The sequence below is a fragment of the Pithys albifrons genome, chromosome 2 (assembly GCF_047495875.1).
Source record: "Pithys albifrons albifrons isolate INPA30051 chromosome 2, PitAlb_v1, whole genome shotgun sequence".
In the NCBI taxonomy this organism is placed as follows: Eukaryota; Metazoa; Chordata; class Aves; order Passeriformes; family Thamnophilidae; genus Pithys; species Pithys albifrons.
The window spans coordinates 31,048,601-31,192,779 of record NC_092459.1 but is presented as its reverse complement, the minus strand read 5'-3'; the positions used below and the strand labels follow the sequence as shown (position 1 = coordinate 31,192,779).

At 37.5% G+C, this 144,179-nt stretch overlaps 1 protein-coding gene across 1 annotated transcript; it reads right to left on the bottom strand.

The window, feature by feature from the left end:
• Positions 1-43,738: 43,738 nt before the first annotated feature.
• MEI4 (meiotic double-stranded break formation protein 4) lies at positions 43,739-109,185 on the bottom strand. Its single transcript, XM_071579895.1, has 5 exons — positions 109,125-109,185; positions 103,977-104,225; positions 91,988-92,547; positions 83,845-83,976; positions 43,739-43,990 (listed from the first exon to the last, which is right to left on the bottom strand). The coding sequence occupies exons 1-5, from the start codon at positions 109,183-109,185 to the stop codon at positions 43,739-43,741; spliced, it is 1,254 nt and encodes a 417-aa protein (XP_071435996.1).
• Between the last annotated feature and the right edge of the window lie 34,994 nt (positions 109,186-144,179).

The following is a 144,179-nucleotide window of genomic DNA, read 5'->3' as shown; positions in this document are numbered from 1 at the left end:
ACATTTCTACAAACATTGAAAATATCTACCAGTTCAAAAAGAAATACATTCACTTTTAGCTACCTTCTTTAAATCTGTGATTAGGTAATAAGGCAGAGACATAGATATTATTTGATTGCAATTAGGTCAACATTAATTTTTCAGCACTCTTGTTTAGTGAGAGCTCTACTTTAACCTTGACAAGCTGATGACAGTAAAGCAGCGATACAAAGTCCAAGCAACTCATGTTTCAAGAATTACCTATGAGAAACTAAGCAGAGGCAAAATACCAGTATATAGATTCAAATTTCATCTCTCAGCTTTCAGATTTGGGTTGGGCATGGTTGTTTTGTTTCTACATTCAGTAGGTCTTCACAGTAATCTTCAAAGACCAAGCATGTCAAGTTACACAGCAGTACTGTTGAGCTAAGGATATATGAATAATAAGGGTGCAAGATAAAGTTCCCAAAGAGGTGTGGACTTGTTAGTTGTCATCATGTTATCTGTCTCCTATTTTTTAAAAAATATACTTAGAGCACAAAACATTATACCTTAGTGCCCCTCATGACATAGAAATATTTTTTATTCTCCCGCTGCATTTTGTGATCTGATGAGCTAAATTCAAGTCTTCCAAGTTAGAGTTGAAGCAGATACTGTTCTGTTAGAGGCCAACAGCCTCTTATATTCATGGGAAATGTATTCTTGTAGTGTTCTATCTTACCTTCTTCAAACAAAAGTCTTTTTGATCTTTGCTTTTTAATGTAGAGACAGATACAGTTTAATGAAATGGGTTTAAAAGCCTTAAATGGAACAAAACCAATGTGTGAAAAAACCCTGAATTGTGCCAAGAGGGACTGTTGGATGCAGTTACTATATTGAATCAAGATAGTCTCCTCTGAGAAAATGAGGATAAATGCTGCCAATAAAAACAAAATGTGAACTGTGCTTTAGCTGTTTGGTCACATTTAAAAGGCATTGACATGGTACAGAAAAGTGGTAACATTGGCCATAAACCACAGTTCAGAAAGATACGTGCTAACAAACCCAAGCACCTTCAAAAGAAGATATGAAAGAAAAAAAATCAAATTAGGTGCTTATTTTTGAATTTATCTAGGTGTTCGCTAGCCTGTTTAGCATACTTCCGCTATCTGTTCAGGTTTGCCTCAGCTGCTGCTGTCACCAGCACTAACTACAGAGATGTTCATTTTGCTCTTACTCAGCAAAACCACAATAAAGTTTAGTCTAAGATAAGTCTCCACAACTGCAGTTGTTAATATTTTGCTACTGTGATATTAGCAGTGTGCAGCTGCTGTGAGCTGTAAGATGTCTTTACCACGATAAGTTTCTAATTAGATGGTCATGAATGATTAGCTGGGGTAAAGTCTGAACTACCAATAGGAAAGGCAGAGCAGACACTTTCTTGGGAGATGCTGTATTATTAATCACATCCTCGGTATTTACACACCTAATTTGGCTTTACAGCTTTTATCAAACGTTTCATCTCAGTACTACTCACCTTCCAGCCTAAGCCATACTTCTTGCCCCTGGAAGGCTGAATGAGGACAAGGACACTACAGGACAGCTACTTGATTTGCTTATAGCAGTGTCCTCAAAGCCATCATTTGAGGAACAGTCTGTTTCTTTATGTGCCAAAAGCAGGGGGTTTGCACCCTTTTCTTGCAGAATTTGGAGATGTACCAGAGATTTGCAGAGATTCTGCTATAAGGAGGCACAGCTCTGTGGGCTGTTATCAGAAAAGCAGCTTCGTGACACTGCTGACACACAAATTTGTAACAAGAAAGTGTCCTTGCCTTCAGCTGAACAATACAGAATCATACACCAAGAGTAAATACAAGATTGGTGGACTGGTGTAGAAGACCTAAAACCAGATGCAAAAAGTGAAAGGATTATTTAGTGAAGGTGATTAAATCTGTTTCTTCTGAACACAAGAAAATAAGAATGACTTGTCTTTTTCGTACAACTAGGTCAGGGGACAATTCAAACACTTCTTGCTCAGCCTGCACCAGCATGCTGAGCTCTGGACTGAGTTAACCAGGGCTTCAGCCAGAGGCTGTAGGGGTCAGGGATGGAACTTAACTGCAGCTCATGTCATGCTTGTCCCATTAATCCCACTGCAGAAAAATTGATTGAGGTCTGAGATGTTCTCATGTGGGCAGAGATCGACCTGTTTTTACCCAAGTTAACTCTATGGGTAGAGCTAGAGCCATAGAGTGGTACCTCCATAGTGGAACCTTCACAGAGTGGTGCCATGTGGTAATGAGTTGAGGCTTTGCTGCAGATTGGAAACTAGTCTATGGAAATCAGGAAACACAGCATGACCAAGTGGACATTATTCAGCATGGCAAGGACTGGGGCTGAGTTGGAGATGCGTACTGCTGTTGAATAGGCACACTTTGCCAACCAAATTAACAGGGTACAAAAAATTTCAAAGGAGTGGAAAGGGTGGCATGCCCTTGCTAGAAAGCTGACAAAGACCAGGAGCAGGTGTGCTGTTCAGACATTGAAAATTCTGTAAAAACTGTAGCTGTAAGTTTTCCCTTTTCCCAAAAGGCTGAAATTTTAGAGAATTTTTTATTAGCTCCATCTCTAGCAGAAATATTTCAATCCACACCCACAAGAAAATTCTTGGAGGAGTAAGAATTGAGGCTCAAAAAGCTGTTTGTAAAATCTCACACAGCCAGTTCTGCTGAGTACCTTCACAGGATGGGGAAAAGAGTGTGAGGAAAGACAAAGACCTTCATGAGAAAGTAGAGCAGATGGATGGACGTCAAAAAGTTCTTTTTTTCCCACTGCTGAGAAATATTAAAACTTAAAAATCACATCTCTGCCCCTGTTAAAAGTTTTGGTGGTTTGGGGTTTCTTTGTTGTTGTTGGGTTTGTTTCTATTTTTTCCCTACAGAGTAAGTAAATCTTACTGATTTATGCAGTTACTTGTTTTTTGCAGGAGGTCAATGGGACCTCTCAACTTAAGTTCTCTCTGTCATATCTGTCTGGCGTCACTTGCGAAGAGGAACCTGCAAGGTCTAACTCCTCTGTTTTGAAGTGCAGCTACAACAGACACCCAGAGTCACCCTTGTTCCTACATTGTTTCATTTATGCTGTGCACTACATCTCCAAGGGCAGTCTGGACATTTGCACTGCTGTCCAGAAGAGAAAATTCTTGTCACAAACAGTTTCATTGGAGAAAAAAATTGTGGCAGAGGTGCACTGCTCAAAAATGGTTAGGAAGGATATTTTGAATCCTGACATTTCACAGCTAGGCAAAAACCTGCCAGCTCCTTTTGGGCAAGTTATAAAAATCATCATAAAATGCTTCATATTGAAACGGACCCTCAGAGTCATCTAGTGTAACGCCCAGCTGAAAGCTAACTTCAGTGTTAGACTAGCCTGTTCAAGGGGTTTTTGAGTTTGGAAAATTTCTGAGGGTGGAGGGACTACAATGTCCCTAAGAGATATGTTCTTGTGTTTATCCAACCTCACTGTGAATTTTTTTCCTTATGTTTAGTTGGAATTTGGCTGCGTTATGCCATTTCTTTGTGAACCTCTGAATAAGGAAGGTCTGGATCCCTGTGCCCTTTTTGCAGAGCGGGTTCCCAGCCTGTAGTCTGTTGCAAGAGGAGGACTTTGCATTTGTCTTTGCTGAGCATCATGATGTTCTCATTGACCAGTTCCTTCCTCTTTTTTATATCTCTCTGAATCACGGTTCTGTCCTTCAGCACATTGTACTCTTCTGACTTGTACTCTTCTTGCATCAAATGGATGAGAATGCATTCCTTGCTGTTGTTCAAGTCACTAATAAAGGTGCTTAAAGTGCAACCTTCAAAACTGACCCTCAAAAAATACTATTGCTGTCAGCTGTACGTTAGGTTTCAGTCTCTTGATGGCTACTTTCTGAGACCAATGGTCGAAGAAGTTTTTCACACAACTTACAGTCTCCAAGTCCACTCTATATTGCCTCATTTTGGCTGGAAAGAAGCTATGGCATACCATCAAAGTCTTGGTAAAATACAGTAAAATAATATTCACTGCTTTATCTTCATCCACTGTACTGGTCATTTCATCACTGATGGCAACAGGGTCAGTTACATATAAATTACTCTTGGTAGATCTGATCCATTTCCAGGTGCCCGGTCTCTCATTTGCCTAGGAAGGTCTTTCAGAAAGATTTGCTCCATAATCTTCCCCTGGAGTAATGTGAGGCTGCGTGTTTCATGGTTCCAAGACTCTGACTTCCCTTTTTTGAAGATGTACATAAAATCAGCCTTTTTAGAGATGCTGGGGAACACTTTCTGATTGCCATGATAGAAAGTGGTCTGTGGATGGCTGATCTGTCAGCACCCATGGATGCATCCTATCTGGTAGTCTTCTCTTGACTAAGAGAAGCTGTCTGGCTAAAAGTGCTGTTGTCACGCTCATTGCAGTTTTTCCTGACTTTACTGAATGTTATAATAGCTTTTAGAATCCGGTACAGAGGCTTGGAAAAAATCTATCACTGTAGGAATGAAAATATTCCTAACTGACAATTAATTTATGCATTCAGAACAAGTTTAAGTATTGATTAACATCACCTCCTACTGAAGAAATCTGGATCTCATCTTTAATATGTTGATTTTCATTCATGTGTCATAAATACCAAATTTAGGAAACCTAGTTCAGAAAAGTGCGACACAAATGACAGTAAGACTTGCTCTAGACACATACAGCAGTGACACAGGCTGGTAACATGCATTGTAATGCAAAGGTTGTAGGAAAGTGATTTAATCACCTACCAGGACTTTACACTGATCAAGCAACCTATGATGGTGAAAAATGAAAAAAAAAGCAGGAATACAAAAAGTCAAATACCAGCAAAAAGTTACTAACATTTAAACAAATGGTCTGGCTCTACATACCCACAACTGAGTCCAAAGGTGCAGTGGGAAGTATGTCCTGACCATACTTTATGTCTTACATTTTTAAGAATGTATGTAATCTAATCAGTATTATATTTACAAAATTACTCCAGTAAGAACACAGTAATTCTGAAAAAAATAGCAAGCAATGTAGTTAAAAAAACATTCTTATTTTGTAAAGTGACACTGAATCTATGTCCAATTCGGCAGTGACTTTGCTCTGGTACTGGATGTTTTTTGGGGGTTTTTTTGTGTTTAAGTGTGTGCTTTTTTTTTCCTTTTCTAAATACAAGGGAAGAATCTAGAGAATAATTTAACATTGCCATAGGCCATGACTCAAAAACTAATATGTAAACCATCTCTAATTCTTATTGCACATAAAGAGTTCAATTTCTTGAGGGGACTGTGGAAAGTTTAGGGTGGACTTTACCTCTTGTTAGCTGAGGGGAAATTCTCTGCTTTTTGATGGGATTTTCCAAATACACTAAAGTCTTGCAGGTCAACAAAAGGCCTTCCTATTCTTGTGCAAGCCAGCAAGACTGCACATGCAAGCTTTCTGAGGACAAGCTTGGGAAGAGGCTGTCTTAGCAAATCAGCTTAAAACATCACTCAACCACTGGGACTGCAGGGGCAGCTATCAGGTGCTGAAGAACAACCTCAGACTTTCTGTTCTGTGCTAGCCAAGGACACTTACCCAGTAACACAAGTTGACCCTTACAGCCAGTAATATTTCCTTTTCCTTTGAAGCAGGATGATGACACCACAGTCTAATTAAGTCAGTTCTTAACATTTTTGTAAAACAGAAGAGGAATTCAGCTATTGTGAAAACAATAACTTGTCACTCAGAGAAGATGATGAGCTTGATGGCAGGGAAGCCCAAATGGGGTTGATGGAAGAGAAATCCAAACCAACACTCAGTTCAGTGTTGTGAAAGGACAGATATAAAACTGGGCTACACAGATCTTGGGTCAATCTTCTTTCAAGTCAGAATGTCTGTCATACATGGGTGCTACAAACATAGTAGGTATTGAACAACTGAGTTGCAGAGTGGAGAGCTCAGAACACTGTAGTCGCCTGAGCACTTTGATGTCACCACACAAAAGGGCATTCAATACTTTTTCTTCTCTTTCTATGGCTTGCTAGAAAATAACAAAATTTGTTCTATTACATAGCAGTAGTTTGGAGGCTGATTAAAAGCTGTATTTAAGGATTGTGTCAGCTATTAATTTATCTCAGCTTGATGTTTCAAATCAATAGATTATTTGTTAAATAAACTTTAAGGAGGTGAGCAAGCAATGCAGCACTTGACTGAACACTATACATAGGCCTCCCAGAAAACAGTTTTATCTCTTATTAACGTAGCAAAATCAGCACAGGATTTCAAGGTATGCAGGGGTGAGCTTTTGAAACCAGAAGGGGAGAATTGATTATCTGAGGGCATTTATTATGAGCAACACAGTGATAACTAACATCATACCAGTGACTTCAGGAAAGGACACAGAAAGTGAATGTCACAAAAGCAAAGGCACCTGGAAAGGTATCCTTCTCGCTCCACTCCTATCACCCAACATCTGTGCTTTTTATAGAGCCTTTCAAGCAAGAGCTGATATAGAGGCCAGTCATGAAGCTCTGGGGAAAGAAAAGAGATAACAAAGCCAGTCCAGGCCTAGGTCCATCCAGGATAAAGAAATTTTTACAAAGAAATGGAATGGAAGGAGGGGTTGCAAAGGTTTTTGTAGCCTTTGTGGTGCCCAGGCAGGACATCTGAAACTGTTGCTCAGGAAATGAAAATGTCTTGCAAGATCAACTAATACACAACTATCACACTTCCTTCTCCCTAAAATAGCCCAGCTGTGGCTGTTTAAATAATATAATTTGGAGGAGAAAATAAGCCACAGCAATTATTATACTTTAATGATAGTACATTAAATGTACTGTTCCAAAATTTTCTGGACTTCTGTTGTGTTTCCATGTTAGTGCTGCAGAGTTCTACAAGAGAGTTGCAGACAAACAGCTATTTTGATGCAATATGTAAAAGAACCTGTCTTCTCATTCTCTTCATCCTTTTCCACATAGATCTGTTCTTGGCTTCTCATTCCCCACTCTAAGTTACCATGAGGTCTATATAAAACCACAGAATAACAGTCACAAGTTCTGATTTTTGTAAGGAAGTAACAGAAAATACCACCCAAAACAAGTTATCTTGACCAACTGGCAAAAAGAACAGGAAAAAATGGGTAAAATCCCACATCAATAATTTATTTAGGCAAAAAAAATCAACTACATGAATGGGACTGGAAAGGAAAATATATGGAACAACCCAAAGGTTCTTTTACTACAGGAAAGATGATCAAGGCAGGAGAGTTTTTGAAGGTTGTACAAAATACAAAGGAACAATTCATCCTTCTGTCCATGATGGCCAGACAAAAAGTAATGGCTTAATGTGCAGCACTAATGATTGGAGTTAAATAGTTGTATGATCTTTAAATTGTGAAGGAGAACAAAATATTGTAGCAGACAACCCCATCTCTGGGTCATTGTAACAGTAGAAAAAAAGAAAGGAGCTGCTTTGGCCAGTGGAATAGGTTGGGTAAACTCCCCCTCCTGACCTGGGCCATTCCAGACTGCTTGCTTTGTCAGTCCAGAGATGCCCTAACTACCTGAGAACACAAATTTCTCCTTAGGAACACAGTGCAGAATTAAAAACTATTCCAAATGGAATATGAGAAAAGCCCCTCATAAGCAGAATATTCTGAAGGCATCAGTCAAGGGATTAAATCAGGGACAGAAGAGTGAAATAATAATAAATAAAAATAAAATTAAGGAGCTTTTATATTTGTATTTCAATAGTTGCCAACTTTGATGGTGTAGCAAAAGCCTTCATGAAGAAACTCAAATATTTTCTTTTTTTTTGCTAAAGATGCCTCAGACAAGTTCAGCTTTCAAAATTTCAAAACCTGTGTATAGCTAAATTACAAGAAAAGCCCTATTGTTAGAAAGAGCATGAGAGGATGAATTACCTACATAAATAAGAATGGGTAAAAGTCATGGGAGTGACAATTTAGGAGAGTTCAGTGAGAATGACTTATATGCCCTGCCCTCTGTGCATGTATGTGTGTTAATATAATAGCTAAGACACTTGGATAGTAGTTTGTGAATGATTCTTCATTTCTAATTTTTGACAGCTTCAATCAAGCACTTTGCTATTATTTATCATAGCATGTGCTAATAATTAGTACTCAGTTCTCTTTTTCTTTTCTGAGCACAGGCAACATCAGCTTCTCAGCACACCAGAGCATTCAGTCCAATGTTTCCTGGGCTCCCCACTGCCACTTGTGGGTAACCTGTCAAGCAAAGGTTGTACCAGAGGACTGATGATACACTCACACAGTAATGGAAAGGACTCTGCAGGGGAGCCAAGGTACCACAGACTCTTGAGACTGACTTTTGACTCTGATGAGACAGCAGAGCCTGTAATGAAGAACAAGAAGGACATGGGTAGAGACAGTCTGCTGGGAAGGTGTCAGTATGGTGTCTACACCTGCTGCACTAACAAGCTGTTGCTTGAGTAGGATATCAATGAGTGTGTAGATAAAGGGGATCCAGCAGACACATTTTATTTGGATTATCTAAAACTGATTGGGTTCTTACAGAAAATTATTTGTAGGAACTAATAAGACTTGAGGAAAGATCTTTTATTAATTTTTATGTTTGTATTGTTTTTATTAACTAAGCTTCCTACAAATCCTTAAAAACCCCAAATCTGCTAATGTCCACAACCTGATAAAGACACTACTACTCACCTTTAGACCATCTAGAAAGCCCTAAAATAAATGCATATCTTTTATCAGGAGAACCAAGATGTTAAAAAGTGAAAAGAAACCAGCTGCAATCTCAACTCTAAATTTCTGGAAAATCTAAATACTCTCCCTGGGTACCTGCAATAAGCCATGTTCTCACATTTACATTTCTATAAGCTGTGAGGCTATATCAAAACTTGGCATCAGTGGGGGAAAATAAAACTTTAAATGGCAAAATCAAACTTTCTTCTTGCAAATGCTGACAGTAAGCAGTCCACCTCTCCAGTTCCCCACCCTGCTGTAAATGTATTTGATAAGTATACATTCTTTTACTGCTCATATTCCTTCCTTCTCTCCAACCATATCCCTTTCCCTCACAGCTCTAGTGTTGGTGGGTATTGCCTATCTTGTTTTACATTTCTCCTGAGAAACCATCCAGTCTTATGACCTCACTAATTCAGGAATAACAACCTCAGTTCATGAAGATGCCTAGCAGATGCTTACTAGGACTCAGCCCTGCTGCTGTCACCCACAGGTTTAACAAACTTTAATCACCCCACTGGGATATTTTGTGAGTATTTAGCTCTAGACATAAACTTAACTACTGCCTTTTCAAACACTTTGTAGAAGCACACTAGGAGAAGGGATCAGGAACATTTGAGTTTTGAGCCTTCTTCTCAGCCTTCTTAGTTATAGCACCTTCAAATGATTGGTAGAAAAAAAAAAGTCTTCATAATCACTGTTCAACAACAGATGTGGCCACAGATCTCTTTCTTTGCCCAGCCTGGTTGAATCCAGTTCCCCAGGAGCCTCCCTATGTCAGAAGCCAAGAGAGGAGTTTACAGAATGGAGGATGTGTAATTTCCTGTCTCTTCTCAGAAACTCAACACCATTCACAGGGAAGAAGGGGAGGGAAGGAGTGCAGGTTCAGTCTCAGATCTAAGGCTTAATTTCCTCCATTCGCAGCCTGCCCATTGACAAGAGCATCTCTCCTTTGCTCTCTGTCACTCTTTTTTCAGCTATTCTCAGGTCTAATATGGCAGATGACAGCAGGCAGGGCAGGGACTGGGCAGGTGGCAGGTGGTAGTTAAGTAGTATGGACAAATTTGGGATGGTGGAAGAGCCTGAACACTAAAGAAGGTAAAGTATTGGATTGAAAATTTTCAGTGATATAGAACCAAAATTCTATGTGATGAAGGAGCTATTCTGATTTTCTCTACTTATATGAGAAACAAACTTAGAGAAATTGCAACATAAGAACTCTGGCAGCCTTCAATACCAAAAGATGATTGTTTAGCATTGTGATTAATATTGACGTCTGCCTTTCAGAAGCAAATACATGCTATTTTCCACTTATCTTTCTTCACTGCTCTTCTAAAAACTGTTTTCAGATAAAAATGTGTCATTTTTTCTTAGAGAATTAAAAAGTAATATATACAAGTTATTTCTACGAGAACAAACCTACCACAAAAATCTTATTTGCAAGAATTATAGTTCCAAGATACTAACAGTGTATCTTTCCACATCAAATTTTGATGAGAAGTGAATGTTCAGTTATCACAAGGCCAATGCAATGTGCCAGAAATCCACTGAAAAATGAACCCGATGTGGGCTCCCATCCACCCAGGCATAAATCCCTTACAAATTACAAAAACAAGACAAGCATCTCAGGTGGAATCCATTTTACCTAATTTAGAGATTCAAATTAGTAGTTATGTAAGACACTGCCAGCAGTTCCATCCTTTGCAGTCAGTGGAAAGAAATAACAAGTGGAAACATGTGTAAAACACACGAGACATACTTCCCTGTAGATGTGCTCATTACCTAGTCATCTAGAAAAACTCAGGTTGAACAGAAAACTTGATGTTGTCCCAAGCTGTGAATCCCAGTCATAAAGGGGAAGACAACCAACAAAACAGTACATTCTAATTATAGACATCCTCTGTTTATTTGTTTCATATTTGAGAATTCATCTTTGTATTTGTGACAGCTGAGATGCAAAGAAAAGGACATTTCAACATCCTCCATTGTTAGGATCTTGAAGAATATGTGGGACTGCAATGGAAGATTATTCAGACTATCTGTCCTGGAGCTAGCAGCAGTCAATGATAAGTTAGTTTTTTGGAGCCAAATTGCAAAATTGGGTCTGCAGTCTTGCACAGAGCCAGGCACAATCCCTTGCCTACAGCCTGCTGCTTGTATGTATTTGTCAATAAAGACATTAAAAAATAGTGTCCCCTGAAGAAAATTAATTTGTGCCAAAGACAAAAAATCTTACAGAGCTACCTTTATGATACAGAGCAGGGGCAGAGTAGTTGAAAGTCCCAAGAGGTGTGCCCTGGGTCTGGCTCATACTGAGAGACAGCAGTCACCTTTTCTGGGCAGCACTGCTGTCATGCTGAGCCCCATCAACGTGGAGAGGGCTTTTCTCACGGGTACAACTTCTGACACTGGAGAGAAGGCACTTTATAAACTAGCTTATTACTCTTGTCTTCACAAAGGGGCAAGATAATCAGGAAGATCATCCTGTGAAGTAAACCAGCCTCTGAAGTCCATGGGCTTCCAGATCCCTCCAGGCTGGTGAGGGCTGGCATTGAAAAGCAATTGGTTACACACACCAAATAATCTTAGAGGGTCAAAATGCCCTTCAGGCTGAACCTTAAAGGAGAGATACTTAATTGTCCCATGGGCAGACACAGGCTGGTCTTTTTCACTGGTAAGAACTAATAATTTTGTGCTTTTAACTTCAGATTCAGAACCCACTGGCAGCTAAGCTGCATCTCATCCCCAGAATTAACACATGGAAGTCTCGATTCCAGGGATGCCTCTAGAAATACTACACAAAGCAAACCTCCAGTCACACAGCAGTTTCAGCAGCCGCAATTACAGTGCTCACTCTCCAGGCTCTGCAGTTTCCTCCTGCCTGTCCTCTCCTGGTTTGCCCAGACCATTCTTTCCCTCTGCAGAATGGTGACAAGCAGTAACAAGATTAGTGCTGCTTGACTAGAGTATAACTATAGAGATGAAGGATCATTTCACTCATCAGTGGGCTGTAATTTAAAAACAAAGCTAGTGATATGGTTCATACCTAACAGAAAACCAACTCGAAAACCAGCAATGCCCAATGGACAGTGCTAACATGTTCCCTTCACACACTCTTTTGCTGTTTGGCATATTAATTTATTATAAGATTATAATTTAAAACTGGGATTTCACTCTGGCCAAATTACATTCAAATTAAATAAGTAACCCGAGGCAAAAGATAACACACAATTAAATCCAACTTTTTGGTATTGGGTTTTGTGGTGACTAAGATAAAAAAAAATATTTAAAGAAAAGATAAGAAAATGATTTTTCAAAGTCTCAAAATAAATTGTTAAGTTTCAAACCCATGATTTTACAATAATAGACCCTGTCATTAAATTGACAATGAGCAAGTGCCACTTCTATGTCTAGATGACCCCAGCAAAATGTTTCTAATGCTTGCTTTAAAGTCAATATTCAGAATAAAAAGACACCCGGAAGTTTGAGATTAAGTTTCTATTAGAAGTAATAAGGCTTGATTGTTTTACTCTGTTTTGTAGAAATCACATTTCCTCCTAATCCTTTGCTTACTATTAAAAATATTACTCATTTCTAGATTGTTTCTTGGGTGTTTTAACTAAGTGTGAGGAAATCCACTGATGCCACCACAAAACCAGCAGGAAAGGAATTTCCCTGGTTTCTACAGGCAAAGCATATTTAGATCACAACACAAAATCTAAAACAAAACTGTAAACTGTTTTGAATAACAAGAATATTGAACTGATGGAGTTCTACTCCAGAATACAAATTATATTAGCCAATTGACACTTATACACAGAAGCTCAGCTACAAGACCAGTTGATTACAAATCCCAGAAACTGCAATCTAATGCAATTTTGGGAATTATCAGGCAATCTCTTTCCAGTGAAGAAGCATGTCCTGCCTCAAGCTGTGCAAATGAGATCCCAGCAAACAGAATTTAGCCTGGGGCACATCTGTAGCCAAAAGGCCACCTGAACTTAGGGGTACAGACATACTGTCTCATGGGGTTCAGCTGTTGCACAGACTAAAGTGGGGATGTTGAGCTCCACTGTCGTTCAGTGAAGTGACTTTAGTACAAAATGGGTAAGATTCAAATGCCACAACTGCAAGCAAGTAATGATTTTGTGTAACTTCTCAAGGATAGAGAATACTTGTACATTCTTCAGCTCAAAGCAGTTGCTGTCATCTAGGAAGTCATTCATCACCAATGAGATCAAATAATTTCCTAAATATGGGCTAAAAATTCCTGTCTTTATCCAGGGTTTCCATCCATTTGATTTATGAATTCGTTATATAGAAGTAAGCACTTGTTTATGGCGAACAAAAATGACAGAATACAACTTTTATCTAATAATACTAAAGTGAAGTGACTTAATTATGCTTTTGAAGCTGAAATGTCTACTAAAAATTTATAGTGAAAAGATTCTCAGTAATTCAATGCAGTACTCAGCAGTTTGTTTATTTATTTATTTATTTTAGAAGGAATGGTTCCCCATAGAAAAATGCAGAAGATTTTTGGGTACAGTTTAGAGAAATAGACATCATAAGGTATCTGCTGATCTCGCACAAGTGGGATTAAATGACTCTCAGGGAATCTTTTCAATGCTTCACCTTCTTATGAATGTACTTAAAATTTGGCAAGTCATAAGAAATTCTTCCATCTCTTCCAAAGGATGTAGCAAGATGATTGTAATCAATAAGACTACATTAAAGCAGTGAAGGCTAGAATATTACAACAGGATGAAACTAGGAAACATGGTCTATTAAAAGAGAAAAATAGAATTGGACTAACAGCACAGGAAGGCATTTGAATTAATAAAATCATTTTGCTTTTTATTCCAGGAAAAGTGGGATGATTGCGACTGTGCAAATTCCTTACATTTGTCAGAAAACAAGGGGGGGGGAAGGGTAAACAGACACCACAGATTTTCTCTGAAGCTCCTATAACCTTTATAATCTAAATTTACACAGCTCATCATACTATGTTTTTATTCAGTTGTGTTTTAATTCACACACTATTTTTTTTTGTGGATGCATCCCTCCAAGAAGGACTCAGAGCACACTTTTTCACTTCCCTGGACCCCTGCCAGATCTTTTCAACCTCATCTCAAGTCTTCAGTCAAAAGACCTATACAGCAGTACTTCTGGTCCATATCCTGATCACGTCTATCATGCAAGTTTCAATTAGATGAATTATGAATTAACCTTTGAGCAGCTTCTCCTTGTTCAGGAGTCAGAGCTTTGATCTTGGACGGTAGATAATTGAAAGCAAAAATCAAGTCCTGGTTTCATAACAGTTTTTTAGACTTTTGCTTTCTTACTGGAGGGAAAAAAAAGTAGTTCTTCAAAATGACACACTGGCTACTTCTCACATTGGGGACACAAGATGTCTTTTTAATAATCTACAAGACAAGTTAGTCAGAATTACAAGTCTTTGGTCATGATTTTTAAAATTTTATTTATAGCTTCTTGATGAACAACATTAAAGCTGAAGCACTGATCACTGATCTGTTAACAAACATAAACAACCTTTATGTTTAGACAATAGAGAAAAGATGCATTCCCTATGTGAGACCTTCAAATGACACCTTGAAATATCTGAGCACAACTTGCAAATGGAAAAACCACTATATTGCCATTTATTCCCTCTTGCTTGTATCAAATTAAGAGTAATATGCCTTAAAATATTCACTTAATAACCAGTTGACAGGGATTTCAGTGAGAGACTGATTGTACCTTTAGATCAAGACCAGAATAAAAACCTTACCTGTAACTTCTTAGATAAGAAAATAGAGATCAGAATGAGCAACTGACAATCACTAATAAAATAATAAATAGGCTAACCAAGCTGACAGAAAAAGATTATGAGGGAGAGAAAGTGGAAATATATCTCACTGACAGTTCTTCACATAAACACCAGCTGGTCTGATTCAGATCCTCTGGAATGTTCTCTGCTATGTGTAAGGCAAATTATCCTTACATCTCCCTAATAATTACTTCTATCCTCTTCATGTCAGAAAACTAAATAATTGTAGAAGCCTCACATTTTCCAAATCTTTTTTAGATTTTTGGTCTGCAAAGCCTTTGTAGCCTGTATAAACTATATGTACAAGAAAGTTTTAGGCATTCTGATAACACCAGCTCTAGAGGGAATTGGAATCTACATGCTGCTATACAATACACGTTCATCTTCCTTAAAAGAGACAGTCAGAACTATCTGCACTTTGTACCATAGCTTCTCTGATGAATATGGATGACAAACACTACCAAATGATGCACTTCAATATTACCTTGATTGCTTCATTTAGAAGGATCCTGAAGTGGCTTCTCACCTGGTGCAAGTGACAGTACCATCTGGCCTATGGATAACAAGCCCTAGAACATAATGCACCAATCTCCACACCAAAATTAACAAATAGTGCATATATACATATAAAGTTTACAAAACTAACTTTTTCATTTACTATTTTAAATGAGCTGCATTCTTTTTCACTGGGACCCGTCAGCCAAACCCCCTAACAATAGAAAGCACTTCTAATAATTTCATATGTAACTATGACAAAGGATGAAATTCATTATTAAACATATGCCTTTCTGCTATTTTATTTGTTTTTTCCTTTCAATAATAACCATGCTAATTTACAGGACAAGACATTTAAGGTAAGAAATGTAATCTATGGCTCTGCTGCCCAGAAGTTCCCAAATTAACCATGTGGCTCTCTTTTATTATATATTCTTTCATTTCTCTTTTAAAAGATTTTGTTTATATTCTAGCTAGATTAAAATGTGTTACTTGAAAATGCTGACTTGTATGTTAAACTGGACTGTCAGAAACAGTGTATAGTTGGTGTACGATCACTTTTATCGAGGAGGGGGCTATGCCATTTTGAAAGCAAAGATTTATTTCCAAAAAAATTGAAACACCTATATTTTTCTTTAGCATTATGTCACATCTGTACTCGTATCCATAACATGATTGTTCTGAATTCATCAAGTAAATTAGCTTTTTTGTTAGTGTTCATTCTTGCCATCTAAGTACTGACTTGCCTGTTAGCTGATCTTATTTTTTAGAGAAATTGTATTGTCCAAAGAATATAACATCTCTACTAATGTGAACTAGTAGAGATGTTATGTGAATAACACAGATTGTATTTCATTTGCCCAGACTCCTTGTAGCAGCACAGTGCAGGTGCTCCTTTAGAGTTACCCAGCTGTCGCTGTTACATGGTCAGATGCTCCTTGCATCTGTATTAACCACAGTGCTGATATTCCACTTATTTTCTAATATACTTTTTTTGATATATACTATATGCCAATTAACATCTCATAAACTACTTTATTATCATCAATCTGTATGGACCATTTTGGCTTAAATTTTTAATATTACACATTCCTGGCAAAGAGGGTTTGAGTCAGTAGAGCTGCTCTGCTGGGCCGGCACCTGATAGCCCCTGCAGAATAGTTCTTTTACCAAAACAGGATGACAGTCTTGGCTACCAAAACAACCATTGTGGTGGTAGACAATGAACTTCCTACTTCTCTCAGTTTTAAAGATACATCTCTCTGCCCCATCTATTGTAACCTCCAAATTTGTGATTAAGATGATTTTAGGAAGGACTAATAACCTTGAAACCAAGACTTCCTTCTTTGAAAATTAAACTTTTTGAATGTACATCAGAAGTAAGCAATACCACCAAATAGTTTTACTTTTAAAGGGAAGACTAAGCCTTGTCCCAGACACATGCTCTGAGAATATGGCTACATATAGGACAACCAGACCAGAAAGAAGGGCTTCCATATAGGTATTTGTAAGGAGTGTGCTCTGGAATATCAAGGTGGGACTCAACATATAGTCGGCCCTCTTCCCAACCTTGATGGATATCCAGGTTTAAACAACCACTTTTTCAGTGCTTTGCCATTTGGATCCCATTTTGACATGCCAGATGGTCCTCATACAATGATTACTACCTAACAGGGCTTTGGATTCCTTTGTCAGGAACAAAATCCAAACTACAGGATTACAGTATCTCCATATAGCACATCAATATTTAAGTATTTTATTTGGTCAGTTCCTAATTTAGAAACATCTGGATAAAGGGAGCTGATTCCACTTCTGCTGTAATGCTATTGGCTTCCACAGAGAGCAGCTGTTCCATTTTATTCCAGTCATCTCCAAATTTTTCTTAAATAGCTGTGTCATTCCTAGATCCTTTTGTCATCTCATTTCAGATGGTGAGTGAAGAAACCGCTGTAACAGTCATTTGCCTTTGCATTTAGTACCTACTCCAGACACATGAAGGAAATACTCTCTTTAACATGCAAGGCAAAAGACAATACAAATTACTGCTGAGACTGCTGTGTGCTGCTGAGACTGCCAAAACTCTTAGCAACTACCGCACTGAAGAGAGGTAATGAAAAGGGTCAGACAACTGAAACATCCTGTGGGAAAATCTGGATTCCTGCTGTGTTCCAATTATTCTGCATGAAACCTAAGAGATAAGAAAAAGGAAACCTTCAACTCCATGGTTGAGACAGAGTTATCTAGTACAGCAAAAGTTTGCCAGGTGTCTTGCAAGCATTGGCATAGAACAGCTGTCATACACCTGAGCAGTCCCTTCACAGTTCTCTTTAAAAAAGGGCATATAGGATCAAGACAGTGTTCAGCCCAAGGATGAATGAGTCAGGAGAACTGGGCTTTCAGATTTTTATCTGCACCATTTTCCTGTTTTATGGAGCTGTCATTTCTCCAATTGTTGTTGACTCCACAGCCTCATCTGCTTCAATTTTAAAACTATATTCCCCTTGCACTGCATGTGGGATTGAGCTATCTAAATCTAGGTCTATTTTGAGTGGTGGAAACTTGCAGAAACAAGAGTGCTTTAATTTTATCTTTTATAGGCTTCTGTACCCTGTTGTATCTCCTTCTCCATTACACTTTGCTTTGTTTATCCATCTCAAATAGAAAAACTAGGGTGCTAGTCAGTCACAGGATGTTATTACTATTATGTTTTGTTGGGAACCTTGATTAGGCACTGAATCTCAGACTCTGTTCTTTGAGCCAAATTATCAGGAAAATCTTGAGAGGCTTTCATAGCTAACATATGCCTTTTCTTCCTACAGTTTTTGCTAGGAGAAAGTCTAACCCTATCCTTGAAACCTTACTACAATTCATTCCTGCCTTCCCATGGTCTGCTTTAACTGTCTCCCTGACCACTGTTATGCTTGAAGTCCTCTTGTCTTGACTGTTGCTCATCAACTCTTCAAGTCTTCCCAGTAAGTACACCACATGTCAGGTGGCATATATTTTTTAATACTGAAGCTGTACCTTATCAATCACTTTCCTTAGCCTTTGTGGTATTTTAAAATCATATTAAAACTTTTCCTTCTTCTCTTAAGAATCCCAGGAAACTCTCTGACCTCTTTTATACACTCTCCTCCATGCTTTTTCTACATCTCTGATCTTTCCCTCCCCTCCTTCTTTTCTATTTGCACCATACCATATATCTTGAGGATTTTTCTCCTTACCTGAACCTCTGGTTTACATTAGAAACCTATTTTAGAATGTAGCCTTTGACATTGAAGCACATTTTACTTTCTCTTTTGTTTCTCATCATGCAAGTCCCCTCTCACTAGCTCATTCCTGAAAGTTTCCACTGCTGATTCTGAAGCTATTAAATTCCATCCTACTATTCTGCTCCTTGCTGTCTCCCTATACCCAGAGCCTCTCTGCTGGCATAAGACTTCTACACAGCCCAGCAAGGTATGTTGCTGTACACATATGACACAACATGATGTAAGACGTATGAATAACAAAGCACATACTTTCTTCTTCCCACTCAGATAATTTTGTCTGACTTTCTCTTCCTCATTAGCTGGAGTGAAAAATCATAGCATGGCATAGTAAATCCTCTGACTATGGCTACCAGAAGGATGTGTCAATAAATTATCATGCTGGAATGGTGACATTCACATAGTAAATGTATTAATTCTACATACTTCTACAGACAAAAGAAAAAAAAAACTACATTGCTTTTAGACCAGGAAAATGCATTTTTTCTATTTATCTGTAGCAGACCTTCAATTTCACAGAAATGCAAGCTCTGTCTACTTTTTTAGACACTACACAGTGTACCCAGTATTACTGTAAAACTTGCCAGAGAGCCAGTGCAAAAGTCCTTTGAGTCCAGTGGTCATTTCTTAATCCATACTCTCACTAAAGCTCTTTGTTGAGAGCTTTAGTGAGAGAATGGGACATTAAGAAAACATATAGTGGGTCTTCTACAGCACAGTGATTTTGTCCCTTAAAAATTTGACAGTGACTCTCAGACATAACCAGGTGAGTTCTTGTGCATGCACATTTCACTGTGACTTGCAAGCATGTTTTACTGTTGAATCCCAGAGTTCTGTTTGCCACATAGCGCAATACTTCTGTTATTAAACTATGTCTTTTTATGATTTAGAATACAAAATAAGCATCATTTATATACTTACTGAATTCTGTGAAGAGAAAATTAAAATAAAAAGCAGAAAAAATATTATCCAAGGAAACTGAGCTGTAAAATAATCCTGTTGGTGAAAGTACTCCAATTTTAAACCATGTGTTTTAAAAGGACAAATAGATTTTAGCAGCACTTTTAAAAATACAACTGCTTATCCTGTGGGAAAGCAGAGTTCCTTTTTTGGTTGTTTCTTTAATTTTGGTTTTAAGGATAAAATAGGAATGGTAAGACATAATTATTGACCAATAGCTCTGATTTTGTGAAATTATTACCCAATTGCATTTCTTTCTCTGGTGCTGATTCATTGATGCATCACAGAGGGAAAAAAATGCCCCAGTTCAGAGAAACATTGGACTCATTTAAGCCACATACAGTTGAACTACCTCCTGTGACTAACTAGTGGGCTCTGAAGATGCTTTTCAGAACAGTCTATTCAGATACATTGCAAAGCCTGTATAGCCATATATTAGAAAAATCAATATCACTTTTCTTGCCAGCAACAGCAGATGCAGATGCCACATAGCACAGGTGCTGGCAGACAAGCTCTTGCTGACACAGCAGGTTCAAGAGGAAGATGGTGGGCTGAGCTGTCTGCTCCCCTCCTCTGCCACAGGCAACACAGCTCCTAGCAAAAGCACAAAGGGTGCACATGCAGTCTATCAAACTAGTACACTACAGTCTGTGGCCTCTTTTTCTCTTCCATCCATAAACAGCTGGTTCTTTACATCTTCTTGACTCAGAAGATGGTAACCAGATGTGATGTCAAGCACTGCAACAGTCTGCCCAGGGAGGTGGTTGAGTCACCATCCCTGGAGGTATTTAGATGTGTAGACTGTGGTGCATAGGGACATAGTTTAATGGTGGACTTAGCAGTGTCAGGTTTATGTTTGGACTTGATCTTAAAGGTCTTTTCCAATCTAAATGATTCCATGGTTTGCTGTGGCTTCTGGGGCTTGACAAGAAGTGGAAGAGGAGTTTGTGGTCAGATTCAAAAGTTGCTGCCTCCTCAAGTTCACTATAGGCCACAGCCAACTCCATTTTAATTTTCCTACAAATTTGTTGCAGCACTACCATCTCCACTACCTTGAAAATCACCTCTTCATTATTGAGATTAGTTCAGTTGGTTTAACTTGGTTGTAATAATGCCAAGGTCATGGGTTCACTCCCCTATGTGGGCCATTGACTTAAGAGCTGGACTCGATTATCCTTATGGGTCCCTTCCAACTCAGAATAGTCTGTGATTCTGTGAAAATGACAACTTCCACAGAATCATTAATGGTAACAGAGAAACAGGAAAGGAAATATGTACTGATGCATGGCACTAAGTCACAGACAAAATACAGACTTAGTTAAGTGTTAGCATTTAAAATTTGCAAATACAGTCACTAGAAAATTAAGACTGTTGGAGTAGGGCCTTAATAATTATGAATTATGAAAGAATTATATTAAAAGTTTTGAAACAAAGACATAATCCTTATTTGCCTTCCTTTGTGAGGCTGGTAATATTTTATATTACATCAAAAAGGCAAAATTATAGAGTTTCCTGTGGTGAAGCAGAAAGGGTAAATGAAATTAAATGACTAAATGGGTTTCCCTATTGAAAAATCCCATAATTATGAAAATTGCATTTAATTAACTTAGTGGAAATAATGAAGAACATGGATTTTTGCAATTATAGTATATTTTATATATATACACATATATATACATATATACGCATATACACATATATACATATATGTACATATACATATTCATATATACATACATACATACATATATATATATTCTTCAAATGCAACAGAGGCAAAGATATATAATAGTAATGCTGAGACCTGGCATTGTGTAGAAAAGTTTGAGGATTGGTTTGGTTTGTTAGGTTTTTTCCCCTCTTTCCATAGTATTCAGCCTACTTACTCAGCAGCAAGACAGTTTTCCAGGTGACAAGAGTTCCAGGTAGCACTTCCTACAAAAGTGTATATTGCACTATCATTAGTTGTGAATTAATTTCTTAAGTAATAGAGATAATTAAGCTACTTGTCAGATATGAGTCTGTCCAGTTCTGAACTCTCGGGTTACTGCAGTTTAGGACACTGGTCATAAAAAAATCCTTGTTACTCTGGCAGGGGACATGAATAATATTTTTGTTTTGCAATGTTTCCTAATGTACACATTTACATGAAATGTAATTCACGGGTTTTGTTCTTTTTTGTCCCTTATTTCAATGCCTTCATGAATGGAATGATTTCCCTGTAAAGTGCTAACACCAGTTTGGCGACTATTCTAAAAGTATTTCATGCGTAACAATGTATAGAACACTTAGAAAAGCCTATTTGTTCTACTACAAAACCTTTTTACTGCAGAAAGAAGGGGAAATTGGTTAAGCTTGTGTGATTTCTGCCATTTAATTTGCTCCTATCAAAGTCTGCTAAATAAAATATGCCAGTGTTTCAACACAAATGAGTTTTGCTCTGATAATCACAATATATCCCAAGTGGAACAATCTGGAAATGTTTGAACCCAGAAGTTACCCAAACCTTTTGAAGATTACTGTTTTCCCCAGGTTTACTGCATAAAAGATTAAGAAGTAATATGGTATTGACAAGTGTATTTTTCTAAGACTAGAAGGAAAAAAGTTTTTGAGAGGAAAAACTTTTTCATACTTCAGACTGGATTTTCTGAAGCTATTTCAATATTACCATAAAAAAAAAAAGCCCACTGCTTACCTAGTGCAGAATTTGTTTCCCAGCACTAACCAGAGGAGAGACACAGAAATGAGCACATGGGTTGATTACTACTTCTAGAACAAAAATCACTAAAACTTATATTTAGATCCTATTTTTAAATTCAGATGTTAGTTTTTGGGACCTGAATTAAAAAAAAATAAGTTATCTTTGTTATGTGAGTTAACCATATAAAGATATTTTGAATACAGTCTAGTAGGAAAAAACTTATGCAATTTAAATACAGCTAAACCATATAATCTATTGCAGGCTTTTGAAGCAATAGTGTATGTTTACATAAAATTTATTCCAAATACCTCAACAGTCACACTATTAGAGTAACTTAAGGGCTTACAAAGTCTCCAGGAAACATTAAAGTATTACCTCCAAGTAGATAACTGTACTTATCCTTACAGAATGTCCTGCACCAGAATGCTCCTTCTTCTCTCAAGGCAAGATTTTTCATTTCAGCCTACTGGAAATGTTTTTCTTCAATCATGTGGACATTTGTGGTGTTTAGTATCAATTATTTTTTTTAATTTCATTTTCTGAGGCCCTTGAGGAGTTGCAGTGTTGCATTTCCTCTGTATGCACATCCTGCTAACTAGTTGGCCCTTCTTAACTTTAATGATCAGAGCTTTACTTAAAATACCTCATCACCAGATGATAAGAGGAGTCAAGATGCACTTCTTATTTCTTATTTCATAAAACATGTTGTTAATTTAAATTTTAGTTCCATGCCCCCCTATAACAAGTCCACCAGATTTAACACCTACAAAAGACTCAGTACCCACATTTTTAGGCATTCAGTATATCTATTATGGAAAGGTAATAAATCAGAATATTTTACCTGAATGTTTCCAATAAACTTGCCATATAAAGTCAGGAATACTATGCCAAGAGAACATCACAGAATTGTTTCAATGCTCAATTTTGTGTCAGGTCAGGTCTCAAGATTTATTTATTTTCTCAGAGGAGAAAACCCCAAACAATTCAGTGTTTCTCAAAAAGCTTAAACAAGTAAGTGAAGTAAATGTCCTTGCATAATAATAGGAAAAACGTAGTCAGTGTATTAATCAAGTTGGGCTCTCATACCATTTCTTTAAAGTCACGTCTGCTGACAGTTGTTCTTCCAAAATGATCATTGCTGCCTAATGGTAATTAGATGTCATTGGTTTTGAATCATATATAGTAAAATAAGTGTAGTTGTGTGCAAATAAGCCAAATTATAGCAATTGGACTGAAAAGACAAAGAAGGATTTCCACTGAAGCTTGCTTTCTGGACAAATCTTGTCTGAGAGTTGGACTAGATGACCTTTTTAAGGTCCCTTCAACCCCAAACTATTCTATGATTATTTAAGAATATAAGTATTTTCCATAGATAATGAAAGATGATAATAAAGTCAGTGGACAACAGATATAATGTTGTCAAAACAAAAGGATGTATTAAAATTAGTAGAACACAGGCAACTATATATACTTGGGAATAATGTGTTAAAATGCAGCTGACCAGCTGAAAGTCACAAAAGAGCCCAGGACATTCATAGGTGATGACTTTTGTGCTAAATTTGAAGGACAAAAGAGGACTTACTTCCATATCTTACTTCCATAACTTCCTCGAGATACCTGACACCACTCAGAGAGCACTGGAAGACCATGACTAATATTGAGCCATGTTTTCTCCGCTTGTATTTAACCATGATATATCCTTCCCTCAAAATAGATGAATCTTTCTTATTTGCTTTTCATTACTGACTTTATAATTAATTTGGGCAGGACAAAAGTATTAATTTAGGAAAATGGCTTAAAAAACTGAAATTATTTGCTGAGTTATTGATGAACTTGGAGTTAACCATGTAGAGTGAAAGATCAATTCTCTTCTCTGTGTAGGGATTATGATTAAAGGAAGAAGTAACAATGACTGGGGCTAAATTACTGTAAATTGTTCAGCTAATTAAAAAGAAATAATGAATATATCAAATCAAAGGCTGAGTGAATCAACCAAAGAATCAATAATAATTTGCTTCTGGTTTTTCAAATTATCAAGTTACTGAATTAATTCAGAGAATAAATCATGAGGCTGACATAAGAAAAAATGTTTTTTAAAACACCAAAAAATTCATCAATATAGATACTGCTGGAAGATCTATTACATCCATTAAAGCAAAAAACCAATCCATCCATCCATCTCCTTCCTGCCCGATAGTTAATGCTGTGTCTGCCATGATGGCTTTGACTTAACAGCTGAGAAATCTGAACGTCCATTCTTAATGTAGCTCTTTGACTCAGGGAGTTCATCCAAAAGGGCAGCACGATAAATTTTGCCAATTGCAGAGAAATAATGAGATTTAGTTTCCCTTCATTCAAATGCTAACATCTCATTGTGGCTAGAATCTCTACTTTCTTCACAGAAATTAACAATTATCTTAAAAAATAGAGGTAACTACTGAAAAATTAACAACTCCAGCACAATTCTTTCATCTTAATGAAATGTATTTAGATAATAACCTAAATAAAATCATAAACCCCCTCAAAACAATAAACCAGCAAGGCACTTCAGAACACGTAGATGTTTAAGATCTAAGATCTTGCTTTAACAGTGTTGTTCTTCATGAGGGCTGTTAGGCACAAACGGGGGGAAGACTTAAGAGGTTAGGATGGAGCCAGAAGAGGCAGAGAACACAGGAGCGGCATGGTAAAGCACAAGCCAAGGTCAAGAAAGTGAGAAAAAAAGGCACTAGCCTAAGGACCAGGGTAAGAGAGGATTCAAAGGTTAAGATGAAGACTGGCCAACTTTCTACCAGTCCAAATTCTGCTGGGAAAGAGACTGGGCAAAAGATCAGACACGATTGCTGGAACAGAGCGCAAAGATATACTGTCTAAAAAAGCATCAGACAGCTTCATAGATGTGGGTAGTAAATTTTCTGAGCAATTTACTGCAATTATTGCTCAGGAATTGGCACTCAGACTTTCTTCTAATCATCTATCAAAATTGTTGCTCCCTTAAATCAGACTCAAGAAATACATTACTAGTGGAGCAGCCCATAGAGACACACATGGCTGTGGCTCCACTGTGAGTGCACTAACACGCACTCAAGCGCAACTCAGTTTTTTAAGTGTCTATAAGGAAAAGCACAGAAATGCATACGAACCCTTTTTGTTATAACTTTGAGTCATTGCCTGGAGGCAACTTGTCCCTGATGTACAAGGCTCTGAGTCTGACCAAAAGAACTGCAGAAAATAGTTACAAACTAGGTCACCCAAGGCCCTCGGAGATTATAATGTCTGATAAATTGTACTTGAGTGGAAGCAGCAGCTTGGCGTGTCACTAATACACCTCCTGTATCATAATACCTATAGCTATCTCTTGATGGAAACAGAGCTTTTTTTTGAATTCCAGGAAGTGCTGAGGATAGTCTTCATCCTGCTAGTATCATACTGGACCTTGACATAACTCATTCATCCAGTTTAAGAATCTCTAGCAGGAGATAATCATACATTTAGCTTTCCCAATTTCCCACAGAAACAGTCTTGGGGAGTGCTTTCCATGGTGAAAAGCCATCCTCTTTTGACAAAGGTAGTGTTGAAGAATGAGTCTGCTTTTGGGATATGAAGTTCTTGGTGAATCATAGGAAGATTAGTGCCCTGAATTAGATAAATCTCAGAAACTGCAGGGAACACACACATACCATGTCTTTGCAGATAGAGGATGAACAACAGAACTCAAATGTTTTTTCCCTTACCAGTGAGAAGGGTGTCTATCAAAATTAGAAAGACACTTAAAAACTATGTTTACATTGGCAAGGACTTGAAAAATGGGCTCTCAGACTCCCCTGTGTCTTGAAAAAAATCCCCAGAAAGTGGAAGGCTGTCAGACAGCAAAAGCCTAATTTAGATAATGCATCCTCAGGCATGGGATTTGTGAATTCATGGGACTTTGAATAAAAAGTCCTTGCTAGAGGACTACTCAGAGAAACTGGAGGGATTCCTGATGCAAAGTCATTAAGTGAATGACCTCTCAGAGGCTTTCAGGATTTGCAATATTGCTGACATGTAAAGGTTTGACACATCCCAGACAAGGAGCTGAAGACTCATGGCTCCTAGCACTTTTCAGTCAGAGGACAACTCCAGGGTCTGCTTGTGCAGCACTTTTTTGAGTTTAGTTTCATTTTCTCTGTATGTTCTTTGACAAAACAGACACTTAACATGGTGACTCTGTTCAGTCACTGTAGGTAGAGGTTGGTGTTTGATGACAACAGAACATCCAAAAAAAAAAAAAGATAATCAATGAAACTTTCACGTGACCAAAGCAAACGAGTTAAGAGATGAAACTGAAGCTACAGTGACAAGAGCAGAAGTGCTAGACAGAAAATATTTCATCTGTCTTGATCCACTACTGACAAAAGGAAATCACCCCAAATTTTTGCATTACAGTCTTACACAGAGCATTAAAGAAAGGAATGTTTGAGAGATAATCAACAAATACCACAAGTGTGAGCAAGCCTTCAGTCTGGCACGATTTGGCATATGCATTATCCAGAAATTCAATGAGAGTGGTGGGTTCACCCTACGGAATTTAATTCACCACTTTATATAATTTGAATATCATAAAACTCCTGGATTTCTTTTTGTGCTGAACACAGATTAATGCATCATATTTGCTCTCTGGACATTAACTCCTAAATTCAAACAATTTTAAAACTTAAAAATCTGAAAAAAACTCACCCACTTTTTATTCTGTCAACTGCTGTTATAACTGCTCTTCTAGCTTTGGCTTACTGCTGTGTTAAATTTAATTGAAATTCAGAATTATTTATGGCAAAAACTTATATTTTTATTATTCTGTAAATTCAATGTTCAATTGTAATACAATCTAGTAAAGGATGGTGATGCAATTTATAAGAAGGAATGGACGTTCTGAGTCAAGTTGTGTAGAAGTCTATTACCAACGTTATTAAGTGTCTACTGACCTATTGTGTTTGGGTGTTTTTTCATATTCTACTTCTGACTGCAGAGGGTAAACCATGAAGTGGTGTTTTCCATTCTGAAAGGAAAACAGTATCAGCAAAAATAGTAGACTACTCAGCTGAAGTCTGATACTAGAAATTAAATACACCTTCAACATGGACACCTGGGAATCCAGTGTATTGTTGTAGAGATGAATTGCTTCTGTTTCTCTCCAAGGGTGCAGCAAGAAAAAAATGACACAAATTCATCCAGTATTGAATAGCCTGTCCAGCAGACAGAGAGGTGTTCTCTTCCTTCCTTTACTTTTTTCCTAAAAGGTGAGGATGCCTAGTATGAATAAGAGGTTTGGACATTTTCTCTTTGATAAACAGACTTTATTATCATTACATTTTTATCTTTCTGATAACTACCAAGTAAACACAATGAGTATCTCAAACTAATTTGTGCTTTTTTTCTTTTTTCTTTTTTTTTTTTTTTTTATTTCAGCTGAAATTCAAGTTTCCAAAAGAGAGCAAAGCATGACTTAGTTCTGTCTGTACTTTAAACAAATTCTTTTTGAGCAGTGGTTCAGCTAGCGTATGCTCCATCTGACAACTCTGTTCAGCCGCATTCATGAAGTAACCTTGTAAACGTCAGTGTTACATATGAACCAGAAATTCAGAATCTAATACATTATTTAAATACATCTTTTATGTACTTGAAAACTACTAATTGCTCACCTAAGCCATCTCTTTATTGGGTTAAACAATTCTAATCTTACAGTGTTTCCCCAAACATCACAGTTAGATGTCTGTCTTAGTTTATAAGACAGCTAAGATATTTATATGGGCCAGAAAAAAAGGGCTTCCCCCAAAGAATCACCACGGCTTTGAAATTTAGGAGTTTTAAACAGAAAAATGTATAGAAACTATATATACACACACACACACACACACACACACACACACACACAGAATCATAGAATCATAGAATCATAGAATCATAGAATCGATTGGGTTGGAAAAGACCTCTAAGATCATCGAGTCCAACCCTTGGTCCAACTCTAGTCCATTTACTAGATCATGGCACCCAGCGCCACATCCAATCTGTGTTTAAAAATCTCTAGGGATGGTGAATCCACCACCTCTCTGGGCAGCCCATTCCAATGCCTGATTACTCTCTCTGGAAAGAATTTTTTTCTGATATCCAACTTAAATTTCCCCTGGCAGAGCTTAAGCCCATGCCCCCTTGCCCTATTGCTGAGTGCCTGGGAGAAGAGACCAGCCCCCACCTGGCTATAACTTCCCTTCAGGTAGTTCTAGAGAGTGATGAGGTCACCTCTGAGCCTCCTCTTCTCCAGGCTAAACAACCCCAGCTCCCTCAGCCTCTCCCCATAGGACTTGTGCTCCAGTCCCTTCACCAGCCTTGTTGCTCTTCTCTGGACCCGCTCCAGCACCTCAATATCCTTTCTGAACTGAGGCGCCCAGAACTGAACACAGTACTCAAGGTGTGGCCTCACCAATGCAGAGTACAGGGGAAGGATCACTTCCCTGGTCCTGCTGGTCACGCTATTTTTGATACAGGACAGGATCCCATTGGCCTTCTTGGCCACCTGGGCACACTGTTGGCTCATGTTGAGCTTCCTGTCAATTAGTACTCCAAGGTCCCTTTCTGCCTGGCTGCTCTCCAGCCACTCTGTGCCCAGCCTGTAGTGCTGCAGGGGGTTATTGTGGCCAAAGTGCAGGACCGGCACTTGGCCTTATTGAACTTCATCCCATTGGAATCAGCCCATCTCTCAAGTCTATCCATATATGTGTGTGTGTGTGTGCGTGCACATGTGTGTTCATGTGTGTAACCAAAACTAGGACAGAACAAACAACTACACTATATCCACAAAGGAAAAGGACAAAACTCTTTGAACGAAAACTCAACTTTTTGTCTCTGTTCCCTTTAGTGTAATTATATTTACAGACAGCAGGGATCGCTGCTGTGCCTCAGATGGCAGCGAAGTGACTCAGTTTCTCTGGTAAGACACAGATGAAAGGTAGTCTGTGGGATGCTGACTCCTCCAAATGACTCGAATGGGAGATGGAGGCCACAGAAGAGGATGTGGTGGAACCCTCTGGCATGCAATGTATGGTCAGGGATGAAAAGCTAGGGACAGGAGCTGGTGGTGGTGGTGCTCACTCCTCTGCAGACAGAAAGCTGGCTCAGGAAAGGGATCTGTAGCAAGAATTCAGGGCAATGGCCACAGCTCTCCTTCTCTCTCCCTCTGACAAGCAGCACAGAACACCAGAGCTGAGCTGGGGTCATGGGTGGCCGAAATCGAGGCAACTCAGCTTCCTCCAAACATCTGATGAGTCCAGCAAATGGTGGCTTCTAGGCACAGCAGCTGCTGAAAACGAGCTGAAGCCAGCACACAGGAAAAGCTTCTCCTCCCCCCAGGTACTCGGGGTCTGTTCCTCACCTCCACCCCACCATTAAGTTGGAATCCAGAGCTATGAACCACTCCTTTGTTCTTGGTCCTGGCACTTCAACTGCCCAAACCTTTTTGTTGGGAGGGAGAGAAAAACTCCTCCCCCCACCCTTTTGTTTGAACCTTTAACAATGTCTAATCATAAAGAAATTATAAAAAAACAACCTCACCATCAATTCTCTGCCTACAGGGTCATTGTGAGGGGGCCAGAGCCAGGCTTCTTTTCACAGTGATGTATGGAAAGAACAGAGATAACAAAGGTAAGCGCAAACAAAAAGCATTAAGAGTGGGTAAGGACAAACATTTTCACTATGAGGCCAAACAAATAGCAGAATATGTTGACCAGAGAGGTCATGCTTCCAATGGAGCATCCTTGGAAGTTTTCAAACCTCAGCTGGATAAATCACTAAGCAACCTGGTTTGTCCTTCTAATTGATGCTGATTTGAGAAGGAGGCTGGACTAGATCTTTTGAGTCCTTTCCAACCTGAGTTTTCCTAGTCCTAAAAACTACAAACCTAGCTTTTGGAAAGTGACTAAAACTCTAAAAAAAACCAGGTGTGTTCAATGCTATGTTTTGATGTTTGCAAGTTTAGCAAATACTGCTTTTTTACTTAACTATAGGCTAATCTGTTTACTACTGATACATCAAGTTGTATTTAAAACTGTCAGCCAACTATATAGACTTAAATAGGTTTTCTGTGCTTTTATTTTTATTCCAAGGAAGGCTGGAAAAACAAAAGCTGAGCACAAAACAAAAAACCCGTTCATAAAGAACTCCTTGGACTTCTTATTTGTCCCTTAATCTGCCCTTTATTGCTTGCCAATTGCATTTTTCTTTACATTTAATAAGCTCTACTTGTAAGGGCAAACAAGTATTCTCCTAATGATGTTCTGATGGAAGAAACATAATTGCACACCATAAAATCTTAGTAGCTACTTTAATTGCTCCACCAATTATCTTTAAGTGCTGTGCATGATTTATAGTAGCAAAATGTTCCCCCCTTCAGCAGCTAAATTGACTTGCCTGGGAACTTCCAAGAAAATATTTTCTTTGTAGAAAAATACTCACCTGAAAGGCAAGCCTCTTTTGCATGGCAGTTTTCATAAAAAAAAAAAAAAAAAGCTGGAAAAGCTTTTTTTAAATTTAGGTAGACATTTTAATCTGATTTAAATACCAGGTAACTGAGAGCTTAATCAGAGCAAGAATACCTGAGTTGTGAGAGACAGACAGATGGTTAATTTGTAAGCTAAGGCAGACAAAATGATAGAAACAGGTTCAAGATCTTGTCTCATCCAGATTGCAGAAGATCAAAAAGCTTAAACTTGAGTCTCGGTGAAAGATCTATCTTGGTGGAAGCTTTGACTTTTCTACTGTACTGGAAGCAACGTAATGTGAAAGGCTTAAAAAAATCAGTAAATTAATTCTTTCTTTCTTTCTCATGAGCCCTATCTTCAAATAACACTTACACAGCTGTGAGACAATAAGCAAACACAAATACTTGCAGAATTACAGCAATTTCCACAGTTCTCATCACCTCAGCATTTTAGAACAGTAAATGAAGTGCCAACTTTTAAGCAGAGCAGCACCATTTTTAGACAGAATACTGCTGAAAGTAGAAATATGAAAAGATCAACATTTTAGAAAGTGAAAGCTGTTCCTCTACAACAAAGCACTACACTAATTAGGCAATAATTTAACAAATAGGAAATAGAAATCAGTGAGACATTAGAAAGAGATTAACTTTGTAGCTGTTCCATCAGAGGACTACATTCTGCTATAATTGCAGTTTAGTTATTCAAAGATTTGTACATTAATGGGTTTCAGCTCATTAATGGATAACATTTGTTTCTATAGAATAAATTGTTGACAAACTAAATAACTTTGAGCTGAACTTAATGCAACCTGATCTGCTGAATGAAACCCTTAATTATTAGTACTTTATTGAGGCACTTGTAGTCTAAAACCTTTTTCAATAGAATGTGCTGAAACTTGTTGCATAGTTAGGTTTGATAGAATTTTTTTCTGAATGGGAAAAATTGACTGGGCTGTGAAACACACCTACGTAGAGGTGCTACTCAAAAAAAGTCAAACTTAGATACTTTTCTTCCATTTCTGTGCCACAGACTTTTAGGAGACAATGACTGTAGAAACCCCTCAAGTTTAAAACTGGAGGCACCAAAGACACAATGACAACATATTTCAAGCAGAACTGAATGATGGCTGCTCATAAGATTTAAAGCAAAGTAGCATGTGTGTGTGTGTATGTATGTATGTATGTATTTATTTATTTATTTTTATTTATATATTTGTATATATGTTACTAACTTTAATGTACCTACCTTACTCTCAGCATCTATAAATGAGAATTTTTATCTCCTGATTTCATGATATCAACCTTGTAAAGGTTAATCTTGAAAGTGTAAACAGAAATCTACATTAACATAAAATTCACAAAAATCACAATTTTAAGCTAATTCCTAATGAGCTTATTAAAGCTGAAGAAGTCAAAATTGCTTGTACTAATTCCTTTTTATTTTTTGTATTATCTTTATTAACCTTCTTCATTTCTTTTACACTACTGAGTGAATCCATCTTTACTTTCAGCTTCTCTCTTCTTTAATATTTTAGTGCAGCTATTTCAGGAGACAGTCTACTGAAAAACAGGTATCTCCTGTTGTCACTTTTTAAATTGCGATGTTTATAAAGCTTTCTTTTTTCCATAGGCCTTATTCCCACTAAAGCTGTCCTTTTGAAGGACAAACCAAGATACTATTATTATTCTAAGTGATTTCCCCTCCCATGAGTCTTAATTTCTTTACTTTCAGCTGCTCTCCCTTACACTTACTATTTCCTTTAGGATGATACACAACAGAGCTGATATACAGGTAATGTCAGTGCTGCTATCAAAGATATAAACAGGTGCTGGAGATGAAATCTGAATATATAACAGGACCCCTAGTTTTGATGATCATCCCTCTAAGCCTGGCTTGTTGTTCTCTTCCTTGCGGACCTTATGCAGACTGTCATTTAAATTTCCCCTTGGAAGTTTACACATGCTCCTGCATGCTACTACTTGAGCAAACTAAAAACGGACAAAAGCAGCATTAGCAAAATGTAATGATATATGTTGGTGAATGACTGCAGAGAGATATCCTGGGGTGTATTGCAGAAGACCGTGTTAAGACTGACACCATTTGATACTGTCATAAGTAATCTGCAAGAAGGAATAAAGATTGTATTAGTGACAGTCTGAAACATAGGCAGGGCATGAGGAGCAAACTTGCAATCATGGCAAAGAAATCAACAGAAAAAAAATAATCAGAGGGAAGTTAAACACAGAAAATTTCAGTTAACAGCAAAAAATAAAATTAATGCCTCAAGGAAGAAAATAATCTTGAATATACTTGAAATTTCACCCTAGGATGGTATTTTGCCTCCATCTGCTGATTTGCGATCCAACTATCACGTGCCATCTACTTTGGAAGCACAGACACTAGCTCTACTTTCAAGGAATTCTTTTACTCTGACTTACCTTAATTCTCCTTCTTGGGAGTTCAGGCCTCCTTCACCCATCTAATTCTCTGCTCCCCTCTTTCCTCTAGGACTTTTTTCTGACACCCTCGCTTCTGAGAACCTTTGGTGACATTTCCCTCTGGGTAGGATGACATTTAAAGAAAAGGCCACAAACCTTGTAATGGAATTTGTACACACACATAACTACATATTAGGCAAAGCCTAATACATCTATACAAATTTCTGGCAGCAGGCACATCTGTGCAAAAACTTTCTTCAATCTGTGCATGACCTTCGAAACCTGAGGACTTCATTTGTACTGGTCATCTAGCACTTGTCCTACAACTCAGCCCAGGGATTGGTACAGGCTGTCCCTCAACAGCCACTTAGGATATGATAACCCTGATTAGAAGACTACAGGAATTTAAGTTGTCTTGGTCAGAGGAAGACTCTGGCACTGGTGATATGGCTAATACAGATGTGGCCTTTGAATCTTGGGCCTCATCAGGGTGGTGCACATCTTGCATGCCTCAGGACATGAACTGCAGTAGCCAGGGAGCCATCTAATGCCCAACACACTCAGCAAGGACCACTGATTTTCCAACTTGGGTAAGTGATCCACTTGGATACTGTGCAAGAAGAATGAATGTCTTCACCACTGCCTTGTGGGACCACCTTTTGAAATAAGATACCTGTGAGAAGTCCTACAGATCATATTGGCTTCTTTGCATCTGTGTGGTGAGTGGTGCAAATAGTACAGCCATCCATGCGAAGAAAACAAGAAAGAGAAAGCGGTGAAGAGAGAAAAGAATTAAGTGCACCAAGAGGAAAGGAGAATCCAGAAATCAGTAAGGTTGCAGACACACTTTCCCCTGACTGCAGCCAAACTGACTGAAAAGGTCACTTCTCAAAATTACTCCCAGCCACTCATGACAGCAGTTGCCTGAGATCACAATGGTCTACTGAACTGCTCTTGCTCATACCAAAACCCTATCTCACTTGACATGAGCTACCAAAAAGAGGACATGCATGCTAGACTGACCCACATTTACCAAACACCTATTTCAGTGAGATCCGTGTTCAGCCACTTCTTTCACCAAAAAAAAAAAAAAAAAATAAAAGGATGCACATCTAAATCTTAATGCACAAACCTGTCCAGTAATGTTAGTGGACTTCAGTGTCTAATGTGTTCACCACAATGTAGAGTGTTTTTGTACATCAGCTGCAACATGCTTAAGGAAGATTGCAATCATACAAAGCAGAGTGAGTCAGAGCTAGAATTACTATTCTCCAAGCAGAATAATGTTATCAGAAAGTTATTATCAAATCAGCTCCGGATATCAACACAAACAATGCTGCCTGGAAAGACTGAACCATAATAGGGGACAGCCTAGAGAGTTAAATGAAAGCAAATGAAGAATATAAGATCTGACCAGGGATATGGAATATGAAATGGATGTTTTCCTGTTTATCAGCACTTGGTAGCATATGTAAAATGTTCTGCTGTTTATCAGTCTGGAAATTAGTAAGATAATCTTCCTTTAGAGTGCTGCTGACATGAATTCTATCCCTGAGCCTAAAAATGAATTTGAGAGTCTGGTTACCATAAACCCTTTTCTTCAAAATGTTTTTGAAAATAATACATCCTGAAGAAATAGAGTAAAAAAAAGAAAAATTGTATAAGCATCTTCATCAGTGTCATCTGTAAGATTTTTGTCTTTTCTGCTCTTTGGGACAGGAGTACTATGGGAGCTTAGGACTCATTCTTCTGCTTTTCTGTTAATTCCTGCATCATGGGTGCATCCTGAAGTTAAAATATATTAATGGAACAGGAACAAAAACTCCACCCTAACTTACACTGAGTAGTGAATGTAGAATCTAACCTGTAGTTACATGTGTGCTTGCAGCTACCAAAACAGTGGGGAAAGATCTTGCAAAAATAAAATAGGTAAGAAAACCTTGAGATTGTTTCATTTCAAAGGTGATCACAAAATTTCAGAATTTCACCTTTCTCATTAACAGGTGCAGATTAACCCTCACTGTATGGTCTGTCTAACCAAAGCTGAAGACATGAGGGAAGGTGTTATCAGTAAAAGTAGATTTGATATCTGGGTGCAGTTTAGTCCCAGAATGCAACAAAACCTTTCAACTGTCAACATTTTCCCTCATTAAAAATGCAAATCCATAGTTTATTTCATAACAGCCATAAGGCAACCTTGTGCAGAATAAGATCATTAATTTAGCAGTGAAATTACTTGAGTGCAACCTGCCTCTAGTACCCTTTTCAACTTTACAAGAAACTAATGAGTGAAAAAAACAGGAAGTGTCAAAAATAATTCTAGTGAGATACATGAATAGGACTTATTTCTTCAACTTATTTGTTTCACTTATTGCCTTAAGTGATTTTCATACTACAGCATAAAATATTTTCAGTGGATTTTCTTTCTCATTAGGAGAAAAAACCCTAGAAATCCTAAAGTTCATAGTCTATTTACTTATTACAGTTTTGGATGTCAGTTTTGGTTTATATAATGATTAGGAGGATAAAAGTAAAGTAGACTATGCTGCTCAAAAGCATACATTAATATCACACAGAAATGTTTTCAACAGTACCCTAGTGCAACAAGGAATTTAGAGTCCAGTGGTATCCATATGGAACATGCTTCCTTTATGCTTCTATTAGCTTATAAAATATGAGTAGACTTTTGAAGCATCAAATAGTACAATCTGTTTTCTGAATAGTAGAATAAATTGCTCCACAAAAAAACCTAAAGAAAAATGTATTATATTCTAATAGTGGCAGCCTAACATTTAAAGTGATGCATGATTTCTTATAAATTCTACTGAAGCAAGTCTTTTATATAAAAACAAAGAGAGAAAAACAGTGTCTCCTTTGAAATTGTTTGTTTCTTGGCCTTAAAAAGTAAGTGATAAATAGTAGGAAAAATTAATAGTGAATGGGATATTGGCAATCCCCATGGCCTAGTTATGAGGGGTTCCTTCATTTTTTTTACAAAACCATATGAAAAACTGCAACTTGTTCTGTATTTAGGAAGCAGACTATGCTTAATTTTATAAAGAAGACCTGTTGTGAGCGACCTACTAAGTGTCTGGGTGCCTGCCGCGGTGATGCAAACCAGTTCATGCTGTAGATCCCAGAGGTGCACAGTGCTGAGGACACTGCTCTAGATTGTGGGAACATTTTTCCTACCGCCTGTGCTAGCTCCACCCTAATGGTAAGGACCCTGAAAGGCATGATTTGCTCATGCTGTTTGGACTCCTAAAAGGGTGTGGATGACACACTGCTGAAGGCTTTTAGAAAATTTCACTGGGACTTCTGGGATTCACCTTCTGGGAGGCTTTACCAGAGTTTATCTTTTTGTTTCTTTGGTTTTCTCACCTGTCTGCTTTCTCTTGTGTTGGGAGAACAAGACAGCCTCAGAGTAAGGTCAATGTGGAATTATCTCAGCCCTTAGAATCGTTTTTATGCATGGTTACTAAAATAAATTGAAAGATTAGCTGAAAAACACTGTGTTATCTCTAAGGTCTGAAAACCTTGATCTTGAGAGGACTCACTACCACATGAATAACAAGTACCCAGTGAGGTACCAGTGAGGCATCTTGATATTCAGTAAAAGTCCTGAAAACAGGGACTGAGAATCCCCCTATGGATAGTTAACCCCCTTGCCTCCCCCACCACCCTCACCCTTCGCAAAAGGAAAAGGGTTCAAGGGTGTCAGCCACTAAGAAAAATAGTAAGCTAAAAGATTAATCTTTCATTCTTTCTTTTTCTGGCTCAAGACATATTTCCTCATCTCTGATATGAAAGACAAAGCTCAGAATATGCAATAGCCAAAAGTAACAACTTTCCAGAGGAAGATGAATTGAAGGGCTATTAAGGTCAGAAATGTTACCTCAGGTAACAAAAAGAGTTGTATATAAGTATGTTCATAGTCTTCTGTGGTTGTAAACCCTTCTTCTTAATTCTGTATGTCAAAAAGATAATAGGAAATTAGGCTGACACAGCTTCTATTTGCATTCAGCAGAAACATAAAGTAAATGCTTCACTAATGCAATGAAGCTGATTTATATGACAAGAAAACAGATTAGGCTTTGTATTTCACTTTTAAAAGCACCTTTGCTTTCTATGCTTTATCTTCTTTCAGTAGATAATAGTCATTTACAGGAGTTTCAATTTCTATTGTTTTCTCCAGAATTTTTACTTTGTAACATTCCTCTGACTGTAAAAACTTGGCTGAATACATCAGGGAGTATACTGATGAAATCTGTAGGTGTCATCATGCTGGGGTCAGGGAAGGTCAGTTACTCCAATGGACAGAGATGAATTTGAGCCTCCACAGGCTGCAAAGAAAGTTTTCAAAGAATGTAACTAAATTCAGTAATTATAACTGAAAAAAGCTATGCTTTGACAGAACACCAGAAGCAGCATCTGATAGCTGATAGCAGCTGTCACCACCGGGACATCTTAGAGGAGTAACCAACCTCATTGCTAAAATCTGTAGCGTACAGCTTCTCATGCTGTTGTGGTGGAGAAAATGTGGACAAATGCATGTGTGCTGATTTTTAAGCCATGAATATTAAAGAGTTGAATTCTGTAAGGTGCTGGAATTGGCCTTCATCAAGTCATGTGAATCTATGGCATTTTTAGGATAAGAAAAGAAAGGAGATTGCCCTGTAGAACAACCCCAAATGAAGATGTTGTCTTGGAACTACCTCTGTTCGCCGGGGGATATTCCTGGTTTGCAGAGACTGTTTCCTGAAGTATGATTTAAAAGATTGTCTCAAACATGAACTCAAGCCTGGAAGCAGGTGAAATGCAAACAGTGTTCCTCTCAAGGATGAGCCTCTCCTTAGTATAACAATTCTAAAGGAGGGCATAACCCCAAAGAATTCAAAACTAGTTTGCAATCAGCAAGTTTAGAAGAAACGATTTTGAAAGAATGGCTTAATTAAAGCAGGATTATAAACTAACTTTCCTTGGTCAATTAAGAAAGCAGGTGCAGACTAAGTGAGTTTACTTTTAAGCATAAAGGGAAAACTAAAGGATAAGGAGGGTGAAAAAATTTATATAAGGGGGAGGTAAGTTAATAAAGGTCTCAATGAAGTACACTACCAGGATGAAGTTGCAGAAACTGCTTCATATCAAGGCAATTAGGAGCTCCAGAACAGAAAAACACCCTTTCACTGTGTTTTTAATATCCTTGCTCGTAAGTCCCTGCTATTTTACCTTGCAAACAAGTAGCAGTGTAGTATTCCCTTCCAAGTCGGGAATTCGGGAGAATGTACTTCACTTCCAGTGTGTAAAACAAGTTATGATAGGGTTTTCCATCTCTGAGAAGGAAATGTTTTGGTCCACTTAGCTGCCCCTGAAGGCTAGACATGCTTGTGGGTTGTGGAACTAAAAAAAAAACAACAAACAGAAGCTGTAACATTATTTTTTGGTTTGATGAAAGTCATTTTGAGTCCTCTGTTACCACAGCAGTAAGAGATCTAAAGACTAAATTCCCTTGTCTAGATTGATAAAATATGAACATATATTAATTACCTCCAAACCAACAGCTTTTTAAAACAAGCTAAGCTAAACTGAATTTCAGATTAAATAATTATATTCAAATCTGATGTTAATTCTGAAATCACAAAGTTACATTTCTTGGAAGTGCTCAGATAAACTTAATTACATTACTGATGACTTCCGAAGTCATTTATCTCATAGTATTTCACTGATGTCGCTCAATCAAATTAAAGATTTGCAAAGGATGAAAGTTTTTGTGATAGTAGGCACATACAAGGCTGAGAATCTTCATGCCTTTTCCAGTCTTAGCCTTCAACTAGGTCTCCTAGGCCATCCTGCTTAGGTGAAAGTGATCAATGGACTGGAGGAAAAATTAGGTGTAACTGAAGATCCAGTTGGGGTTTTTGCCAGATTTCAGCTCATATATGTCTGTATCTCTCCATTGTGGGATCAGGTGGTCCAGATATTCATGTGCTGACAGAATTGGTCAGTGTGCTCACAAAGCAAGGATAAGCTATAAAGCAGGTGGGTAAAAAAATTGTTTTGATGATCAAGCTCCCAGTGTAGTGGTTAATAGGTTGCACTTTACCTGGACGCCTGTCACGAGTAGAGGAACACAGGGAGCTATCATGGGATTTATCCTGTTTCACACATTTATCAGTGACCTGGAGGAGGTCACGGAGTGCACCCTTATCAAATTTGCAGATGACACCAGACTGGGAGTCCCACTTGATATGCTTGAGGGCATGGATGTCATTAGAGGGCCTGATGCTGCCTGGAAGAATGGGTTGACAGAGACTATGGAGTTCAGGAAGGACAAGTGCCAAGTGTCCAGCCTGGGAAGGAAGAGTCCTTTGCAATGATACAGGAGTGCCTGGTTGGGGAGCAGTTCTGCAGGCAAAGTCCTTGAGGGCCCTGGTGTGCAGTGAGCTGACTGTGAGCCTGCGGTGGCTGTGGCAGTAATGAAGGCACAGGGAATCCTGTGCTGTGTAAGAAGGAGCACAGACTTGGGGAAGGGATTACCTCCCTCTAATCAGCACTTGTTAAACTGCATCTAGACTACTACTGTCCATTTGGGGCCCCAGTAAAAAGCTGCTGATAAACTGAAGCATGTTCAGCAAAGGGTTACCAAGATGTCTGGGCCTAGAGCATCTGTGCAGTGAGGCAAGTTAAGACAGCTGGGCTTGTTCAGCCTAGAAAGAGGTGGGTTTGGGGGAACCTGACAGCACAGCCTCGAGTGCCTAAGGGAAAGGTATCATGGGGATAGATCCAGGTTCTGGGTGATGGGAAGACTAAAGACACTGAATAAATGAAGCAACTGTGTACAAATTCAGAATGTATACAAGGAAACATGGTTTCACCATGAAGACAGAGAAGCTGAAAAGCTGTTTATCCAGTCTCTGACCTTGAAAGTGTTCCGTATCTGACTGAATATTGAAACAGCAACAGACAATGCTGATTTGACCAACACTGGTTTGACCCCACAGCTAACCTTGATTCAAGCAGGAGGTTGGACTGGAGACCTTGGGGTCCCCTCCAACCCCTATCTTCCCATGATCATGTCAGCATCAGCCAAATGTTGCACCACTGTAAAATATAAAGTGTATCCGACAGTAATGCATAGATAACTGAATGAAAAAAAGAAAATTATTACAAAATTCAAATATGGAACATTTTTTAACCAATAAATAGTAAATTGTAAAATCAGTAAATTACAAACAGATTATTAAAAATTTCAATTTAGACTTACAAAAATATCCTGAGACAGCTCACTTTGAAATCCCACCCACTGCTGTCATTAGTAGGCATGTAAAATTCTTCAGTGAATACAACAGTCAGTGGAGCAGCACTAGAATAAAAATTTATTTTCCTTGTCTCATAGTTTTTCTACTCTCATAAAAAGAGACACACTACACAAAATTCTTTTTAAAACAAATGGAGACAGAAGACAGTCACTCAGGAAGCTAAGAATGTAGCAGAAAAAGAAATGACAAAATCATAAACTGCTATTAGGCTACTAATATATAAGCACTGCTAATTCAACCATATAAATATATAATTTAAACATGTATGTGTGCATATACATATATTTTTATTTGTATTTATAAGGGTGAAAAATTTGCATTTGCAGAACATTAGCATTTTGCCAAATCCTAAAGTACATTTATTTACAAAAATGATCTGCAAGATAAAAGTTCATATCCTTGAACTGTTCATTCTAAAACTTTAACTCAGGGACACACTTCAGGAAGCAATGACAGATCAAAGTTATTTTTTTAGTGTTTCCTATTTAGTTCTATGACATGTTATGCTCAGCACATGGGACTTGGAGATTGCTCTTTTGAGACATCCAATTGCCTACACTCAGCAAAAAGCATAGGTACTTCCTCTGATTTGGTATTTTTCTCTAGAGGTCAGATAGGTAGAAGTTGGATGTGGTCATAACCACTTGGTAAATATTTTAAGACTTAGTTTAAGTCCAAAATGCAGAAAGGTTTCTTATAACCTGGCTGTAAATCTTCCAGGGACTGTGTCAGTCATCCTGTTTTATATCAAAACTTAAGACAGTGATGTTTACACAGGTTACATATAACAGAGTCATTGGACAAGATCAGAAATTGTCTGAAGAGCAGGGATTTAAACCTAGGATCTCCTAGTCTAAAAAACAGATAGGGTATCACAAAGGTAGGATTTAGTTTTCACACTCAGACACGTAAGTGCATGCTTGTGGCAGTGAGCTACATATCTAAGCTCACGCTATCACCACTGCTCAATTCAGTTATCTAAGCAGATGCATTTAAGTGACAGTGCCACTAAAGATGTTCCAGGGTATCAGAGCTACCAACATAAAGAGAGAAAATATCACACATGGCTTAGAGAAGATCTGCAGTGCTTTGTGGTAGCAGCTGAATATCTAGGCCAAAACACTGGGGTACTTTGCAGATGTTTCATAGTAGACACCCCAAACACACAGAGCCATCTTAAATGCACATGGTCTACCTTTGAGCATCTTCATTTTGAGACAAGTCCCATCTTGGTGAAAAATCTTTTCAAGGAGCATGAGACAACAATCTAGTGAGTATTCCAATTGTGAGGTTATTGCTCCTACCAAAGCTGAGGTGCTCATTAATTTGGTTCACTGCATTATTTAAGTTTGCACTGAAACAGATAATGAGGTGACTAGTTGAAAGCACTTTTGCAGAGAGGCCAGTGTGTGTCTGCATTACTGCAATGGCATTACAAGGGGAACTCTCACTTTCATCAACATTTTCAAAGCTGCATAACTGTTTCAAATCCCTGCCAGAGCATAAGTGCCATGTAGTTATGTCGTCCTTTGAACACAAAACCTCCTCTCTCTGTATGGTGTGAAAAAAACATGTCAAAAATCATGTCTCAAGTGAGCAGTTACTTCGAAACTTACCAACAATGAATATATTTCCCAAAACACCCATTGCTTTTCCAGTGACCTAGAGAGTTTGCTGGTGAGAAAAGTCTATGATCTGCAAAAAAGAAAATATGTGTCCCTTTGTTCTCGAGTTGCTTTACTAGTAACAAAAATATTTTTTGCCACTCAATCAGCAAATATGCAGTGGTGTGCAATCTAGTGTTGAACCTGTTATTTGGAACTAGAGTCTTGAAACAATACAGATTTTGCTGTTATACAGATGCCAGTATCCTCCTGTGTTTTGTTTACAAAGACTTTGAATTGTGTTTTTTATTTTTTAATGAAAATGAAAATTATATAAATTAGGTAACAGTTAATTTTGTTTACTCCTTCCCTTGCTTTTTTGTAATCATGTTTTCAATGCTGTGGAGGGAGGAAGAACTCATTCTCTACTTTAATGAAACAAACAAGCAAGTAAAGCAGTAATAAAAAGGGCACAGTAGTTCCTGAGTAGCTACCAGACTTATATATTTATTTATTTTCTTTAAGTTGGCTGATTTTCTGATTTTCTCATGTGACTATTCAGGAATGCTTGTTTTGCAAATCAAACATTTCTGTTGAAAGAAAGTTTGCTAAAAGAAAGCATTAAATAAATGACCATATGACATATCAAATATGAAGTCCAAGAAACAGAACGGTGGCCAGTGTCTAAACTAAGAAACACTCTTTGAGGAGCCAATCCACCATCCAAATAATCTTCTTTTTAAATATCAATATATTATACATATATATAAAGGCTTATTACAAAATAAATGTATTTAAATTAAGAAGCCAGTGGTGTTTCAGAGAATTTTCCTGATATAAAAATAGATCTGATGAAACAACTGCAAAGGGAAGGATAAGGACTAATGTTCAATTTTTTTTTTATATTTACAGTGAATATGCACCTCTAAGAGACATAATAAAACTGTTGTTTGTCTACTAGAAAAAGATGTTGTTCATTATAATAATTATCCTCTAGAATTATTAAAGACTCTGGTTCAGCTAAAATACTGTTGAACTCACACTATAAAGACCTTTAAGATAATTTCTGTTTCAACATTTTACTTTAGTTATTCCTATGGATATAATACCATCACACAGGAATAAAAAATTAAAAATCAGATAATAGGTAAATATACAAGGGGATTTTAGCAATATTCATTAATTTTTAAAAGAAAGGTTTTAAGTAACCATTAAATAAGTTATATTTATTCAGATTAGTTCTCTGAAATGATTACTCAACTGAGAGTAAATTAGTGCCTATACTTGTGCATACACAAGTAAAGCCAAAGAGTATACAATGAATGTAAGAATGTTGTAAAACTGAGCACCAGATCTTATTTTGATCAGGGAATGACTATTTTTATTAAATTGGTAATGAAGTATGTCCTGTAAGAATTTGTAATGATGAGTTATCAGGTTTAAAAATAAGCATTTCTATTTCTGCCAACCAGACACTGTATCTAAATCATACAGAAGCTACACAACCCTTAAATTACAGGCAATATTTTTCTAAATTGGAAGCTCTATACACATATCATGACTCAACTTTAAAATTCATACTGTTTATTTTAAATAGCACCTGAAACAACTTTCTTTTTTTCCTTTTCACTGAGTACAGAAACACCAACATATTGTTTTCCATTACAAGAAACAGCATTTATTCCAAATGGCAGCTGGATTATTACATTTTTTCTATATTTAAAATTGGAAGTAAACTGCATTATCTCTGCAACTGCTGTATAGAACAGTAGTTTAAAGTAAATGTTTTCTAATAACGACAATTCTCCTGTCTGACTCAAAAACTTTCCAATGCAATCCCTCCAAACAAATGTACTATTAAAAAGTAGGCTGCTTGTTTTAATCAATTTGCATTTGAGCAGAGTTCAAAAGAACATTCACTCTCCATAAATATAAAGAAAACAAAGGGAATTCATCTGAGAGATGAAGAATAATTTGATCAAGGTTCTTCAGAAATTTTATTTTTTCTTCTCCTTCATAGCCTGAGCTTGAAACACTACTTTTTTCTGTCTCGTTTTGAAGAAGTTGTTCCAGAATCATGCACAAAGGAAAAATATTCTCATACCGGGTAATGTCATACACAGACTGGACCTGGGAATAAAGAAAAATCAGTATGTAAGCACAGTGTGAAAATGTTTCTGCAGTCCAACACCTCAGATAACAGTGTAAGGGATGCTGTTAAAATTTGCGGTAGTCTTTGTACAATCAGAACAGCTGTAAGTTCTGTATCATTTCTTCTAAGAAATGTTTTCCTTCTTGTGGAAACAGCCAAACCAATAACATTCCATCATACTGTGAAATGAAAAGTCAACATAACCTGCTCTTCACGAGTCAAAGAGATTTTGCTTTACCTAATTATCCACAGACTGTGACATACAATAGTGATGCAGAGAAAAACAACAGCAGTAACAGCTTTGTTTGTTTTAGACATGTAATTAGAATTGGTGGATTTCTGTTTTTCTGAGGAATAACAAGCAGAAAAGAATTTTTTACTCCTCAATATAGACAATCATCTATTCAAGTGAAATCTGTAGGAAAAAAAAAAGTCCAAATTCTCAGTCTCAGCAGAAAATACACAACCCAGTTCAGGTTCTGAGTCAGTTGAAGTAGAAGTCAGTTTGTCCAATAAGCTCACTGACCAAACAACATTTAAAAAAAAAATCTTACAGCTTTATCTGATATAAATTTACCTGTCCTGTCTTTGGAAACTGGAATTTTAAATAGAAGCTTCCAGAGTCTCTTCCATACATAGGAAATAACTGGTAAGATAAAAACTTAAATCTTGATTAGTAGTCTCTCAGAATGAAATTCTGTGTCCTCCTTAACAGCAAAAATCTACCAACAATATGAGATGTCTTGGTTCTGAAAAAGGCTGCAATTACAGTAGGTAGATGATCAGAACTGAAAGGTAAAATCATAGCCACTAGAAAAATAATTATATATTTTGGAAAATGGACTAATAGCTCTAACAAGTCTAAAAAACTGTTTAGGCCCCTGGTACAAAGCCAAATGGGTCCAGGCTTCCACATGGGTCTATGAAAAATTATCAAATCATTTTACTCAGCCTAAATTGCTAGACTTTCTGAAGTGTGAAATTTATTTTATAATCATTGTTTTTACAAATAATGTAAGTTATTCTTTATTCCATTAGAATCGAACAAAAAGACAGCACTTCACCTTCTTCAGGTAAAACTGTGGAAGATGGTGGCTCAGAGATTGCTCACTTAGACTTTCTGAGCTGGTAGTTCTTAAAGCTACAATCTGTGTTGAAGCACCCTAGGGTAAGATTCTTCAGGTAGCCTCCCACCTCAGGAACAATACCAAGACACCATAGCATCCTACTGGAAAACCTCAACATAGCAAAGTAATTTTGACGAGTTTTCCAGAAATCTTAAAAATTAGGTTCATTATCAAAACATATTATCACCAGTCTTGCCTACTCCAGTTCTGTCTCTCTTGAACCTAGTAAGAAATACCTACAGTTCAAAAGCTGCTGCCAAGAATTCAGTATGGAACAGACAGAAAAAAATTATAAAAGGACAGTATTAAGTATTTGCATACTTCTGAAGTCAAATTAAATCAAACCGTATAATTACAGAAAACCTCCTTCCAAAGCAGAGGTAAAAAAATAGTCTGTTTCTTCAAGTACCAAATATCTGACTCTAGGACAATCATGCCTGATTGTTTAGACTATTACTAGCAGTGATGAGATAAATGTATTTACTTTGCTTATTAGACTAAATTACAGCTTTCTAAGTTGACAAAATAACTGTTATTAATGACTTACTAAATTTCTAGGAAATAGATGTTTTTAAAGCCCTGCAAAGTCTGCTCTTAAGACTTTCCATATTGGGGTCATCTGACACAGGCATCAACAGAGATAGTTACGCCTGGTTCCTGTTTCAGCCAACAGGGGGAAGCAGAGGTGGGACTCTGTAGCCTGAGTGTGGGTATCCAAGGCATGTCAGGAGTAGGGCTTTACAGAAGAGCCAGCAGCTGTAAGCCAGGAGGTGCACCTTAGGTTATTCAGCGTTGTAGATATCTGAGTTTCGGCAACAGTATTTTCCAGAGTCTTTCAGGCTGTAATTCATCCCATTCTAAAATAGAACTTCAGATGCACCATCTTCAAAACCCTTTACAGTGATACACTGTGACAGTGCCCCGAAAAAACCCCTGACTATGTTAGAAAAATAAATGCAGAAACAAAAATGTAGTCCTATGTTTTTAACTCCTGTAATTTGGATATTAGACATATAATATTACAAGCAAAAATCTTAGTTTGATTCTTAAGTGAGGAATCAATACAAAATGTTTTATAAAAGCAAATTTTGTCACTTCACTTACTCCTGTAACCCAGGTGCTTCCAAGCACTTAAGTAATTACGTTACTTTCAAAAGGTCTTGAAAATTGCAACTAATTGCATTTTAGTAAACTATCCAATTTATTCTGGAAAACAGAAGGTACAAGTTAACTAATTAGCTTTCTCTGCATAAAGAAAAGTTATTTTAGTCACACAGAACTGACTTTGAATAGAAAGGGTAAGTCTGATGTCAGGAAGGAAGTATTTTTTGAGATAATTGCTATTCTGGAGACAAATGCATTTTGAAATACTGTATTATAAAAGGGGAGGAGGGGGGGCGAGCAGGGGGGGAATCAGTCTAGAGCATTTTCTGGCTCAAGGCTAATTAACCTTTCCAAACCATTTAATAATCTGAACAAAGTGTGTCTTGGTTTCTTCTGTTAGGTGTCTTCGATAGCACTGATTGATGCAATTACTACTGATGCAAATTTATGCCATAGATACCTTTAGTGTTACCTAATGGTGCACAGTAAGATAATAGACCTATTAATGTTGCCCACCAGTGTGTGTGAGTGGGTAGCAGTGTATGCACATGTACACACACATAGCTGGTCCACCCAGAAAGTTTAGAAGGTATGGATATACAGCAAACCTCGTATACACTGCTATTCCAGCATAAATCAATACAAACCTTAAGTAACTTTAACACTAATTCTATTCTTCAGAATGAATTTTAAGATAATCCCTCTTCTGGGTATGTAATATATAACATGGATTTTGGACACTATTTTTTATATCAGTCCTTGTTAATTTTGCCTCATCAGGTACTTGGAAATGTGTTTCTTAGAAGTAATATGCATTTTCATGCAGCTCAGTTGTTAACTTCAGAAATTATATTCTTATTATGATTTCTCAATACAAACAAACTCTCCATAGTTAAATATTTTTCTAAAAAATATTATTTATATAAGATTGAACTTTACAAAATATGGAAACAAGGGTTACAAAGACCTCCTGGCTGGATCCGATGATCTGCTATCAAAACTAATATATTTACATCACCACGTTCAGAATGCAGGAAATGTCAAAGCTTTTGTTTGAAATTAATTCTCCAAGCTTCTCCTACATTACATGGCAACTACCTGGAAAAGAATGCATTTTTACTACTTTATCTGAAATTAAGGAAGAAGTTCTCTTAGCTGTCTTCTTCACAATGCTTTCATAACAACCAGAACTAACATACTAAAGGAAAATGCTCTGTTCCAGGTCCCCAGACCTTTATCACACTTCCTCTTTGCTAAACAGCAGATCAGATGGCCCTGGATCAAATTCCAAGCCCCTGCTCTCTTACTGGACAGATGTGGAGTTTAACTGAACAGATTAGGAAATAGCTTAGTGAAATTCTAAATTGCACTTAGAATATTTTTGTTTTCTTGTCTTTGTGGTTCATGTGCATTCATATAATTTATTCATATGCCCATATTAAGAGCAATATCAAAGAAAAAGAGACTGAATGTAGCTTTGAAGGAATTCTCTACAACTCTGAGGCCATGTCAGAAGCCACAAATCACATTTCTAGTGAGGAAGTTTGTGAGCCTGGAAATTTCACATGCAGAAGACTGATGCTACTTTCTGACTACAGACAAGTAACTTTTATTCCTTTTATATCTCAAAGGACCAACAAAGTAGAGACAATATTTTGCCAGTCCAATTAAAATTAGATGAAAAGAACGAGACTATGTTCATGGCACATGCAGCTCAGATACTTATGTAAGCAATGGACAAAGTGTCGCAACATTTGTATGCTCTCTGGAATAAGACAGAAACAGGTCGAACTTGCAAAAACTTCTTTTTGGTTTAGAATGAAGGACCAAAATGCTGAAATTTCTGAAAAAACTAAAACTATTAAATTAATTTAGAAGCATCATTATATTTGACTAATGATAAAAAGCTTTCTTCCTTTTCTATCTCTGTAATTCAGTTAAAATGTGTTTAGGCTTTTTCAGTCCCGTGATGATACTAAGTTTAAATGTGTGTTGTAACAAATAATTATGCACAACATAATGCTATATAAAATACTGACATATTGATAAAAACTTTAATCAAACTGGAAAGATGAGTGTTTAAACACTTCTGCTGCTTAGGAAGTTATAAAATTAACACTTCTAGAGGATAGTTATCTCAGTAGAAAAGTATTCTGCCCAAATCTTCTCAATCCATCAGACTCTAACAGTTTTGCTTCTTGAAAATTTTTTCTTGCTATTTTTTCCTCTCCCATTTCTTGGCAAACCTTTACTATGGAGAAGGGATATAACATTTTATGCTAGCAAGATATCTTTTCTATGTCTCAAGAAATTCTAAGTCAAATTTCACTAAAACATACTGTTAAAAGTTGGTCTTTCTCTTCATTTACATGCATATTTTTCAGGGAAGCATAAGGTGTAGGCTGAAATAAACAACAGAAACTGCTAAAGCCTGGCTAGTTTTGCCTTCCAGTGGAAGTACAGGCAGTAGGAACTGCACCACCGCCAGCTGCTAGGCTGTGACCACTAAGTTGAGGCGTATGGAGGATAGAAGAGAAGCCTGCCATCTAGTCATTCCCAGGAAAAATGTCCCATGGCCCATCCCCTCCTCAGGGAAACAAATGTAGCCAAAGCTTCTAAGAATGTTCCAGAGAGGTAGAAACAAAGAACATATATTTTTCTTGATAAAGCATACCATTAAGCAACACATCATCTCGGCAAATAGTCCCAGTGCCCCATTTGTTCCTCGTAGGTGGCTGCTAGGACAAGCATGTACATGCGCAGACTGAATTCTTGGCAAGAAAATTCAAATTCATGGACTAGGAGGCACAGAGTGAGCATAAGATGATGTCCCGTGTAACACAGAACACAGCACTTACCCAAACTACTTAAAAATACTTGAAGTGGAGAATGCCTGTTAGAAAATGTCTGAGCTTGATTTACATGTTTCTAGAGACACACAATTCAGGACATGCTGTTAAATGCACAGTTACTCCAGCTCTTTTGTTGTTGTTGATGTATTTTATTTGCTGCCTTACCTTTCTGTTAGTAAGAGAAGATGTTCTGTTTTTAATACTGTTGTGTTTAAGTAAAAGGTTACCACAAATTGCCATGACACTGAATTCAGTTTTTCGCTGATTAGCATTTCTCTTTAATTACTTAATTTTGTGATTTGAAAAGCCTATTTCTTGAATATCCCTCCTAATAACCATAGCACTAATGTATGTATCTATGTATGGTCAAACTTCGTGAATGAAGATTTGGGAAGGGCTTTCCCCACATGGGGGTGTGTTCTTCGAGCCTGCACAGTGGATTTTTTAGGTGAGGCACAGCGTGCGAACTGGCCCCACCGTTTAAGTCCTAAGGTCCATCTGCCACGGCCGAGCGAGCTTGGACAGTGACAGTGAAGTCCTCGGGACTGTCACAGCACCCGGTACTAACCGGGGCTGACCCGGCTGAGCATCCGAGATCTGACGGGATTAGATGGCAGGGAGGCATTGAACTGCCCGGTAAGGTCTCCACTGGGACTCAAACTCACGACCTTGTGATCAGAGTCCGGAGTGCTCACCATTACACCAGGGGACTGCCCCATAGCACTAATAGCCATGTCAATATTCACCTGCCAAGTAAGTTCAAACTGACGTATGCCGTTTCTCAGTATCTAAAACACAATTCACACCACCTAAAATTCCTTATTTGAATTTATACTCCCACCTGCCAAATTTTCAAAATATTTTGATCTTTTATTCAAAGGGTTCTGAAACTCTGAGTATCACTTTCTTCTCAAGTAGCCCCCTAAGATTCAACTATTCTGCTTACAGATCAATACAAAATGTGACTGCAGAAAGTGTCAAGGAATTACCAACATTTGCAGAAGTTAAATTACAGAGGAGGGACCACCAGCCAAACTCTTGGAATAACTGAATCTACAGTACGTGCAGTGTCTGGTCCTGAGCAACATACTGCCAACACCACTTTGGATGTCCCAGCCAGCCTCATGCTAAAGAGGTTTCAGAAGCAACAGTAAGAATTTTGCAAAAATAGTATCTGCCCAGACATGACAATTTGGCATACCCTGGAAAACACTTTTTAAAGAATTTAAAGTGCTTCTTCTCTTTGCTGTTACCCTAGGGGAAGATAATTATACCTGAGGCATCTATGCATTGTGCCTTTTCCACATATCACTAAGCAGGGTCATCTGTTACTAGCCCTTACTGTGACACACTGAATTACAGGCAATTCCCGAGCCATCCTAAGCAATATTATTCGTATCTAGTAACACAATTTTCACAAAATATTGCAAGAAATTAAATATACCAACAGTGGAACACTGACGTTTCCATTTTGGAGCAAGAATCACAACTATTGCCTTGCAGGTAACATAACAAAAACACAGAAAGCTTTAAAATGAAAATTCTAATCCCTTTTATCCTGTTAAAGCAAGTTAAAATATAAATCACTAAGATAAATCATTTAGAGAGATCAAAAAATATGAACATCCTTGTTATAACAGAAATTTATAAGTATAATTTACTGGACTCTACAAGGCATATACTTCCATTTTCATTTCTGTCATATGTTATTTCTGAAGTCTATTACAAAATTATAAAAATTAATTCTTTACAAGTTGAAGCATGTGAAATATATTGTTTTTTCAGCAAAGAATCTGAAATAAAGACTGTAAATGTATCTATTATAGTGTGGGTCCATTCGAATCATCACATTTTTAGAGGTAAAGACTGACACTAGTGTAAGAAAATTGTTTTGAATAATAGCAACAATAAAAAGTCCTCTATTAATTAAAGTCACATCAGAAAACATTGGATTGCTGAAAAATACAGCTATGTTAGTATCAAAAGATTTATTGACAGAAGTTTACCTATCTTTAGAAAATGCAGAGAAGTACTGAAAATAAATAGCAATCTCTTTGCTTTAATAGCTAGCAGAGCAGACAATCCCGACAGTAATGCAAGATACACATTTATTTGTACTTAATCATAATCATTAATTTTTGAAAAGAAGCTATTGAACATGCTTTTAAACTCATAAGGCTTTTTTCTTTTTTTTTTTTTCCTAAAAGCATGATTACTTTGCCTCACATTCAGCTTGACTTAGTAAAATTACCTCTTCCAATACTAAGGATGGAAAGTATCAAACGAACCCAGCAAGTGGCAGATGGCTGGTATAAGGTTGTCACACGACATGCACTTAAACTGTTTGTCACAGAATACTGTGAAAGTTGAAGGAGTGAAAGAAAAGCAAACAGTGAAATCCACTGATACACATGAAAGAAACAATCACCCTTCACCTTAGGTAGCCCAAATTGCTGGATACTGGGAGAAAGTTCCTGGAAACATCTTCAAACTCCTCTCTGAACTTCTGCTACAACCACGGTCAGAATCAGAATATTTGGTCTCTCCTCTGACAGCATGGCCATTCTCATGTTTTCCTCTTTCCCAGTCTAATTTGCTGCCTACCCACTACCAATGTTAAGTTACTTCAGAAAAGAAAATCTTTCCCTTTTCAGATGAAGTTAAACTTATTTTCAGCTCTGTAAACTTGCAACCACTGGCTCTATATGCATCCTGAACTTCAGTCTTTCCTCCAAAGCCAGAGACACAATCCACCACTCCCAGATTCAGGATCACAGAGTGAGAAGGAGCAAAGCCCGATTCCCAAACCCCCTCCCCAAGTTTTAGGCCTGTTTGCTCAATCTTTATCACTAAGCATGTTCTGTTTTCTTTTCCAGGACTTGGTTATCACTGAGTTCATTGTACCATAAACCAGAGGCAATAAATCAGGTAGTGGTAGACATATGAATATAGCAAAATGATAGAGAACCAAGATTTTGTAGCATTAGAGCCAAGGTTTTACAAGTTTGACAGGTCATGTCACTGAACAAAGAAAAGGCAGAAGTCCAACAGTGATGAAGACGCTTCAAGACCACCCCGAGGGATGAAGTCAGGAGACCACTACCCAAATTCGAAGCCAAAAGGAAAGCTCTGCCCAAGATTCCTATGAGTAATTAATATGGATATTAGAAGGTGTTAACTATGAACTTAAGACTATAAAATAGCTTATTTTACACAAACAAGTTAGGCAAGTTTTTGCCCAGCATGAACTAGCTTGCCTACAACGTTGTCAATAAATACCTTGCTGCCATTAGAATACAAAACTTTCTCTTAGCAGTTCTTTTTGCGGTGTTTTCGCTTATCACAGAGAAAAGAAGCCCAAACATAAACAAAAGTAGGGGGGGTTGGACTAACTTAAAACTCAGTATGTGCTCAAACAGTGTTTTTATTTGCTGCAGAAAAGCCGTGAAAAAAAAAAATGAAACAAAACACCTAGAAAGGAGCAAGAGGAGTGATTCTAGGTACTGCCTTGTGTGAGGAAAAGAACAAAGATAGTTGGAACACAATGTTAATATTTGTAAGGAAAAAACCCATGACATCTGCTTTCTGAATCAGTTTCGTCCAATGAATCAAAGTCTCTGTATAGTTCTAATAGATACAAAAGTATCCTGCGAAAGAAGAAAGGTTTCCTTCTTATCATGCAGTTATTTTTCTTCATCCATGGTTAGAGGCTGAACATTCAATATTAAATATTGTTCAAGGCAATATTTTTGTTTTGGAAAAAATCTTATATTCATTGTACTGATAAAAAAATCAATAGGAAAGCATTTCTATTTCCCATAAATAAAATATTTTCAAAAACTGTTTTCCTAAAATGTATTTGTGTTTCCCTTAGATATGACTGAAACAAGACAACAATAGTATTTCAATGACTCTAGCATCTGTCTAAAACATCTGTTTTTCACTACAACTCTGTCACCAAATCCCATAATAACCTCCAAATTTTCAGAAAATACCATGAGAGTTTTCCAAACTTTAACAGGAAGACTCAAGAGACATGGTAGGATATCATAATTTCATGAAAATTTGACAGGGTTGACAATCAGTGCTACTTTCTTATTTATTGTATTTAAAACTATGTGGAATATGTATGTAGATAAATCTTGAGTGGATTAATAGAATTTAGCAATACAAAAATATTGCTTATTCACCTTAAATATGTAAGAAATTACAGAATCAACATATTTAATTGGAAATCATAAAAAAATAAAATGTCATGAAATAATGAGAACACCACAGTGTATCTAAAAATATACATATATCCATTAAAATTTAGAAGAAAACACAACTTTTGACTAAAAACATGACAAAACATAGAACAGAACAGATTAGTCCCTTTATAGGCTTTACAGAATCTTTATAGGCTTTACAAAAACTAAATGAGCATGGCTGTGAGTGAGAATGGTTTTTATTTCAAATATTACTTTTCCATTGATTATTCCTTAGACTCTTCTGGAAAGCCCCAAACCCGTAGTTTTCTAGATATTTTCACATATTTTGTTTGTTTGTTTCAACTGCTTCCGCAGCACAGTAGTCTAAAAAGACAGGTTTTTGAGGGCTCCAGAGTGCAGTTTAGAATAGATGCCACCAAGAAAGGATGAATCTGGGAATGCTAGGATTTGAAATGACCTAAAAAAAAATTTACATATGGCAAGAGAAGCATGTGATTTTTCACTCTGATATAATTTCTTATGTCAAAGCTTCAACACAGCTCAGTATGCCTACCTAGAGTTGAGAAGTAGTGGAGAGCTACAGGCTCATTTATCCTTCACAGAATTAGTTTGAAGGATAAGGTTCTGAGATTGAATTGAATACCTAAGATCTGAATACCTCAGCAAAAATACAGATGATTTTATCAATAAAGCTAAAGTAAGTATTTTATCAATGAAGATATAAATGACCAGAAATGCACTCTTTTGCACTGAGTCACCCAAAAGGAGACTATTGCAACCAAACTACAAGAGATATCATAGAAGTTTAAAGCAATTAAGTTGGAAGCAGGAGCATCAATTCCAGAAAAAAATTAGAAACAACCACCTAATTGAAGCTCAAAGTACATTCCAAGTCCAAAAGGATCTGAACAAAGCCCAGTGAAACAACTCTGCCTTGAGAAACAGCATTTTAGGCAAATGACTGAGCTGTCTGGTGCACCCGTTACAGAATGCTGACATACATGTACTTGTAGGGGCCCATAAGGGACCCTGATAGCAGCAACAAGCTAAAGTTTCCAGAAACAGACTATGATTCATGTGAATGTCGTATGACAGCTGCAAAAAAGAGATGTCGTAGTATGGAAAAAACCAATCTCCTTTTATAGAGACTTGCAGTTGCTTTCAGGATCAAAAGAAAACAACCTGTTGTAAAACAGCTTCATGACTATTATCTTTTAGAAGGGCCAAAGTTAACAGCAGTTCCAGGTGACAGTAAGAAAAACTAAATGGAACAGCTTCTGGCTGCAGTAATACAAATGTATACATATAGATATAGAGTAAATGCACTTCTTAAAGAGAGGATTATAGTCAAAACTGAAAAAAGCAATAAATAAGAGGCCTTTTGGGCACGTCTACTACAGTGTGAACATAGGTATCTCATCAAATTTTTCTCAAACGTTCATGTGATGAACAAGTAAGCCTTGAAAGGAAAACTCTTGAATTCAGAACAAAAACATTGGTGAGGGAGACAGTTTATACAGAACTTTAAATTTGTATAGGTAGCTTAACTAGCTGGAGAGGCTGATGATGCAAATAAGTGTAACTTCTTCCCAATTCCAGTATCACATTTTTGCATCTTACCCCTAGAATTTAACTTATATTCACTCCTATCCACCAGTGCCCATGCAGCCACAGAAGTAGCAACAAATCTCCTTTACCAAAACCAAATGAAAAATCAACCAATCTGGGGGGGGGGGGGCGGGTTGTTTTGGTTTAGGTTGGTTGGTTGGTTTGGTATTTGATTTGTTTTGTTTTATTCTATCTATTCATTACATAGCTTGAGACTTTTATAATGACTTTGACAGAACTAAAATAGCCTTGTAAACTGAGAGATACTCTGACCAACATCTGCTGACAAAAGAAGCATTCTTGAAATGAATGTACAGTGATGTTACGATCAAACCAGAATAAATGAATGGCTAAAAGACCTCAGGGATCAACTTGGGAAAAAACACATTATGTTTATCTCACAAGCATAGAGAGTATACACACACTCACCAGTGAAATACCCCCTCATGACTTTCATGGGGACAACAGCTTTCTAGAAGGGCTTGGGGCAGATTCAGCTGAGTCTCTAAAGAGTGTTTGAAGTGTGTTGCCTCCCCTATGCTCACACTTAGCAAAATACTGAAAAAAGGAAGGATGTTTCAGAGAGCAAGAGGCAGAATCCTCATGCTTGTGGGATATCAGAACTTACAAAAGCAAGACAGTTGCGGCACCAAGAGGAGCGCAACAAGTGTGAAGGGAAAAAAGCTTCAAAATACTGCCAAATCCCTAAATCAGCTTGCTTGTCCATCCTGAGGCTGGCTAAAAGAATTCATGCAATTCCAAAGGTAACTCTCCTATACCATGATCTTTGAATAGTAATAATGAAAGTGATGCCACACAGTATATGCATCTCTAGCTGGTGTTGAAATACAAGACTTGAAGACTTCCTTCTGAATAAAGTCAGTGCCTTTTGCTGCTTTTCTTTGGCTTTATTAGACTTAATTGACAAAGTTACTACTAACAACAGAAATTGTGCAAAGCTTTCTGAATTTTTTCTTAACACTGAAAAATAGTAGTAGAACTTGAAAAGTCAGCTCTCTGCCTTCTTCATTCACCAGTTACAAATTGTCACTGTTTGGGACAAACTTTCATTTCACACCTCTGTTTCAACACTGAGTTCATTCTGATTGACTGAAGACACTGCGTTTTTGTCAAGCAAAAGTGCACAACAGCACAAAAGGTGAAATATATCTGATGATTAAAAGGACCAGTAATTGGAAGAGTCAACAGAACATTCTTCCTAACCCAACTTTTCTCATCACATATGTATTAGAAAAAAAGGTTAACAGATCAGATGCATAATACACATGCATTCCTTCTAAAAGCAACCTACATTCAGAGGTGGGATACTATTGTGACAAGGAAAGACACGCATCTGATCATCCCATCCTTCCCAATAGGTGCCCCTATTTTCCTCTTGAAAAATCTAAACAGTTTTAGAAACATTGACTGAGAGTTTTCAAAGAAAATTTGCAGTTTTTCAAATCTTTACTACTTTAGGACTTCTTTTTTTTTTAAATTGCAGCATGTTCTGACAGTTTCCGAGAACAAGATATAGGTTAGAATCTCAGTATTTCTTGAATTTACTCTTCTTAATCACCCTTTAGGATCCATTAGATGTGGATCCTCAGAGAAGCACAAGTATTAAGTGAGAATCCTGCCTTAGAGAGAAGCACATCTGCAGTGATGTCAATAGTCCAAACATAAAGGTGAAGTAGAGGAGTAAAAAGATTAGAAAGAATTAGCTCATATGACAAGGATTCTCATGGAATATTCACACAGAGGAATGTAGCTAGAATGTTCTTGTGCAGGATCTAAAGATCAGGAAAAAATATACTAGATATTACCTTTGAACAAAGGTGTGTCTCAGATGGCAGGTTTTTTCTTACCTTCAAATTTCAATCTAGTTCTTCCATAATGATAAAGGGCAAAAAAACCCCAACTCAGTTTATCTTTTTTACATCATACACTCATTTACATAATTCTGTTGTAAACCCTCAGTTGTTTCTTCTTTAAATCATAATCCCTTGTTCTCTCAGAGTAAAAGACTTTACAAGTCTCTGTTTGGTTTATCCAAACCCTCTAGTTTGTTATGTATTTTCTGAGAAGACATTAGCACATGACTGATTTTGCTATAACTCATCATCTATACCTGTACCTGTTTATCTTACAATCTTAATAATACTTTAGAACAGTTGCTCTGCATGGAAATAATAGCTAAGAACCTATTTTCTGTACTTGGTCAATGACATTAAAAAACTAACCCTTAGGGGTTAAACAAAATAATCATTCATTATAATAATGAGTAAAAATTACACTAACCACAATCTTCAAAATTTAAATTTACAACACCTAGCACCACCTTGCTACATTAATTGATGAAAGAATAATGACAAAATACTTAGAGTGGTTTTTAATTTGCTGCTCTTGTATGCAGTATGATTTATCTCAGGATTTAAAACTGTATTTAATTGCATATTAAGCGATGGCAATATGTGCAACAAGATTTTATTAATATCACTGCCTGTCATATTTCATATTGAAAACAATCTACATTTGCTCACCTATAAAGTGAACTTGTAACAAAGGCCTCCTTCATGCTAAGTAGCACATTAGTATTCTACACAGACTGTAATTGCCATTCTACTGGGTTTATAATATTCATGTCTTTAAGAATTTTTAAATAGCAGTCAATGACTTGTTATTTTGGAATGGTCTCCTTCCATTCATATTAAAAGCATTAGAGAAGACAGTTACTGAGAATAATTTTTCAGGAACACAGGTACATTTTTTAGATTTATTTTGACTTATTGCATGTTTGAAAGTATTTCTTTGGTCTTTGTTTTTAAAAAAAGTTAACTCATGTACAGTGATTACTTCAGTAACTGCAGTATTCACTACAGAGACAATCAAGCTCTGAATTGCTTTAGAAAGATACAGCAGAAGAGTAACTCCTTTAGAATGTTCTGACACAAATGTTTAAAAGACTAATGCAAATTTGATACTTTCTTTGAAGAATGAATTCTGGATGATAACACAGTGTGAAGGCAAATAAATGGAAAGAAGACTAAATGCAAGAAAATATGGAAGATCTATAAGAAAATTAGCATAACACTACTTAAGGACAGTTTTGACAAGAAACTATGATATAGCAAGACTGAGTGTCATGGTTTAGGAATGGTATTCTCCAATTTAGTGCTGCTACTGAAACCAGGCTGTCACTCGATCACTCCCCTGTCTCGCTCTCCTCCCCCTGCAGTTGGGCCGGAGAGGAGAACTGGAGGCACAAAAGGTAAAGATCATGTGTTGAGGTAAGAACAATTTACTGGAAACATCAATGAGAGAAGAAAACAAACAGTAACAGCAACAACACTAAGGACAGAGGGTACAAGAAAGAGATGAATGATTCCCATGGAAACAATACCCAATAGCTCCCTCTCCCATGCTATGCCAACCCGGAAGGGACTCCTTCACCCCACCCCCAGCAATGTGAGTTGGTACAGAATAACCTCTATGTCCCAGCTGTGCCCCCTCCTGGCTATTACTGCAAAAAATAAACCAGGCCAGAACCAGGACATTGGGAAAACATTATGTGTCTGACAGATGTTCTGTGCTGCTAACCCTTCTATGTTGTGCAGGTGTTGTGGAAAGTCACACAAGTGTTTTCCCTCAGACTGGTTTTGCTGTGCTTGTCTATCAAATGTGAATATTATGTAAGTGGTATGTCAAGTAGTATAGTAAGCAGTGAAAAGCAGCACAATCTGTTAGTCTAAATCAGAAATTAGGTGGTACAAATCTCTCTCTTCCTAAGAAAGTAATTCTCTGTAAGAGAATGGGATATCAGAAGCACTTTTACATACTGACTTCATTTAAAAGGACATACAAATCTCCTCCTTCCCATTTCCAGCTTGAAATAAAAGGTTTAGGTGTTTCACTAAGGAAACCACTTAGGGTTTGTAAACTACAACACTGCAGGTGAGCTGCATAGAAAAACAAAATTTAAGACACATCCCTTTCTTTAACTAGTAGTACGAGGAATAGCTTTTGGGGTTTTCTAAATTAAGAAACATACACACCAAAAATATGAATACTTAGTAAGAATTAGATGAATAGCAGTTTAGCCTCTGAAATTAGTCATAATTACGAAGTTGTGAAACTAGAAAAGTCAACAGTCTTAAAGCAAACTATGTAGTGAAAGAGTAGGGGAAATTAACAATGCAAAGCTGACAAAATTGCAAAAAGATTAGAGAAAGATGGCAAAAACTGGTGACTACCAGAGTAGTAATTCTGTCTCTTTTAAAGAATGCCAAGTTCTTAGTGATCATGTATTTGAAAGGATTACATAACATATTATGAAGTTTTTACACAGCATTATTTTTAAAGATGGAAAGGACCACAAAGGCCACACTGCTTGATCTGAAAGTTCAAGGAAAAAAGAAATCATGACCTTTTTTTCTCCAGTAAGTGAATCTACTTGTCTTTCAGAAAGATACATAGCTTTATCTTAAAGATCATAAACTACAGAAGTCGCAGTTTTCCCTTGTAAGCTGCCAGTATGTCAGCCGAATTTTCCAAGGATCAACATCAGAAATGGAAATGTATGTTGATGTGAAAGTAAACCCATTGAAGGAAAATGTGAAAGTACTGAAAAAATATCAAATAATCTAAGAAGTAGAAGAGGTGGCAATGACTGGCACTGAAGGTAAGATAAAAATTGTAATGCAAGTAACTGATGAGAGAAGCTAAAGGGATTAAAGAATATCAATAAGTAGTAGGGTAAAAACAAACACATACACACACACTCCCCCCAAAAGAAACAAAACCCCAAACCCCCACAAAATAACTAAAACAAGTTAGAAGCAAAAGTAAAGCCACAGATAAAACCAAAGATACTCTACTAAATGTAAGTAGGGAAATTATAAATAGTTATGAAAAAAATATAAACCACAACCCAAAAATAGTCCAGAGTGATTTCTTCTCCATTTCTGAAGTGGAAGAAGAAAAGGATATTTCTATTCCCTATGACATTGCGGGCAGAACTAAAAAAGGGAGGATATGAAACGTCATCTGGAACAGCCTAGCACTTCATTAAGAGATGCTCTCAAGTATTTTCCAGAGCACCTTTGTAGTATTTCTCACAATGAGTATACATCAAAGCCCACGTTAAAACATCAAAAGTGTATATTAAGTCCTAGATCACTGCTGGGAAGATCTGTTTCAAGAGAATAACGTGGCAGAGGGGCCTGTCTACTAAGTTTCCTTTATGCTAGTACAGTTACAAACTAACAGGAACACAATTCTAGCCCCTGTGTTCACACCGACTATTATGCAAATACAACATTTCCAGTGCAAAAACTGTTATATTCAATACAAGCACAGTATTTCATGGTTTGGACTGCAAATAAAGAGTATCAAAGGAAGCAGACCTTTCTTCTACCCCAAAAAGTTCTTGGCACTAACATATTTGATTAAATTACAAAACCAGATGTTTGCTTTTATGTAGTTAATTACTTTTAAAATAGCTTGAAGAAGTGGGAAAATAAAATTTGTTATTATGGCTAATAATTTCAGGGACTGTAATTATTTCTCAAACAGTGTTTGTAAGATGCCAATTTATTTTAAGTATCACAGTTCACTTCTTCCATTCCTGGATACAATTGGCAACTAATAGAACCCACTAAGTTTTATTTATTAACTAACAGACAGACGTGTACTTACTAAATTTCACATTAATTGCTAGTATTTCCCTACAGCAACAAAGTCCTGAAGGCCTTGTTAGAAACATGTCAACTAAAACTCGATTTCTGCATCTGAGTTTGTTTTTTATGCTTTCAACTATTCAGAGATCAGAAAAAAAATAAAATTGCCAGTGATAGAAACAATTAGAATCTGAAAAGACAATTGTATATATAGCTGCTTCTGCAGACCCTCAATATAACAAGGGCAATTAAATCAACATGCCTCAATTTCAACATAATTAAATTCATAAAAACCAATCCACAGACTGTACTGTCAACCTAGTTTTATAGCTACACTGATAGTTAAGAAATTTCTGAAAATATTGCTATTTCACATCATGCATTTCACTGAAAATCCTTGCTCCTTTAACTTCCTAATGGAGGAAACAGTTTCCTCAGTTGGTGTTTTAGACCCTTAGATTTTTTATTACTTTTTTTAAGTCTTCTCTGAAATGTGGAACTTGGCATAGGCTGATATTTTACAAGTAAGATATTACTGATCAAATGGCTACAAATGGTTATCTTTGTGAATGAAATTTTAGAACTCTGTCTCCTGCTGAGTCAAATGCAATAAAAAAAACTACCAGTGCCTTGTGCACAGATTACAATAAAATTTGCCACGTTTATGTTATACAAGTTCCTGTATGTGCAGAAATTCATTGGGAGCCATCACTGCTGTACATAAACCACTCTCAGTTGCTCACAGGGAATTGAGATCCTGAGTAAGGAGATAAAAAAGCCATCTTCTTTCTTCATACTGCATTCCTTATTTAAGGAAAGAAGTGGGCATGAGGAATGCATCTTTAAAGACAATACAACCAATGAAAAATTGAGATCTTTTGGGTGGAGAGTTAGTATGTATAGTTAGAATCAATCTTGCATGCTATCTGCTATTCTGACAGAATTTCTCATACCTGCAATAGTGACAGTAAACTATGTTTAAAGCTGCCAGCTAAGAGATTTAAAATGCTCTGCCTTTGGTTCCTCTGCCTTCACTTTTCAGGCATGAGAATCAGTCAGGACGCACCTCAGGATGACAAAAGATGTGCCAAAGTGCCAAGTCAGCAAGTGAATCTAAAGGGGTCTAAAGGGAGAAATGCTGCTCACATACTTAGCGGCAAACTGGGATTCTGTCCCACAGGACCTGAGACTGATGAGGTACCAGGGTCATATGGAAAAGCAGGAGCCCTCCCTGTTGCCTTGCCTGTCAACAGAAAGAAGAATAGCTTTGCCATGGCAACTCTGCTATGTACTTCTCTATGTTTAGTAAATCTTATTTTGGATATCTCTTTGGGGGGTTTGAGTTAAAACCATAAAGATTCTTTCCTATTCCAACACTGTTAAGAATAAATAAGACTGAATTGCTGGAGCAATCTCAAATATATATATATATATTTTTGGTATCCTGATAACCCCTCAAAATCCCTATTAAATTTCCTCTTTGAATATCTTACTCTGCAATTTAAAACTGTTCAAACAAGAGCAGTAAGATGGATGACATGAAAATGATCACAAAATACTACAGACATCTTACACGATTAAGATTTCTTCTCTTTTTAAATCAAACATTTGCATTTCTTACTGAATACATATTGCTGTAATTGATGCTTTCTTACAGGAATCACAACAAAAGTGGCCTATAAAAACTTCGAAGATGCAAATAGAGTACTTCAGGTTTGCTAAATGTGGTACCCTTTGTGAATAAGGAGAGAGAAGTGTTTCAGAGCATCAGGTAGGAGAGAGAGCCAAGGCTGACATCACTGCTAAATACAACTGGCATTATATAAGAGTTTGTTTCATAAACAACAATAAGCAGAGGAAAGACTGCTTTACATAAGATCATAATAAAAATGAGTGATACAAAGCAAGGGTTACGTGAATAAAAAGTAAAAATTATAAAACACTAGTTAAAAACCTCAATTATACTGACATAAACAAATTATTAATTATTTTTTATATAATTATTAATCCTAATTTAATTAAATTGTTTTAAGAGTCCCCAAACTCAGGAATATGCTATCATATTATAAATCCAAACTTTTAATGACATTTGACTGAAAAATGGAGTCCTCTAAGTGATTGCAAGAGGCTCTGGACCTGGTCTTTAACTTTTAATTAAGCAGTGTACAGAACATTATTAGACCATGAGTTTTAGTAAAAGTTTTGTTTCCCCCAGATGGATTTCTTCCTCAAACACATATTTTAACAAATAGATTGAAAATGAAACAAACCAATATTTGGTCAATATTACTGCTTCAAGTTTATTCAACATAAAATTGGTTGGTCAATTGCTTACACTTCATTCCTAATTTATCTAACTTACTATATAACTTTATATATAGCATTATATAACTTTATGCAGCTGTAATACCATTTCAGCATATTCTATCAGTCTTGATCCCAGCTTTTTGTTGGTTTTTTTGGCTTTTTTTTTCTTTTTCAATTAGCTGTTACTTAATTTTGGTAATAAAATTACAATGGAAAAAAAGCAAAAATCATAAGCTATTATTAAAGAATTAGGAGAATAATAATTGTAAACAATGAACAGAATCAATAAGAGCCTTCAGATCTGATGTATTCATAACACATTCTTAAATTCAGCATCTGAAAAATATCTATTGCCTGCGTAGAAAGATGTTTGGACTAAATTACTCCCTCTGACCTCAGAATCCATGAATCAATAAAACAATTTAACTTTCAAATGCATTTATAAAATAGTTTGCAAGGAAGTTAAGAAGTATGTTCTGAAATTGAAATGTATGCTAAAATACATTTTGAAGAACAGCTCTTTTGATAATTAGAAATATTTAAAAATGAGCAAAAAGGCTCTTGAATATTATTAATTTTGGTTTTTTGCATAAAACAACTCAGAACAGTACATATTCTTTGAAATGCTATTCAAGAGAACACAGATGTAACCTACTCATTACTCAGATCCTTACACTTATGTATAGCACCACTGGAACTGTGCACAACCCTGTAAGGTCTCGATCAGTGGTGCAGTCCAGTCTTCAGCTACGTTTTTCTACCAGTTTCCAAGCCCTCTCTTAAAATTACCATTTTCTCCACCTTTATAGATAGAATATATTATACACAAGTGTTACAGTGAATACTGAATATAAGCAGGGACATCAGAAATAATTTGACTGAGAAACAGCATTGACAGAACTCCAAATATGAAATGCCCAAAAGGCTTCCTCTGATGCAAACCAGTCACTTCTGTGCAAAAAAAAATCACCTGTTTAAATCCCTGCCAGGACACAGCTAAGCTACATCCTGAATTTTTATTACTGCCTGAAGAAGAAAGTTTCAACCTCTCACACTTTGAAATCCTGATTGTGGACTATGTTCTAAAATGAGTCAAATGTTGCAAATGTTCTGTAAAGACTCTTTCCTGAACTACTAGAATTATTACATCCTTATTATATAGATCTCCCCAAAACTAGCATCCACACATTTAATTAGAATAGTATTCTAATCTCTTCCAGAACTCAGAAGCTGAGGAAATCTGCAGTGAAGTTTTGCCTCCTACCCCCTAAATCCAGGCTCACCCTATGAGCTCATTAAAGGGATTTTACATAAAAACATACAAAGCTCCAAAACGCCGCAAACCAGATTTATTAAAAGGGCCTTCAGTTCTTATAATAAATATCTTGAGAGAGTGCACACAAGAAGATGCTGCATAGACTTCTCAGGAGGTCAAATAACACTCTTTTACTGGTAGACTTTAGAAAATAAGGGAACTTAGAAAAAGTTTAAAGGGCAACATTCAATCAAAATAAAGCATTTCACAAAGCGACAACTTAGCACTTTAACCTATACAACTTAGCAGAATCCAACTTTAAGTTACCCAAATATCTAGAAAAGAGATTAGGAAAAGAAGAAAGAAAGAGAGAGGAGTAACGAGAGAAAAGGAGAATTATAGCTGCCACTCTAGATCCAGCATAGATCTAGCTGCCAGGAATCCAAAAAATGGCAGGGCCATGACAACAAGGAGACCATGTCTTTGGTTTTACCTACTCTGGCTCACCTCTGGCCACTCTCCCCCAGTGGGACTTCTGGCCCACTGGGCCACTCCGGGAGTGGACTGGGGCTCCGGCGCACGGTGTGGGGAAGTGCTCCAGATGTGCCAGTGACTGACAGTTGCTCTGGGCTGACCAAGGAGACCCCAGTGTGGCTGGGATATGGAATAGGGCATCATTTCACTTTTGTGGAATTCAACTTCTCCCTTCCTGCCACACACAGAGTTGAGCTGGTCCAAGCCAATAATTATTACAATAATCCAATGTCTCAAACTCCTCCTGTGCTAATTTTGACCACAGTTACTAATGTAATATAACATATAAATACAAGTTTAAGACTTCAGATTTATGGCTGGAAGGGTGCTCAAGTGTTCTAATCCCAATCCTTGCCCTGAGATAGGTTCACGTATACTTATGTCACCCCCAAAGGATGCTCATCATGAACGTATTGGAGTACTTCAGCAAGTAAGTTTGACATCTAACCTTAACCACCAAGTACGTTTTTTCTGTTCAGAACACAAAAGAACTAATTGTATAGCAACTTTTCATGTTCTACGAGACCATTACAATTGCTCTCCCTGCTCAGTCCTCTCTTTTCTAGACTATTTTATGGGAACTGACATTTTGTCAACAATATCTCAAAATATATCAAACACACACACAATGAATCCAATGATGATTACTTATAGATCATGGAAATGTCCTATTCTATAATTTACTGTATTTTTAAAAAGATACAAAACTTCAAAAACAAACCCAAACCACAAACTACCAATAATCATTTTTTTAGTCAACAAAATATATTCTTGACATTTTGACCAACTGTTTCTTACATATCATATGTTGCCTAGTTATGTACTAGCACAATTATAATGAATGTAATTTACAATTATAATGAATGTTGGGCAACACTTCATACTCTTCATCACAAAGCACCTTTTACTGCTTGGCCTATTTAGCAACACTATCTATGGAAAACAGAAGAATTTTGAGAAAGAAATTAGTAAGTTTTCCATGGTTTCAAAAGTTACAGTTTAAAGGTGATTAGTAATGCTGTATAGCAAATAAAAAATATTATTACATAAAAAAGATACATCTGTATGTAGTTTAATCCCTATGTGACTGTCTAAAAGCATTAGGGGAACAGAAAGCCTGTTCCTTTTCATTAACCTTAAATCATGTATAAGGAGAATCTCAACAACTTTATGCTTTCCCTAAAAGTTAATTTCCTCTACTTTTTTACAGTGGTATCTAAACTCAAGAGAAACAGACAGGCATAGTTTAGAAAGAGCAGTCTTTCATAAGGTAATTAATTTTAAGAAACTGTGACCATGGAAAACCATATCTTAAACAACCCACAAACTAGAATCAGCTCCTATGTTACAGACAGAAAGCACAGGTATGAACTTCTAATTAATTAAATTCAGACGCTCATTAAAATATACTTTCCTCTAAGCTAAGTAAAGCCAACTAATTATTTAGCAACCACTGTGTAGAGTAAAATAGCAGCATGCATTCCAAAGGCTAGTCAAAGGATTCATTAGCAGAATCATGGAGCACTGAAGAAATTAAGGTTTATGATTCAGATTGTGTTCTTTAATATTGCAAATAATTATTTATTTTTTATAGTTTCTTAATGTACTACTAGCTACCTGTTTTTAATAGGAATGGCAGTTTTAAATCAATATAATGACACTGCAAGCCTAATTTGACTCTTTTATGCCTACAGTTGTAATTATGTGTTTGATTGCAGTTTGTTTGGTGTTTTTTTTGTTTTCACAAGGGTACTTGTTTCTGTTAGTATAGAGAATGGATGACGCTCAATTAGAAAAAATACTATTTTCTGTCCTTATACACATGGCCATGAAATGTGCAGCAGTCAGTCTTTGCTCTGAATACAGAATTAATTTTTTAATAACAATAATTAGCATAGTTCCACACATACCACAAGTACTACTTTAACTTCATAAATGCTTTTAGAGAGAGAGGTAAAGCTTTCCTCTTTTTAAGAAAGAATCTTTTAAATATTCAATGTAACTGCTAATGCCAATCTTGGCTGTCTGCGACATGATTTTACAACACCTGCCATCACACAGAAATTCAAAGCAAGGCCCATATTGGCTTCTGTGAACACTGTGTAGACTTTAAACTTGTACACATGCACTCACAGAAGCAAAAAAAAGCAAAAAGCATATACATGAAATGGCTGAGACAGACATTTACAGAGAAAAAGTTTCAGAATACACTATCATTTACCTGATCTACAGTGTGGGTGAATTTGGCTGTCTGGGAATTGATTCTTTTGTCTTGTTTCTGAGAGAGAAAAGTATTCTTTTCACATTATACCTGAAAATTTATTCTGTTTTCAGCAGATGGTACAATAACAACTTTCAAACAGACAGCATTTATCTGACAGAAGCACAACTCGCTAGTCTGGTTTTGCTATCAAGATTGGAAATACCAACTAGAAGTATGCACCATTTACTTTTGAGAAAATAACTTAGAAATTATTTACAATTAAGTCTTATTTTTAGTGAGAAAAAGTTTCAAGTTTGAAAGTTCCTTGCCCTCTTTAGCCCCAGATTTCTGCTGTTACCTCCTCCTGGCTATTCCAGGCTGAGTCTGTGAAAGGTTTGACAAAAGTAAAAGGAAGGTAATTGTCATGGGGTTTAGGTAACAGGAAGGGAGGAGTGATAACATCAAAGATCTAGCAGTAATACAATAGTAGCAGACAGAAAATGACTAGGCAAAGAGGTATGATGCAAGATATCTAGATAAAGAGAGAAGTGAGGTTAATCACAGTGAAGGAACCACCATGTTGATAGCACTCTTGCTAGTGGCAAGCACTGCTCTAGATGTAATTTGAGATCTCACTAATCCTTGGTCATTTCCCTATTTCCTGTACACTCCCTGAACAGCAGTACTTTACCTCCTCCAGAAGCAAAAGGAATGTATGCTCTCGGACATGAGTGAACACAAAGAAGATTCATCAAGCTTACAGCATAAGCTGCAAGCTTCCCAACTAAACTAGATATCCTGATGAAAAACAAAACACCTCCTAAAAGATCCAAGTATTAAGGTTTCCAGATAAATAATTTTGCTTGCTTGTTCAAGTTATTTAGGACCCTTTTAAAAATCAGACAAGTTCTAACTTAAACAGATAGAGAAGCTAATGTATTCCAAAAAAACATGTTATTTCATTAAAATAATTAAAAAATAACAACATCAAAAATATAGAACCTATTTGAACATAATTCTTTCTAGCAGTTATTTAAAGTCCCTCTGAAATACCTTTCAGCCCTGGAAGACTAAGGGCTAACTTAGGGGGTAATGTACTATCCTCCAAAACAGATTTTTCACTCTCTTATGTATACGAAAGGTTTTCTACAGGATATTTGAGAAAAATGAGGAGCTTCAGATCATGTTTCAATATTCACTTTATGCTACTGGTAATTATTATATTTACTGGTTTGTAGCTCCTAGAATGTTACTGAAGCTCATATAAGCTTTTCTGAAGAGTATTACTCCTTGTTAGGTAGAAATATGACTTCTCTTTATATGACTTAGCACTTCTATTAGGAATTCACCTAATTTTCAACTGTCATCTCACTTAATTCTTGAAAATTTATCAAAATCAAAAAAATGAATTGCCAGCCTGGCCAACCAGGGAGCAGATTTTGGCCTCCTCAGGGATTTATTTGGGAATACCCAATATGCTTTGATTCTGGAAAGAAGAAGGATCTGGGAAAGCTAGTTGATTTTCAAGGATCACCTCCTTCTTGCTCAAGAATGGTTTACCTGATGTGCAGGACTACAGAGGTGGCAGAAGGACTGCATGAATGAACAAGAATCTCCTGAAAAAAAGTAAAAAACAAGCATATAACAGAGTCAGGTGAATTGGGAGGAATATGAAGACACTCTGAGAGTGCAGGGAGATGGCTAGGAAAGCCGAAGCACATCTCAAGTTGAATCTGGCAAGGAACATGAAGTGCATCAAGAAAGATTTCCACATCAGTAGCAAAATGAAGAAGAGAAAAATGTGGCCAGGAAAGTGTGACACAGTGTCCTCTTTGTCTTGACCTTTACTGGTAAAACCAGCCTTGAGGAATCTGACATCCCTGGAAGCAGTGGAACAGTCTGGAGCAAGGAACAACTTACCTGCAGTGGAGAAGAAACAGGATAGGAAACATTTTAAAAAGTGGACATACATAAGTCCATGGGACTTGGCAGCATGCACTCAGGGAGCTGGCCAATGTCACTGGCAGGGACACAATTATCTCTGGACAGTCATAGCAATTAGGGGAAGTTCCCAAGGACTGAAAGAAATCAAATGTTACTTTTGTCTTCAAGAAGAACAAACATGGAAATGTAGGTCAGTCAACCTCACTTTGATTCCTGGGCAGGTGATGGAGCAAGGAATCCTTGAAACCATTTCCAGGCAGAAGATGGACAAAATGGTGATTGAAAGTAGTCAGCATAGATTTACAGGCTTGGTAAGTGGAGAGTGAGGTGGACTGAAATCTCCTTGAAGAGGGTTGTAATCAGCAGAACAAAATCCAGCCGAAGATCATTTACTAGTGGTGCACCCCAGGGGCTGACGCTGGCACTCAGTACCTGTTGTAGTTTGGGATTATTATGTAAATTCTCTCCCCTGCCACTTAACTGCCCAGGCCAGCGGTTAACAAAAGAAGTAGTTAACTGTGATCGCTGGGGTGGGGGCAGGTTTGTCTCTTTTGGTTTTTTTTGGATATTCTCCTCAGTCTTGGCTCGGCGGAACGGGGGAGTGGGGGCTCCAAGGAGGCAGGCTGCCCTGCTGGTTACTGCTGGGGTTTTCCCTGGCTGTCTTGCCGCTGCCTACTTCGGATTACTTTTTCCTGCCGTGCTGCTACCTGCCTTGGATTTGCTGCTGGTTGCTCGTACCTGTTTGCTTCTTGGACGGGGAACACAGGGGAAAGAGACTGAGTCCATCTGAAAGCCCACTGCTCGTCTGTTTCGCTGGAGAGGGACTGAAACTCACTCTGCAGCCAGCGGGCTGTGACAAGGACACTTAAGTATAACCTTTTCTCCCGGAGGAAAACCTGCTGGGTTTTGTTGTTGTTTTTTTTTTTTTTTTTTTTTTTTCCTCTTATGGTGTTGGGGAAGTGGGTTGCACTAGTCTGTTTACATATATATATATATATATATATATATATAGCAGTTATCCTTCTTGTATTAAAATTCCTTTTCTTAAATTTGATAAAGAGTGGTGTGATTATTGAGGAGGAGGCCCCTCCCCTGCTTGTGGGTAAAACATTTTGGTTTTTCCCCTCAAACCGAGACAGTACCATTTAACATCTTCAGGGATGACCTGGACAATGAGCCTTTTGTATCATCTCCCAACTCAGCAGCTTTAAAGATGATACAAAAGCAGAAATGAAGGACACACCAGGAGATTGTGCTACCATTCAGGGTGACTTTGACAGGGTGGAAAAACTGGCCAAGAGGAGTACTGAAGGAAGAGCAAAAAATGCTTTGACCAGGGTGCTGTACTAAATCATCTCCAGAGGATGTTTTCAACCTTTTGCATTCCATAATTGTACAACTGGTCAATGAATTAATTCTGTTTAAGTTAGTCAACAGGCTTGAATCATATTCACATAATCAAATTGCATAGGAAGAACTCAAAATGGTTAACTTAGTCAGTTACTCTAAGTTCTTTTATAATTTATTTCAATATGCAGAAATCCTACTTAAATTTTTAGCTCTAGTTATTACTCCAATCTCTCTCTAATTTATCATACACAATTCCCTACACTATTCTGTAGGTAATGTAGCTAGACTTTGTAAAAGAGATTAAATGATAAGGTTACACAAAGAGTTTTTTAAAACTGCAACTTCAGCTAGAAGTTTAATAGTCTTAAAACTCAAGAGACAGTAGTAGTAACTTTTAATGAAAGAATTAATTATAAGGATGAAATAGAGCAAAAAGGATCTTGTTTCAAGACAATACACTCAGAGGTTTAATTGTGCTTTGTCAACTCAATTCCAGGAATGACAGATGCCAAGAAATTCAAAACATAAAACCTACGTTCTCAAAGTCTGCTCTATAATCATGCAACATGTGATGCCATTATTTATGAAAAAGGAGAAATATACAAAAATTTTTCTTCTATTTTTCTCATTTTCTTGCTCTATGCATTTGACTTCTCCCTATGTGACTTGCCATTGGAATCAAGTGAAAATAATCCAATCTTATATAATAGGAAGCTAAACTAGAGTGGATTCAAGAAGGCTATTTTCTAAGACTAGTTTTTAATTATGTAATGTTGGTGCCACATGCACTTCAAATTGCTTTAGCAGGAATGTAATAATTCTAGAAGATATGCAATATAGACTGTGCTACCATAAATTCTGTGCCCGTGTATGTGCACGTGTGTACTTACAATTGTGGTTCAGCTCAGCAAAGTATCTAGTTACCTGCATTTCATCCAAGTTCAAGACTGGAACCAGCAATGCCTTAATCCTTAATCTAGTCAATCCATATTAATTATATCCTGATTGAGCATACTTCAGTTTCTCTTTCTGGAATACCTCCAGCTTCAGCAAAGCATTCTCTTCTGTGCAAATCCTGGACACCTAAGCCTTGCTGTCTATCTTAACATCAATCCAGCAACTCATGTAACTAGCACACAGATCTAAACACACTCAGCTGCTGCTCCCTTTCTCCCTCACCCCAAACCTAGCCCAGTATCCCACTGTTATCTCCAAAGCCCTGGTGAGTCCCAATAATCTGACTTTGACACTTACTCAGGCCCACCAATACAATGCCTTCACTGAATGTGCTGTGGATTGAGAAGACTACATCATCCGTGCCTACCTAAAACTGAAATCCCCGATTCCTAAGTCTTCAGCACAATAACCTTAAGTCAAGCTCTGGTACCTTCTATAAAGATGCCCAGCTTTAGCTCATCACAACCTATCTCCCTAAGTTAAATCTACACCAGAAATCCCATCAATGTAATAATGCATAGGAGTTGCTGCTGACACCAGTCCTGGAACGTATTTTCCCTCTGGGCACAGAATTAATAGTAGTTTGCTGTCCTGCCAGATCAAGTGTCACCCAGTCAGGTAGAGTGCTGTCACCCAAAATCTATACTAAGTTTAAAATAAGAAATCAGATTTCATCTTCTACACATCTCAGTCATGCAAACCATAATTCCAACTTTTAGCTACAGAACAAACTCAACGTAGCCAAGCCCTTTCATCCCAGACATTAACCGGCTCTATTAATGACTTCTACATCACTTAAATCCTAGAGAAGTGAACTCTGCTTGTTTCAGAGCCAAACTTGGGACAGTAGCTCCTTCTGAATCTGGTGGCAGCATTCCATGCAGCTCACAAGCACATACATTCAAATCCACATCACTGTCATCACCACTATAGCCTATGGTAATTTCAGTTTACATGTTAACCAGAGAGTTTGTTCTAACATGAACTCTAACATGAACTCTAACCCAACAGTGAACTAACAGAACAAGTGTAGTCTTGTTGGTCATAATAAACATCCCTCAGCACGGCCTGTCAAGCATTTCCCTCTGTGGTGAGGATCTTATTTCTTCATCCTAATTCTAAACCCCAACTATAAACACATTGGAGCCATCCTTCCCAAATAACAACCTAAGGTAAGAGTTCAATTCAAGCACAAACAGATGCAAAACAAACCCACTGTTTATCAAGAAAAAGCGTGCAAAGAACAGAAGTGGTTTTTCACAGACTATTACAGACTATTCTGAGTTGGAAGGGACCCACAAGGATCATCAAGTCCAACTCTTAAGTCAATGGCCCACACAGGGGATTGAACCCATGACCTTGGCATTATTACAACCACGTTTTAACCAACTGAGCTGATCTAAGCTTGATGGCATATCACAGCATACTGCAGAAGACAGGTCGCTGTGCATATGTTTAGTGTTTATAATATCTCACAGGGAGCTACAAAAAAATGAGTTTTTAAAAGCACTTCAATATTTCAGAAGGCACTGAACAAACACCAGTTAATCTTCCTGGTACTGTGATTTAAAGTAGTGATGGTTATGCATAAGCTCTATAGGTGCATAAACACAGCTTTAAATGTATTTTTAGCAAAACAAAGCAAACTAAACCAATAAAAGAGGTCCTAGTGTGACAAACTGATAGGTCATCATGTACAGGACTGTCACATATGTTTAGAGAGAGGCAAGTGTGTGCAAACCTAAGAAATTAAGCTATTGGTGAATCCTGTAAAATGAAAAGAACATCTTGAAAGAAAGATGAAGTTACGATTTCACACTCGTATCCATAGTTTCCATTTACTTTTTACTATATTTTTCTAAACTCTTAAAGACAGTTTTAATTATCAGCTGTTGTTACTCTTCCAAACAAAAATTCATTATATCAGTAATTCCTAGTTAGTTAGGGCAATGACTCTTTCCTTTCCCATTTTATGAAGATATGAAATACTCAAGCAGCAAATAGACTGCAAAGCCACTGATGTAGGAACTGTGTGTTTATATGGTATCCCAAAAAAGCATTTAGTGAAACTGTGTTAAAAGCATAGCAAAAGAAGACTATAAACAATTCTCCAAAATGAAAATGAGAAGGTAAATCTGTAACAAAATATTACCTCGTCTGGAAATGGAACTTTTAAGAGCACATTTGTATATATGCTGTTTACATAGACAACTCAAATATCCAAAAGCATTAAGGAAGCAGTGCTTAATTTTCTGTAACATCATTGCACTTTGCAAATCACTGTCTGTAAGCAAGAATGCTCCATGAAGAAAGAAGCTTAACAGGAATATTAAAACCATCTGTTTGAAGACAGGTTAAGCAAAAATGAAATGATCTTTCAGACTAGCAGATATACCACATATGCAACAAATATCTGATGCTTCTTCCTTATTCATGTTCTGCTTTAAGGCATGCAAAAGGTTAACTGAACTGTAAAGAAAGAAATAGGAAAAGGACAGAATCAACATTCATAATAAGGAAATAAAAGAAGCATCAACTCAGATTTTTTAAAAAGTTCAGTGAAACCTTAACTGCATCAGAAATTCAAATGGGTATTTTTTTAGGTAATTTTATTTAATTTATAATCACGTTATTTTGATTTTGTTGATCTGGGGTTTTTTATGGGGTTTTTTTGTTGCTGTTTTGTTTTGTTGGTTGGTTTTGGATTTTTTTTTAATCCTAGATTTTGTGCCCTATTTGAAACAAGAAGATTTCAATTAATATTACTTATTTACTTTTTGAGATTTGATATATTCTGATTTCTGTAACTTAAGCACTTCTCCTTTGCCGGTATTAAATTTCCATGAGTGATATGATTCATCAAATTAAGAGTAATAATTCTCTAGTCGACAGAGTTCTCCTCATGCAATCGATACTTGCTCCTTCTGCTCCTACACACACCTGAGGTTTTCTGATTACATGTCACCCTCAATTTTGCCAAGCACCTAAACGTAGGCAAAGTCCTGCTACCTTTTAGTTCTGTAAGAATACTTCTAAACTCTTCTCCTTAATGTTATCATTTTAAGACAATATGACAGGGAAGAGAAAAACCGCAGGAACCATTTGTCATTTTCCAGTTCTGTCTGACAAGCAAGCATCTTAAAATCTAATCTGTAATAGGGGATGACATATGCAGCAAAAGCAGGTATACATTTCAAAGGTGTATGGCACTCTTGGCATATACCAGGTCTTGACTGATTCTTTCATTCCCTTCTTTCAGGGAAGAGATTTATGTTTTCCAAAGTACATATCTCCAAACTGGGTATATAAGAAAAAAATGCAGAACCACTGATTATTCTGTCCAGACATTATTTACTTTGTTAACAGTAGCCTCAACAATTACATGGAATAAAAATTAATCCTACATCTATCCAGAGCACTATTTTGCAGCATCTTTAACAATTCACAATTTGAAACATGTTACAATCTGTGCTCATCAGCATTAAAAAGGAAAGAAATTACATCTTAAAGAGGATGAACAGATGTCCAGATGCAAATTTAACTATTTTCATAAGATCTACATGGCATCAATCAATTTTCTTTTACCTAGGTGAAGTATTAGTAATCTGGTGTGTCAATAAAGTCAACTGTACAAAGTACAAAAAGCTAAATGTGCTTGATACCCTATTTTAATATCTGAAACAACAGTAGACTGCAAAATGTATTTCACTTTTCTAGCTGCATAATATTCTCAGCTATTGTTTCCCCTTATTAACTATTTTAGCCATTTTCTACTGTATTTCAGAAAAAATAGTATAGCTTTTTTCTTCCCCTACCTTTAATACAACATATATAAACTTATGGGTGAAGAGGTTAGATAAACTGCATAAATTAAGTAACTTCTTGGAAAGAGGAGCTTATCTCAAGAATTCTCCACATCATATCAGACACACTTGTATATGGAATAAAGCATGTGGAGGGTACCACACCTACCCAGAGCATCCACTGGATACAGAACGGATGCATGAAGAAAGGCTTACAAAGACAAGCTGAGAGAGACTGAAATAGTTAATGGCTTAAACATTGTTTAAATCACTGAAGCCTGCTCTCCACCTGAACATTTCCCTGGATTTCACAGAAGTGGACGGTGACTTAAGTCTCCTGATGGGAGCTTGAGATAAGGTGGTACTATTGTCTAAGCACTTCAGGTTGAAAGAGAAGTAAACAAGGCTGGGAGGAGATCACAGTGCACAGACTCATTCCCATCATCTCCCCCTCCCATGAGAGACTGGCCTGTTAATGCTGATGGCTCAAACAATAAGCAGAAGTTTTTGCAAACAATACGCAGAGTGACTGCTCAGGGTAGTGTTTCTTCTTCCTTACAGAAATGACTTACCTCTGATAACTCCCCTCCAGGGAAGCACCAAGACATTCACACATTGCCTGACCATATCTCTGTTGATGGGCCACAATGGACTGAACTGCATGATGCAATACTGTAATGCCTTAGATGATCAAAGACTCTCAAAATAGTCCATGACTCACAGTATTACATCACCTGGTGTAAAAATCCCAGCCCCAGGGTTGGTACTAGATGTTCCCACTTGAATCTGAGCATATAAAACTCAGGAAATCTGTGAGTTCTGGGGAATTCTCCCACTCCGGATGGATCAAGGCCATCATTTTGACAGGATTGCCACCATGACTTCAACCAATAGACATCAAAATTGCAACTATCAAGTCTCATCCCTGGATCCAGTGGGTGATGACTGTATATCTTTCTACTTTTATCCTTTCTTTTCCTTACACATTTTCTTAAGTGTTACTGTGTGCTTTTATATTGCTATATTACTATAGATAAAAACTACTAAAACAGCTACATATCTGCTTTCCTTCACAACCAAATTGTTCTAAAATAAACCCTACATGCATGTATATGCATATTTACACAAACACTAATCATTCAGTATCATTTCACACTAATCCACTCCAAGGGATCTACTAAGAAGAACCTGGGTTACTCTCATCTTCTGGGGTGGACCATAACAGAAGCCCTGACATTAATAGCTCAGCTCACAGCACTTTAAACATTGTTGTTATCCAGCTGAACCCAGCTCCAGGAAAACTCCATTTTCCCTGATGAATTGACTACCAGCTGAGCTAGTCCGACATGACATTTGCAGTGCCTCTAACTTGCCAGCTAGAAAAAAAAAGGCTCTCCAGCCATAGGAATACTGTTTGCTAGGCAGTACTGAATGGCAACAAAAATCCTGGAAAGTGGTCAAAATCACAGTGCATCCATGCTCCTCTTTGCTTTTTCTTCTCCAATAAATTGCCTTATAGACTGCTCATTTAACAAAGCTTCCTACTTAGAGGTATACACACCAGACACACCATAGCTGAATGCATTTTAAAAGAAGCTCCGATACACATATCCTGCACACTCAATCACCATCAATCATCAGTTTCTTGTGTACATCTAAAGAATCTGAACACCTGAGAACTAACTTATTATTTGCCTTAAATAAAATAGAACTTGTTACAAACATCTAATAATGTTACTTATGTAAGTTTTTCACTGTACAGACAGAGGTATATTTTGCATAACTACCTGTTAAAACTGTCCTGCAGGATCGGGCCTTTCCTGGAATAACTCCTCAGACAATCCAAAAATCTTCATACAGACATTATGGGATTTTCATCCCTTAACTTTGGATGACTACAACATAAATATCTACATTTTAGCTGATTAATGTAAGTTTCTTTTCTCACAGCCAGACAAGACAACCAGACAACTCTAGGGCCAATTATCATAATTATGTACAACAACACAGGTTGGACAAGAAATTACTTTTTCCTTTCCTTGGCTATCATGGAAAATGAAAGTAAGTAAATCAGATCAAAACAGCAATGTCTACTACAAACATAAAAACTAAAGAGGATGAGTCTCACCCTGTATATCCTGTGTCAAAGTCTAACTGTGCCATTCATTTCAGGTGGAAAGTTAGCACCTACATTTGGATTTGGAGGTAACGCTTATATAAAACATTAAGAATTACATGTGACTTGTGTCTTCATTTGAAAAAAACAAAAAAACAACAAAAATACCCCAACCCACAACTATTCAGTGTATGGCTTTGGGGATAGAAATATTTTAAAGTTTTAAAAATGTATAAAGAAAGTAATGTGATATAAAAATGTAATACTAGACAAGCTATGTATCAGCAATTACTGAGTAATAGTTTTCCAAAACCTCACAGTATGTCTTCCTTTCACTATTTTCAAATCTATTTTCTTGTTTTTAATTATCTTGCAATTAATACCTGGGGGGATTAGAAATGGGCAGTAAACCAATATGTGCTTTCCGTTTCTGTTCCTCTATTTTGAAACAGTTATCATAACAGAAGATCTGCTATCATGGTGAGGAGCTCAACATTTGAAAAATAATCCATCTTCCACAATACCCCTCTGAAATCTTAGTATCTTCAAATTTTATGTGATCTGCAGTAGGAATCCAATTTGGGACCAGAAGATTTCTATTCCATAGCAAGATAAGGTTTAGTTACTATATTCTTATAAACTCTATTTATGAAGCATGAAAGGTTCCTATTATAGATAAAACTGAAAAGTCCACATCCAACATCTGTAAAAATTAAGGGATCCAATAGAGTTTATATTAATATGCTTTTGCCTGGAAGTCAGCATCCCGGTGTCAGCAAAATGCTGAAGTATGAGCTTCACTTTAAGCACATGATGAAGTACTAAATGAATTAAAGCAAACTACTAACTGGCCTGAGAGTTTATTACTATAAAGTTCAACTTAACTGGGTGGAAAATCAGGATAACTATGATGTTTTACATTTTCCTTACCTCATTTTATTTTCTATATTAACATGTGGAAATATAGAATCATAGAATCATAGAATCGATTGGGTTGGAAAAGACCTCCAAGATCATCGAGTCCAACCCTTGGTCCAACTCCAGTCCATTTACTAGATCATGGCACTCAGCGCCACGTCCAATCTGCGTTTAAAAATCTCTAGGGATGGTGAATCCACCACCTCTCTGGGCAGCCCATTCCAATGCCTGATTACTCTCTCTGGAAAGAATTTTTTTCTGATATCCAACTTAAATTTCCCCTGGCAGAGCTTGAGCCCGTGCCCCCTTGTCCTATTGCTGAGGGCCTGGGAGAAGAGACCAGCCCCTACCTGGCTAGAACTTCCCTTCAGGTAGTTATAGACAGTGATGAGGTCACCTCTGAGCCTCCTCTTCTCCAGGCTAAACAACCCCAGCTCCCTCAGCCTCTCCCCATAGGGCTTGTGCTCCAGTCCCTTCACCAGCCTTGTTGCTCTTCTCTGGACTCACTCCAGCACCTCAATATCCTTTCTGAACTGAGGGGCCCAGAACTGAACACAATACTCAAGGTGTGGCCTCACCAATGCAGAGTACGGGGGAAGGATCACTTCCCTGGTCCTGCTGGTCACGCTATTTTTGATACAGGACAGGATCCCATTGACCTTCTTGGCCACCTGGGCACACTGTTGGCTCATGTTGAGCTTCCTGTCAATTAGTACTCCAAGGTCCCTTTCTGCCTGGCTGCTCTCCAGCCACTCTGTGCCCAGCCTGGAGCGCTGCAGGGGGTTGTTGTGGCCAAAGTGCAGGACCCGGCACTTGGCCTTGTTGAACTTCATCCCATTGGAATCAGCCCATCTCTCAAGTCTATCCAGATCCCTCTGCAGAGCCCTCCTGCCTTCCAGCAGATCGACACTCCCTCCCAGCTTGGTGTCATCAGCAAATTTGCTGCTGATGGATTCAATCCCCTCATCTAAATCATCAATAAAGATGTTAAACAGCACTGGACCCAATACAGACCCCTGGGGAACACCACTGGTGACCGGCCGCCAGCTGGATGCAGCTCCGTTCACCAGCACTCTCTGGGCCCGACCCTCCAGCCAGCTCTTAATCCAGGAGAGGGTACACTTGTCCAGGCCATGGGCTACCAGCTTTTCCAGGAGTATATTATGGGAGACAGTGTCAAAGGCCTTGCTGAAGTCCAGATAGACCACATCCACAGCCTTCCCCTCATCCACCAGGTGGGTCACCTGATCGTAAAAAGAGATCAGGTTGGTCAGACAGGACCTGCCCCTCCTAAACCTGTGCTGGCTGGGTCCAATCCCTTGTCCACCCTGAAGGTGCTGTGTGATTGCACTCAGGATGAACTGCTCCATAACCCTGCCAGGCACGGAGGTCAGGCTGACAGGCCTGTAGTTGCCAGGGTCCTGCTTGCAGCCCTTTTTGTGGATTGGGGTGACATTCGCCAACCTCCAATCATCTGGGACCTCCCCAGAGAGCCAGGACTGTTGGAAGATGATGGAGAGCGATTTGGCAAGCTCTTCTGCCAGCTCCTTCATCACCCTGGGATGGATCCCATCTGGTCCCATAGACTTGTTAGGATCCAGCTGGCTCAGTAAGTTGGTCACTATTTCCTCCTGAAATACAGGAGGGGTATTCAGCTCCCTCTCCCTGTCTACCAGCTCCAGAGGCCAGTTGTCTTGAGGGCCACCTGTCTTACTGGTGAAAACTGAGGCAAAGTAGGTGTTAAGTACCTCAGCCGTCTCCTCATCTTCCTTAACTATATTTCCCTCCAAGTCCAACAGAGAATGGAGGTTTTCCTTGCCCCTCCTTTTGTTATTAATGCATTTATAAAAGGACTTTTTGTTATCCCTAACTGAAATAGCCAAATTTACTTCAAATTCCACTTTTCTTTCCCTAATTTTTTTCCTGCATGACCTAGCTCTATCTGTAAATTCTTCATAAGTAGCCAGCCCTTTTTTCCATAGTCTGTAAACTTTCTTTTTATCCCTGATTTCTTGCAGAATCTCCCTATTTAACCAAGCTGGCCGTCTTCCCCTCTGGCTGGCCTTTCAGCACACTGGGACAGCCTGTTGCTGTGCATTCAAAATCTCCCTCTTAAAACATGTCCATCCCTCCTGGACCCCCTTGCCTTTAAGGGTTGTTTCCCAGTGTATGCTCTGAATCAGTTCTTTGAATAGGCCAAAATCTGCTCTCTGGAAGTCCAGAGTAGAGCTTTTAATGGTGGATCTCCTTACATCCCTGAGGACTGAAAATTCTATTATTTCATGGTCACTATGCCCCAGGCTGCCTCCAACCACTACATCATCTACCAGCCCCTCTCTGTTTGTAAACAGTAGGTCTAGCAGGGCCTTACCCCTGGTTGGCTCATTTACCCGTTGATGAAGGAAATTGTCCTCTATACACTCCATGAACCTCCTTGACTGCCTCTTCTCTGCAGTATGAAGCTCCCAGCAGATATCTTGCAGGTTAAAGTCACCCACAAGAACAAGGGCTGGAGATTTTGAGACATCCGCCAGCTGCTTGTAGAACAATTCATCCCCTTCATCATCCTGGTTGGGCGGTCTGTAACAGACTCCCACAAGGGTGTCAGCCTTGTTGGCCTTGCCCCTGATTCTGGCCCAAAGGCACTCAACCTTGTCACTCAACAGAGTCAAGAGACTCTCTAACATATAAAGCCAACCCTCCACCTCTCCTTCCCTGTCTGTCCTTTCTGAAGAGCTTGTAGCTCCCCATAGCAGCACTCCAGTCATGTGAGTCATCCCACCACGTTTCTGTGACAGCAACTATGTCATAGTTTTCCTGCTGCACTATGGCTTCCAGCTCCTCTTGTTTGTTTCCCATACTGCGTGCATTGGTGTACATGCACTTCAGCTGGGCCATTGATTTCATTCTCAACTCGGGCTCTATGCCCTTAGGCCTATCTCTGGAGAGCCCAGTTGCCGTCCCTTCCCCCTTCAAACCTAGTTTAAAGCCCTCCTAACCAACCCTGCCAACTTATGGGCTACTGTTCTTTTGCCCTTCCTAGATAAATGAAGCCCATCTGCTTTGACGAGACTGGGAAACACGGAGTTTGCTCCATGATCAAAAAACCCAAAATTTTGACGATAGCACCATCCCCTAAGCCACCTATTGGTAAGCTGGGCTTTCCTAAACCTCTCCTCATTCATCCCAGAATGAGGTATGGTATACAAAATTATATTATTCATATATTTGACATTAGTTTGTCATATTGTAAGATTAATGCATTTAGTTAAATAGAGAACAATACAAAAATGTTGAGAGTAATCTCTGTGCTTTTCTGTTTTATTTAATTAGCTACACTCTCCTATAGTCAACTTTATTTTTTAATTTGTAAAGCCAGGGACATAGAAGGCTCTTTGAAACTGTGGGTCATAGACAGATAAGTCTGTTCCAAGAGGACACAAACTCTCTATCAGTCAGAATTCTAAAGTAAAAAATTTTCAATATTTATCAAAGGATGTATCTACAAACCCACAGGAGGCTGAGCTGAGCACACTTCCCATTGAATATAAAGTTCCATATTCTGGAATGCACAAATTTGACAAACTATTTGGAGCTTAGCTGAAGTCTTAAGAAGGACATTTAAATGGAAGTGGTGAGTTATCTAGATGATTCATTTAAAAAATTAAACAGGATTTGTTTTCAATCCAAGTCAGTGTTGAAAAGCATCTTCAACTTTAAAAAATCATTATTACTATAAAAAATAAAACATAGAAATTTGCTTGGATGACTAAGCTATCTTTTCAATTTCTGTTTTCCATCAAATGTTCAAAAGTCAACAAGCTAACCTGAATAAATGCCTCAGAAAACTTCTTTATTTCTCCCATTTGCCAACAACAATAAACCAACCAAACAAAGCAAAACAAACACCACATATTTGCACACCTCTAATCATAATTAAAATTCAGAGCCCCTAATTTGATTATTTGCAATGGAAGACACAAAACATCTTTACAATTAACAGCAGTGTTGCTTAAATAATAAAACACAATTAAGATACTTGTCAGTTAATGAAATTTGGTTATATGAAGTATTATCTTTCTGCAAATTCTAATTCAAGTGTTTATGAAGAATTTTTTTAAGCTGTAATTTTCTATATTTCAAATGGATACCATATCATTAAATTTGATTATAAAACAAGGAAAACATACTTTAACTCTTTGTAGAACCATACCTACCAAAAGTAATTCTAACAAAGCCAGAGACATTTAGAAGCAGATCTGTAAATCACGCCATCAGAAATATGAGAGGCTAGAGTCCAATTATGACATATTTCCATAATATTATCACATACAGTATGTATAAGGGTTTGTAAAGGAAAATAAATCCATTTAAGAATGCACGAACTCCAGGAACACTGGCTTCACAGCAACCTAAGCAAACCAGAACTTCAGTTACTTTCCCTACATGAACTGCAGCTTTTCAAAGTCCTACAAAGCTACAGACAGACACACAGCTCCTAAGGCTTCACCAAATACAATACTTAAAAAAGGCAAGGTCGGACTATAGTAACTAAGTCAGCAAAGTGCAATGTTCAGTGTGAGCTTGGCATGACTGTGGAGCCCTGAAAGGTTCTGTGTTGCCACTGGCAAAAACTCTGACAGAAAAGATGACTAATTCTGTTAAACAGGTGACATTTAATAATGTTGAAAGTGAATAACTTCTTTCAATGTAAAAACCAATTATTGTTTCTAATTACACACACTTCCCTATTCTTCTATGGGCTAAAAGTCTGTTGACTTTTTGTTGCCATCAATGTCTTATATGCTATCAGCGACTTAAAATAAGATCCAGCTCTTTGCCTAATTATTTCAAAACTGGCCTTCCTGAAAGCATTTTCAGAATATGATTAAACTTATTAGAAATTTATATTGGAAATTATATATTCCCTCTCCAGCTGTCCAAACTTACTACCATATCATATCCTAGAGAGAAAAATAATAAAGTTCTTGAGCAATACTTAAGACATTTGGTTAAACTGAGCCACCACTAAATATGATGAATATTTTCTGTATGTATCAAATTTATTTGCCACCAAGTAAAAAGCTGCACGCTTTCTTTTTATTAATAATTTTAGGATAGTGTAGAGTCAAGTTGTAATCCCAAGTGAAGCTGAACACTTTGCATAAAATACAGACCACCACATGCAAACATATGAAAAATCTCTGAAATTCCTCTTTATTTCATACTTCTTTTCTTCAAATGTTAAAGGAACATCCCCTTTCTCCCTCTCTCTTTTGTAAACTCTATAGTTTACTGAAAAAATTTAACCTAAGAATAAATTTAACCAGAAGTTCTATTCCGCTCTTTAATTCCTACTTATTGCAATAAACTAAATACAATATTATGTGTTGGATAATTTTGCATGAGGAAAATTAAAAACATAATGTGAAACATTTAATCTAACTATGAAATAAAATGAAGCAACCATCTTTCCACTTTTACATGAGCTAGAGACAGAAATAATTATTTCTGTGTTCATCTGGATCCCCAAGTTTTACTTTCTGTATAGTCAACAATTTGCACATTACACTATGTGTTCTACCCAATTATTTCAACTATTTTCCCAATTATATAACATGATCTTAAAACCTATAGAGTCTATTTATTATACAGTCTGATAATTTCACTTTTCCATATAGAAATTTTCTTTTACTTTATATCACTTTTCTTATTAATCTACTGTTGAAGTCAGCTCCTGAATTCTTGAACCTGTGTAATTTATAGGACAATGCATTTATAAGGTCTTCTGAAACAAACAGATACACCAAAAATAGTCCCCAACACCATTTTTTGGTCCTTCTCCAAAATAAAAGATGATACTACCTGGTGTGCTTGCAAGAGCTGCTCAGCAAACTGACGTACTTCTGATAGTAGAAGCGATATTAAAGAATTTCTTAGTATGTTGTTTCTTCCTAGCAAGACCAGTGTTTGTGATATAGAATGCAGTGCCTGAAACTAAAGAGAAATAACAGTAAATTTAGTCTGTCAAAATATGTCTCCGTCTTTTTACCACAATTACCCTAAATACAAATAGGATTTACATATTACATTTAAAAAAAAAAAAACAAGATAAAAAATTTGGAGTTTCAAACTCTGTGAATTGTATATATATGAGATCTAAGAGAAACTGATATTCGTTCTCAAAAGATTAACACCACAGGAAACTGTTATAGTAACAAACTCCTCCCAAAGTGTCAATTCCCAAGGACACAGCTTTTCAGCATTCGTATGTCATCATGCCCATCTGCTGACAAAGAAAGTTGGTCACTACCCTGCACATACAATAATTCTGTTTGTCACAGGTAGACAAATGAAGAAATGAATAGAGTTATCAGGAATAAATGCTAACTTCTAGAAGACACACTGTATTTTCAAATTCAAACAATTCATTTTCACATTGTTTAGTTCCTAAACTACAGGAGTGGTGTGAACTGTTACAAGAATTATGTTAGTTTGTTTTTTCAGGTTTTCTTTGCCACAGTCTTTTTTATTTAAAAAACAAAATCTATTTTCTTTGTTCCCTGAAATTGACATGCATAGCTATTCTGTAATAAAACATCCTGCTCTACAAAATGTACACAACATTATTTTGTAAAACGCTACTGGAACAAATTGTCATTTCTATATATAAAAGTCCCTTCAAAGCAAAAAGTAAGACCTTAAATGCAATTACTGAAAGTTCTATTTTCATATGAATAAAAATACTTGTTGACCATTTACAAGTTTGCTTTGGATGAATCCTCCTGGAAAACATTTCCAAACACATGAAAGGCAGGAAGGTGATCCAGGCAGCAATCAGTGTGAATTTATTAAGGGAAAACATTTACCTTGATTTCACCGTGGTTTTCAACACTGTCTCCTGTAAAATTGTAACTGACAAAATTTTGGGGTCCATCAGTGGACAGTGAGGTGGACTGAGAACATTCACTGTAAAACCATTAGGCACCTTTGCATTCACAATTTCTGCTTATTTGCCTGATCAGCAGTTGACACAATGCCTTTTTACCAGCCTCTTGCAACCAAACAGTTGGATCAGCCTGGTTATCATCCACTCAACATGAGACAGTCATAACAATAAAACTTAACAAATCTTTGCTCTTAATCATCTCATTCTGTATGTTAATTCCAAAACAAATATCAGATGAAAACTAGAGAAGACAAACGTGTCTCATGTTCAGAATCAAATCTTCAGGCAAATAGAGATACAATATTCATAAATTGTACACATATAGCTTTGAAAATCTGTGAGATTGAAATAACTCATAAACATATACACCAAGTACTTTATAAGAATGAAATGTGAAAGAAGGTCAGATAAAAATAGGTTTCTGAACAATTAAAATTATATGAAAGGATAATGTAAGACATGTACCTATAAATGTTTTGAAGATAAATTAAAATCAGACTCTTACTTTTTTATTTTTTTTAATAAATAAAGAAGGGATGCATATTTTATAGTTCTATATTTTCAGAATATAACATTGAGTATATTTGCTAATTTGCCTTTGGCAAGCAAGTGAACTAGAGAATCCAGAATAGTTTTTAATGCTACCTCTCCCAAAGATGACAGTACAGGTGTATATATTTACACAAAATAAATATATACAGATTATTATTGCTCTTTTTAAAGCCCTCTTTTATTTGCTTACAAGTTTTTTGACAGGGAAACAATCAAATTCTTATGTTCAGTTATTAATGTTAGCTGCTGAGTTTTAACTAAAATAACATCTTTCACAAAATTTCCATATCCTTTCTGGTTTGGCAAGAATTGCCATTTTCTAGTTGGAATTTTGTAGGACTAGATAACAGATAACAGGGGATCTTCAAATTTAAAGCCTGAGCTAAGAGAAGTAGGTATTTTGCAAGGATGCCACTTAGGGTACTTGAGATATGGATATCAATGCCACTGAAACATCCCACCTGGAAATTTATTGATATTTAATAAATATTCTTATTAAAGATAGCATTATAATACAAATAGTTTATAGTAATATATAATAGCAGATGCATTATCATTATATTTCATAAATATTAATAATTTTTAAAAGCACACTGATTTATTAAAGATTATGAATTGTACATAGTATTTTGCTGGATCTCAGTATATTTTAAGAAAATAAGAGACAACAAAGAAGGTTAAAATAATGCTCACAGACTGTATGCATTAAATTAGTACAGAACAAATTTGTAGTATATAAGCAATACATTTGTAAAAGCAAACAGAGGCAAAACTTCACTGCAGAGCAATGCTCATGTATCGCTAATTAAACTCTGGAAACATTCAAACTGAAAATACTTCAAATAGTGTGCAGTTTCATTAAAGATAAAAGCATATCTTTAGCTCTCCAATCTACCCAATGTTAAAAAGGAATAGAAATCATTTAATCCTTTGGGCTTGCTTAATGGTGTAGATGAAATAAAACCCATCAGCTTTAGGGATTCTCAGGTAAAAGCAGTCAGAAAATTAGATTGTAAAAAACATACCATTAGAAACAAGAAAACAACGGAGCCTGGTTCATTGTTCAGGTGCTGCATTATCTGTCCCTAACCCTCCTCCCACACACCCATTTCTGCTGTCTTCCCTTGTTTCAGGATGCAGAGCAAGAGAGAGCAATGCTATGACAGCAAATGGGAAGGGATGTCTGGATTGTTGCCCTGGCTGTTGCCAAAATGAATATATAATGTCAAGGTTCTGCTTACCTCAAGCATACTAACTTGGTCTCTCTTCCACCCAGCTACTAATTTTAAAGCCTACATTACTGACCTTCCACCACTTTTCAAGTTATTTCAAAAGTTGCTATCAAAAGTTACTAATAGAGGAAAAAAGCAAAATAAAACAGTGCACTCCTATGAGCCCTGTTTCACAGGAAACAGGATGAAAAACTTACAAATTATTCTTTTATTATTTATTTATCAGCATGTTAGATTTTTCTTTAACAATGGGTATCCAAAATTTGTGAGTTTAATTCTCTCATGAGTTGCATGATTCACCCTGCAACTACGATAACTGCACCTTACTTTCTGTTTCATTAATTTACTGGTTTTGTGCCAAGTAATAGCTCTCTTCCCCAGGTGACTGGCATATCTGGCAATACAGGACTAAGGCAAATAATTATTATGGATATCCTAAAATTGTAAAGTGTGAAAAACAAAACAGTATTTTTGCCTTTGATTTCACATCACCGTTGCCCTTTGCTCATTTAGTCCAAGCTGACTTCCACTCCTAACCATCAACACCAATTGAAAAACTTCACTTTAATACAGTTAACATTAGCTCTCTTTTCTTACCTTATTGTCACACTGCTTCCTTTGTTAATTGATGGTTGTCATTTATCTCTCCTCCTGCTCATGTGACACTCTTTCTCCTATTTTCAGGTCTTGGGATTTGATACATATTATGTCAACTCTGTGCTCTGTAAGCCTCATCTCAAACCCTTGCTCTGCCCTTATCCCTTCGTAGAACCATAGAATGATAAGGGTTGGAAGAGACCTTAAAGACCATTGAAATCCAGGCCACACCTTTTAATATTCATACAAATGAAATGTTCTTCCTCTAGATCTGCAAAATTCTTTGGTTGATGAAACTGCACCCCTGACATTCCCTTTGGGACTCTACTAATTTAGGAAAACTCATGCCCACTTTTTTCACAGCTGAAAACCACCAGAAACATGAATAACTACTTTTAAATATTATTTGTCCCTAAGCAGGCAAGACTCTTGTAAATTGATGGGTTAAATACTGTCCTGGCAGCAGCTGGCAAAAGACAGTGCAATCTACACACAGTCGAGGGAATTTATTTTCACCCACAACTAGCTGGAACACATATTAAATGCATACTGTTGCATGTATTAAAGCATCAAAGTAAGTCCATGATTACAGTCTTCCAGGTAAAATCAATCATTAATGAATCATACAAATTTCACCCTAGAAAAGATTCAAAGTCATGATTCTGATTAATGTGTACTGTTTTCAACTGCACAAGCACACTTCCACACATTTAATTATATAATTCCAAAAGAGAGTAAAACATTTTTCTTTCTGCATTTCATTGTACTACATTTCAACTTGTTATTTTCATAAGAATTGGGAATTCTCTTTCACACAAATATCCAATAAGGTCATTAAACTACTACTCAGAACTCTTGCATTTGCTTTTCTGCTAAATATATCAACAGTAATTAATTTTGAGCGCTTGCAAAATCCTACATAAAGACATGAGAGAAAAATGAAAACGGGTGGTAAAGTCCCAAATAGGATAAGAGAAGTTCCTACAGCCTATGTTCATGTCTCAGTGTACAATCAGATGCTGTTAATGCTAAATAACTTCAAAACAACTACCCTAAAGGTATGGTGGCAAATTTTCAAAAGTGAAAGGGGTTAGAAAAAGAGAAAGGAAATATCACACAACTTTTTTGTGTGTGTGTGTGTGCGCGCGCGTGTGCTGTTTGAATGGCTCAGGCAATTTATGACTTTTAACAGCATGTTTAAAGTCAGTATTGATGTTTTAAACAGTATGAGAAGAAGTAAACAACAACATATAACTGAAACACATCTCTCTTCCTTCTGGGTCTTGTTTGAAAGAGATGAGTGAGATGGGCCAGAAGCATTTGCTGAACAGGAGCCCAACACAGCTCGACTTCACTGTAGAATTCTAAACGCAGTGTCTTCTGTGTTTGTGTTTTGATTAATTCCTTAAAACGAGAGGTTCAAGAAACAGACACAGATCTCTGTACAGAACCCAGTGTCAAGGCCAGGATGTTTTGGTACATAAGGGATGCATTAGCTACGCTCTGAATTACAGTATCAGGTGCACCTAAAAGTACATTCAGAGAATTGAACTGTCTACAATGCTGATAAACTAGTGTGATCACACCACAGAAATGTACGTAATGCAGCATCCTGTGACTGTATTTGCCCATGACAGCTTTGAACGCAGCTGAACTGCACTGAAAGAAGCAAAAGATAAAACTATTTTTCTTCTATCTCCAAAGTAACAAATGAGACTCTGGATTCCTTAACAATAACTGTTTTGAAGTTTCTCATAGTTGTATATACAAGAGATGTAAATATGACATGTGTGTACTGTCTTAATTTCTGTTATATGGATTTGAATTCTAATGCTAATTCCATACACCATGAAACGAGAGGTGACCTAGATTCAGCACAGCAGCTTCCAGGCAGGCTCCAGGATGTCCTCTTTGAAGTGCCCTGCTGTTGTGAGCTGTGCAAAACCTTCACCAGAAATATAAAATGCACATGGTATTCTAAACAGCACAGTGAGTGGGGAATCCAACTGCTGCATTTTGCTGGTATAGGAGAAATGATCCCCTGTTCCAACACATGCTGGACAACAGAGAAAGAGCACAGAACAGGCACCTTTCAGTGTCAGTGATGCACCTAAAGGCAGGAGAAATGCACACTTGCTATGTCCTTGCAGAGGTGGATGGAGACAGCTGCTGTCAAATCCCAAATGTGCAGATGAAGGAAAAAAGGTTCCAGTGCTTCCTTTCTGAAGGAGAAGAGACTAATTTGGTAGGAGCTGTAATTACATATCATAACTACTACTAGAGTTTTCCATGGGAAATGTTTTCCCATATTTTGTCAGGTAGTAGAGTCCATCTGACAGGCAGAGTCAGTGGCTCTGCAAACTGAATACAATCTCACGGAGTTTTATAATACCCTTTGGTCTGCATAAATACAATGGTGGTTCTGCTGACATCGACAGACAATACACACCCATACAAATCTCCAAAGGTCTCAGTGCTGAAGACTCAAAGAGCAAAGCGCTTGCTCCCCAGAACAGCTGTGACTGTCACACATTTTGCAACATGAAAGCAACAGCTCATCTGTTCCAGAATTAGACACAGGATACTAATAAGCTTTTCTGTGGCAGCCCTACAGGGATGGAAGACCACGCCAGCAGAAGGTGCAAAGTCAGGCCTTTGAGTAGATGGTTTAACCTCTGAACATTCATGCTTCACCCTTAGAAGCTGTGCCTTGAGGCTCCTTCTAGATATTTCCAGAAGGTTTATTTCAAAAGTTTGTACATATAACAGATGTGTGCAGACTTCTGAGCTGCTCTCCAAACATGTAGGGAGAGAAGAAAATTTAAAAAGGAAATTCAAGAAGCTACTTCCACTTGAAGATTTTTGATGTAAATAATTTTAGTTTTTAAGTAACATCATATTTTATTTTACATCATATACATTAATTGATAGACTTATTTTTTTTTCCTTTTGATACTCATGTCAATTTGGAGTTTCAGGCCAAAATCTGTATCCAAAGTACACAGCTTCGGGCAATTGAATCCAGGAAAAAAACTTCTGAGTACATGTCTTTGCTGGTTCCTACAGCTTCCAAAGCTTTATAATTAGAAACATCTCAAACAATAGGACTCAACAGTTACAGCAAATAATTCCACAGCTGTTTCTGTTCCTTTACATCTAATGTAGAGATAATTATCTCTTTTCCAAGTCTTAAATTTTTCTTAAGTTATTTAACTTGCGCTGAAGAACGCTGAGATTGGTTTCGAAGATGAGGCATTAAGTGTAATCCACAGCCACTTCTCTTTTTGTTCACTTTTTGAAGGTGTTTCTCACAGCCCTTTGTCCTTCTTGAAAGTTTTTGACAGTTTTATAGGTGAGGAAGGTAAAGGGAAAGTTGTGTCAAAGACTATATAGCTGTATCAATGGCTGTCTATACAAATGCTTTTTGGCAGTAAGATGAGATACAAAAAAATTCTTAATATTTTTATACTGGAGGGATTTCAGCATCTTCCTATAACTGAAATTCACACAGTTTGCTACTCTTTCCAGATAGCAGCCTTGAAATTTATGGTAATTTTATTTTAAACATATAATCTTGATATTTCAATCACCACTAGAGTAAACAGTGATGATTAAAACTGAAATATAAAGTGTCCCTGGGAGGTACCTGGTACACAGCACATACAGAGTTAGTTATACAATTTACACTACTAATTCTGAATTCTACAAATTTATTTCCACATTTGATTCACTTTAAAGAAAATTAAATCTCTAAAAGCATTTTTCAACTAAACTTTATAGACATTACAATTATTACTACACACAACTTTTCCCTTGTTTCCCTACAAATCTGGAAACCTCCACAATTACACCTTAGTAACTGGTTTATACAATTTGAAACTCTTTCAATCTGTTTGATTCAAGCAATAGCTGCCCATAGCAAGGACTTCATTCAGTATAATGATAGTGTAGTTGCATCTTTGGGGACATCTCAGTCGCAAACAATACCACTGTCATGTCTGTTCCAAGTTACTCTAACAGCCAGAATGAAAACCAAAAATCCTAAGACAGGCGATGAAATTCATTACTTGTGGGGCATCTTGTGAAGGCGAACCAGGGATACCTCTGTTGAACAAGGAAACTGACAAGGTGATGCACAGAACAACACAGACTGATAAATACAAACAAAATGCAACTCGGTGCTATTTATTGATTGTGCTGAGGACATACTGTTTCTGAATTCTTCCCTCATTTGCTGATCTATTTTAAAACACATATCTAGAGAATGACACAGATCTTCGGCAGTAAACCAACCTATTTTATCTAGGTGCTCAAGAAATAACAAAAAATTGCATATTCATTACTTTGTCAATATCTAAAATATATATTTTCAGCAAAAGAAACAATGTACTTTTCTCTCATATTTTCTATAAAGTTGCTTTAAACTGCCTTTTTATCAGTTCTTAAAAGTCCTATACTCAGGAATAGGATAGAACTTCCTTCATGCATGAGTAAGAACTTTTCCAAATGTTTTAGAGTATTTATTGTCCATATCTCAAAAAAGAACAAGCACAAAAAAATCAGAGTAATACTTGTCAAAATGTAATACCAAACTGATATTTTAAAAGTGCATAAAACTAGGAGAATGCAACATTATACCGAAATGGGGTAGGAAAGATGGGAGATGTTTTAAACTTACCCTATTGACACTGCTGTTTCTTAAAATAATTTGAATTAGATTTTTCTTAAATTCTTCCAGCTTCTTGAAACATTTCTTCAAAACATAATTGGATAGTTTAGTATCAGTTATTAAATTGATCAGAACACAAACTGCTTCAGTAAGAAAAGCTGAAACTGGAAATTTAGGACTGTTGTAAAAAACAGTCAATGCATCAAGCATCTGAGACACTGAATTGCATATGGTGAAAGAATCACTCTCAAGCTCTGAGAAGTCTGCCTGAAGAATTCCTCCTTCTGAGAGTTTTCTTATTTCAAGCAAATGTTGCAAAAACTGCACTGGAGCAGTTAGAAATTTCTCCTTGCTAGTCTGGCAAAGATTCAGTGGGGGAACTCTTTCCAACCACCAATTAGAAGTGCTGACATTATGTTCAGATTGGTGAAAATCTGAAGCTATGCCTAAAGAATCAAATGCAGAGTCATTAGAGACATCACATCCAGAGTCTTCTAGTTGGCTTGAGTAAGTTGCAGAGTTTACACATTCCCGATCCAGAAGAGTTTCAGCAGAGGTTTCTGGTTTTCCTGAAATGCAAAGGTGAAAGTTACATTTGTGCAATGTCTAAATACGTGCTTACAGAAGGTGCTTCTGGGCAAAATTCACTTAATATATGTGCATCTTGATCCTCAAGGACTCCCCATTACTAGAATTGAGCTGCAGAAGATGATGACAATATTTTTTAATTAAAGTCAAAACTTTCACAAGGTAGTGTATATTTGTGAAAAAGATGTTTTATGCTCTCAGTAACATGAACAGTAATTTTGAGTTTAAAACTATCAGGAATTTTAGCTTTTCACATATATAATTTAAGTAGATGTAACACAAATAATTTAAGTGGGTATCTATATTCCCATTAATTTGTAGGGAAGAAAATGCATGTCAATTTCCCAAACATTTTGACTACTTTTATTCTCAAGAACTCAGACTGCTTTTAAAAGGCAGTGAAGATCTGTTGCTATACTTGCATCAAAAGAGATATTTTCCCTTATTTGTAGTCTTTCTCCCCAGTCAGGTAAGGAATTCTAACAGAGGCAAAGTTGAGCAGAACATCACACTTGATTTTTTCTGTATTAAACAACAAAAACCATTCAGAATCAAAAGCTTCTCCAGTCACCATCTATTTCATCCCATCTTCCTCAAAGACAGACAAACGACATTACAGAAGGTATGCTATGCATTCACACCATTAGATTAGGCAGTTAAATGCCTCCCTGACATCCGATCCCATCAGATCTCGGAAGCTAAGCAGGGTCAGCCCCGGATTAGTACTTGGATGGGAGACCTCCTGGGAAATGCCGGGTGCTGTAGGTTCTAGTCCTGAGGACTTCACTGGCACTGTCCAAGCTCGCTCGGCTGTGGCAGATGAACCTCAGGACTTAAACGATGGGGCCAGTTCTGCTCATGCTGAGCCTCACCTAAAATCCACTGCGCAGGCTGGAAGGGCACACCCATGTGGGGAGAGCCCTTCCCAAAACTTCGTTCACGAAGCCGAGCCACACACACACCATTAGATTACTTTCATGTACTACTGTAGAATCTCTTATCCCCTTTCACATATTAAATACATTTAAGTCAGTACCTCTTCGCATAAACTCTGCACTAGGTGACAACAGACACCTGTTCTACATGCTACCTATGCCAAAAGATCACAGCCAAAACAAGCAAGAGCAGTGAAGTAGAAGCCCAACACACGTAAACATCTCAGTGCCATGAGGCAAGGCTAGAACTCCATCTGATGAACTCCTGGCTCTGCTTATCGGGGCAGAGCCACAAACTGCTTCTGCTCTCACTCTTACAAATATTGCATATAAAGTTCATATTTTCTACAATGATGCAAAGCATTACCATACTCCTCTGTCTTTATATTCTTAAATTAATACAAGAGCTTATAGTTTGCTTGGCCTGAGAGGAAATAAATGTTATATTTCACAGCAAGTTAAAGAAAGCATTTTTAACACAGAAAATACCCCTAGGCAGCAATCTACTGTGTTCTCTGTGCCAAGAAAACACTACTCAAAAATTTCTTATACAGACTTCATTAAATTCACAATTTCAAATTGAATTATGACAATTATTTTAGTCCCTGAAAACATGGCAGATCATCCAATGAGGGCACTACTACGAGATCAAAACTGCCAACATGGTTTATTTTATTGTTGAGTTTCATGCCTTTAACATTCAGACATATTTGAAATTGCACAGGATTGGTACCAACTGACGGAAAATGACAGGACTAACTGTAGGGACATCAACTGGTGTTTCCAGGTGGCAGGAAAAGCCAGGCTTTTAAGGCCAGCCTAGCATTTTATAGATCAACACTGTTTCCAAACACTCTGTATACCCAAACTTGGAAAGCAAGCAAAGAAAAAAAGCACAATTCCCATGGTCTGACTAAAATGAACAGGCATCAATCTTTCATGTCTTCCCTCCCTAGAGTTTTGAGCAAAATACATTCCAAAAGAAAAAAAAAAAGAAAGTGGGTTTTAGTGCCATTTAAGTAAAATAAGCCCTTCTAGGGAATCCATCTACTATGAGTTCAGCTATGTGAGTATTTTATTCCTGTAGTTAATCTCATGGGGCAACATGAAAATTGTTCATGAGGATGTAATGCCAGAAGTCAAAAGAATAAAGCAAAAACTATGTGGAAAAAAACATATGTATGTTCGCTGATTCTCTTGTGGAAGGAAAAATAATAACAGAGATGAAAGAAAGGAGAGGAAAAGAGAAGAAAAAAGGAAGGATAGTACAATAACATTCACAGGAAGCAGTTCTCAAATAAAAGAGATATCATACTCAAAGAAACACTTCTTCCAGTAGGAGACAATGTTGCATTTATGCTTAGGTTCAAACTCCTGTCCCATGCTGAGCTTCCAGAAAACCATGTTACAGTCCCAAATATCAGCATATTTCCAGTTAAACAAGTAATACAAAATGCTTTAAAAATATTTACTCATTTATATATTCTAGTCATTTGGAGAGGTGGCAGTTACCTTTAAAAAAAAATAACCCACCTGGAGATTCTCATTATCTCCCTCAAAAGGTCTAGAAATAGCTTCTAAATTATTTCTTGAAAGAAGCTAACTTTGTACTTACCTATTACTTAAATAAGAAAGCAATCTTGACGTTCTTGCCATTTGGTTATCAAGTACAGAGAAAAAAAAACCAAATAGAATTAGTCCTGCCTCACACTAATAAGAATCTTTAAACAGTAACTTCAAGAAAATTTGACTATAACTATATTTGAACAAGAAATACGAAAATTTAGTGTCTGCAAACTAATCACAAAATTTTACAATGCCTTCCTATAAGTAATGAAATATCTGGTCAGGAGCAATTTTGCTGTGTCCTTAAATATGTCACATCAGAAAATATTTAAACTCTTAATTCCTGTAGCTCCTTACTGCATTAAGATCCTGAGCTGCAAAACAAACCAAGATGCTGAGCCTCAAGCAAAAACAAGATATGGTCGCAAGAAGAGCCTTGAGGTGCAGAAGCTGAAGAACTGACGTCCCTCTACACATATCCACCAGCGCAGAAAGAGTATGGGCTGAAAACCAGAAGTCATTAAGGGACAAGTGATGACTTGCATACTGTGTATGGTATGACAGCAAGGTGTGTAGGCACCAGAACTCAAATGTACATACTGCGGTGAGACCACAAAACACAGAGGCTTTCACTGGGGCAGTGAGATGCCAGCCAGCCTCACGTTTGGCACATGTGGTGTCTTCAGCTAGTCCTGAGGCAGCAGAGCTCTAGCAAACACCAAAGTCAACCCCACCTCCCAAATTCATTCTCTCACTACGCGACATAGAGTAAGAGAGGGACCTTGTAGCAGGAACAAGGGTGGTGGAAGACGCTTTCTTAGACACCTGAGCTACTGCCACAAACCAGACAGCATTTGAATGAGGAAGGCCACAAGCCTTCAACATTTATAATGTTCAACAACATTTATAAACTGAATAAAGGTCCTCAACTGATGAACTCGGTGTAGAATGGTAAAATGGTCTTCAAGTCTTTTAGAAAACCTAATATACCTGCAGCTCCACGACCAAGAGAGATTGTAGAATGGACTTGAAAGTGGCAGAGGTAAGAAATAAAGTGAAAAGATGATCTGATTTCTGCAAAGAAAAAATTACTTCAGTTTCAGGCATTAGACATTGTTAATATTCTCTCATTGTGTAAGCGCATGCACAGATTATCACTTGAAAATCAAGAACAATTATGTTACACATGTGAAGTTCTCTTAAAACTGGTTGGCTCAGTTCTAGTTCTAAAAGAAAGATACAATTAAAACCAAGACAATCTTAGAAACCTCTTTGATGATACTGTGTTCTGCTTTCCAAGCAGGTGTTCAGTCAATAACCTCTAAATGGAAATGAAAACCTAAGAGAAATTTTGTCCACTTCTGCATTTTTCAGGACTCTTGTTTATTCTTCATTTAATCTTCATTGATTGGTTTGTTTGAAGTGCACTTTCCATGAACAATGGATCAAGTTTATTCTCTTCTTTAAAAACCAACATGCTTTCTTTGCCTCTTCTTCATGTGTAACCCTGTCTCTACTCTGTTTACATTACTAGCCAAGCTGGTTGGTTGAGAAAAAAACAGCTCTCCCCACTCATGAACTTGTATATGGTTAGCACATCATTGTTGTCCTAAACTAGAACCAAACAAACTTCTGTTTTCACTATTCTGAAATAACAATGGAAAAATAAGAAGAAGATTCTAGAATTCTCCAAATGAAGAAATTTTAGTAGCCAGGTATCCCACAGTTTTCATCTGCATTTCCACAGGTTTTTTTATAACCAGCTTGGGAAAAAAGATCCTCTATTTAAATCTAGGATGTGTTTTTTCGTGCTTTTTAATGTTAAGGTGCATGCTGACATATTTTATCCCATTTAGGAATAATTTCACAGAAATGAATACAGGACTAACTATGTAAAATTCTCAAATTATTGTTCAATGACAAGATTTAAATGGTTCTCTGAAGGCTTAGAAGCATATACTTCAATTTGTTAAGGATTTTGCTTACATAAAGCATCTAAATGTTTAGAATTCAGTAAGAACTGAGAAGGATTTTGAGGATATAAACATTCATTTTTAGGGGATTTCTGTAGATGCCAACACAAATCTTTTGTAGTTCAAGTCAAATAAAGAATACTTGCAGTAAAGAAATTAAAGGATAAAGAATCAGGTGACAAACATAGATAGGGGTCAGTTAATGCCCATCAAGCAGCTTTCATGCCAGAATATCTGACAAGCTTTACAATATTGATCATCTCAATGACGAGACTGAAATCTGAGTTCTAAGCTAGATAGGGCATATTTCAAGGTATTATGTGAATTAATGTTTCCTATAGACTGCAGGTCTGAACTGGTGGTACTGAACTGGAAGTACTACACCTTATTAAAAATGCTTCATATTGTGAAACAAACTGAGCTTTGCTAAGAGACCTGAAGTATCAGTCAATGCAGTCAGCAATGATCTGGATGGAACTGCAATGAGATCAAGGCTGAAATGAGGTGGATTTAAAAAATTAGCTAGGGGGTGCCTTCCTAAAAACACCTCTTTTCTTGAATACAACATGATATAAATACTTAGGTTTTCTCTTTATATATCCATAATGACAAGCAAAGATCTGCTTGAGGAACTGAGATTCTAAGTTTGAGTTAGGTTAAGGTTGCCCAAAGAGGTTGTAAAACCTCCATTCATAGAGGTCATCAGAAACTCTCTGGACATAGTCCTGCACAACTGGCTCTAGGTGGCATGCTTGACAAGGGGCTTGGACAAGATGAACTTCAGTGGTCCCTTCCAATGTCAATCATTCTGTGATTCCGTATTTCTAGTGAAAAATTTGACGGATCCTTAGCTTTCCACAGCACACTTATAGGCAAGAGGATCCTAATTGTCATAGCCACACTTCTTAACCTGTTTTTACCATATACATTTAGTTTTCCCCATGACTATCATTGTTACCCAGAAGAAATTAATCGACACTAAATTATGAATCTCACTTGCTTTTATGAACCTTATTCCTAATAATCACTATGCATCTTATAAGGAACTTGATCTATACAGGCAATTAACAAAATAATAACAAACCTTTTCTCTTGTTGGGACAATAGGGTTGATTTTCCCTCTGAGTGGGTTCCTTATACAGAAATCTGGAAAGAAAACGATGATTCTTGGGTGCCTTCACCTCAAGTATGTGCTTAGAACAGCTGTAGCAAAGCCATTGCATAAGATAGAAAGCATCTGATTTCAAAGGGGGAAAGTTTCCACAACCAAAACAGACCTGTTATCCGTGGAAGGGGCAGTACTCTGAGATTGCAATGAATCATTACATTCCAGCTGATGCTTTTTCTAGATTGCAAATTAACTTATTTAATTATCCTGAAAAGGCCTCAGTTTTCATAAAGTTCCCCACTGTGTCACTACTATTATGGAGAACAGATTTATCTCATCATCATATTTCAAGAGCCATATTCCTGTAAATCTGTGCTAAACACAATTTAACTTCATTTTCGCCATCTCACAGATCTGTTCTCAATTCTCTGCTCTCCTCATAAAACATACAATACTTTTTAAGTTGTGAGACATTCCTTGCAATGCTGCCTGCTTTCATTGTTTCCACTGGTAGAACTATGGGAGTACACTAGTACACTTAAGATGTCAAATAATAGTTCATTTTTGAAGTACTGTCTGTCTGATACCATTTTGCCTTAGAGAAAAAAAATGCTGAGATGACACACACTGGGTTGCCCTTATGGATCTGTATGGAGAGAAGGACACTTTTTTTTGGGGGGGAAGGAGTGGAGAGGGATAGGGCAGAGGTAGGGAGGGAAGAATGTCTTTACACAGAAACATCAAATCCCTAAACACCAGACAAAATTAATCAGAACTGTTTTCCATGGCAACAAACTAAGTGTTGACTGGCACCTAATGGAGAATCTTCTCACCTTGGAAAAATGAAGGGAGAAAAAGAAAGATTTCGAAGGTACCCCTCAGAGGTTCACAATTCCTCTGCTACTGTCATGCTTTTGCATTCCTTGTTTCCTGCCAAATACCAGGGGAGAAAAAGTGATGACAGGACACAGCAATCTGTAACAGCAGCTCATTTCATACTGACTTGAAGAAATAGCTTTCAACTAAACATACCATGGGAACTTGGAAATTCTAGTCTATAGCCCTCTACCTTTTTTCTGGCTCTTATTTCCCAAAAAGATGCAAGTTGCTTCTTTGACACAGGTATTAGAATTTAGGGGACAGTATCCTGAAAGGTCAAGGCACAGGGTACAGTTAAAAATCAGGCATTTGTGGTAATCACATTCTGACTCAGAGTTCAATGTTTCCCTTAACACACAGACACACTACGATAGGGTGGATTGGTACCCACACACTACCGTGGAGGGTAAGAACAGGAGGGGACTTCAGGGCATGGCAGATGAAGTTCTACTGTAAAGGATCTATAAAAGGAAGACTAAACTAATTTGAAAAAGGGATGGGATGGAGAGATTTTGATTTTTATTTTAATTAGAGGAGCAAGCAGTTCAGTAAATTTCTACCCACTGCATAAGAAGGGAATAACATGAATCAAGACTGAAGGTGAAGCTAAGCAAGAGAGAATACATACTTGATACAAGTTTTGCTAAACATATACCGTGAACAATTGATTAGGAACCCTTCAAGAGTATCAGCCAAAAACAACCAAGGCAATAAACATCTATACTTTAAACTGTCATTCCTAAAATACATGCTAGGAAAAAAAGTGTAGAGTACTGCATTTATGCCTTCTTAGGTTGGAGTAACAGCTGCAGGCTTTTCAGAGTTCTTTAAAAAAACCTGACAAGAAACAATATGATCATTGATTTTATGAGCTGATAACAGCGAAGGAATTTTTCTTAGAGGGCAGGTGCTTCAATCCATAAATCTATCAATTTCATCAATGCTTTTTAAGACCCCTTTATCTTTTCATGTAGCTCCCAAAGCAAAGTGACAACAGAAGGGTAAAATACTTTATATCCTTATTCTTGGAATAACATCAAAAAGTTTCTATCCTTCTTACTGTGAAATTTCAATCTGAATCAAAGAAGGCAGGAAACTTTGATTTAATAAGAAATTTGACTTTCTTTTTACCCATGGGCACAGTTGTCAAGACAATACTGTCAAGGTGAAAAATAATGAACAAATTACAAAAAGATTTGCTTCTCCTCTTCCTCAGATGATTGACACACAGCCCAAAGCACCACTAAGGAAATAGAGTTCTTGTATTCAGAAAGGCAACTGAACATCAAGTCAAATAAGGAACTTGCAGACACAGCACAGTCATTGAATATACACCAGAGCAATTTTATAAACACATTAAAGTGTAACAACTCACACCACCAAACAGTTTACCTGCAGCAAAGCATGGTCCCCCCAAGTTAGCCACTTCTAACTTTTTTAGGGTCTCTGAGGATAAGGAACCATTTAGGTGGGACAAAAATAATTTAGCCAACATAGCCTCAAAAAAAATGCATACTTTGTTCTTTCTCCTTCATGTGTTTGCACATCCATACTGTGGGCAACTTTATATGGAGAGGGAGAACAGGCATCACAGCTTCAAAGAGCTCACGAATTCCTCACATCAGGGAAATAAAACTCCGTGGGCAGTCTCTAATCATTCCTGAAGCCTCTGAAAGACCTACTATTATTATTACAAACAGCAGGTGGGAGACGAAAGCTCTCACACTCAGAATGCAGAGCAGGGAATATACAGCTGCAAAGTGAATCTTGGCTGAAGGACTTGAACTCTTCAGTTCTCAAGAGGGATCAGCAGAAACTAATGCAGTATCTTATCCTTACTGCATGAGATTTTCTGGTGGTGGATTTTGTGAAACCCAGGTAGTCTTGTACCTACAGTTGTTAAACAAAACACAAGAAAGCCAGAGAAAAGCTGAGGGTTTGAAATATTCTTAAGAGGCTGCATCATTTTAAGCAGAACACCAACTCTGAAAATGAGGCTGGAGAAGTGACTAATGGAGGAAAAGGATCCATAATACCTGCAGATTACCTGGTGCTTAGAACAAGCCTAGTTATCCTCAGCCCTTAAGAGCATGTCTCTTGTACGGCATTAGGTGGTGAACTTGGGCTGTGTATACCATCAACAGCAAACTATACAAATGGCTTGAGGGATCCACAGTAGCTTTCAAGTGAACAGGATGAAAAACCACTTATACCACTTTTTCTCTCAACTTAGATTTGAGCTCCTAGTGCCTTCATATCTCAGTAGTAGCCACCTTTCAGCTTCTAATCTCCATCGGCTTGAAAAAATTTCAAAACTGGCACAACACATAAGAAAGGATATTTTTTTCCTGAACAAGAAGATGCCAGTAGTGTAGTGGCCTCTATTTCAGGATCATAGGCTTTGCTCCTATGATCATCTTTCTATATATGTCAACTATAGGTGTTCTACTATTAATACACATAATCATCTTGATCACCAGAGGAGTGCGTAGATGTCACGAACACATACCCATCTAGGATTAGTAATGATCTTTCTTTACTCAAAAAGCAAGAGACTGAGCATTTGACTCCAATGTCACTGCAATCATGAATGCACACTTAGCAGTTACATCTAATGCCACCTTCTTTCCAAAATAACACGTGGCTCAAATCCATTATCAGAAGAGTTCACATGCCATACCAAGATTTAAGGAGAAAAAACCCAACAGAGTCAACAGTACAAAATATCACCAAAAAAATGGCCACCTCCAAGTTAGACTCCAAGACTTTGAAAGTGTCCTTTTAATGCTAAGGTAAACTCATATGAAGAAATCAATTCAGTTCAGATTTTCCAAACATTTTTGTGGTCTTACAGTCAAGTGATTAAGAGAAGTAGAAGATTATGCCCTACTTCTCTTGGACAGCATGTAATACAGGTTGGGTTGATGTGAACTCCCACAGATATTTGATATGTCAACAGGGTTTCTGTCTAACAGGTTTATAAACACTATAGTCATAAATGTAAAAAAAAAAAAAACTTTTCAAGGAAAAAGAAGCTAGACACTAGTCCTTCAAATCAGTAGGGTGGTGGTTTTGAACCCTGGAAAAACTGAAGGAATATGGAAGAATTATGGACAGCACATACTCATCTGTAGTATTTATGAGTCCATTAGCTAAAAATAGACTGAAATTGAAGTTTAGCTTCACTAAGAAACAAGACTTGGTCAGATATGTTTCAACAGGCTGCTGAGAGCTGAAAAAATAAAACCAGCTATCCATGAGGAGCAGCTTACTTAAGTGATTTCGGAATCACGGCACTTTTTCTAAGCCCGTCAGATTACTGCTGGCAGAATGCAGAAGGACTGTCTTTTCCAGACAATTCACCATATCTATATTAGTAAACATTTCAATGGATCAAGTGAACCATAAACTGCACAGTAAGCATGCTATTTCCCTATACAGGTAAAGAAGAAAATTTAGTGCAGCTGTGGACATTTAAAATTAGAAAAGATTTAACACATCTTATGTCTGTGAACAAGCTTCACTGTGACTAGGGCAATGAAAATTAACAACCTATGCAAGGGGTGTTATCTGCCAGGGATGGTTGCCTTTCTCTGCCCTCCTCATAACTCAAATTTAAAGAATCTACAAAAAGGAAGACTTAGAAGTTGCAAATGAATCAGTTTTATTTGCTATTTTTTGGTAATTGATTAGTGTTTACTATGTTCTGCTTAATCCGCAATTAGAATATCCCCTCCAGACATTAGATGTTAATAAAATGCACCATTTGAAATCAGTTCTTCCCAACATAAGACACCTGTTGCAAAGTGTATCTTGAAAATTACTTTTACACTTTGTGTTTGGAACAGGTTGCAGAGAACTGAAACACAAACAATAATTAAGTATGAACAGTCACTAAATCACTGCTCTATAGAGAAAAGTCTATTATAAAAAATAAATGGATAAATCATTAAAGCTTCTAACTAACGTCTAATGCATCCTCCCATCAGTCCAAGTTATAAACTAGAAATCTTTTCACAATGCAAAAAAGAAGCTACTGTGTCAGTAGCAAAGCTCTGGGTAAAGCCTCATCAAGTTTTCTATGAGGGAACCTTCTAAAAATCTCAAGTCATAAATCAACTCTACATCTAGAGGTGAGAGATCCCCTCAACAGTGAATTGTCTCTCTCCTTTAGCCCAGAGCGTTTTGATCTCTGTCTCCCTGGGAAATACCTCCCCAGAACATGGAGACATCCTCCACTGCCTGATTTCTAAGCTCCCATGTGCTGCCGATCTCTTGGAGGACGCATGACTCACTCCATATGCATAACTCAGAGAAACAGTGCTGTTTGAGCCTACCTTTTTTAATTTTTCTTTTTTTTTTCATCTTCTTTAACTAACAGCTTTCCTGAATCCTACAATATCAGACTCACAAAATTATATCATATGCCATTGAAAAAAACATTCACAGTGCCCACAGTCTCAATACATTAACAGAATCAGCAGACATACAGTCTTTTGCCTGCCCAACTTTCCTGTTATACATTTTAGGGATTACTGCTTCCAACACATTAGGCCTAAATTCAGGTTTTAACATCTGTAAAGTGGTTAAAAAATATGCAATATGTCTAGGATGTTCCAGCTGTAAATAGGGTACATTATTGATATTCTTATCAAGTAGTATGTCCAAGCTTATAGAATAACCTTCCGTATTGACAATTTTTGCCTGCAATCATCCTGTATAATACATATTGATTCTGAAGGTTAATTATGTAAATTCTGCATAAGAACCAAATTTTCAAGCACAATCCCATTACAAATTAAGTGTTCCACGACTTCACAGCTTTGAGAAAAACAGAACCTGTACATTGAAGACTGTCATATCTAGGCCAAAGAAATGCTACAGGCATCATGAAAGCTGTTTAGTTCCCTGCTACTGCAACATAGTCAGAAATTATTTGAGACACTTACTATTTTCTAAGCAGAATCTTGGACAGATCCTGTTCAAAAGAAGTTCCTGTCGTAATCGAAGAACTTCAGCTTCCAGCACTTCAACTTTCCATTTCCATCCAAAATCTTGTTCAGATACAGTCTTGGCAAGGTGCTCAGTGTATTCTTTGGAACTCTTTCCTGGTGGTTTTGAGTGGATAATTGCAAAAGCCAATGCTAGTTTTGATATTTTCAAATACCAAATTTGATTTTCTCTTCCACATTTGATTTCTATTGCATTAGAAAAAGAGAAAACAAAAATGTTATTTCATTATGACTTCATTAAGGAAATTATGCACAGTATTTCCTTGGCTTTGAAAACTATTCAAGAATGAGACCAATTCTTTTATTTCTAGTGCATTCCTAAATCATCAAGAGTAGAAGTACAAGTATCTGTGCACAACATAAGAATAAAACATGCATGAGCTGCACTCCAGCTATAAAAATAAAATTCAGGCAGGGTTTGAAAATAATTGTGGAAATAGCAAGTACTTCAAATAGGCCTATCTTAGCAAAATTTTAAATGCTAATGCTATCTCCACTAAAACAAAGATGAAAACATTAAAAATACTAACCTCAAAAAAACCCTCTGGCACCCTCTCCCCCTCATCAAAAAACCTCTAAGCCCATGACTGAAGAAATCGTATGGGGTTATTTATACTTAAACAAAATACTAGAATTTGTTACCAAAAGGTCACAGTGCTCAAAAGATAAAACTTTGAGGTTGTCTCTGGCTTTGGACACCTGATATTGCTGCCGTTGAAATTCTAAGTCTACATTAAACCCCAAGCCTGCAGAAAGGTCTATGTAGACAGCTTCAAGGTGCTGCAAGTGGCTAGTAAGAAGTGAAGACAACAGTTTTATCAGCTCTGGTAAAAACAAAGAGGATGGGACAAAAGGCATTTCAGGAGCCAGAAAAAAGAAAATATTTAACAGATAATTATGTCATGTGCAACAGCCCAGGAGCTAGGAATAGTAAAGGAAAAAAATGAAATTAAAATTAACAAAAATAACCAGCCTATGTAATTAGCAGTGTTGTTTTCTGGTTTGGTTTCAGGTTTTGTTTGCCAATTCCGCACCATTTTAATTCAGCTGGTTAATGTATTTTTTCTTGAAATCATATTATTCCAAGAAGAATAATTTTAAAAAAAATCACTTCCTATGCTTTTGTCTTGCCCTTGACACCTAAACATTTTTCACAACACTATTTTTTTCTTGTCATACAATAAAACTGCATGCTTAGCACTATAATAACACATGTTGAGTAGCTCTGAATACAGTCACAGCACAGGTTTAAATAAGGTATTTCAGGTCATTCTTTCACCAGATCATCACTAAGCTGGTTTCCCCCTTTGGGTCTCCTCAGCTTTGGACAGTAAGTCATAAATCATCATATATACATTTATCCTTTAGAAGTACTTACAGAAAACACTGCCTTTTAAATATTTCTTTCAACTTTCGAATACTTCTGAAATGCACAAACAATTCCTGTGCAGCTCTTGCATGTTGTCCATTCAGACACACCCATCTGACAACACTTTGAATTGCACAAAGGACAAGATTCCTTGGGATCTATTTACCTACAGCTATGTTTTAAGCTACTACTGTCCACTTGAAATACTCCATTCCTGCCCTGAGTCAGACCAAAACCACCTAATCTAAGCCACCAGCGCGTTTTTAAACCCGATTAAAGAGTAAGGTGTTAGAAACTGAAATATACTATATATGCCCACTATTAAGGACAATTATACAACAAATGGTACTTTTTGCAAAATTTCTCATAAAAAATCTCTTTCACAAAAGTTTTCAATTCATATCTAAGAATTCCAGTGAAAAGCAGAGTTCTCTCAGCCTCAAAGGATTAGCACTCCTGTGGGACAACTAACTGGTGTAAGACTATTGTTTGCCTTATACATCAAAGGAAATGCTCACAAATACAGAACCATGCAAGTAACTGAACTGCCTTCAAAGCTGGGAATAAAATTAACTAGATGGAACTACAATGAAAGAAGAGCAAAGTAACAGTAAGGTATTCAAAATATTTGGCTTTGAAACTGAAAGGTGCTTCCCAGACTATCTCATCTTAATAGAAGTTGCACCCAGATACTACTCAGTGTCTGTCAAGCCCCATTCTTACAAAGTTCCTGGGCAGAACAGAGCCATAAATTAGGGCAGGCAGCAAGATGTCTCACAAAAGGCTTTCACTGGTGGTTTAACATTTTAGTATCTCCAGAGACTACTTTGCAAAAGCTTTCTGATTCATCTTCCTTTTAAGGACAAATAAAGATTTACTTTCTGCTTCAAAACATGCTTTGTCAGTGTTAGCATTCTCCTTTAAATTACATTCAGGGAAGTTGGAGAAGGACCAACATTCCAGTATGGGTCAGGTGTATTTCATGTCAGCATATCATGAGTGCTCAGGTGCCTTTTATCATCAGAGTCACCATCAGTACCTTCTTCTGTATTGTACTCTATTTCTATTTACAGGATGTACCATTACCAAATAAACCAAACAACAAACCACAAAGTTAGCTGTCTGACCACTGATATAATACCACTATGTTACAGTGGAAAGTGTGAAATGCTATTTCAGTTGCATTTTTGACCACTTACTGTGAAAATAAAGACAGTAACTTTTTGACTTTGTTTTTAAAAGGGGCTACTGTGTTTTAAGCATTAAAAAGCTTAGTGAACAAGGTAATAAAACAATACAGACAAATAAAAGGGTATTTCACCCTCAACGTTCCAAAATGCCATTTTCTCAGGGAGATGTGTCCCTATTAAATCAGATATACAAACCACAGTGTCTTAGAGCTAATTTTGCTTTAAATCACAATATTTAAAATCTTAAATAGCACTCCACCTTAACATTTAGGACACACATTTACTTAATGAAGGAGGCCTTTTCCTCTAACATCTTATACAGACTCCTACAAGTAGGACTGTGTTACACTGGATGAGTTTAAGGAGACATTCTTACTCTACAGAAAAAGAATCATCCGTTTTCTGGAATAATTACTTGCAAGGATGCTTTTAAAAAACAAACAACAAAAACAGGACAGATCACAAAGTTGGTAGTCCTTAGGAACAAGACACAATCAAAGCAGTTTTGGAGAAGTCATTTTTTCAGAATCTCAAAATCTCTTCTTTTAAAACATAATTAATGACAAATAGCAATATTCCTGCATGTATTTCCAGAAAGAGTGGATTTTACAGAGAACATACAACTCTTTCACCTCCTTTCTGTTATGGTCACTATCACTACCTCTCTACTTCTTTTACAATCATGAAAAGAGAAGTTTGTTTAACATAAAACAGGAGTTCTAAGGGCTGATTCAGGTTTTTCATCATTCCCTAGAGGGACAACTGCTCTCTCAGAAACCACTGTAAAAGTCCTCTAGAAAATAACACACCGGATGATGCTGTTAGAAATACAGGGCTGCTGGCCAACCATGCATTAGCAAAAATTGCACAGCAATCTGTTGCCCTCAGGAAGTGCTGCACCACCAAATGTAAATACATTCCACTAAAAGCATATTGGCAGCTACAGAGTTTTATCAATAATATTTTGCTCCTATCAACATAGAAATTACACCAATGCTTAGGCAGAAAAAAAGTTTTACAACCAAACCCAAAACTTTCCTTGACTGGTAATAGTACTAGGCCAAGAGCAGAAAGACTTCACCAATCTAATCCTAGCTGCTAATGCCAAAACATGTCCTACAGGAACGGAAACAATCGGGAATTATCCTCCAAAACTATCTGGTACTGAAGTGTTACTCAGTGGGAATTGTTTTGTGGAAAGAAGACTCTATATCCAGTGAGGTTATAGAGAGGTACGTTTATTGCAGGCCTGGGTGCATGGGGGATGGCTCCTCCAAAAACATGCACACCCGGTCGAGTTAACAACTGGTTTATATGCAATTAAGTTATACATATTTATGATTTCTCATGCATAAACATTATTTGCTTAGAGAGGGGAGGGTTATGAGTTGCAAGAACTGATTTCCATTTTCTCCACCCCGTGCCACTCCTTGTGCCTGTGCTTTTGCTCCTGGTAATTCAGGGCAGGGGCCTCTGGTGGTCTTTGGGGATGAAGTTACTGGTTTTCCTCTTGTGAACTTTTTTACCTTTTGCTCAAAACTGCTTCAAACTGGACTTGTTGGCAAATGTAACTGGTCTAATTGGCAAATTTGTCTACTTATCTTGTTCTATTGACCTATTTTCTGATTTATCTTTGTATCATAGGGTATCCTGGCTGTTTTAATTAGTCGAAGAGGTCCTGGGGCCTCTTGGTATGGCACCTTCAAGGACAGGTCTGTACTTTGTGAGTTTTGCTCTATCTTATACAGTGAATTTCATAATAACTACTAAGCAAATTCTATGATAGGTATGTCAATTAATAGCATTATCAAAGAGTAACTACTTACACACAAAGCTCCATTTGCACATTTACTGAGTGTTGAGAACCACCAACCCTTTGCATGGGTCAGGGACCCACGGGTTAACATCACTGTCAAACAGGACTGAGTCTCCAGGTTTCCAACACAAGAAAGAGAGACCACCCTGTCTCCAGCCTTCTAACCTTCATGCAGGACCCACAGCCCTGCTGAGATCTGAGCCATGAAAGGCTGCTAAGCAATTAATCACCCGCAGAAATAATTACAAGATAAGCAAAGAACTGTCCTGTACAGCTCTGTTTACATAACCAAGGGGAACTGAGATGTGGTGTAAAATTCTTTGAGGACCTTTGATATAAACAGGGAACAAGATACTTTTCTGGTAAGTCTCATCTTGTTTTTGACATGGTCTGAAATATGTGAAGAGGAAGTAATTCCCACTAATTAGCAAAAAGTAAAAAAGCCCATCCCTCTAGTTTCAGATGGTTTGTTTTCTTCTCAGTCTGAACTACATATATTTAACTCCATTCCAAAAGACAAAGGTTTCACATTATTGCTTAAAAAACATAAAGAATTCAAATCAGTCATTATCATTAAAAAAATCCATTAAAGCCATGAAACTTATATCTAAACTTAATCCATTCATTAAAGTCATTTTAACAATCTATAAAATCTTGTATTTCCAAAAAAACCCTGCACCTCCACAGACAGGCTGCATCTTGCTAGTTACTTGTTCCCACTTTCATACCAATAACTTCTTGTTGAAGTCTGGAAGCTGAGGTCAAACACATGACATCTTCAAGAAACAAGGACAATTCCCTGAGCCTGCTACTGGCACAAAAGCATCCACTTCTCCCCTAGCACTCTCTCTCTCAGCTGTCAGAAGGTGATTTTCTGCCTCTTACTCCAATGTTTTTTTCTACTGTTAACTACACACAACTGTACAATCCATCCCTTGAGTGCATACTTTTTATTTTTGTTTTGTTTTTTTCATTGGTTTTCTTGTTTTGTTTTGTTTTTTTGAGGGTTTTGTTGTTTTATGTGGGGTTTTCTGTTTGTGTGCTTGATTTTTGGTTTGGGCGGTTTTTTTGTTTGTTTAGGGGTTTGGTGGTTGTTGTTGTTGTTGTTGTTGTTGTTGTGGTTCTTTGAGGGATTTTTTACCCCCTGCCAGAATGCACTAGTCAATAATAGGCTGACAGGGATAATAATGATTTTCTCTCTAATTGAAGTGCAGGGAAAATCCCTTTCATTATTCTTTGCAGTAACACATGAGCTGGAGTGATTGGTCTCCCAAACAGAATTAACCTCAAAAGAGGCGCACTTGAGTTTAGTCAGACCAAAATTAATTGCTTCCTGAGGAAAAACCCCAGTGATCTTGGGATGAGCCTTCCCCAGCTCCTGGGTCCATGTCCACTGGAGTTCCTCAGCCAGCTCTGTGTTTGTCTACCACAAGGAACCACAAAATGTGCTGCACTCAGACATCAAAGGATAAGCCACTCAGTTTGCTCAGTGAATCCTCAGCTCTAGAGCTTTTAAGAAGTCTTTCAGGGGTCTTTATGGTGAATTTTAGACAGTTTACCTTTCTGAGTGGTACGTACAGTTTTCTGACTGATCTTGGGACAGGCAAGTCACAGAGAAATGGGGGAAAGGTGACTAAGTTATGCTGTGATTTAAAATTATAAGGTACCTCAAAATAAAAGTAAACCTAAACTTGTTTGAAAACATAATACATTGGAGTAATACTCATTAATGTCAAAGAATTGCAGACTTTAGGCATGATTTTTAAGGTTGAACATAAAATTCATGGCTAATAATGGAAGAAACTGCTGCAAATGTCATAGACAAAAGTCTTGCTTACAAGAGGACGCTTATTTGTTATTCAGGTCACTACAATCTGAATTTTAAAAATTAATAGTGTAAGTTATGAATTAAACTAACTCATTTAACTTCCAGGCCATTCAAGGGCTCAGTTTTCTTCACATTTGAAATTTTGAAAATAAGAGGATTTGTCAGGACAGAAACAAATTGCCATTCATCACTACTACAAAGCTAAACATCTTCAGACAGCCCTAAATATCAAAAATAGCCTTTTCCTTCTAAATTTAAGCATATGGTCTGTCCTTAAAGGTACAAACATAAAAGGAAAAGCTGATTTGTTGCCATGATTTCTTCTTTAACTAGTCTGTCAATTACACAGTGCAAATGAAGGTGAAAAAGGCGAAAAAATTACCCACATCTTCTGCTTTACTCAATAGAAAGCAAGATATTGACTCATTATGATGGAGCACAAAAACCTGCAAGTGCTCTAGTAGAACTGGGCTGAGCTGCAGACACATAAGGCAATAACATTAAGCAACAATAAAATAAACTTGATTTAATTGGTATGTCTAGCATAATACTGTCATCCATGTATATAATAAACAATGATAATGGGACAGCTGCATAATCAAGATGAGCCAAAGTATTCCTTGTGTTCCAATTAAGCAGCTTTTATTGTAAAAACGTATATTAAACCAAGGCTACTCTACAGTGTCATTTTTAAACAACGTACACTCATAATACACAAAGATAAGCAATGTGGACATACTCACTGAGCAAAGAACTTGCTTTTCTGACAACAAACCTGAACAATAACACCAGCTTTTTTTTTAAATGGACTCAAAAGTTATAATACTTATAATAATAAATACTTAAAATATGTTGAAAGCACAATGAACGTTGATTTAAATATAGCATAATTTACTTCTTCAAACCATTTAGTTTTAAAATAATTGTTTTATAAATTCTCTGAAACCAAATAACATGAATAAGTTGAAAAAATATCTTAGAGCTTATTAACATTCCCCGGTTAAACCATTTCAAAGAATTTAAGAACATAAACAAGCATTATCCCTCAGGATTTCAGTAACGTTTTAGAAGAAGGATTTATCTTTTCTTAACTACAGAAATCTACAGTTTAGAAGGTTACAGCTGAGCCAGCTGCCTAGACATCCTTTAATATCAATGGGCAGAAACAGACCTTTCTAACGTTAAAAATAAGCCAAGTGATTTGTACATCTACTTTGTGGTGAAGGAAAGTCATGACCCAGAAACATTTGTTTCTCTTCACAGACTACAAAGAGTGTTAAGGTGACTGGATCAGATGCACACAAATATATTGTGGACAGTCACCTTCGGTGAGATGAGTTGGCAACTGAAGCTGAGACCTTCAAAAAACTATTTAAGTGCGCCTAACTAACAAGAGAAATTTTGCAAGGCTGAAACTATCAACTTTTAAAAGAGATTAGTAATTCTACATCTTCTGAATATTTCTGAAAAAAAAGCACTTTCCAGAAGAAAACCCAAAAATAACGGAAAAAGTTTGCGAGAATAACCTTGTGACCATATAAACATTTTCAATGCACAAACAAAACAGCAAACAGGTGCAAAGTAAAACACAAGAAACATCAAGTATGCCTAGAATTATATGACCATAAAACAATTACTTTGGCCCCTCAAAGTCTCTGTCCATCACTCTTCTGTAAGGTAATTTGAAAACAATCCCAGCCTTCATATACTGCCAAGTTACAACAAGAAAGCAGTCATATCTCCCCAAGTTTTACCTATTATAATGACTGCATTAGGTTTTGCATGTAGAATTTCAAAGCAGAATTCAAAAAAAGGCAACTATCAAAGACTTTGGAGGATTATACAGAGGCTTTTTTGCATCTATCCTCTTCCCATGTTAAAATACAGTGACTAAAACATCACCATAATTTTCTTTTCAGTTTCACACTTTCAGCCTTTACCTGAACGGTTTGGTTTCCACAAGTTTGTAAATCTACAAGATCACTATCTTTGAATGAGCAAGTTTCATTCAGGTATTCTTCCAGAAAGCATCTATTGCATTTAAAAAACCTTGTTCTTGCATTTCTGACAGAAATTTAATATTGGCAGAATGAAGGTTGAGGTTGTTTACAAGAAAGGAAATGTTTGTAACAGAAGACAAGGAAAAGATTCCAGATTCCAGGAATCTAGCACTCTAAAAAGCATACAGTATGCAATAAAGAGTGAAACCTTATATATACTTTAGATGCTAATATAACTATAACCACATTTAAATATGTAGTGCCTAAATATTAATTTATGAAGCACTGGAGGTTGTAAAAGACAGTGAACCACTGAAGTCACTTGACAAGAATTTGTAGCCAAGTCCGGACAAGTACTTTTTACACTTTAATTCGGCTCAAATATTAATTTATTCAAATTAACAAAACGTCTGAGCCACAAAGATGGGCAGAGAATGGGAGCACCTCTCCTAAGAAGACGGGCTGACAGTGTTGGGGCTGTTCAGCCTAGAGAAGGGAAGGCTCCAGGGAGACTTTATAGCAGCCTTCCAGTACCTAAATGGGGCATACAAAAAAGCTGGAGAGGGGCTTTTTACAGGGGCATAGAGTGATAAGACAAGGTGGAATGGCTTTAAACTGAGAGAGGGCAGATTTGTACTAGATATTAGGAAGAAATTCTTTACTATGAGGGTGGCAAGATGCTGGAAAGAGTTGCCTAGAGAAGTTGCAGATGCCTATCCTGGTTTCAGTTGGGACACTTTTTTCTTAGTAGCTGGTCCAGTATAGTGCTGTATAGTAATGCTGATAATACTGCAATATTTTAGCTGTTGCTATGGAGTGTTAACCGTATGTCAAGGCCTTTTTGGTGCCTCATGCTCTGCTAGTGCAGAGCTGCTGTGAAAGCTGGGAGGGAGCAAGGCCAGGACAGGTGACTCAAACTGGACAAAGGGATAGTCCGTAACACAGAATGTCGTGCCCAGTATATAAACTGGGGGAAATGGACAGGATGGGGAGCCTTCTGCTGCTCAGGGATGTGCTGGGCAGTAAGCAACTCTGCTGTGCATCACCTGTTTCTCTTGGATTCTGTTACTGTGTCTTCCTCTTCTTATTAGAATTCTTAATATTATTAGCATACTTAGTATCATTACAATATTTTGTTTCAATTATTAGAGTGTTCCTGTCTTAACTCATAAAATTCACCTTTTCTTTCTGATTCTTCCCACAATGCCCTATCCCTGGAAGTGTTCAAGGCCAGGCTGGATGGGGCTTGAGCAACCTGGCCTACTGTAAGGTGTCCCTGTCCATGGCAGGGGAGGCGAAACTAGATGATCTCTAAGGTCCTTCCAACCCAGGCCGTTCTATGGTAAGACAAAATTAACCACTGCTTTCTTCCATCAGCCATTTAGAAAAATGCGAGACTTAAGTGCTATGATGTCTGAATTCCTAAATCCCTAAACCAATCATGTCAATTCACTGGCATGAGAAATAATCAGTTTCAGGTAAAATATTGGTAACTTCGGTAACTCTTCAATATTCTGTTGTACCTGCAGATTTATGCAAACTTTTTTTAACAGATGGAGTACTAATACCATTAACTGAATCCCAGAACCTATCCAAAGCACAATACAATGTTCTTACATGTGATTTGGGGGAAATGAACACGAAAAAAATCTTCAGACTTGTAACATATCAGAAAACTAAGAATCAATAAATATTGAGAGAGGACACTCACACCTGATATTCTTCATTAGCAATAATCAAACCAGTAAAATTTTCATGGAAAGGCTGCAGTTTCCTTTCCAAATAAACCAAATAAACTCAGGCTTTCCTCGGGAAACTGCTCCTGGAGCACCTGAGGCTCCCGCACGGGAACGGGGCAGCTGTCGCAGGGGGACCGGGAGCCCCAGGGAGTGTCCAAGGGAGTGTCCCAGGGAGGAGCCGCACGGGCTGTCTCAGGGACAAGGGGACGGGGAGCCGTAGGAGATGTCCCAAGGGGTGTCCCAAGGAGTGTCCCAGGGAGCCCCAGGGGGACCGGGAACCACAGGAGGTGTCCCAGGGGGTGTCCCAGAGGGTGTCCCAGGGAGCTCCAGAGGGATCGGGAGCCGCAGGAGGTGTTCCAGGGAGTGTCCCGGGCAGCCCCAGACACACACCCCTGGGCGCAGGCTTTACAGACGGCTGCACCCAGAGGACAGAAGAGGCACCCACGGACGCCGCGGGGTCCGGGCATCCCCACAGACCCGCCCGCAGCCCTTCCCAGCCTCCCCGACCGCCCCCCGGGGCAGCCCTGAGAGCCTCGGCCCCGACCCACCTGCGGCGGCCGCGCCGCGAGACCCCCGCCCCGGCTCCATAGCTGGGCAGGGCTGGGCGGCACAGGCAGCGGCACGGGAGCTCTCCTCTCCTGCTGGGAGCTGGGAGCTGGGGTCTGGGATGTGTGGTCAGGCACAGCGCCAGCCCCGGGGCGCTGCGGTGCGGGCCCTCTTGCTGACCTCGACCAAACACGCGCGTTCCTGGCGGGTGCTGGAGGAGCCCGCGGGCTCACGCCGTGGGCCTCCCGCTCCCGGGGCGAAGGCCAGCTTGCAGCAAAGGCAAAAGCCGCCTCAGTCGGGAGGGCGCAGGATGGAGGAAGGCAGGGAGCCCCGCAGGAGCCATGGGAAGGCCCCTGGTGCTGCCGCCAGGGCAGGAGGCAGCGCCGGCGGGCGGGGCAGACTCTGGGCAGCGAGGCCTGTGCGACCCCGGGCCCGGCGAGCGCCACCCGGGCCTCACCTGCGCCACCGGGAGCGGCCCCCGCACTTCACACTTATTCACACTTTTGCTGCTGCAAACTGCGCCAAGGGCTCCCAAAGTGTTTTGTGCTTAATAGGGGTCTCGTTAAACTTTTCTTATGTTTGGGTATCTGAAGAGGAAATGAGATTTCAGTATTTCTTTAACAGTGCATTGGACAGCACTCAGCAATAGGACAAGGGGGCACGGGCTTAAGGTCTGCCAGGGGAAATTTAATTTGGATATCAGATAAAAAATTATTTCCAGAGAGAGTAATCAGGCATTGGAATGGCCTGCCCAGAGAGGTGGTGGGTTCATCTTCCCTGGAGATTTTTAAACTGAGATTGGACGTGGCACTGAGTGCCATGATCTGGTAAATGGACTGGAGTTGGACCAAGGGTTGGACTCGATGATCTTGGAGGTCTTTTCCAACCCAATCAATTCTATGATTCTATGAAATAGAAGCTGCCTTACAGCTGAAACACTGTGATCAAAGCTCACCAGTCAAGAAATTAGCTTTGTGTGTAAAATGATATTCTCTACACAAACTATGCTGAAAAGTCTGTGTTAAGGCTTCTTGGCCAGAAATGGAGTCTTCAGATTAATAGAATATTAGAATCATTTTGGCTGGAAAAGACCTTTAAGATCATAAAGTCTAAACATTACCAGCATTGCAAAAGCCACCGCTAAACCATGTGCCAATGTGACACATTTACATGTCTTTTAAAAACCTCCAGAAGGGTGAATCCAACGCTTGTTTTAATGCTTGACAGCCCTAAGAAATTTTTACTAATGCTACGTGAGGAGGGAGGACAGGAGGAGAGATAAGAAATGAGGAATTAAGATGCATTAGGTGCAGTTAGGCTTATCACAATATATCAGGATCTTAAGCTGAGGTGGATCGATCTTTCTAAACACAGAAGTATTCAGATGTGACAAACAATACATACTGTTAAAATTCTCATCCCAATTTCTTAGCTCCTGGATAATCTCAATAGTTTTATTTTCATCATGTTCTTTTGTTCAAAAAGCTATTTTCTATCAATATAAATAGTAGTAAACTTCTAAGCTAATGTACCTATTTTTTTTTTTATTTTGAAAAATTTACCTTCCTAGCTACAGAAAACTGGTAAAACATTGGAACTTTCATTCTGGACTTCAAATGATAAAAATCTATTAGACTGAATAATTTACAGACTCTTTTCATTGTGACAGCAATACTTATTTCTCAGGGAAACCCAGGGGGAAAAATTAACAAAACATTCTCCAGTCTTCTGTTACAGTGACATATCAGCAACTACACATTATCATTTGCTGTGCATCTTTTGTGCATGTAAATGAGGTAGATGTTTTGCAAAGTGGACAGACATTATATAGATTGGAATCTCCATTTTTCATATAGTCTTTTGCACTGAGACTGAAATAAAGTATTCACAGACATCAGTGCTTTTGCCTGCAAACCTGTGAACTGGATACAGAGAGCTGAATCTAAAAAGCAGAATTAGGCAAAGGCAACATTAATATTGGTCTAAAAAAGGATGTGTCTCTGCTTTTTCTGAGGCTACCAGTCCTGCTTGCAATTGTAGGCTTACTGAGAGGCACCTAAAAATCCTGAGGCCTTTTACCATTAGACAGCTGCCTGAAGGAATGCTTTTCATTTGATTATTTTGTACTTAAACTGCATAAATGGAAAAAGAGCAGTATAAATTTAGTTTTAGATGCACAAGTCCTTTTTTTTTGCCCCTTCTTTTTTCAATTTGAAGCTAGTAGTAATTAAAAAGAATGTGTCTTAAACTTACAAACTTACTGTGTACAACTTTCAGAATACCAAGCAAGGTAGACCTTATTACTGTTTTTAAGTTTGTTTTTCAAATAAGTTGAAGCATCTCAATATTTTCAAGGAGAAAAAACCTAACATCCTTCCCATCGTTAACAGAGCATCTCTAAGGACTTTTCATGTGAAAGCAGCAAATTTGAGCAGAAGCAGCTGCAGAATCACAGAGATGTGGGCTCCTGTATTTATGAAGAACACTTTTCAAAAATAGTATGTAGAACTTGTATTAACGTTATGCAGTGAGTATTCCCAGTGATTACACAGAATCGTAGAATAATTGAGGCTGGAAGAGACCTCCAAGATCACTGAGTCCAGACTTTGACTGATCACCACCCTTTTAACTAGGCATAGCACTAAGTACCACTTCCAGTTGTTTCTTGAACATGAGCACCTTCCTGGGCATCCCATTGCAATGCTGAGCACCCTTTCTGCGAAGAAATTCTTCATGATGGCCCACCAACATAATCTAACATTACTTTTTCATAAATGAACAATATGTGTGTGCACGTGTATTTGTGTGCATGTGCAAATGCTTGTTACATCCAAAAAATAAAAAAAAGATATGATTCATATTTTGATATCCAAACATGGGGTGATTAACACTGTATCTAATCTCAGTTGAAACAACAGTGAAATAAAGCTTCAGTTTGAAATAAGCTGTTTGTATTTCATGAAGCAAGCTGATTCTACTAGTTGTACATAAGTTCTTTTGATCTCCATTTCTGAAGATGTCTTTTGATTTCAGGAAGAATCAATATATATCTTTGTGGCAAAAGTTCATACAAAATAATTAGCTGGTTTTATTAATAATTAAACATAAAAGCCATGCAGGTGTTTAATCACATCAGAGGTCATAAATTTTTAGTATTTAATCCACAAGCCAAGTAATTCCTGACAACTGAGTGGTCAACTGAGAACATACTCCAAAAACACAGGTTTCAATAAGTTGTTAAAAGGAAATGGATTACATTACTGTCAGACATGCACTCCCTGCTCTTACTGGGTGCCTACAGTATCAACAACACTTTGAGCATGAGAGAATATTTTTTTCATTTGGAGAACAACAATCTGTGAGAATTTATAAGACATCTTTATATTTTAATGCATGTCTATTTACCTGAGAGCTGGAAGTGTCTGAAAACATGTGTGAAATTCACTGTCTCAACTATTGTAGCTGCAGTTTTGTTTAGCTGATGTGGGGCAAGAGATACAGTGTCTTGAGAAGAGCTCATGAAACCATGAGCAGGAGCAACAGTGTCTTCTCATTTGAACCTTTTTCCATGTGTTACAGGGCTATATTTAATTAAAAATAAAAATTTTAGGCATTATGGTTCTTCATTGCTCAGCATCATGCTCTTTTCAAAACGCATTGTAATGTGTTCATGATGGCTGTATTTTGTATGTAATTCTGATTACAACAATATGGCCTAAGCAGTCCCTTTGAGCATAATCTGCAGTTCTAAACAAATCATCTGATTTAGGATGTTCAGGGAGTTATGCAATGAATTCTTTCTTTCTGTTCAGAAACAAAGCATTACCATCAGGAAAAAAGGATCACACTTCAGCATCTGATGCAATGGAAACCTCATTCTACAAAAGGAATATATAAGTTAGACCTGATACAAGGAGAACAGGGAAACAAAAAAACTTGCTACTGTGAAAAGGCAACATACATCAGTTATGAACAGATACTTTACAGTGTTTTTAAAAATGTCATCACTTACATAAAATTAATAACAGATTCTGTTCTTTTCTTTACAGTGTACACTAAAGATAAAACCTTTCCCTCAAAGTATTTCACCATCTGGAAATCAATACTAAAAAATTCCCACACCATCAGGTGTTGGCAAGCAATCAGATTGATGTTTAAATTAATGTGACAATGTAGTCGATAATTTTCTGCATTTACATTTCATCATTTATCTAAGAGTAACAAAACAGTGCTGTGAGATGTGTCCCTCTATAGGTCAACAGATGTTTGAGAAGAAAGAAAACTTAGAGTTTTCATTTAATTTAGTACTTTTTAATAGTAGGTTTTCTTCATGAAGTTTATAAAAAGGCAGAGAGATTTATGGGCAATTGCTATGAAGTAGCTATCTTAGGATATAGAAATTCAGGTTATGCTTCTATACACAGAGTTTTATTCAAAGAACGTCTGATCAGCCCTCCCTAACTGCCTCATAATATAAAAAATTGAGTGCAGTAAAATATCCATATTGTTCTGATTTAATCCTGAGACATTTTGATTGGCATTCCTCTGTGCAAGCATTTGGGTGTAAACTGAATCATGAGTTACAGTGTCTATTTCTTTCTGTTGTCTCAGCTGGGTCAGGGGTAAGTTTTGATGAAATGAGCTTCATTTCTTGGAACACACTCACTTACTCACCTTCACGCACTGAAAATGCCAGATGCCAACTTAAGGCACAGTGGTTGTGCTGTTACTTGTAGCTTTCCACCTGTCTAACCAGTTCAGAGTTTGAAGGATACAGAGTAAATTCTTTCCCTGAAGGAAGTTTGTACCTTGTTTCTCACAGAAGCATTGCACCCAGCAATCACAATGATATTCTGGAAGAGGTTTGTCTCAATTCCTTTTGCCAAAAATACTCAGGTTTGGATGGAATTGAATAGTCTATATGGTGCAGGGAGCTTCAATATGGTGAAAGAGCAATTACTTGGCAGGAAGATGAAAGCTCTGGTTTTGATTCCCTGCTCCAGGCAGCAGGTATTTTTCTTCAGAGCGAATTGAAATTTGCCCTATTTTTCAGATAAGAAACCAAATTACCTTTATGTGAGAGGTGATATCATATATCACGTAACATGTAGATGTGGTACTTCAAGACGTGGTTTAGTTTGAAGTTGGCAGTGTTGAGTTAATGGTTGGACTTGAGGAACTTAGAGATCTTTTCCAGTATTTATAATTCTATGCTGTCTCAACCAAAGAGTCATTCCTTTGATGGAAGAGCTGTAATTAGCAATGTTGATCTTGATGATAGTCCTACTTGGAGTAGGACATACAACTGATGAGACCCCTTACAGAAGTTCCTTCAAATGAAATGAAATGAAATGAAATGAAATGAAATGAAATGAAATGAAACTAAACCATACCAAACTCAGTCTTCTGCTTTGACCTTTCCCCCAACCTCCTGAAGACAGACTGCAACCTGGTGAATTTGGCTGCAAGGTGGTAGAGGTGGGCTTGAACACTCACTCAGAAGTGAAGGGAGTATGTGTGCCACATTGTGGGTGAGCCCTCTGACCACTGAGTTATTGGAAGAAGCTGGTTAGAGTAGCTACTATCTGTATTTTTAAAAAAATTTACTATTCCAGATCTAAAATCAGGAGAGGTTTTGCAGGTTGTAACCTATATGTGGACAGGCATGCTCTTATCTACACTGGGGAAAATTGCATGTGGTCTGGCAGTCTTTTACATGGGTAAGAATTTTGACTCACTCAAGAATCAACTCGCTTGGCACCTGCCTTTGTCATTTTCATTCTTCCCAGGATCCTTGGCAGTAGTACTAAGAAGTCTCCTACTAAAAAGTATCCACAGACTTTGCACTGCATAGCAACATGGAAGTTGTTTTATGGACCTGTGCTGCATTGTGGCACTATCCAGATCATACACTGGCATGTCAGGCTGACTGCACACATAACTAGTGCTTAATAAATCTCTTCTTACAGACTACACAGTCCAGTTTAATCTCCAAAGTAATGATAAATTATACCCTGAAAATGACCGTACTGTACTGCTCTTGTAGGCGAGGAGAGGTAGGGCCATCTACTCAGCTGTGTAAAGTGTCATCCTTTCATTCACTTAAAAGGAGTTTTGTCAGTTTGCTCTAATATGTCCTACTGAGTTTAACAAGCTTAAACTGTTAATTCATTCATTTTTCCTGGTGTGAAATGTAGGCTTCAGGTTAAATTATTAAAAATGTAGATTATTGGAGTCCAGAATTCCTTGTATCTAGTAGCTAAGTAGAGAAGATTGGAGAAACAAAAAATACTCTTCAGAAAAACTATTAGACTAGTAAAATGTATTTCTAATGCAATATTCAGTATAAATGGAATAGATCATATATAGAGGTATACATATATAAATACATATATACATGCATTTAGATAGATGGATAGATAGACAGACACATAGCTAGATACAAAGTGACAAAGTGACCAGGTTGTGTTAAAGAGGCAGAGCAAGTAATTTTTTGTTATCTGATTAATATATTTCAACTATTGACTTCCAAAGATAAAACTTTGATTCCTCCACATACAACTTTCCTTCCCTCAGAAAAATTTCAGCACATATCCTAGGTCAGTGGTTACTCAGCTTTGCAGCTGAAGGGTTGAAGATGATTTTAACAGATCAAGGAAGCTGTAATCAATACTGTATCTGCTCTGAAACTCACCCTGTCCTTCCTGTGACTCCTGGAGCCCATCAGGGAAGGGCAGTGGACATGACATAAATCGTTTCTTCCAGCAGCTGAGCTGTTGCTACAGAGAAGAGCATCTGCTTATGGCAGGAGAGAGTCACATTACGGTGGTTCCCATGCCTAAAGTAAAGGGGTAGCGATATACGAATGTGAGCACCAGTAGATACAAATGAAGACAAGACGCCATTTAAAAGTTTCATGATGTGACTCAAATGATACAATTTAAAATTCGAATCAATCTCCACAAGTTATGTCCTGATGCAGCTGTCCAGAAATCTGAAGGTCCATATGTGGGCCTCAGGCTGCAGATTAGGACCACAAAGGTTGGGCTGTGCATATTTTAAGGGGAGAAGATTGCATGTGCCTGTAAGTTTCCAAAAATATTCATTTCATAGGAGAATTTAAGAGACAATCACCCATCTGCCAAAATATATGCTGTCTTTAATCATATTTTTGCTGAATGAGTAGAAAATAATTAAAAAAAAAAAAATAAAAGAAGAAGAAGAAGGAGAACAACAACAACAAAAAAACCCCAAAACCAAAAAAACCACCCTGGAAAAAAATTTAGGATTTCCAATCCTGTAATTATTAAGAAAACAAGTGATTAGAAGGAATTGGCTTCAATGAAACTGAACCTAAATTTTATTATATACGTAATTTTGGAACTAGACATTGTCGCGACTTACACCATCTTGTTAGAGGGAAGGACACTTCTTTGAAATCCATGAAAACTGGTGTTTAAGTATAGTTCATAAAATTAACTAAATTAACTTCTAACTTAATTCTATTTAGTTAAGTTCTAACTAAATTCTAGACTTTTGTTGAAATAATTCACTATTTGATCTTTCAGTTATGTTATGTAAAATAAATGCACAGTTCTTTTTTTCAACTGTAACATTCATTTGCTCTCTACTGTAAGCTCAATTGACGGTATAACTTGATGTCTGAAGGACTTAGGAAACAATGAAAGAAAAAGCAGCAAGTCAGCAGAGTGAAAGTCTTATGTAAGTTACTTGGACAATTCTTTTCTTCAGGTCTGTAAGAACATTATATTGAAGTTTATTCAGAAGTTTTGCTCTGCACTGATCTGTGAGAACCTAAGGACCAAGAAACACCTTTATGGAGGTGATCCCCTTGTATTTCCATGCCCCTTGCATTTGGAGGAGAGTTGTTTTCCAAAAGCTTTTATAATTTTCATTTGTTCTTCAACTCTACTATTTTATTTATGGTATATTGCCATATTCTACACACAAATATGTGCATGATTATATTGAGCCATGCACGTATAACCATATTGCTCTCAAGAGATATGGTTGTCAATAAATATGCAATACAGCACGATTGTGATTAAGCTAGACAGTTTAAGATGCATAATTTGATCATTTCAAAACCAGAGCTCTTCAAACATGCCAAAGACAGGTTTTTGTCAAGGTAAAAGTTACATGAATTGGAGTGTAAAAGGGCAACTTAAACAATTTTCAAATTATTCAGAAGTCTGCTCATATTCCATAACTCAGAACCAGCCAGACTGGATTTTTACTGCACTTTGATAATAATTCATAGTTGGGTAGTGAACAAACATGAACAATAGTAGCACAACAGATCATGTTGTTAAACCTCTAAGTATCATGGTAGAAATTAAATACCTTCTCTACCATATTATGGTCATTGCAAGTGAGGTTATATAAAAAGTGGAGAAAAAATGTTTCCCTCTTTTTTCCCTCATTTGAAATGTTCATTTACGTAGCCCTCAGAACACTATTCTTTGCTATTAAATGTCAGCAAGGAATAATACTTTAAATGCTTAAGACTACTCAGAGTTTTTGAAGTACTGTCAAAATTCAATGAAACCTATATTGCCACTGGTGTTTCTTCATATGCTAAGACACCCTCTGTTCCTGATAAGTAATTACTTCTATACTCGTTTTTGGGGCTAAAAATTGTTCTGCCAATATTCATGAAGATGAGCTTGTCCTTGCTACTTATATTTTATTTGTGGAAAACAGATCAGATAGACTGCCTGAATGCTCTGGGAGATTAGTTCAGTTTAAAGTCAATAATGAGCCAAAGAGATGATCCCAGTGTCCCACAGATCATTCCTTAGACTGTCAATCAATACATTTCACCTGGGTCTCTCTATCTACTAAATCAAGTAGCAAGGAACACCAAGGAGGGAAGTACACATCAGTTGAAAACATAATGAATGCCACAGTAGGTGAGGCCAAGGGTCCGTCTAACCCAGTTTTGTCTCTCATACAGTGCAGTGGGAATATTAGAATATTATTTAGAGTTACTTTCTGGCATGCATTTTCTCCTTTGTGTGCTGTTTCAACTTGCAGACACTGTTGAGCTCTTCATTACTGCCATAAATGATCATCCTTCATTCCCAGTCAGTATTTTTTTTCTGTACTGTGTCTAGGTCTAGGGTCCTTAGCACAAGAAAGAAATGGACGTGCTAGAGCAAGACCAGAGAGCCAACAAGATGATTAGGGCGTTGGTGCACCTCTCATGTGAGAAAAGACTGAGAGAGATGGGTTTGTTCAGCCTGGAAAAAAGGAGGCTTCAGGGTGACCTAATTGTGGCCTTCCAGTACCTGAAGGGTGCCTACACGAAAGATGGAACTTTTTACAAGTGTATGTAGCAACAGGACAAGAGAGAAGAGATTGAAAGTAAAAGAGTGTAGGTTTAGATTAAATATTAGGAGAAAGTTCTTTATGTCAGGGTAGTGAGGCACTGGAACAGGTTGCCCAGAGAAGCCGTGGATGCCCCATCCCTGGAAGTGTTCAAGGTCAGGTTGGATGGGGCTCTGAGCAACACGGTCTGTTGAAAGGTGTCCCTAACCATGGCAGGGGGGTTGGAATTTTAAGGTTGGATGTTTAAGTTTCTTCCAACCCAAACCATTCTATGATTATATGATCTTTCTATTTCCCTCGTATCTTTGTGGTAAGAAAGTGCCATTGCTTTAATTTTATTGACCAGAATGACAAAGGGAGTCAACCATAGAGTGAGAAATTAAACTTTCATCTCCAGCTTCTTTACTAGCAGCCTCTCTAGTCATTTATCCTATTTGACCCATGTGATTAACAAAGATACTGATTAGCAACTAACTTAAACTGAAGTCTTGCCAACTCTTTTTAACCTAACTTTTTCACAGATGTTAATTTGTTTTGTGTTCTTCAGTGTGCATGTATTTATTTTGGAGATCATCCACCTGTTATGTCCAACTTATAGAGATAGTGTTTACTAATAGACATAATGGTTTTTAAACAGAGCTCGTTCCAAGTGTTACTGATAATATTCAAGATGACTTCATCTAATCTTCCATAGTAAATAGGTCAACTACTAGCCATTGGACACTCCATTAGCAGTTGAAATAAGTCAATAGAAGAAAATAGCAAGCCCCCTCAAATTTAGATAGTAAGATGAAGAAACTGTTTCCAACATAGCAAGAGGGAGGAGTTTAATAAAGCAGCCAGAGAACTTGAAGCAAAAAAGAATTTGGAGGCATCAAAAGAAAGTTACTTTTTATTAATTTCCCTTTCTCAAAAGTGGCGATTTTCCACTTATATTGCCCTCAAAGCTCATTAGCTGTTGACTGAATTTTACAGAGCTCTACTCACTTCTTTGCTGGCAGATTTATTTCAAGGGGTTGAAATTACACAGTGGGTTTTTTTTTTCTCCTTCCTTAGTGAGATGACAGCTGTAAATCAGGCTGTGGTCATATACAGCATCACTATTTATACTTTCCAAAGGTATATACTGATGCAATAGAGGTGTTAGTTAATTTTTCAAAAACTGTGTGCTTAGATAAATTGGTAATAAACTAAATAGAGTAGGTTTTTTATATATGTCCAAACCACTGTTCTGCAATTCTAAATTCTTGGCATGTTTGCAAGTCAGAGTATTTACATTTTTGTTAGAGAACTCGCAAATAAAGATACTATACCATTTGTAAGTGAAAAAATTGCTATCAAATACTGTGTCAAATGTCATCCCAGACTGATTTTCTATGCTTAAATTACAGTTGCATGAGTTATATGCAGTAAGCTTGCACCACAGAGCTAAGAAAGCCCCTGTGAAATATCTAAGTAGCTCACAAAAACCTTGCAAAATCCTGTCAGATATGGGAAACCCTAAAAGGATCATTCAGTTGTCCCTGAAGGAATTAAAAGATGATGTATATGTCCTTGAAAGTAAAACTTTGTAATTGAAAAACTGACAGGTCCTTCACTATAAAATCATAAATGCAATGCAATTCAGACTTTTATAAGGGCTTAGACAGCGAGTTTTCAAAGCAAATCCTTTGAAGGAAATATTGAGTTATTAATATCAGAAAAATGTGAAGAATGGATTGCTATATGACTAAAGCAGTTTACACTAAAATGAAAATAAAAAATGGATTTGCATTTTCAATTTAAAACAATTAAATAAGAAGATCGTAAAATAATTTTGATCCTCCACAAAATTCACAGGGAAAACCTGTGCATTGGAAATGTTTCCATCTTCTTCGTTATTTTTGCCTGTGTCAATTTTTAGTTTCTAGGATCCTTTAGAAGCTGAACTGGCTTGCATGGTGATGACATGTTTTTGGTGAGGGCACATTAAACAATCCCCTAACAATTTCAAAGAGAGAAAAAAATGTAAGCAGTCTTGTGCATCATAGACAACTCTCCAATATCCCAGTTATAAATACTACAATAAATGGGTTGTTACAAAAATTAGAAAGGAAAATATACTTTTGATTCTGAAAGATATTAAAAATATTTGGTGGCTGTGATGGTTGACCTTGGTTGGATACCACGTGTCCTCCAGGCCACTCTATCACTCTCCACCTTGTCAAAATGGGGTTGAGGAAGAAAATAAGGTGGAAAAAAGGTCATAAGTCAAGATAAAGGCAGTTTAATAAAGGGAAAGCAAAGGCGTGGAAGTAAAGGAAAACCAAAAGAGATACTCTGTACTTCCCATCAGCAGATAATGTCCTGTCACTTTGCAGGAATTAGGGCTTTAGTATGAATAGCAGTTGCTTTGTAAGACAAATATCCTTATAATGGAGCAGCCTCTCCTCCACCTTGATGCAAGTCTGCACAGTATGTTTAAGAACAAAAATATGCTACTCAGATACAATTGAACAAATTAAAAAAAAATATATAAATTTTTGAGATCAAAGAAAGCATCCTTTGTTTTCAAAAATAAAAACACTGCTGCAAAGACTTAAACCTAAATAGCCAGTGATGTGAAAATCAACTGAACCTGCTTTTTGATACCATTTTCTAGGAGGATGATCTTCAGTCACTTCAATCATGAGTCAGTGTATAAAAAAGAAGTGACTTCCCTGTTGGTCAGTACCTGCCATCATTACTTGTTTGCCCCAGTCTGGTACCAGTCTCACTGAGACTGAAATGTAATCCTGAAGGAGCACAGGTGACAGAGTGATTTTGGCTTAGTTTCAGTCATTGAGCGATAACAGTATATAAGGTACCCAGATTTTCTGAAGACTGTAGGTTATGGAGGTCAAGGAGCTGCTTGCAGCGTCAGTAGATGAGCAGAATATAATCTTTTTTCAAAAAGGATTGCTCACAGGTTTGATTCAGCTCCTTATATATATCCCCTGGAGCAGTGGGCCTTTGGGTTAGGGCCCACAAAAGGCATATTTCATTTTGAGGTCAGCAGAAGGGCTTGCTTCTTTCCAGCCTCACGTTGTTCCTCTGAGTCCAAAGTAAAAGGAAGGGAAAAAACCTGTTTGTGAAGATGGCAGTCACAGTCTGGTCGAGAGTGGTGGTCGCAGTCCTGTTGAGGTTCTGGTCCTCCTTCGGATCCAATGAGTGGTACCAGAAGTCTCCAAACCCCAAGACTATATCCCCTCAGGTTCATATAGGAATACCTAGTACTTCCCCCAGAGCATGGAGTTCCACAATGGGTGATCTGACTCTGTCAGTCATGGGGTATTTTTGGAATCTTTGATGGTCCATTAGCACACATGACACCTCAGGCTGGGTGTGGAGGTGCTAACGACTCCCTGGAGGGAAATTATCACAGCTCCTGTCTCACAGGCTTCTTTAACACCCAGCTTACATCCTGAGAGGTTAGGTGTGCCCTGGGCAGCTGCTGCAAATAGTCTGTTGTTAACAGTTCATGGGAAATGAATAGCTTTGTTCACACCCACACAGTGATAAACTAGTCCCAGCTGCTGAACTACGAGAACCACACAAAGAGGAGATCGCTGCCTGCCACTTCACTTCTCTTTATGAGGAAGCTGTTGGCTGCTGTGAGGTCTCCCCTCAGTCTCCTCTTCTCCAGGCTGAACAGGCCAATTGCCCTCAGCTGCTCCTCATACAGCTTCCCCTCCAGGCCCTTCAACATCTTAATTGCCTTCCTTTGGACACTGTCCAGTAGTTTGAAATCTTTCTTATATTGTGGTGCCCAAACCTGCACACAGGACTCAAGGTGAGGACTGCACCAGTGCAGAGCAGAGCAGGACAATCATCTCCCTCAACTGGCTGACCATGCTGTGTTTGAGTTAGCAAAAGTGAGCCATTACTAGCCATCTCAATTGGATTCCCCTTAAAAAATTCCTTGCAAAGCCTTTACAACAAGTAAGGATCAGCCAGGAGTCTCCTGTAAAATTAACAAAGGGGAGGAGGAAGGATACAGAAATTTGAAAAGTAATATGAAAATGGGGATGCTTTTACTGATATTTTGGAGGCCAGGCAAACTACTCATTTGGATTCCTAATTGAATAGTTTATTTTGTCAGTCTTCCTTTTATATCCCGTAAGATAACTGTTTAATATGAAAAATAAGGACACAGAAGAGACTTAATAATAAGTATTTAAACTGACAATCCAGGTGCCATACAGTTTGAATTCCCAGGCAGGAAATCCCTGCTCCTGCAGTGAGTGAGCCTCTCTGTCTCTGCCTCAGAAGAGCTTTAGGAGAGCCATAGGAGGCTTTGGATTTAGCAGGATCTTTCTCTGCCAGAAGAGAACACCAATGTGCATTAAAAGCAAGGTTTGTTGGTGCAGTGGATTAATTTTACTAGTGAAATAAACTGAATTTAGATGTATAAAGAAATAATTGTAACTGTTTAAAAGTTGGAGGTAAGAGCTTCAGAGCTAAACACGGCAGGCCGAATTCTGGGGTTCCCGAAGTGCTAAAGATTCTGCCAGGTCTGGTTAGAGTTTTCTATAGGCTATTTCTATAGTTGATGTACACAAACTCTGAAGAAAATCTTCAAGATTGGATTCTCTGTACCTGTTAATATTCCACACCCCTTTCTTTGGCACTGCTCTCTCTATGAATGAAAGCTTGTCAGTTGAAATCTAGATTTCTGGCAATTGCCTTTCTGAGGACAAACAAAAGAACCATTAAGATGTTCAGAGCCTTTCAGGAAGCTTCAGCAGCTTGAAATTATGTTTGAGAAGAGTTTTCCCTTTATTATTGAACTGATTGCTTGCTCCTTTGGTATCTCCTCCTCTGCCCTGCAAATGAAATATCCAGTCCTGTCTTTCTGGGAAGAGGTGATGGATGAAACAGTTTCATACTGTGCACTGCTAGCCAAGCTCTTTTTATCCCAAATGGATTCTTCATATGGCTGATTTTCCCCATACAAAGTAAGAAGTAAACAGAGAATGATAGATATTGGTTTTCCATCATCTGATCTGTCAGCTGCTGTACATTAGGAAGTTATCTATGCCTTTAATTGTGAGTAGGAGAGGGATTTAGTGCTTGCAGGAGCGTAATTGTTTCACAGTAAATCTATAGATAAGCCCCTCTTTTTTACTGCCCACACACTTCCACCAATTTTAGAATTTTAAATTGCCCCTTTCCCTTCAAACACTGGTGCCTAAACGAAGATCTATTATCCTAAAGTTTTCTTTGTAGCTTAGACTCTAATAGGATGCTGATATTGCAAACCAATAACCAAAATGAGGAAATATTAAAATGAAGGATAAGGCTGCCTTGATTGCTTCCATACTTGTTTACTGCATTAATTTTGAAACAGGTTTCTATTCTCTTTCTAATCCCAGTCTTAGCATTAAAAGTTTTCATAAGTGACAAATTTCTTTCTCATATGAGGTGTTCCTGAAGACAAGGTGTAAGCATCTGGGGGAGGGCAAAGGAAGGGAGATTTTTTACCTTTTAATGTGCCAGGGACTGTGAAATATTCCTTTCAGTTTACTTAATCAGATGAAACAGACTTATTTTGATGTTTAAATCTCAAAGTTCGGTGAATTGCTTATCCTTTATTATGGATAGGTTTGAATTCAAGTGAGAAAATAGCTTAAGAAAATCAGGTAAATTGTCTTGTGATTAAACAAATATTTGCAGTCCCTCTGGGCTTGTCTTTTTTTCTTTCGATCTCCATCAATCTTGTCTTGTTTGTGTGGTGAGGATACATGAATGTATGCCTATTTAGCAAGGAGTACTTGTGTAAATGAGAGCATGAACAACAGCCACAGTTGCTTATATTCCCCAGTCTTCCTAAGAAGATAACTGATATTGCTTATTGATATTATTAATAAGAGGAATGAACACCAGAAAAATGTCTCTGTTTATCCATCCTGTGGTCACGGATGTAATATAAAGTGATTTCTTATTTAGGGCTAGTCTAAGTGCATTATTTGAGTCAGTGTGTGATGAAAGGGAATCATGGTATAAAAACCGAGACAAACACTGCTTACAGCAGCCCCAGGTAGGACATGCTGTTCCTCTCCTACCTCTCTAAACAAGCAGAACAAATTACACCATACCAGTCACATCCCTGAAGATTTCATGTAAGAAGAGTGACCAGGTCAGGGGACACAGAGATGTGGAACTGAAGCTTCTTTCTGGGTGGGCTTGCTGCTCCATGGACCTGAGAAGACTGGATACCACCAGTGAAAGCCCGTACAGTTTGTGAGTGAGCTAGTATCCCTTCTATACCCTTTTTATCACATACAGCAGCCAATTATCTCAGTGTCAAGGATATTTGGCATTTTTATAGAGAGATGCATGACTCTAGATACTTTGTTTTTGCCTTGACTTCGAGTTTTTATTCCTGCTGTCCTCTTTTTCCATTCATTTCATTAAAATAAATTTCTTAACATATACAAAGAGGCATAATGAAAAAAAATCAGGAAAGCTATTGGAATAAAACATTTTGACATTTTAAAATCAGAGGGTAGAGTAATAACATTTGGCTTGATATTTCCTCCAAAAAGAAGTTAATCTACTCTCAGAGCTACCTTATAAAACAGGATGATGTTGAAGGAACAATTAATAATTTGTGGGATTTTTTTGTGCTTGACATCTGTCTTTCCATGTTAATTCAGTTATTAGAATTCTCCTTTGTGTTCTCTGTGTATTTCAATAACCATTCAGTGCTCAAATTTTCAGGTAGAACTTCAAATAGCTCAGAGTAGCACATTGTACACTGAACAATGAACAGAAATACAATTCTGTTTCTTTTCCTTTCTTATTTTTCTGAGATGATGAAGTCTATACTACTACAAAACCAGCAGAAATGACAAACCCAGGATGTGATCCCAGTTTCGTCATGAACAACACAATCATATAACTTTATGTATGTACAGAGCTAAGTAGAAAAATGAGAAGGTTTTGACGATAGCACCTGAGACTGGCTTGACTCCATATTTACTGGTCTCTGAATTCAAGCAATTGTTGTGTGCTTAAACAAATATTCATAATGACGCTAAATTTCAAAGAGAATAGTATTCATAATGTTCTGTGGGTATTTGGCTGTAGGGAATAGAAATATACCTACATAGTGAGAAAAGGAGCAGGTAAATGGAGGTTCAATAAAGTATTATCCCTAATGACAACCACAAAATAAGGTAGGGGAAAAAGAAGGGAACTGACCATTGACATTGTTCAACAACTCATAACAGTATAATATTAATCTTGAAAAACTGGCTTGTGGCCTGTCCAGTAAATTGCATAAAGTACTTAAGAGCCTTTAACATTAAAGGATTTAATGACTTATGTCATTTGCAATACACAAAATGTCACATTCTCTTGCAAGACTCAATATGTTATGTACAATCATCTATTCAGCTATTGTTGCTAAATTTGTCTAGCTCCTGATTGGTATATGAGAGAATAAAATTCCATCTCCTTATATAATTTAAGGAAACAAAATGAAAATTTGAAGCTACATGGAAACCATTTGTTATTTTGACACTGAGATTTCTCCTCTAAGCACCTATCTAGAGCCAATAGTTTTCCCAGTCTGACACCAGGGCTGTTGGTTACAAATGTCTGTGAAGAAGTGGACTAACAAAAAACCAGACAGTTTCTGACAGTTATTAATTTTAATCACTTAGCTTATTATTAACTTAGCTTAATAGTTTTTCAGCTTTATTGAGCACTGCTAAGTTAGTTAATTGAGAAAAAGGTCTTCTAGAGGAAATCCAGTCTTCTAAGAATTTTTGGAATTTCAGACATTTCAATGACTTTCTTCACTAATTTTTTTTATCAATCAGTAATATTATTATACCTTGATTTTTGCCATTAATCTGAAAATTTTTATAAACAGATCACATAAAATCTCCAGATTCTTCAATATTTTCCTAAGGAGTAAATTGAATCTAAGTGCATGAAGATGGCTGTTTATTGAAGTGCTACGTAACTATGGAACTTCATGCCCCCAAGACTTTGGTCTAAGTCTAGCTTTCAACTACAGCAATTCACAATATAATTGATGACACTAGGAGAATTCTGTCAGTTATGCTGGTGGTCCCAGCAAGAGGAATATTTGAAAAAAAAATCCTCAATTTTTCAGTTCAGAATGGGCATTTGCATGCTCTTCTGTCAATCAGTCCCTCTTTTTAGTGTTTGAGTGTTAATATTGGGAGTCTGGTTGATGTATTTATTGTTTGTATTAGACCACGTGTGTGGATGTGTGGATGCGTATTTATACACACATTCACATTCAGACAATTTGTTTTGCATCTTCTGGGATGAACACAATGGAAGAAAGAAATTTTGTATCAGCTAGCAAAAACTTTTTTCGGTAAAAATGCAGAAACATTAGTGGAACAGAAACAAATAGGGATGAGTTTTGCAATATGCTGAGAACCTTTACTCTTAAATATGGAACCGATGGTCTGCTTAGGGTTGTGTATGTCTAGTACAAGTTTGCTGAGCTGGAAACTGCATTTTGCAGGATCCAGCAAAACCTAGAGAGATTTTGCCAACAAAGATTTGACTCATACAAATTGGTAATATATACTCTGAAATCTTTGCCAGTTGAACATTTTTACAGCAATAATCTTGCAGCAGTAATCAATATAGTCAGGTTGTCTCAGAAGAGTACTAATTAACCACTGGAAAAGGCAAAAGATATGTAAGTATTTGACCTGAAGAGCTGCTTTTCCTCACTTCAATAAAAGGTCTCTGTGTTAATCCACCTCTGTCACCAATCAGCTCAAACCTCTCCATCTACAAAACACAAAGGGGAGGCACAATTAGCCTTCTAAGGATTTTAGGGAGGAACTATGAGGGGTTAATTGTTTTGGTTTGGGTTTTTTGATTCCTGCCTTTCTCTCCTGTCACAGAGAAAGCCCTCTTCTTCCTCCACTCCTGAGTTCTTTGTTCATGAGCAAAAGAAAAGGTTGATCTAACAGACTTCTATATTTGTTTCAGTTTTAAGAAGAAAAAGCAATGCCTGATCAGGGCTTCCACTTCACTGAAACAGAGATTTTTCATTGACTTTTAAAACTGTGAGATCAGTCAAAATAGTTCCACCATGTAAAAATAAGGTACAGAAAGTATATTTGTAAAATGTAAATGGTAGTGCTAGACAGAAAGCAATAACTTTTTTTTTTCTCCAAAAAGAGCTTAGAAGTCATTCACTATACTCTAAGGCCTTCACAATCACATCTTGATAAATGTATTTAGTCAAATTTCAACTTTTACTAAATATAAATTATTAGCAAATGAAAGATACAACTTTGGGTTCCCACTCAAATACATTTTAACATAAACAATCAAAGAGTAGTGACATAAGGAAAAAAGTTTGAGAAAGTTTAATTTGTCACTAAACAAGAACTTCATATTGAACACCAACATAATTCTTGTCTCACTGATTACCCTTATTTTCTTCTGTGCAGGTTATGAATGAAGAATTTGCACAGTGCTTCACTTATTTATTATGAAGCACTTCACATAATGAGAGCACTGTTCATCTATGCTATATGGCTTTTAAATGGATCTATACTCACTGAAAATACTTATGAAATATTACTTTAAATGTGCTGAGATATAAATACTACCAGTTTCAATTTCCCCTTTGTACTTACAGACATAAATATACTTTCATTATCTCTGAGAAACTTACATAATCTGCTTCTACTTTTCTTGCTTCCACCTTCAATTTGGCTCAGGTAATGTCAGTGTTGTTTTATTTATTTTATTAATTTTCAAAAATCAGTATTTATAGTCCTTGGAAGTTAACTTGGTCTGGGGTTGGCCTATTGGCAAAGTGGCTTTAAATGGTTTAGAAAGCTACCTCATTAGCTTCTAATGATGTTACTTCATCATGGAGAACACTTTTTGTTTGTATTGCTCTTGCATCTTGTGTTTGAATTAGGACCAGATGCTGAGAGGACCATATGTAGATCTTTCCTTATGTAGTGCAAGTTGCTTGCTGAAAAAGGTTCTTTTGATGCTAAAATCATTTTGGTGCACATTAAGGTCAAGCTCTGTCTCTGCAAACTCTTGAGACCTGGCAATGCCACATCCAGTTAGTGTTAGCCAACTAATGTGCCTGTAGGTGCAGGACAGATACCTTTGGAGAGTGGTGAGGTCCACCTGGAGAAATCTTGGCCAACTGTTCCTGTCTCCTCCCATTAGCTGGAAGGGGAGTAGACTGGTGTCTATATTTCTAACCTTTAGAAGGCTGAGGTTAGGGAGAGGAATTGTAGCCTCAGCAGCCTAAGCATTACGGCAGACTGTGCCCTGCTGGGGTTCAGGTACGACTGACAGGCTGGAGGTGCCTCAGAGCAGCAGCTGCCACAGTGCTGGCCTGAGCATCTGCACGGAAGGGGCAGGCAGTGCTTGTGAGGGTGGTTCACTGCCATACACTGCAGCAGCACCCCAGGCTGCCCCAAAACCAGTCCCTGGGCCAAGATATCAGAGCATGGGAGGATCTGTACTTTCAGAGTGCAATGCTGGCAGGCTCCAGCTGGCTGACTGAGCGTGGGGCTGGTGTGATGTCAGAGAAGGGCTTGGGGCGAACATTACTGGAGGGTGAAGGGATGCAGCTGAGCCACAGTTAGTGATGCTGGGGAGATGGATTGAGTATCAGCATGAAAGATCCATAACCGGTGGGTGAGGAAGGAAAGGACAGTGACACATTTTTTTCTGCATACATACATGGCCTGACAGAGAATCAGAAATTGCTGTTATTGGCACCCAAGATACCTTCAAAGACCACTGAGCAAATTAAGTTTAAAATGCCCTGCTATATTATTTGCCCAGTGCCTCTCACTCCCAGAGCACACATTAGGACCAAAGTTAATTTTCTCTCACTGAAAACTCCCAACACATAAGGGATAAAGTACTGCATACAAGGATCTCATTAAATAACTAAAAATTCACTGTCAAAGCTGAAGTAATCTTTCAAGAGTTGTGCTCTCATGAAATGGCTTTTTTCTTGTCTTTAAATCTTTTTTTAATGATGTGTTTTTCATTCAGTTTGTTATAAGGAAATTACTTGAATTGTCTCAATAAAAGTTTAAGCAGTCTTTATTATGGACTAAAAGCATGCATAAGAACAAATAATTCCAAGGATATATATCAAGTGTATGCAAACTCTATAGAATCATCTCTTTTGAAGCAATTTTGTAAAACCATTTTAAATCGCACCATAAGGCATCAGTCTTGTAAAATAAAGACGTAAAATGAATTAAAATATACAGAATGAACTCAATTTGTGCTTGTTTGTGAACATTTATTACTAAATAATATTAAACCAGAATTATTTACAACCAGCTCGCTCACTCTAATCTTACCACTTTCAGCATTGCTGTGATGGAGGCAATTTTCTGAAAAAACTATTAGTGTTTTGTAATTAGTTGTATGAATATAGACGAAAAAATGGTTCCTCTATTCATTTGGTCATAGCACTGAGAGCAGGATGGCCATCTCTGTGTAGGCTCACATCCCTTACCAAGGTCTTATGGAGAAATCTTGGCCAACTATAGCATTTTAGCTCTGTGTGTAGTTCCCAAAATAAGCTCATGCATACATGCCCTGCAATATGGCTCTGAGGAGATGGTCAGGGCTCCCTGCCATGGAGGAGTCTTCACACAAACTCAGAGTAAGCCAGCCCATAAAAGCCCGAGTACTAGATATTTTTCAGTGATTTAGAGACCCAGAATTCACTGGTAATAGGCAAAGGAGGGATATTAGAAGTTTTTTGTTGCTTGATAGGGCATAACATTTTTGATTTAGCCCAACATAAACAATAGTGCCTTACCTGATGCAATACACTTTGTTAAATCCTGGAGATTTTTGTTGTACTGAAGTGTGAGAGTTCTCAGTAAATTCAGTTGCGCGCCAGACAGAAAACACAAGAAATCAGAAGTGTCAGCAGTGCATAGGCCAGTGTAACAGCAATGGATCAGGTATCTGTGCTGGGCAGCAGCCTTCATCTGCTCCTGTTCCTCAAGTGAGTAAGGGTTAAGGTTAGGGTAAGGGATGGGCCAGTGTCTTCCTCTGCGAAAAGTGCTTTTGAATTCTGGAGCAAATTGCACCTAGGAATGGGCATTCATGGCACCTACAGTGAACATGGTGCAGGCTCTCTGTCCATCCCTGTCTTGAATGGGTCCTCAGCAGCCATATCAAACTGATTCCTGATCTACATGTGGCTCACGAGCTGGTCACCTCCAGCCTGAATACATCTCTCCAGCTGTGGCTGATACATAGCTTGCCCCAAAGACCTTGTTTAAATTCTCCTAATACAGGGAACACCCTCCATCCCTGTGCACTCAGCACTGTCCCTCATGTCTCTGTGGCCTCAGGCATGTCTGTGATGTTGGCAGTGCTGCACATGTGGCCAGCTGCCCTGTGTGCCATCCCTGTCCCTGCATCAGCTGTTTGTCCTTGTGAGTAAGGACAGCTCATTCTCAGGTATGACTATCCCCCTCACAAGAAAGAACACAAAGACAGGAGTTTAATATCTTTGTATTGAAAAATTAGGACAAACATAGGTGATCTGTTAGGTGCTACTAGGCATTGAACAAATTAAAATGTAGGAGGCATGACCATGTCAGACTTCCTAGTCTAATTCTTGCCTTGAGCCAATATGTGAGCAACAATTATACTCTCTGGTGAGCTGCTATATGGACACGTGTAATTATAATCCCTGATACACAAAAACGTGCACTTCATTATAATGAAGCACAGAAGTAAACAAAAATAAATGGACTAGAACTAAATGTTCAGAACACCATTTATGTGCTTGGCTTTAGACAGTCGCCTCAAATTTTACATTAAAAGGAAGTCTGCATGTCGAATTCTGGCCTTATAAATGGAGTTTATGTGAAGAGTAGTCATTAGAGATATTTTTCCAATACCTGCAAAGAAAATGATTATTCAATTCAAATATTTCAACTGGTAGTAACCAAAGTAAGAAGTTTACAGAAATGCACTACTTCTAAAGTTAAAAAATAGTTCTCTGCTCATGTTTCTGTGGCAACTAACTTGGTAACATTGAATAATTCACTATTCCAGGCCCATTTCATTAAAATCCTAAAGTACTTATGAAAAATAAGTATAAAATTATAAAATTCATGTGACTAATTGAAGTCAGTTACTGCAGACTCCTCTTAAAGTCAGTGCAGATCTAGAGAGCAACTCCATTCATCCTAGAACAGATGCCTTTAATATACTGTGGATACATGGATTTAATCAGAAGAATCTAACCTAGCAATATATTTCCATGTGTTCAGATTTCATTAAAGTAAAATTGATACCAAACTTTCTAAGTATCCACAGAAAGCAGTGGAAACCCATGCTGGCCATTCAACTGTCAAGACAGATTTGGAGATCAGTCAGTAAGGTTCAGTCTGATTTTTCTACTTTTGTAGGGAAATTCACTACATATGGCTACATACATCATAAATTTATGCAATTTCCAGCATTTCCATGTTTCCTTGCCTGAAAGAACATGGCACCGAAACATGGACATAGTGGAAATCCTGGTTCCACCAAAGACAAAGATTTCAGATTGGTTCCTTTGATTTCAGAAATGCCAGGATTTCACGCAAGGACAAGGATGGTTGTGCCATGTCACCATAGGTGTTCACAGGAAATGGAAATAATGCCCCAAACTTCAGAACAAAGCCTCCCTTTGTCTGGCAGGGCATCTGCAGGCAACTCTGTTGCAGGGAACAGGTTGTCTTGTGCTTGAAATGTGAACAAAGTGCTGGAGTTCAGTGATGACTCACATCTGGCAGTGCATATTCCTGTCACTTCTGAGTGGCACTGCCCTGCTCTGCTCCACAGAAACATTTTAAATTATGTGGGAGATATTTTATATGGAGAAGAAAATCACATTGTATGTGACTCAAAAGGTCTTGTTATTACTTTATCCCTTATTCAAATTACTCTTTAGATCAAGATTGTATTAATACTCATAATTAATTTGGCCTCACATAATACTTTAAATTCAAATATCTCACAACACTTCTTGAGCATTCTCTAATTAAGCTAGACACAATATCTCAGTGAAGCACTCAAGGAATCCCTGTGATTTGTTTCATCCACCACCAAGAAGTAGTCACTTCTGGGGTCAAATAAGGCAGCTGTTCAATAATACATAGCAGCTTTGCGCCACACTTTGGGAGGGAGTGAGAAGTAGAATCTCTAACAGGAACTACAGGGCGGTCAAGGAAGGAAAATAAATATATTTATCTGTAATTTCAGATTTAAAGCTGATAACTTGTCTTCTCCTCTGAAGATTGTCAAAGGCTCCTTAATGTCCAGTTGTTTGGGGTTTTTTTTAGCTCATGAGTTTGAGAGGAATGCCTGACTGTATCATGATTTCACAATCTATTTTATTTTGAAATTCTGTATCTACACATAGCATTTACTTACCAAAAGTAAATGTTAGTGTGATTCTTCAATCAAAACCTGTAAGCAATTGCCAATATTTAACACTTCTCCCTACAAGGCTTATTTCAAGCAGTTTTATTATCTGCACTGTACAGAAAGAAACTGAAGCACTGGGAAAATAAATGCTCTTCCTCTACATACCGAGAAAGCAAGTGATTAAAAGGTCATCAAATCTTATTTTCCAAGCCTATATTAGTTTGTTAAGCTCTCACTCATCCTTCTTTCTGCCTGTTAAAACATTCCTAACATTCAGTCTATATGACACTCTCTATTTTTGATACCCTGAATTAAAGTACAGCTTGAACACAGAGTCTATAATATTCTGCCTAATGGGAGAGCTTTCACATATCCATTCTCAGTTGTTCCTCTACAAAAACAAGGTGAAAAATACAAGCTACTAACCTCACTGATGCACACGCTTCCCAAGTACCTTTTTTGGACAACTGCTACCCAAAGCAGGAGCACTCCCTTTGTGCCTACTGTAGCTGCAACACAGACCCATCCCTGTGGGGAAATGCACCAGGCACCAGTCACACAGGTTCTTCAGGGCTCCACAGGCCACGGCAGGTGGGACACAAGCTTCAAGGGTCTGCCAGATGGGGGACAAATGACCTCACATGCAATTCCCTCTTGGGAAGGGGTAGAAGGAGGAATCCCATAGACAGGATAGTCCCTGATAACACCTCTGAACTTTTCACAGGTTCTTGCACCCAGATCAGGCTGTAGTGTTCTCCTGTACCCTCCCCTGTAGCACGGAAAACAGCAGGTATCACAAAAGAATTTCTACATAAGATAAAAACCTGGTCTTAATTTAGATTCTGAGAGACAAAAAATCCACTGTGTCTCTAGGTGAAGTTTTGGAATAGAAAAATATACTCACCACTGAATAGCAGAGACCTTACTGTCTCAATTATAAGAGAACATGCCCCTTGTAGGTATTTCTAAATAAATTTACTGAGACCTGGGAGGAGCCTGAGAAGCCCAGATATTTTGTCAGGGTCTAGAAAAGCCAAGAGGGCATTTCTCTATCCTGCTCATAAGTACAGCAGGAAAAAATACATATATTTTTCAAACCTTGACTTTCATGCACATATCTTTCCTTTTAGTTCTGTGTAAAAGAATGTGTATTCCTGTGACACAAAAAAAGGGAGAAAAATTATAGGGAACATGCTAAGGATTTCTGATGATTGTTAAATTCTGAGAAAGCAAAGCTACTGTAGCACCTGAACAGTACAGGTCTTAAAATATGTAGAAAATGATGTAAAGACATTGGTAAACCCAGTATTTTTACTATCCAGTAATGACATAATTAGCAGTGACTTATACCATCCTCCATTTTATGAAAACTGAGAACTGACATAGATTATTATTGTCAAGGAAGCAGACAGCTGACATGACCATTCCCAAGATGAAAACACCTTTGTGAGATGACCCTTTAAGTAAAGCTCCTATAAGGATGAAAATTCCATTTCTGTAATGATTTAATTTCTTGCCAAAACTGGATGCTTTCAGATCTCTCATGCAGTTCTTTTATGAAAGGACCATTCTAGAAAAAAAAAATCCATCAAAGTTCGTTTTTTCAATTTTCTGATTATAGAATCATTACAATTATGAAATAGAGTAATTCCTGAAGGGAAAAAATACAAAGACATACTTTAGTCTACAAAAATATTGCAAAAAAAGTTCTAACATGCTCAATCTATATTATTTGGGTTAAAATTAACACACTTGCACATTTCACCAGAGCAGAACACCTGTCAGAGTTTTAATATGTCAAACTTTTGTGATGTTCTTTGAGGAACTTATCTCACTTTAAATAATAAAATAAATGATGCTATTTCAAGAAGAATTTCTTTAAAAAAGGAAGTTAAATTCTCTTTCCAATTACACAAAAAAGTCCACATCTCCTTCACATAAAGTATAATAGAGAATAAAGTAGAGAATAAATTCCAGGTGACTGTATGAATTGTGTTCACCATGGTGTGCATCATGGAACAGCTGTAGCTTTATGGTCACAGTAGCTGCCCTGATATTGTCTTTGTAGAAAGATGCATGCCCTTTCTCCACAAAAGAGGCAAAGAACATCTCTGGAGTCAGCTACTAATAGCTGAAAAATGCTGACTCCATCTCCATGCAGGTCAGAGAAACATACATTGGGAGGGGTAAAGTAAATTTCAGAGATTAAAAGAGAAGTCAAGGTTGAGCTTTTTAAAGTTATGAGAAGTGTGGGCTCCTAGGTGATATATCTCACTCCAAATGAGATACCTAATTACATACCTTCCCTAAGTCAGGAAAAATAATTGCAAGTTGGAAGGTCCTGTTATTCTGTGCTGACACAAAAGGGAGTGAAAGGTAACTAAATAGCTGTGTCTAAACTTTCACAACATGATTCTATTTTAAATGCCTACAATTATCTTCAAATGCTATTTTTAAACTGTTTGTGAATTTTGATAACCATTCCTAAAACCCACAGGAAGCCATCCAGTCTGGGCAAATGCCAGGGTTTACATGCCTAAGGGTGATGACAGAGCAGTGACATTAGCAGTGCTAATCGTGCAGCAACAGTATTATAAACTCATATTTCATGTCTAATTTTTCAAACAATATTGAATGTGAGTGAATGAATGAATGAATAAATGTGTTGTTTGAATATTGCTATAACTGTACTTACTGCTGTACATAAAGTGGACGAACTATCAAAGAAAGCACAGTAGATATAACAAAACACAGTGCAGTAACAGAATGACCAGATGTTTTGGCTTGGCACAGATTTGTAAATACTTTGCTATATGCAAAGCGTAAGAGATCTTTCATCTTATTTGCAAAATGTATACAAAGAAGTGGAAGTATAATTTAGAGACAGGTTTAAATTTTAAATGTGTGTGTGCTAATTTTACTCTAGCTAAAGCAATCAGTTGTTGGAAACGTTAAACAAAAGTATTGCTGCGTGTCATTGCTCTGTTAGGATTTACAGACACTTAGAGCAAAAAGTGTAGACAAACAGCTGCACTGATAAAAAGGGACTGAGCTCTCGTTTTAATAGTATTGGCGCATCATGGCTGGCAGAACAGCAGAAATACCTAAATTAAAAGTTAATTTGGGTATCTCCCCATTGTGTGGCAGTCTGGCATATTCTAAGTTGCCTTTGGTGGGATTGCACAGATGTTACAGAGGGGAAAATAAGCCAGTTCTCATAAGTTTACAGCATATGTTTGCTGCACTGCTCAGATCTGCTTGGCTTTACTAGCCAAATTCAAAATGCATGAAATGGCAGTGATTGTAACCATTTATTACATGGCAAAATTGGATTACTGGTAGCAAAGGGGAAAAAAAAGATGGTGGGGGAATGTAAACAATAGAAAAGCAATGGAGATTGTCCCAGGAAAATGTTCAAGAGAGTTATTGGCACTGAAATAATAAAGGGCATCTCAAATGCTAAACAGTTCAACATTCTACCTTAATCATACTTAACCAGCTATACAGGTTAAGACCATTGTAAATAAATTCAGCCCCACACCCATACAGTGTTAATCAAATATAGAATCAAGACAGACGGAACCTCAAGTAGAAAAGGAAACATCTCATTTCTCAGTCAAACTCAATCATCCAGGAGAACAGATGGCCCTTAATAGCATGCCCTGAAACGTCTAATTACATGAGAATCTTTGTATAGTTTTTCAGTACTTTTAATTGGTCTCCCAACTGTGTGTGGAGAGAGCTAAATGTTTTGATAGATTAAATAATAAATATTAAGATAGACTGTGTTACAGCACATATAAGATCTTGCTGAGTTACTCTTAAGGTGGATTTAAAAAATACAGCAACACAGGGAGGGATTCAGCCCTGCACGTTCAGAGTGTCACACAGACCAGCTATACTAATCTCCTTGGAAGTCTTCCTCATAACCAGTTGGGTACTTTGGCATTGCACAATCTAGAAACAATTAGGTGTGTATGATAACAGATTTAGGGTCACTAAGAATTTAGCCCACATAAATGACATGAGTGGAGCAGAGACTGGTAACTATAGCAACTAGTAAAACCCTAACAGGAGAGGGGAATGGACATTACACATCAGCATGCCAAGCTGAAATGTGATACTATAACTACAAGATTAACAATATATTGGAAAGATGTAATCTACTGAAAAAAAATTTATATTATTAAAATAATTAATGTATTTTTAATGACAGAGATGTAGTTAGGTACCTAAACAGCAGCAAAGCAGCATATAATCAAATTCATAAACTTGTTAATGAACAACAACAACAAAAAATAAGCATTAAGTGAAGCAAGAAATAAACAACAACAGCAAATGTGGGTTTCAGTGTGAATCTTATCTAGATATATATAGTATCCATACCTCTGTTGCCCAAAACCTTGTAAAATATTTCCCTCTAGTAATACAGGCAATAGGAAGGCATAGAAGTTCTGCTATTTTGGTCAATCTTATAATTTAATCTGGGTTGTGATTGTGCTGCTTAACCACGTTAAATTTTGTGCTGCAATTAGAAAGGCTGTTCCACAATGGTGTTGCTCTGATGCTTAGAAAAGAATGAATTTATTAATGATCAGTTTATACAAATTTGTTGTTGTGCCAGCAGTGACTATTAGCTCAAATAGCTTTTCTCTTGTGTATTAACACACAATATTAGACATTTTGTTAGGCTGTGGAAGCCAAGTTCCTCTCAGAAGACAGAATCACAGAATGGTTTGGGTTGGAAAGGAGCTTTAAAGGTCATCTAGTCCAATCCTCCTGCCATGGGCAGAGCCGTCTTTCACATCAGGTTGCTCTAAGCCCTATCTAGCCTGGCCTTAAACACTTCCTGGGAAGGAGCATCCACAACTTCTCTGGGCAACCTGTTCCAGTGCCTCCCCACCGTCATAGTAAAGAACTTATTCCCTAATATCTAATCTAAATCTCTCCTCTTTTATTTTAAAACCATTCCCCCTTGTCCTATTGCTACAGACCCTGGTAAAAAGTCTCTCCTTTCTTATAAACCCCCTCTAAGTATTGAAAGGCTCTCATATAAGGTCTATGCAGTGCTTTCTTTTTCTCAGTCTAAACAACCCCAACTCTCCCATCCTATCTTCATAGAAAGGTGTTCCATCCCTCTGATCATTTGAAAACCTTTCTTTCCCCTAAGCATTTAGATGTCATTCTCTGCTTTTCAGCATTTTTAATTCTCTTGTGTAAGCAGCTATAATTGTACACTACACTCCAAGTAAACTCTTGCTAGAGTACTTTCTAGTACTTCCCTATCCATGAGAATATGTTTTCTGTTAATATGGCTGTATCCCATCAAGCTATCACAGGATTGCAACCAGATACCCATTTTTTTTCTGTTGTTCTAACAGGTGACCTGATTTGCTGCATAAGCTCTAAATACTACTTCTATAATGCATTGATATAATCTTTATTTCACTGCTGGTTACTACCACAGTGATCCACAGCCCCACCAGTTTAATCTTGTCTTTCCTGGTCAGTACAAACTATTACCCAGTAATAACTGTATTTTCATTATGCTTCTTGTTGTTGTACAGGAAAGAAAGGTGGGATTTAAAAAGATCCAAACTGATCAGCAGTATTTTACATGTATTTCCAAGAATGCAGAAGGATACAAGAAGAGAAAGATGATGGGTAATCACAGCCACAAGGTCTGTTTTGCTTAACTGAAAGCAAATCCTGTTCTGCACAGGTGCCATTTGTTGCAGAGATGAAACAACCTTGTAGAAGGTATAACACCTAAAACGACAGTGCTTTTTTCCCTTTTTGCTTTGTATAGTTAGCCAATATGACACACCTTTCTCTGCTGTC

Excerpts from the sequence above, each read along its gene's own strand:
- MEI4 (XM_071579895.1), bottom strand. The coding sequence starts at position 109,185 with ATGTGTTTGACCTCAGCTTCCAGACTTCAACAAGAAGTTATTGGTATG. Across the intron at positions 92,548-103,976 it reads AAGATTCTGCTTAGAAAATA|GAAAACCAGAAACCTCTGCT; the intron begins GTAAGTGTCTCA and ends TTTGCATTTCAG. Across the intron at positions 43,991-83,844 it reads AGCTCTTGCAAGCACACCAG|GTCCAGTCTGTGTATGACAT; the intron begins GTAGTATCATCT and ends CTTTATTCCCAG.